At 53.4% G+C, this 121896-nt stretch overlaps 1 protein-coding gene and 1 long non-coding RNA gene across 4 annotated transcripts; one reads left to right on the top strand and one right to left on the bottom strand.

Annotated features, from left to right (window-relative positions):
- Positions 1-10918: 10918 nt before the first annotated feature.
- Positions 10919-81923, bottom strand: PPP1R1A (protein phosphatase 1 regulatory inhibitor subunit 1A). 3 transcript variants are annotated; one of them, XM_039514867.1, is made up of 7 exons: positions 81724-81923; positions 44398-44458; positions 32212-32249; positions 29484-29547; positions 27098-27304; positions 13217-13344; positions 10919-11880 (listed from the first exon to the last, which is right to left on the bottom strand). In XM_039514867.1, exons 1-6 carry the CDS (start codon positions 81802-81804, stop codon positions 13217-13219), a joined length of 579 nt encoding a protein of 192 aa, XP_039370801.1. In that variant the 5' UTR covers positions 81805-81923; the 3' UTR covers positions 10919-11880. The 3 variants fall into 3 exon arrangements, with proteins under 3 accessions (XP_039370801.1, XP_039370800.1, XP_039370799.1); XM_039514866.1 differs by lacking the exons at positions 44398-44458; positions 81724-81923 and adding an exon at positions 33515-34042 and having other exon boundaries at positions 13243-13344; XM_039514865.1 differs by lacking the exons at positions 44398-44458; positions 81724-81923 and adding an exon at positions 33515-34035.
- On the top strand, positions 34055-38001 carry LOC120391332. Its single transcript, XR_005591274.1, has 3 exons — positions 34055-34135; positions 35620-35951; positions 37171-38001. It is a non-coding gene; the product is annotated as an uncharacterized LOC120391332 (long non-coding RNA).
- Positions 81924-121896: the final 39973 nt, after the last annotated feature.

The following is a 121896-nucleotide window of genomic DNA, read 5'->3' as shown; positions in this document are numbered from 1 at the left end:
CTCCTCATAAGTCATGTGTTCCAGCCCCCTAATCATTTTTGTTGCCCTCCGCTGGACTCTCTCCAATTTATCCACATCCTTCTTGTAGTGTGGGGCCCAAAACTGGACACAGTACTCCAGATGAGGCCTCACCAGTGCTGAGTAGAGGGGGAATGATCACATCCCTTGATCTGCTGGAAATGCCCCTACTTATACAACCCAAAATGCCATTAGCCTTCTTGGCAACAAGGGCACACTGTTGACTCATATTCAGCTTTTTGTCCACCGTTTCCTGGCTGATCGCTCGAGCAGATGGAATGGGGAGAGGGCGGGAGTGAAGCCTTTGTGGGGTGGGAACAGGGGGTTGCTGTAGGGAGGGAAGAACAGAAGAGAGACACAAGGACAAGGAAGCGAGAGAGAAATGGAGAAAGGAGGGTGGGAAAGGAAGGGAAACACAGGGAAGAACCAGCAGGGCCCTACAGGGTGTCCGGGAAGGGGCTGTTTTCCTCCTGAGTGACACTGAGAGTGACAGACAAAGACTTGGCAAAATACTAAGAACAAAAATTTTATTTCCCATACAAAGGGCAGATTCTCCCCTTGTTCTTTGTACATGGGTGTCCCATGGAGAGCAGTGGGTGTTCTGCTGTGAATGGAGCAGGGCACAGAGTCCTAAACAGATGTCCTGGGCCACTGGCCGTAACGGACAGGGCAGTGTGGCCCTCTCTGCCAAATGAGCTGGACACCCCAGGGTTACTGCTTCAGCTGAAGGGTTCGGGGGTTTTGGCATTGAAGGGCCCACGTTCATTCCCTGCTGGAGCCCTGGGCTCTGTCTGTGGCCACTGTCAGCATGTAGGACCTGCCCACTCTTTGGTCTGTGTCTCCTCCCTTTCCACATGATCCCCGTGCTAGTGCCCCTTGTTACTGCAGTAAACCAGTGTAGGGGGTGGCTCTGCCCCCCCCCCCCCGAACCAGAGCATCCCTGAGAAAGCTCCTGAACAATGTCTCTGTTCCTTGCTCTAGTGTCTCCCCAATTACCATCTCTCTGGGGAGCACAGGGCTGAGGTGACTCACTCTGACATTGACTATCTCAGGCTACAAAGCTCAGATCCAGGTTTTGTGAAGTTTGGGGGTTGCTGGGCTCAGGGTCTGGGGCTCAGACCTATTTCTCACCCCTCCTTTCCCTAGCAGGGAGGACAGGACACTTCAGAAATCAGAGCCGTCGTTTGCAGAGCTGGAGAAGAGACGCAGCGATTTCTCTCTGCAAAGTGCCATGCTGCAGGAGGTGCTGCTGGGATTCAAAGGTGAGTTGGAGTCTGGGGGTGGCGTCTCCTCTGGTTAGAGCGACCCGCACCCTGGGGAGGAGTCAGGGACTCTAGTGATGTCACTGATCCTCAGCTCCATCTCACAGCCCAGTTCAGCGAGTCGCCCTTCCCAATGGAGCAGCCCTGTGGAGCTGGCTCTGTCTGCAGCGGCTGCGTTATCAGCCTCTGATCTCTGTCACCATCTCGTAGTTAACAGCAGTTCCATTAATAAGCAATGGGGATTTCTCCATGAATGCGAGGGCCTGAATTCTCACCTCTCCCATCTTCTCCTTCCCCTAGAGACGCTGCAACAGGAGCTGGGGAGCGACACAGGTACGTGTCTGTCTCTGACTGGCCATGGGGAGATTTCAGCCCAATAACCTTGTTAACGACAGCAGATTGCAGCCTCCAGCACCTGGAAGCTGTGTAACAATGGGAAGTGATGTTACTTTGTTCTTGCACCATTATATTTTCAACTGACTTGTCTCAAATATTTTAGCTCAGGGATCAGCAACCTTTCGCACGCGGCTCACCAGGGTAAGCACCCTGGCAGGCCGGGCCGGTTTGTTTACCTGCGATGTTGGCAGGTTTGCCCGATCGCGGCTCCCATTAGCCAGTTTGTCACTCCAGATCAATGGAGGCTGTGAGAAGTGACAGGCAGCACATGCCTGCGCCGCGTCCTGCATCCTCCATTGGCCTGCGACGGCAGACCGCGGCCAGTGGGAGCTGCAGTTGGCCAACCTGTGGAGGTGGCAGGTAAAGAAACTGGCCCGGCCCACCACGGTATGTGGATTGGAGTTTCTCCAAGGTCCTTTAAGTGTTTCTTGATTGGGCACTTGATTTGCAAATTCCTTTCTGAAGAAGCTGACCTAATGCTTTACTAAGGCTACTTCAGAATCAAAAACACATTGATGTACAAGAACGTAGCCAATATTCCTAACTTTGACTGCAAAAATGATACACCCACACAGGTAGTATAATCATCATCAAATTATAACCTTTTCATAGGCACCTTAGACGACAATCTTTGTATAACATTTGCTGCAAATATATAAGTGGTTGCACCAATGAACTATACAGTCACAGGTTATATTAATAACATCACAGCCAGGGCTGGTGTTAGGGGGTAGCAAACAGGGCAACTTCCTGGGGCCCCAGACCCCCACAAAGCTACATTGCTTCGGCTTCAGCCCTGGGTGGTGGGACTCAGGGGCCCAGACTTCAGCCCCATGTGCTGGGACTTCAGCTTTCTGCCCTGGGCCTCAGCGAGTCTAATGCCGGCCTTGCTTGGTAGCCCCGTGAAAGCTGCTCACGGCCCCCCAGGGGCCCCAGACTCATGGTTGAGAAACCCCTGCCTTACCTCACGAATCACAGCAATGTTCAGGTTACTGCCAGTCCCAAAGGACCAGTCACTTCCTTAGGTCAAATGACTCTTAGATCTCCCAACAAAGACAACACTTGTAGCCAGACCTGTCACAACCTGTATTAAGATTTATTTGAAAGGAAATGAGAGTTGTTTACAAAGTTAAAGCAGTGTGACAAAGCTCTGTCCTTGTCTCCCTGGGCCCTGCATTTCCTGGTGGATTTCGCTAGCCTCAGAGGCTCACTGTGACCCTCCACGTAGCACAAGTGTCACAGCCCACTGAGCCATTTTCATCATAAGCCAGCGAGGGAGGGGAGGCAAATCTACCCTCCCTTGCACAGTCTCTGTCTCCCAGTCTCAGTGATTAATCAGGGGAGCAAAGGGGGGAGCCCAGGACCCCCCCCTCTATTCTAGGCTCCAGCCCAGGGACCCTAATAGTATCAGCCGTGGTATCTGACCTTTTAGAAACAGGACACATACAATTCCCTGTTCTACTTCCCCACTTCCTCAGGCTCCACTTCACGCTTACCTCAGGGCTTCCTTCCTTGTGTTTGATCTGGTGTGTCCTGCTCAGTCACTCCCACAGCTCCTGTTCTGCACACCCACCTGCCTAACTGGGAGCTCTTTAACTAGTTTCAGCCAGCCCCTGATTGGCTTCAGGTGTCCCAATCAACCTAGCTGTCTCCGGCTTTCTGGAAGGATGTTAATTGGCCCCAGGTGTCTTGATTAACCTGTAGCAACTATCGTTTGGTTACCATGGTAACAGGGATTTGTTTAGCCTGGGGCTAACATACCTGTTTCTCACTACTTTCCTATAGCCATCTGGCCTTGCCCTGTCACAGCAGCTAATCATCCAGATGCAGACAAATTACAGTCTTAAATTTCAAAGGTAATAGAAGCTTCTATAATAAGCAAGCTCTGCATATTCTTTAGGACTAACCCCAGCTAAGCAGCTGGGGATCTTGTGCTTATGCCTAGAAACTTTGCCCCCCAGAGTCCAAGCAGCATACAGATAATCAGTTCCTTCTGTATGGAGCTTTTCATCCCTTTCCTGCCATGTGCTCTGAGCTGGAAACTCAGCTAATGGGAAGTCAAGAGCACAACAACAGCCTTGTGTCTTCTTTAACATCCCATAATAGTCTTTCTGGTGTGGTTGGACCCCTTTCCTGCCAGGCAGGGTGTAATGCATTCTGTTGCCAATCAGCACATCACTTAGGTAAGGTCTCTCTCCTGTCTGGTGATTTACAGAGCCACAGAGGCTCACAATGCAACTAGTCAGATGTTAACCCAGGCAGCAACTCAGTAAAGCATTCAATAAAGTCTAAACATGTTTTAACAATACTAACACAGGTGAGTCTGACTGATTCCACTGTGTGTTTGTCCATGTTCAATGAAGACATGAGGTGTTAGCTCTTGCAAAAGCCCCCATCTGCCAATGTCATAGGCAGGCTGGGCAGGGATGGTGTCTCTAGCCTCTGTTTGCCAGAAGCTGGGAATGGGCGACAGGGGATGGATCACTTGATGGTTACCTGTTCTGTTCATTCCCTCTGGGGCACCTGGCATTGGCCACTGAGCTAGATGGACCATTGCTTTGACACAGTGGGCCGTTCTTATGTTCACAGTCTCTATCAGGAGTATTTACTCATTTGGACTCACTGGGGAGCCACAGAAAGAAACAAGATGTGCTGAGGCAAGAAGACCCAGTCTCAGAGGCCCCGGGGTCACACTTCCCAAAGGCTCAAATTAGGCCCAGACCATGAAGGGGGCACTGCCAGGAGAGACTCTATAAAGGCTGCAGCATCAAACAGATTTGTAAACCTGAGAGAGCTGCCCTGGGAACAGTGACAGGGAGAATCCCCAGAGTGACTCTTTTGATTCTGCTCTTCTCTGGCCTTTGGTTCTTAGAATTATAGAACTGAAAGGGACCTCGAGAGGTCATCTAGGCCAATCCCCTGCACTCAAGGCAGGACTCAGTATTATCTAGACAATCCCTGACAGGTGTTTGTCTAACCTGCTCTTTAAAATCCCCAATGATGGAGATTCCACAACCTCCCTAGACAATTTATTCCAGTGCTTAACCACTCTGACAGTTAGGGAGTTTTTTTTCCTAATCTCCATCCTAAACCGCCCTTGCTGTAATTTAAGTCCATTGCTTCTTGTCCTATCCTCAGAGGTTAAGAAGAACAATTTTTCTCCGGCATCTTTGTAACAACCTTTTATGTACTTGAAAACTGTGATCGTGTCCCCTCTGAGTCTTCCCCAGTTTTTTCCAATCTTCCCTCATAGGTCATGTTTTCTAGATCTTTAATCATTTTTGTTGCTCTTCTCTGGACTTTCTCTAATTTGTCCACATCTTTCTTGAAATGTGGCCCCCAGAACTGGACACAATACTCCAGTTGAGACCTAATCAGCATGGAGTAGAGCGGAAGAATTTCTTCTCATGTCTTGCTTACAATACTCCTGCTAATGCATCCCAAAATGATACTTACTTTTTTGAAACACTGTTGACTCCTATTTAGCTTGTGATCCACTAGGACCCCCAGATCCCTTTCTGCAGTACTCCTTCCTAGGCAGTTATTTCCCATTTTGTATGTGTGCAACTGATTGTTCCTTCCTAAATGAAGCACTTTGCATTTGTCCTTATTGAATTTCATCCTATTTACTTCAGACCATTTCTCCAGTTTGTCCAGATGATTTTGAATTTTAATTCTATCCTCCAAAGTCCTTGCAACCCCTCCCAGCTTGGTATCACCCGCAAACTTGATAAGTGTAACACAGAGACTCTGCTCCTGGGAGGGTTTCACCATGTGTCAGAGGGCTACACCCTGGTGGGAGGGGGCTAGGTCTGTACTGGGATAAGGTCACTCTGTGCTTCACAGTGTGGCAGAACCTAGAATGTCCATTAGCAGGGAACAATGCTTGGGGGAATCGACATGTGGAAAGGACAGAAACCCTGTCTGAATTCTCTCACATTGCCCTTCTCCCCCTGGCAGGCTACAGAATAACGTCCACGTTTTGCACCAGATTATCCCCTCCTCCCAGGGGGAAGGAAATGGCTGTAGTGGAGCTGGCTCAGGTAAGGGATTCTCAGGGAGCTGGTGGTGGGTTCTGCTTGGAGGGAGAAAAGCAGTAAATGTATAGGAGGGTGGGAGCCAGTGATGAGCTGCCAAAATATTAACAACAGGTTCCCTCCTCCTCACCTCAAGAGGGGGTCATGCCCCCCTCCCGGGGGTCGTGCCCCATCCAACCCCCCATGCTCCTTGACACCCCCCCAGAGACCTCTGACCCATGCCCCCCCTTCCCTGTCCCCTGACTGCCCCCTGCCGCCCCATCAAATCCCTCCTCTCATTCTTGATGCCCCCTTGGAACCTCTGCCCCATGCAACCACCCCTTCTCTCTGTCCCTGACTGCCCCCCAGCACCTCATCCAACCCCTGCGCCTTCCTGACTGCTCCCCAGGACCCTTGCCCCCATTCAACCCCCTTGTACCCTGCCCTCTGACCACCCTTACCCCTATCCACTCCCCACAACCCACCAAACACCCCCTCCCTGTTCCCTATCCCCTTACCACACTGCCTGGGGCCAGGACCGGGTCTGCTCTGCCAGGACTGCGACTGGCGCCACAGGACCTGACTCTCTGAGCCGGGCTGGAGCCGCTCGGCCGGGACCGGTGCTGCGGGGCCTGAGCTGGGCCGGGTTTGAGCCGCTCAGCCAGGACCAGCCCGAGCCAGGGGTGCTTGGCTGGGGCCAGGGGGAGCCGCTCAGGTGGAGCCAGACTGGGCTGCGCGTGCCGTCCTCCCCTCCCACCCCCCCCCGGCCCGGCTTACCTGCCTGCTGCTTGTTTCAGGCTTTCTGCGAACATTTGATCCGTGGGAAGCAGGGGAGGGGGAGGAGAAGAAGGGCGGAGCTTTCAGAGGAGAAGGGGAGGTGAGTTGGGGCCGGGTGGACAGCTGCCTGAGCCTTTGTTAAATTTAAAAGCTTTTTTAGAACCAGTTGTCCTGGAACAACCGGTTCTAAAAAGGCTTCTAAATTTAACAACCGGTTCATGCGAACCGGCTGGAGCTCACCACTGGTGGGAGCTGCTAGAGGTGGTGAGAGGCAGGAAATATCCTGGGTGGAGAAAGGGAGGGGACAGGATGTGACAAACCTGCTGACACTAGTGTAGTTTAGGGTGTGATGGGTTGTCACCCCCAGGGGGCAGTCTGGGAACCGCTGTGCCCTCTAACCCTCAAGCTGGGCTGGCCCTTCTCACACTGATTTGCTGGAGATTCAGCCAGCCTCTCCAGGCCTTGTTATTACCCAGCACAACAGCAGGTGGCGCCATGCATCCAACTAAGCTACCTGAGTGCTTTACCTAAGCCGTTCAAGGACAGATAGAGGACAACAGCCAATTTCCCAGCAATAAGTGGTAGCAAACAGATCAAAGCAGATTATTTAGCAAATAACCAAAAACTCAAACTAAGTCTAACATACTAGATGGATAGAATTTGAATTAGCAGTTTCTCACCCTGACTGATGATACAAGCAGTCCACCAAGTTTCCATACACAAGCTAGAAATCCCTTTACCCTGGGACCAGCACTTCCCCCAGTTCAGTCTTTGTTCCTCAGGTGCTTCCAGGAGTTCTCTTGTGTGGGGAATGAGGCCAAGAGATGATGTCACACCCCACCTTATGTAGCTTTTCCATATGGCAGGAACCCTTTGTTCCAAACTCAGTTCCCAGTCCAGTTTGTGGAAAAATACAGTAATTGGTTAAAAGATAGGAAACAAAGAATAGGAAAAAATGGTCTTTTTCACAATGGAGAGAGCTAAATAGCAGGGTCCCCGAGATGCTGTACAGGGACCTGTGCTGTTCAACATAAATGACCTGGAAAAGGGGTCGGGGGGTGGGGGGAAATGAGGTTGCAAAATTTTCAGACAATAAAAAATTACTTGACAGTTCAGGCCAAAGCTGGCTGTGAAGAGTTACAAAGGGAGCTCACAGAACTGGGTGACTGGCTACAAAAGTGCAGCTGACATTCACTATTGATAAGTACAAAGTACTGCACATTGGAAAACAGAATCCCAACTATCCATAGAAAATGATGGGTCTAAATTAGCTGTTCCCACTCTAGGAAGAGATCCTGTGGATAGTTCGCTGAAAACATCCACCCAATGTGCAGGGGCGTCAAAAAAGCAAACAGAACGTTAGAAACCACTAGGAAAGGGATAGATAATAAAACAGCAACTCTTATACTGCCATGCTAGTAATCCATGGTACAAGGCTACTCGCCTACTGTGTGCAGTTGTGGTTGCCCCAGCTAAAAAAGATAGCTTAGAGCAAGGAGCAACAAAAATGATGAAGCATATGGAACAGCTTTTGTACAAGAAGAGATTAAAAAGACTGGGACTGTTCCGCTTAGAAAAGAGCCGACGTCTCTAAAATCCTGACTGGTGTGGAGAAAGTGAATAGGAAAGTGTAATTTACCTCTTCACATAACACAAGACCCAGGGGTCAGCCAATGAAATTCGCAGGCAGCAGGATTAACACTAATATAAGGACGTCCCTCTTCACACAACACACAGTCAACCTGGAACTCATTGCCAGGGGAATGTTGTGAAGGTCAAAAGTACAACTGGGTTCAAAAAATAGCTAAGTTCATGGTGGGTAGGGGCATCAATGGCTATTAGTCCAAATAGACAGGGACGCAGCCTCGTGCTCTGGGTTCCCTAAACCTCTGACTGCCAGAAGTTGGGACTGGACGACAGGGGATGGCTCACTCGAAATTGCCCTGTTCCATTCATTCCCTCTGAAGCACTGGGCACTGGCCACTGCTGGAAGACAGGCGACTGGGCTAGCTGGACCATTGGTTGGACCCAGTATGGCTGTTCTTAGGCGCTGGGAGTCAGGCCTCCTCGGCTTTATGCCCAGCCTAGGGAGGGGAATGGGGTCTTGTGGTGGGGCAGGGGGGTGCGGTGGGGCAAGACACACATCTTTACTACTGAGAGCATAGGGCATTAATCACAGGGCTTCGCCTTGATCAGCTGGCCATTTCCTAGTGTCATTGGTGCCTAGGCCAGGCCTCCCCTCTCCAGCCAGCAGTTGCTCCTCTCCTAAGCCCTTGGCAGCAGCGCTGGGCCTGGGACCAAGCTCAGAGCTGGCTGCACCAAAGGCCTCCTGGCTGTGATGGAGACACAGGACAGGGCCTGCCGTCCATTGAACGCCCCCCCCACCCCCAAGGATATTAATGCCCTTGTTGGTGTCACTAGGCATAAATCTAGGTAACTCGGGAGGATGGCTTTGGGCCTATGTGACCCAAAGTACCTTTATGTAAAGTGCTTTTGTTAGCCTTACTAAACTTTTGTAACCTCTTGTGTTATGTGCTAATTACTGGCAGCGTCAAGGCTGCTTGACACTAGATGTAGCCAATACTAAATAAGATAGGCGGAAAGCAGGTGCTGTAATTAAAGTTATATGCATGAGAACGTAGCCCCCACGGTGGGAAAGTACAGATAACTGATCACAGAAGAGTTGCTAACGAGCTAAGGTGGTTTTTGCCAAGTATGACTTAACTGCTTCATGTGATTGCTATTGCAAAGTGTATTTGCTGCATGGGAATGAAAGGTGGGGGGAGAGGAGGAGTGTGGGGGTGATGGGAATGCTTAGCTGAAGTTATGTATAAAGAGAGGAAAACCGCTTGTATCGGTGTGCAGGATTTGAGATTGCTATGTCTCCCTTGCACCTTATCTGGGCTCAAATAAACCTGGTTTTTGCTTCTCCACCTTGGTGTGTTTATTGGAAGTGAAGCACACCGGGCAACGAACCACTGTTGCTGTCGCCTCGGGCCTCTGTGCCGGCAACACCCTTGAGCTGTGAGGGCAGGGCCGAGAGTAGGGGACCTGAGAGCTGGAGGCATTTCTGTGCTTGGTCAGCGCTGAGGAGGGGGCAGCAGGAGAGCCCCAGAACAGCAGCGACAAACTCCCTTGCTCTAGCGCCAGCAGGAGATGGAGGCTCCCCCCAGTGAGAACAGTGGAGGCCCCCCCACCCTAGTGAGAACAATGGAGGCTCTCCCTCCTGTTATTCCCAATGGAGGCTGCTGGGGGCTGAGCAATTTTGAAATTTGGAGCCATGGGCCAGCTCTGCCCTCACCCAGGGCTGCCTCCCACCATCACCCTCAGCCCAGGGGTCTGGGTCCAGCAGCCCAGGGCATGGGATCTGACTGGCCTTTATAGGGACATGAAAAGAACTTTGAGATATGAGGCATAAAAGTCCTCAGCCAACAAACTCCCTGCACTGTCCCTTCTTAACCAACGAGCTACCCTTGCTGTCTCTTCTCAGCCAGTGCACTACCTGGACTGTCCCTCTCACCCAATGAGCTCCCAATGGATTATGCAGTTGCCCCTGCACTGCCCCATGCCTCATCCTGGTGCCTAGTGCGTCTCCATCACTCGCTGTCTGAGCTCGTCTCAGGCTGGCCGGCCCCAATGGCCCAGTCAGCGAGCTGGGATGTGTGCAGGGGTGGCAGGCGTGAGACACAGCTCTGAGCTGGGGGCTCCCCATGGGGCTCCAGGCCTCCCAGCCAGAGCCGCTGCACCGGAGGGGGCCCCAGTCGGCCATCAGATCCTCCTGCATCCCACTCCCAATAGGAATCTGTCTGCTGAGGAGCTGGGGAGTCACTAAGACTGAGCACTTGCCCCTGTGTTTGCAGGGAAGGGGCAGTTGCAGGATCACAGTGGCTTGGAGTGGTTCTTGCAGCTCTGATCCTGACTTTGCTTCCCTGGGTTTTATTTTCTTCACTTTCCTTCCCACAAATTAAAGGCAGGAATTTCAAAACTGATCAAAGGAAATACTTTACTACCCAGCGTGTGCTCGGCCTGTGGAACTCCCTGCAACAGGATGTCACCGAGATCAAGAGACAGTGGTCCCTGCTGGCCTCGGAATCTGTGAACCTAGAGGGATTGGACATTGGATCTATTTATGTGAATCACAAGAACAGCCAGACTTACTATGAATAAATAATGAGACCAAACCTTCGGGAAGGGTTATTAAATCGCCTGCTTCAGGAACGAAGCTGATCACTGACCATTAAAGAGCAGGATTAGACCTTCATGGCGCGGGGGGAGGGGCGGGGGGGGATTATCATCCGTCTGCTATAGCAGGGTTCTTACCCCTTCCTTTGCAGCCTCTGGTGCTGGAAGACTGGGCTGATCCCGTCTGGCAGAGCCTATTGTTCCCTCCCGCACTCCATCCCCAGCACAGAGGTGCAATGAGCAGCAGGCGCTGACATGAGATCAGTTTATTGATTGACACGAGAGGTTTGGTGCTCCGGACAGCCAAAGCTGTGGTGACGACGGGGGCTTGTAGAAGGCTGAGTGCAGGCGATGACAGACACACCGGGCAGGGCTCAGCCTCCTGCACCGCTGGACAGCGGCAAGGGCAGCCGGGCATGCAGCACTGCCAGGCTCGGGGCACGATGCATGCGCACATCCCAAGCTTGCCCTGGGATCAGCAGATCCTGGGCCCAGCTTGGCCCACTTATCCTGGGATCTGGCTGAGGATGGCAGGAGTCTTGTAGGGTTAAAGACCCTGGTCAGACCCAGGGCGAGGGGGAAGCACTGGGGTTCTGCTGCAGGGGGTTCCCATCTGGCTGGGAAGAAAGGGGTGTCCCCCTAGGTGCTGCGCTCCTTGGGCTTGTCCATACTAGCGCAAAGGTGTGTTTAAACCATGATTGACACCATGCTTCAAACCCCCAGTGTGGACAGGGCAGGTCGTAGCTTCACCACGTGTCAGTTGGGTGAGGGGAGCTCGGGGGTGGCCTGGCACAAGACCCAGCCATTCCTACACTCCCGCTCCGGTCTCATGCAGGGTGTGAGGTCCGGGGCTGGGCTGGGTTGTGCGAGGGGGGATCTCACCCTCTCTGGACTCTGCCTGGATTTACATGTCCACGCCCAGCACTGTCAATCCCGCCCAGGATCATTGTGTTTACTGTGAAATGCCCCATTTGTGCTGGGCTGCCCCATCCACCATGAGCCAGGAAGGGCTGGTGAGGCCAGATTTCAGCCTTTACCTTCCCACTCCAGGGCGTCTTCTCTACGGCAGTAAAAAAAAATCACAAACATCCAAACAGCCATTGTAATCTTAGAAAACAATCATTAAATCCCCCCACCCCAGCCCAGTGATCTTCCTTCTTCCTTCCTCCCCGCCGTGTCGCCCTGCCTCTGTCCTCGAAACACCACTCACACCTGGAACAGAGCGCCACCTACAGGAGGGTATTAACACAACAAACATTGGGGTTGGGACCCACACTATGAACCCACAAAAGTAAGGCGATGAAAAGCCAAGCTGCCTCTCAGTTCATCCTGCTGCTCCTCCCCCTACAGGCACATGCCCTCCCATTGCCATGGCTACTGAACACCACAGGCCACGCCCTGTAACCTTAACTCTGCCCATTTCCTTAGTGTGCGCACACCTGTTCCCCAGACAATGGTCCCCCAGCACTAGAGATTGAGGAGGGTTGGGACAGTCACTGGCTGTGCTGGTAGGGTGATTCAGTGCAGAGCTGAGAGCAGAAGGGGTGAGGGCAGGGTGGCATTACTAGGGGCTGCCAAGGGTGGTAGGGAGGTGTCCAGCCTGAGTCAAATAATGTCACTCCTTAGAGCCCAGAGGGTGAGCCCCAAGACCCAGCCTGAGTTGCGGTTCAGACTCCAGGGCTCATCTGCTCCTTGGCCTGGCTGCTGGGGCTGCCCAGGAGGGGCCCAGTAGCAATAACTCTGGTGGTGGCATGTGTGGAGTGGGCACCTGTCTCCATTTTATCCCATAGGCGCCACATGGAGCCGGAGTTCGGGGGCAGCTGAGATGAGCCAAAAAAGAACTTTGTGGATTTAAAAAGTGGCTCTCGGGGCACTCTCGTAGGGCAGTGCAGCGGCACCCCCTGGTGACCACGTGCATTATGAATGGGCCACACGGGACAGTCAGTCTAAAGCTCCTCTGTCCAGGGAAAAACATCGGCATCAGCCAACGGGAGAGCTGTGAGCCAAGCCCAGAGGGGTCAGTCGAGCCCCACACCCATTACCACGCCCCTGGGCAAACAAACTTACAGCCCACGGGATTTCCATGCTCATGAAGCTGTTCCTCATGCTCAGTCCCTTGCTGAATATCAGCCCTTTCCTCCTCACTACCCCATGTTCCACCCTGAGCAATTCTGCTCCCGGCACCTGGCTGGTCACACCCTCCAGATCCTTGTGCGTTTCCTGTCCCCACCCAGTGACTGCAGAGCCAAGCCAGACCTGGCAGCTTTTAACTTCTCTCCCCTCTGCCTGTGCTGCCAGCCCCAGTATCTGGGTCCTCTTGGAATTCTCATCAGTTTGTTGATCAATCTATCTCCAAACACCCCCTCTCTCTCCCTGCTCTGTCATATGGCAGCACCATGCACTATTCAGCTGAGGTCTGCTCGGGTCAGCCTGTTCAAGTTAGATTTAGTTGGGATTGGTCCTGCTTTGAGCAGGAGATTGGACTAGATGATCTCCTGAGGTCTCATCCAACCCTAATCGTCTATGATTCTATGATTCCTGCCCCAGCCTCCCATGGGTTCCTACCTAGTCACTTGCAGAAGCCTGCTTGCCTGATGAGTCCTTTGGTAGTATATGCACGCTCTGCTTCTCTGAGGACAGTCCTGGCCTTCCATTATCTTCGCTTTTTGCACAAGCTCCTGTTGATTCTTCCTCTGCACAAAATAGAATCATAGAATCATAGAATCTCAGGGTTGGAAGGGACCTCAGGAGGTCATCTAGTCCAACCCCCTGCTCAAAGCAGGACCAATCCCCAACTAAATCATTGCAGCCAGGGCTTGGTCAAGCCTGACCTTAAAAACCTCTAAGGAAGGAGATTCCACCACCTCCCTAGGTAACCCCTTCCAGTTCTTCACCACCCTACTAGTGAAAAAGTTTTTCCTAATGTCCAACCTAAACCTCCCCCTCTGCAACTTGAGACCATTACTCCTTGTTCTGTCATCTTCTACCACTGAGAACAGTCTAAATCTATCCTCTTTGGAACCCCCTTTCAGGTACTTGAAAGCAGCTATCAAATCCCCCCTCATTCTTCTCTTCTGCAGACTAAACAATCCCAGTTCCCTCAGCCTCTCCTCATAAGTCATGTGCTCCAGCCCCCTAATCATTTTTGTTGCCCTCCGCTGGACTCTCTCCAATTTGTCCACATCCTTCTTGTAGTGTGGGGCCCAAAACTGGACACAGTACTCCAAATGAGACCTCACCAGTGCTGAGTAGAGGGGCATGATCACATCCCTCGATCTGCTGGAAATGCCCCTACTTATACAACCCAAAATGCCATTAGCCTTCTTGGCAACAAGGGCACACTGTTGACTCATATTCAGCTTTTCGTCCACCGTAACCCCTAGGTCCTTTTCTGCAGAACTGCTGCCCAGCCATTCGGTCCCTAATCTGTAGCAGTGCATGGGATTCTTCCGTCCTAAGTGCAGGACTCTGCACTTGTCCTTGTTGAACCTCATCATATTTCTTTTGGCCCAATCCTCTAATTTGTCTACGTCCCTCTGTATCCTATCCCTACCCTCCAGCGTATCAACCACTCCTCCCAGTTTAGTGTCATCTGCAAACTTGCTAAGGGTGCAGTCCACACCATCCTCCAGATCGTTAATGAAGATATTGAATAAAACTGGCCCCAGCACCGACCTTTGGGGCACTCCACTTGATACCGGCTGCCAACTAGACATGGAACCATTGATCACTACCCGTTGAGCCCGACCATCTAGCAGTTTTCTATCCACCTTACCGTCCATTCATCCAGCCCATACTTCTTTAACTTGCTGGCAAGAATACTGTGGGAGACTGTATCAAAAGCTTTGCTAAAGTCCAGAAATAGCACATCCACTGCTTTCCCCTCATCCACAGAGCCGGTTATCTCATCATAGAAGGCAATTAGGTTAGTCAGGCATGACTTGCCCTTGGTGAATCCATGCTGACTGTTCCTGATCACTTTCCCCTCCTTTAAGTGGTTCAGGATTGATTCCTTGAGGACCTGTTCCATGATTTTTCCAGGGACTGAGGTGAGACTGACTGGCCTGTAGTTCCCTGGATCTTCCTTCTTCCCTTTTTTAAAGATGGGCACTACATTAGCCTTTTTCCAGTCATCCGGGACCTCCCCCGATCGCCATGATTTTTCAAAGATAATGGCCAATGGCTCTGCAATCTCATCGGACAACTCCTTTAGCACCCTCGGATGCAGCGCATCCGGCCCCATGGACTTGTGCTCATCCAGCTTTCCTAAATAGCCCCGAACTACTTCTTTCTCCACAGAGAGCTGGTCACCTCCTCCCCATACGGTCACCTCCTCCCCCAAAATAGGCCCAAGGAGCATGAGCACGGGGTTCAACATGGCCTGCTCCAAGGTGCAACCCCGCCCCCCACAGGATGTTCCCAATGCGGCCTGCCTCAGGGAACTCCACGCTGGAGGATGTGCCCGATGTGGCCGGCTCCAGGGATCTTTGCCCTACAGGACGTTCCCAACGCGGCCTTCCCCAGGGATCTCCACGCTGCAGGATGTGCCCGATGTAGCCTGCCCCCGAGATCTTTGCCCTACAGGACGTGCCCGACATGGCCTTCCCCAGGGATCTCCACGCTGCAGGATGGGCCCGATGTAGCCTGCCCCCGAGATCTTTGCCCTACAGGACGTGCCTGACGTAGCCTTCCCCAGGGATCTCCACGCTGCAGGACGTGCCCGACGTGGCCGGCTCCAGGGATCTTTGCCCTACAGGACGTTCCCAACGCGGCCTTCCCCAGGGATCTCCACGCTGCAGGATGTGCCCGATGTAGCCTGCCCCCGAGATCTTTGCCCTACAGGACGTGCCCGACATGGCCTTCCCCAGGGATCTCCACGCTGCAGGATGGGCCCGATGTAGCCTGCCCCCGAGATCTTTGCCCTACAGGACGTGCCTGACGTAGCCTTCCCCAGGGATCTCCACGCTGCAGGACGTGCCCGACGTGGCCGGCTCCAGGGATCTTTGCCCTACAGGACGTTCCCAACGCGGCCTTCCCCAGGGATCTCCACGCTGCAGGATGTGCCCGATGTAGCCTGCCCCCGAGATCTTTGCCCTACAGGACGTGCCCGACATGGCCTTCCCCAGGGATCTCCACGCTGCAGGATGGGCCCGATGTAGCCTGCCCCCGAGATCTTTGCCCTACAGGACGTGCCTGACGTAGCCTTCCCCAGGGATCTCCACGCTGCAGGACGTGCCCGACGTGGCCTGCCCCAGGGATCTTTGCCCTACAGGACGTGCCCAACGTGGCCTTCCCCAGGGATCTCCACGCTGCAGGATGTGCCTGACGCGGCCTGCCCCAGGGATCTCCACGCTGCAGGACACACCCAACGTGGCCTGTCCCAGGGATCTTTGCCCTACAGGACGTTCCTGACGTGGCCTTCCCCTAGGGTGAGCAGATGTCCCGATTTTATAGGGACAGTCCTGATTTTTGGATCTTTTTCTTATATAGGCTCCTATTACCCACCACCCCCTGTCCCGATTTTTCAAATTTGTTGTCTGGTCACCCTACCTTCCTCAGGGATCTTTGCCCTATGGGACGTTCCCAATGCAACCTTCCCCAGGGATCTCCACCCTGCAGGCCATGCCTGACGTGGCCTGCCCCAGGGATCTTTGCCCTGCAGGACATTGCCTATGGGGCCTGCCCCAGGGATCTTTGCCCTGCAGGACGTTCCCATCGTGGCCTGCCCCGGGGATCTCCATGCTGCAGGACGTTCCCGACTCAGCCTGCCTTAGCGTGCCACCTCCTTCCCGTGCAGACAGAGGCTGCACGGAGACGTGACTGTGTGGCGGTCACTGGGACATGACTTTATGTGGGCTGGACACTGTTCTCATGAGTACCAAGGGATCTGGGCTGCCCTGCACAAAGCTCTTTGAGCCAGACTGCCCCCCTGGTAGGCCCTGATGCCAAGAAATAGGGTCAGGGGCTTGTGCCTCCTCTATCCAGCATAGCCCCTAACATAGGCTATGGAGCCCTTCAGTGCTGCCCTAAGTGGCTCCCTTGTTCCAGGGACCTGATAGGGCTTTTCAGAATGGAAGGAAGGGGGCAGGTACCCAGTCAGAGCCACTGCAGCCCAGTCCCCCAGCCCAGTGTTCTGAGTCCCCCCTCTAGTGGCTGAGTCATTTAAGAGGATAAAAATCTACTACCACTTCCAACTATTATCCTGTTAGCTGAAATGGGGCTTTTAGTGCTTTAGAATCCCAGGTCCAATCCTCAGTGGTGACCACAGGGGGCCAGGAATGCCAGGACCAAATGCAGGCGGGATGATTTAGGGAAGCTGTCTACGTACAGCTGACATGCAGTGGTGTTGTAGCTGTGTCGATCCCAGAATATTAGAGAGACAAGGTAGGGGAGGTAATATCTTTTGTTGGACCAGTTTCTGTTGGTAAGAGAGAGAAGCTTTCCAGCCACACACAGCTCTTCTTCAGGGCTGGGAGTCACAGCTTAAATACAAAGTGGAACAGATTCTTTAGCACAAGGAGTTAACACATATTTCAAGGGCCCATTCAAGGTGAAGTGGCTTGTTAACACCTCTCCAATCATAGCAGGGAAGGCAGCTGGGGGGGATGGTTAGTGGGTTACAGATTGTTGTAATAAGCCATAAATCCAGTGTCTCTTGTCAGTCCATGATTTTTAGTGTCTAGCAAAGTTAGGAATTTAAACTCCCACTCGTCTTTAAACTCATCTTGTGAAGGGGTTGAGCAGGTTTCTTTTGAGGATGAGGACTGAGAAGTAGCATTGCCACCTTTCTAATTGCCTGTAACTGGAGTCCCAAGGCCCATCCCTGCCTCTTCCCCCAGGTCCTGCCCTCTTCGCTTGCTCCTCTCCCTTCCTCCTTGCATTGCTCGCTGGATCCTCTCAAGGAGCCTGCATGCAGGTAGGAGGCAGTCACGGTTGATGAGGGGCTGGCGTGGGTTAACCCCCGCCCTGTGGTAACTGGACTTTTAGTTAGGGTGCCATTTAGGGTTGTCAGATCCCCTTTTTGACTGGATTTTCTGGTTGAAAACAGGACACCTGGCATCCCTAAATGGCACCTGGACACAGAAGCCCACAACCGGAGTGTCTGGGTAAAAGCTGGATGGGTGGCAACCCTACTGAGAGGTCAGATATAGAGTGATCATTTTATGAAAAGTGTTCATCCACAGGTGACAGGATGTTCTTGTCTTTTATCATTTTCCTGTGTGAGTTCATTGGAGAGCACAGTGGTTGTCTGGTTACACCCATGTCATTGTTACTGTGCCATTTAGTGCATGGGATGAGGTGCCCCACATGTTATGATCGCCTTCTATGATGTTATGATTGCCTTTAGGAAGAAAGTCTCAGAGGGGTAGCCGTGTTAGTCTGGATCTGTAAAAAGCGACAAAGAGTCCTGTGGCACCTTATAGACTAACAGATGTATTGGAGCATGAGCTTTCATGGGTGAATACCCACTTCGTCAGAGGCATGTGGTGGAAATTTCCAGAGGCAGGTATAAATATGCAGGCAAGAATCAGTCTAGAGATAACGAGGTTAGTTCAATCAGGGAGGATGAGGCCCTCTTCTAGCAGTTGAGATGTGAACAACAAGGGAGGAGAAACTGCTTTTGTAGTTGGCTAGCCATTCACAGTCATTCGAGTGAGGAAAAAGATCTTGGAGTCATCGTGGATAGTTCTCTGAAGATGTCCACGCAGTGTGCAGAGGCGGTCAAAAAAGCAAACAGGATGTTAGGAATCATTAAAAAGGGGATAGAGAATAAGACTGAGAATATATTATTGCCCTTATATACATCCATGGTACGCCCACATCTCGAATACTGTGTACAGATGTGGTCTCCTCACCTCAAAAAAGATATTCTAGCACTAGAAAAGGTTCAGAAAAGGGCAACTAAAATGATTAGGGGTTTGGAGAGGGTCCCATACAAGGAAAGATTAAAGAGGCTAGGACTCTTCAGCTTGGAAAAGAGAAGACTAAGGGGGGATTTACCCAACTCGTCCCTACCGAGTTGGGTAAAAAAAATTAGGATGTTTGTTCACCAATGCGAGAAGCTTAGGTAACAAAATGGAGGAACTGGAGCTCCTGGTCCGGGAATTGAAACCGGATATCGTAGGAATAGCAGAAACATGGTGGAACGGTAGCCATGACTGGAGTACAGGTATGGAAGGGTATGTGCTGTTTAGGAAAGACCGATGCAAAGGTAAAGGTGGGGGAGTAGCACTGTATATCAATAATGAGGTAAAATGTAATGAGATAACTAGCGCTGCAATGGACAATACAGAGTCTGTTTGGGCAATGGTCACATTAGGGAAGAAAACTACCAGAGCCTCATCCCGGATAGTGATTGGGGTGTGCTATAGACGGATCTAGCTTAGAGATGGATAGGGAGCTCTTTAATGTTTTTAAGGAGGTAAACACTAATAGGAACTGCTTGATCATGGGGACTTTAACTTCCCGGATATAGATTGGGAAACAAATGCTAGTAATAATAATAGGGCTCAGCTTTTCCTAGACGTGATAGCTAATGAATTCCTTCATCAAGTGGTTGCTGTACCGACGCGGGGGGATGCCATTTTAGATTTGATTTTGGTGAGTAACGAGGACCTTGTTGAGGACATTGTTGTAGGGGACAACCTTGGCTCGAGTGATCATGAGCTAATTCGTTTCCAAATAAATGGGAGGATAATCAATAGTGCATCTGAGACTAGGGTGTATGATTTCAAAAGGGCTAATTTTACTAAATTAAGGCGACTAGTTAGGAAGTGGACTGGGCTAACATATTTAGGGATCTAAGGGCAGATGACGCCTGGGGTTACTTCAAGTTGAAGTTGCAGGAGTTGTCAGAGGCATGTATCCCGAGAAGGGTAGCAGTTTTAGACCGAGCTGGATGAGCAAGCGTCTTAGAGGGTCATTAAGAAAAAGCACAAAGCGTGGAGTGGAAAATGGGAGGGATCAGCAAGGAAACCTACCTTATTGAGGTCAGAGGGTGCAGGAAGCTGTGAGAAAGGCAAGTGGAGATGGATCTAGCGAAGGGGATTAAAACCAATAGCAAACGGTTTTTAGCCATATAAATAGGAAGAAAACCAAGAAAGAAGAAGTGGGACCTTAAAACTTTAAATGGAGTGGAGATTAGGGATAATCTTGGAATGGCACAATATCTGAACGAATACTTTGCCTCGGTCTTTAATGAGGCTAATGAAGGGCTAAGGAATAGTGATAGAGGGACCGATGGGAATGAAGATATGGGGGTAGACATTACGGTAGCTGAGGTAGAAGCCAAACTGGAACAGCTTAACGGAAGTAAATCGGGGGGCCCGGATAATCTTCATCCTAGAATATTAAGGGACTTGGCGAGGGATATTGCTAGCCCGTTCGCGATCATCGTTAATAAATCCTAAATTCGGATTGTACCGACTGACTGGAGATTAGCTAATGTAGTTCCTATATTCAAGAAGGGAAAAAAGTGACCGGGAATTATAGGCCTGTTAGTCTAACATCTGTAGTATGCAAAGTCATGGAAAAAATCTTAAAAGAGAGAGTGGTTCCGGAGCATGAGGCCGATGGCAACTGGGATAGATTACAGCATGGATTTACGAAAGGTAGATTGTGCCAAACCAACTTGATCTCCTTCTTTGAGAGAGTAACAGATTTTTTAGACAAGGGAGATGCGGTGGATCTCATATATCTGGATTTAAGTAAGGCGTTTGATACGGTACCGCATGAAGAATTACTGGTGAAATGGGAAAAGATGGGGATCAGTGAAAATCCAGAGGTGGATAAGGAGCTGGTTAAAGGGAGACTGCAGAGGGTAGTATTGAAGGGGAACTGTCCGGTTGGAGGGTTACCAGTGGAGTTCCTCAAGGCTCGGTTTTGGGTCCGATTTTATTCAATCTATTTATTGCTGACCTGGGAACCAAGAGTAGGAGTGGGCTGATAAAGTTTGCGGATGACACCAAGTTGGGGGGTATTGTCAATTCGGAAGAGGATCGGGATATTCTCCAGGGAGATTTAGATGACCTTGTAAACTGGAGTATTAGTAACAGGATGAAATTCAATAGTGAGAAGTGTAAGGTTATGCATTTAGGGATGTCTAACAAGAACTTTAGTTATAAGCTGGGGACGCACCAGTTGGAAGTAACGGAGGAGGAGAAGGACCTAGGAGTCCTGGTTGATCGCAAGATGACTATGAGTAGGCAATGTGATGTGGCCGTTAAAAAAGCTAATGCGGTCTTGGGTTGCATTAGGCGAGGTATTTCTAGTAGGGATAAGGAGGTGCTAGTCCCGTTATATAAGGCGCTGGTGAGACCTCATTTGGAGTATTGTGTGCAGTTTTGGTCTCCCATGTTTAAGAAGGATGAATTCAAACTAGAACAGGTACAAAGAAGGGCCACTAGAATGATCCGAGGAATGGAAGGCCTTTCGTATGAAAGGAGACTTGAGGAGCTCGGTTTGTTTTCCTTAACCAAAAGAAGGATGAGAGGAGATATGATTACACTCTTTAAATATATCAGAGGGATAAATACCAGGGAAGGAGAAGAATTATTTCAGCTCAGTGCTAATGTGGACAGTCAGGAAATTCAGGCTTGAAATTAGACGAAGGTTTCTAACCATCAGGGGAGTGCAATACTGGAACAGTCTACCGAGGGAAACAGTGGGGGCGAAGGACCTCCACGACTTTAAGATTAAGCTAGATAAGTTTATGGAGGGGATGGTATGATAGGATAACGGGCTTAGTCAATAGGTCAATTATGTGCCTGGTATGATGTAACCTTTTCTAGAGGGATTGGCTGGAGAGTCTTGCCCGCATGCTCGGGGTTCAGCTGACCGCCATATTTGGGGTCGGGAAGGAATTTTCCTCCAGGGAAGATTGGCTATGGCCCTGGAGGTTTTTCGCCTTCCTCCGAAGCATGGGGCAGGGTTCACTTGCTAAGGAGTGGGTGGATCGGCTTATGTGGCCTGCATCTTGCAGGAGGTCAGACTAGATGATCATAATGGTCCCTTCTGATCTTGAATTCTATGATTCTATGATTCTATGATATGATAGAGGTATATAAAATCATGAGTGATGTTGAGAAAGTGGATAAGGAAAAGTTATTTACTTATTCCCATAATACAAGAACTAAGGGTCACCAAATGAAATTAATAGGCAGCAGGTTTAAAACAAATAAAAGGAAGTTCTTCTTCAAACAGCACACAGTCAACTTGTGGAACTCCTTACCTGAGGAGGTTGTGAAGGCTAGGACTATAACAATGTTTAAAAGGGGACTGGATAAATTCATGGTGGCTAAGTCCATAAATGGCTATTAGCCAGGATGGGTAAGAATGGTGTCCCTAGCCTCTGTTCGTCAGAGGATGGAGATGGATGGCAGGAGAGAGATCACTTGATCATTGCCTGTTAGGTTCACTCCCTCTGGGGCACCTGGCATTGGCCACTGTCGGTAGACAGATACTGGGCTAGATGGACCTTTGGTCTGACCCGGTACGGCTGTTCTTATGTTCTTATGTTTAATCCTGAGCTGATAGTGTCAAATTTGCAAATGAACTGAAGTTCAGCAGTTTCCCTTTGGAGTCTGGTCCTGAAGCTTTTTTGCTGCAGGATGGCTACCTTTAAATCTGCTATTGTGTGTCCAGGAAGGTCGAGGTGTTCTCCTACAGGTTTTTGTATACTGCCATTCCTAATATCTAACTAGGTCCACTTTCTAGACACCACGGTACAAATAAGTGACGGTCAGGTTAACACCACCCTATACCGAAAACCCACCGACCGCTATGCCTACCTTCATGCCTCCAGCTTCCATCCCAGACACACCACACAATCCATTGTCTACAGTCAAGCACTAAGGTATAACCGCAATTGCTCCAACCCCTCAGACAGAGACCAACACCTACAAGATCTTCACCAAGCATTCTCAAAACTACGATACTCGTGCGAGGAAATAAGGAAACAAATCAACAGAGCCAGACGTGTACCCAGAAGCCTCCTGCTGCAAGACAAGCCCAAGAAAGAAACCAACAGGACTCCACTGGCCATCACCTACAGTCCTCAGCTAAAACCTCTCCAATGCATCATCAGTGATCTACAACCCATCCTGGACAACGATCCCTCACTTTCACAGGCCTTGGGAGGCAGGCCAGTCCTCACCCACAGACAACCCGCCAACCTTAAGCATATTCTCACCAGCAACCACACACCGCACCATAGTCACTCTAACTCAGGAACCGATCCATGCAACAAACCTCGATGCCAACTCTGCCCACATATCTACACCAGCGACACCATCACAGAACCTAACCAGATCAGCCACAACATCACTGGTTCATTCACTTGCACATCCATCAATGTTATATATGCTATCATGTGCCAGCAATGCCCCTCTACTGGACAATCCCTACGTAAAAGGATAAATGGACACAAGTCAGACTCTAAGCTGATGGGAGAGAGCTCTTCTATTGTCTTAATTACTCCATCTCCCACAAGAGGCGGTAGCTCTGTCGGCAGGAGAAGCTCTCCCACCAACATAGCAGTGTCTACCCTGGCTCTTAGGTCGTTGTAACTTATGTTGCTCAGGGATGTGGATTATTCCAAAGTTATATTGAAGAAATTTGTAGTGTAGACAAAGTGTGGTGATCTGTGGGTTTTTTGTATATAGTTGCCTGTAGGGTTCCATTGCTGAAGCAGAGCGTGATATCCAGGAAGTTGATACTGGTGTGAGAGTTTTCTAGAGAGAGTTTAATGGATGGATGGTGGTTGTTGAAATTGTGGTGGAAATCTATGAGTGAGTTTAGGTCACCTGTCTAGAGTATGAAAATATCATCGCTGTGTATCAGGTATATCATTGGTTTTGTGGTGTATTTAAAACTGCCTTCCCCAAACAAGGACACTCCATCAAAGAAGTAGATCACATCCTGGAATGGGCCGCCCAGATACCCTAAAGAGCATATGGAAATAAAACTCCCTCCATCCACACAGCCCTAGCTGTCACCTCCCATCCCACACTAGAACCCGTTTGGGGCATTATTAAAAAATTACAGCCCATACTTGATGGGGAACATGTCCTGAAAGAAATCTTTCCTGAATGCCTTCTTCTGGCCTTCACACACCCCCGCCCTCACCCCCAGCCTCTCCTGCTCATCATCAGAAGCAAGAAGACCAGGACCCACCAATTCAAAGTGGCACCAGACCCTGCCCGAACAACAGTTGCAAAACCTTAGACATATCTTCACTGCTATGATGATCAATACCCGCCACAACACACATTTCAAGATCCAGGGGTCCCAGAACATGCCTATCAGAACATGTGGGGCACCTCATCCAGTGCACTAAATGCCACAGTAATAACAATGCGGGTGTAACCAGACAATCACTGCGCTCTCGAACAAACTCACACAGGAAAATGATGAAAGAGAAAAACAGCACATCACCTCAGGGTGAGCACTTTGCACAAAACGATCACTCTATACCTGACCTCTCAGCCCTCATCCTCCAAGGAAATCTCGACAACCCCTTCAAAAGATGAACCTGGGAGCTTAAATTCATAACTTTGCTAGACACTAAATACCATGGACTGAAGAGAGACACTGGATTTATGGCTTATTACAACAATCTGTAGCCCACTAACAACCCCCTCACCCAAGCTGCCTCCCCCCGTCCTTCCCCCCCATGACTTCCCCCCATGTCACTTCACCTTGAATAATCCCTTGAAATATGTTTTTACTTTCACTAAACAATCTGTTCCATCTTGTATTTAGCTGTGACACTCTGGGCACGTTTCCCAGCCCTGAAGAAGAGCTCTGTGCAGCTCGAAAGCTTCTCTCTCACCAACAGAAGTTGGTGCAATAAAATCATTTACCTCCCCCACCTTGTCTCTCTGTGCACAGCTTATGAATTCTGTTTGATTTTGGAAACTATGGGTATCTGTTACACGCTGCAGACTCCACTTTGAATGTTGGGTGTCCGTGGCGCCACTTGTCTCCATATGGAGCTAAAATGCACAGGAGCTGACTGGAGAAATTCATGTCCTGGCACAGGGCTAACAAAGGAGGGTCGTTAAACTTTGATGATTTTCTGTTCAAATGGAGCGCCTGTGAACAAAGAGATGGCTGCTGCCCAAGGCGCACCAGATGAGGCTGATTGGGAGGTCACATGACAAAGGGGGCCAGGGGTTATAAGAGAAAAGGTCTCTCACTGGCCATTTGAGACAAGAAGCAGAAGGAAGCTGGCTGCAGGAATAAGAGAAGACTTCATGCTCTGGAGGAGAAGCCATGTGTAGAAGGAGGTATTTGTGCTCCTTAGAGAAGTCCAGAGAATGCTCCACAATGGTGAGGAAAGTGAGGCAGGGAAATGCATCCAGATGTGTTGTTAATTTGTCTAGCTCTGGGTAATTTTTGTGCTATGTATAGTAAAGAAAAATTGGATTTAGACTCCTCTGCAAAGCCCGTGTGTCTGTTTGCTTCCCCATCACAAGTCCTTGAAGGATGTGGGCCCCTGGGGACAATGAAATGACTAATGGACATGCCGCCATAGAGCAATGATGCCATGATGGGGTAGCCATGCTGTTGATGGAAGAGTAGATAAGGAAGGATAGACAGAGAGAGAAAAAGAGCCCTGTGCAGATCTCAAAGTCCTTTGAAGATATTTGCTTTCAGCCCCATGTCAAGCAGGGAGTGATCATCTCCCTGCAATACTGAAGGGGCAGCTGAGGCACGGAGAGGGGATGATACCTGCTCAAAGTCACACAGAGCCAGGGGTAGAACCCAGGCGTTCTGTCTCCCACTCCAGCAGCATCCCCTCTGTCCCAGAAACTGCAGGAGAGTCTGTGGTGTCTGTGCATCTGTCCTGCACTTAGGCAAAGCAGCACAAATCAGAAAGCGAGTGAGAAGCTGGGGAACTGGTTCTCGTTTGGCTGCATCAGTTGCTCTGGAGTCAGTGATGTGTGTGTGTCCTTTGCAGGCTGCTGGGAGGGGACAGAATTTCATGGCAAATATTTGGTGAGGGTTTTGGAGGAATTTGGTAAAGGGCTGCTCCAGTGCATCAGGCCAGGAAGAGATTAAAGCATTTCCCCCGGCTGCATCATGGCTCCTTGGAGCATCCAGAGCCCCAGCTGCTCTCCCGTGCGCTCGCCAATAGCGCTGATCTGGGCAAGTCACTGCTGAGCCTCTTGCCTTGTGAGAGGCAAGGTCCATCTGGGTCCATCGCTTGGCCTGTTCAGCGGCTGGTGGCATCGATGGGTAGCTGCAGCTTCTCCCTGTGAGCACTAGAGGCCAATGTTCCCATGGCTGCTGCAGAGCCTCTCTCTTCGCCATCGGACCCAAGGCCTTTGCCTTCCACCTCGTTCCCACAGCCTCTCGAAGACATGCGGGGGGCGGGGAAGCAGGACACACTGAAGGTGGCAGGAGGAGCATGGAAGTGGGGGGCACCATGGGGAGAGGGTAGCATGAGGCAGGGGGCAGAGAAAAGGGGGGTTGCCCCACATGGCACCAGTGCGGGGCACAAGGAGGTTGGGGCTTGTGGGTCAGAGCTAAGGTTATTACTGAGATATGTCATGTGAATTTCCACACCTAAAGCCCTGCTGCTAAGCGAAAGCTGTTGTCAGGGTAACAGGCACTATGTTTCCACTCCCTCAGCTGCTCCTTTGCATGACAAAGGGGGCCAGGGGTTATAAGAGAAAGGGCTCAGCCTGGCTGAATATTGTGTGCTTTGCATGTGGGCTTTATGAGGGTATTTATGGTAAATGCCTCCTTGCAGTACAGGATGGGAGGTTTCCAATTCTAGGGTCAGGGGGGCAGGGATGGTCCCAGCTGAACTGAGCTCATGGCCGGGGCTGAGGGGGGTACCTCCTGGGGAGGTAAAACCCTCTCGTGCCGCAGGTCCACTCCTGTACCCTGGGGCAGATAATCCTGCCCATCTCCCCAGGGGGCTGGGAGGGTAAATGCATAAAGAGGCACCTCGATACCATGGTGATGTACCTGAGACAGAGAGGGACATGCAGGCCCAGGGACACAAAGCAAATCACCCACGGGCCCAAACTTCCTGGGAGCTGGGAGCAGACATGGGATAGAGCAGCCAGGCTGGGCTCCTCCCCAAACTCCCCACAGCTGGAGGCTGCCGCCTGCCCCAGAGTCTGGAGGAGCCTGGGTTGAGCTTGGAGGCTGGATGGGCTGCAGGTTCTGCCTCGGGGCTCAGCTCCTGCTGACCTGCTTGTGGCAGCGGCACTGACACCAGCGTGTGCGCAGCAGGCTGCGTGTTACATGTGCCGGGCTCTGGTGCGAGTGAGGCACAGGCACTAGGTGCCAGACAATGGAGAAGGGGGGGAACAGGCCTGGCGCAGAGCAGGGCACACAGAGGGGGCAGGTGCCCAGGGATGGACTCTGTCCAACCGAGGACATCACTGGGGACACCCTAATATCTTTCCTGCATGTCCATGTTATACTCACTCCCGTCTGGTCCAGCATGGTTGCCCTCCTGAGACTCCAGCCTGGTCTTGGCCTGGGCAAGGGGGCAGGTTCCCCCGGGGCTGTGGCTGGGGTCTGTGTTACCGTGGTGGCAGCACCCAGGGCTGTGTGGCTCCTGGCTCCCCATGCTGGCATCCTCCTCCTCCGCCTGCTGCTTGCACAGGTGGTGCTCCACCATCATCTGGAGCTCTGCAGGAGAGAGAAAGGCCGGGGATGAGCAACACATGGGGGCTTGGGGCTAAAGGGGGAACTCCTGGCCCACGTGGGTAATCAGACATGTGGACACATGCCCAGTGTCTCTCCAATGTGGGGCACAGTACATCCAGCGCTGGGTCACCCCAGGTCAGACCTAATCCTGATAGCCCCCAGGCCTGCCCCCAGTGCTAAGCCACCCTGGTTAGAGCCGGTGCTGATCTGTCTGGGCCTGTCTCCAGCACTGAGTCATTCTTTGCCCATTCCCAGTGCTGATCCTCTCCCCTCCGGTGCCCGTCCCTGGCACTGAGTTGCCCCGGGTCAGACCTGGTGCGGATCCCCTGGTGGCGACTGGGTGTGAGCAGGGTGAGATGACAAGATGGTTTTAACCCCTATGTCCTGTCTATCAGGACAGTGGCAGTAGCTCCGTGGTCCATGAGTCTAGGCCCCCGTGCCCCTGAACACGTACAGGGTCAGCCAGCACAGCCCAGCAGAGGGAGAGATGCTGCAGGGTGAGGCCAGTGCACAACCAGGTTCTCCGCGGAGGGGAAGATGAGCGGGACAGGGCATGAGGTGGAGAGAGGCAATGAGCTGTGGAAAAGGTTCTTGTGCCAACAATGGCTGGGCCCTGCCAAGGGACAGAGGAGGCCGATTCCCGGTGATGGGAGGGCAGGGAGTAGAGAGAGATGACTGCTGAAAAGTGACTGAGCTTCTAAGCCCAGGGCTCCAGGCCCCAGGGGAGGGAGGGCAAAGCAGGGGGGTGTTAGAAACAAAGACGACAGCCCAGTCCTGAGATGGACATGGAAGAGGGGCTGGGGTCCCATGTGCTGGGAGGCAGCAGGGAGGACATTGGGGCAACTGCAGCAGCCAAGGCGTTGAAGGGATCAAAGTCTGTGACCACGTGGGGAGGGGTGGAGATGGGGCCATGCAGATCCCCTGCTGCTCTGCTGCCTGCAATTGGTGAGGTGCTCACTGCAGATGGACTGGGAGGGTCTGAGTCAGGGAAGGCTCCGGGCTCTGCAAGTCCCTTATTGACTTATCTTTTCTACAGCACCTTTCACCTGGAGATCCTCACAGGAATCCCTCCACCCCTCTCCGGCCCTCCGCACACTGAAATGCAGCCACCTTTGGGGTGGAGCACAGCAGCTGTTCAACAGTCTCACTGCAATGCGACACAACCATGTATGTAGGGAGGAGAGGAAGAACAAAAGCCAGAGGGGGGGGTTATTGTAGCCGTGTTTGAGGTGAAATGTCAGAGCTTCACCCCCTGAGAACAACACCAGGGTATCTGCACCCCCCACCAACACAGGTTCAGAGAGCAGAGCGCCCCCTATGGCATCACCAACCTCACTTCTTCTGCAGCACCTGAGCTCCCCTTGGTTACCCATCCGAGATCAGGTTATGCCTAGTACTGTTTAGCTTGCAAGCTCAGAGCACAGACTTAGCTCACTGCCTTCTTTTCTTATACTGCTAGCAACACAATTATTCATTTAAAAATAACTCCACAGACATGTTAGCTGCTGCATCATCAACCATGGAGTGGAACTGGGACACACCATCAAGCCACATGGCTACTCATTTTAGCAACCCAGTGTGCTTAATAAGTGTTCAAAATGGATCCAAGCCCAGCTCACAGCTCCAGACACCTCAAGCTGGAGGCGATGGGCGATGCCCCAGATACCCACACCCACAGCCACTTCCCAGACCTTTGAGTGACCCCGTCTTTAGAATGGGGGAAGGCACACTGGCCTGTGAGCACAATAGCAGCCTGCAGAGAAATGGGCAGGACTCCCCTGCATTATATAACCAACTGCTCGCTGGCTGGTAAGTGTCATTAGGGGAACGGGACTGTTCTTTCCCCGTGTGCAGAATGAATACAAGCAAGCGCCTATCCTCTGCTCCCCCAGTTCAGAGGGTCTCTCCAGAGGCCCCTACTGCCAGATGTTGGCAGGCATGAACACGGGACAAGACTGGGGGAGGACAAAGGGGGCAGTTGGCAGGGAAATGGAGCAAGGCTCAGAGGGAGAGGGAGGGAATGTGAGATGGAAGACGGGGTGGATGAAGGAAGAATTAGAGGACAGAAGCATTTCCCAGAGAGAACCAGGCGTGAGATGTGCCCGCTGCATGTCCTCGTGCCTCCCAACAGCAGCGTGAAGCGGAGGTAGTGCCACGGTACCTTTCATGGTGGGGGTCGTGCGAGGGACCTTCTTCCTTTGTCTGGGTGACATGGACAGACCCGGCTGCAAAAAGAGGGAAGGCCAGGTCACAACAGGATACTGCACGGCACTAGAGCAACCAGAGCCGGAGGCGCCAGCGGCTGTGTTGGTAGTTCGCTGGGGAGTGGGGCTGGCATCCAGCAGGCACAGAACAGGGCACTCTGCCCCCCGCTCCCCACAACACAGGTCCCAGGGTCATGGGTGGCAAGTTTGTAGAAATTTTGGTGGTGCCCAGAACCCGCCCCCCCAACTCCGGCCCCCCAAACTCTGCCCCCACCTGTCTAAGGCTCTGGGAGGGTTTTTTTGGGGGGGAGGTCTGGGGTGCAGGTCCTGGGCTGGGGATTAGGGTGCAGGAGGGGTGCAGGGTGCAGGCTTTGGGATGGAGTTTGGGTGCTGGGTGCTGGCTCCGGGCTGGGGCAGGGGGTGGGTGTGCAGGAGGGGGTGACGGGTGCAGGCTTTGGGACAGAGTTTGGGTGCTGGCTCTGGGGTGGGGGTGTAGGATGGGGTGAGGGGTGCAGTATCTGGGAGGGAGTTTGGGGGTGGGAAGGGGTGTGTGGGAAAGGGGAGGTGGTGCACAATCTGGAAGGGGGGGCATGCTCTGGGAGGGAGTTTGGGGATAGGAGGGAGTGCAGGGGTGAGGGCTGTGAGGCTGAGGGATTCATAATGCAGGATGGGGCTCAGGGCTAGGGCAGAGGGTTGGGGTGTGGGGTGAGGGCTGTGGGGCTGAGGGGTTCATGCTGCGGGGGTGCTCAGAGCTGGGGCAGAGGATCAGGGTGTGGGGGGATGAGGGTTGGGGCTGAGAATGAGGGGTTCATGCTGTGGGGGCTCAGGGCTGGGGCAGAGGATCAGGGTGTGGGGATGAGGGTTGGGGCTGAGGATGAGGGGTTCATGCATTGGACAGGCTCAGGGCTGGGGCAGAGGATCAGGGTGCAGGGGATGAGGTTGGGGCTGAGGATGAGGTTCATGCTGTGGGGGCTCAGGGCTGGGGCAGAGGATCAGGGTGCAGGGGATGAGGTTGGGGCTGAGAATGGGAGGTTCATGCTGGGGGGGCTCAGGGCTGGGGCAGAGGATCAGGGTGCAGGGGGATGAGGGTTCGGGCTGAGAATGAGGTGTTCATGCTGTGGGGGGGGCTCAGGGCTGGGGCAGAGGCTCAGGGTGTGGGGGGATGAGGGTTGGGGCTGAGGATGAGGGGTTCATGCTGTGGGGGGGGCTCAGGGCTGGGGCAGAGGATCAGGGTGCAGGGGGATGAGGGCTCTGGCTGGGGATGAGGGTTTGGGGCATTGGAAAGGCTCAGGGCTAGGGCAGAAGGGCAGGGTAATGGCAGCCTGCCCTGCCAGTTGTGAATGGTGGGCGCTAGGACCCTGGGGCAGAAGACAGCTGTCCTGCTGGGAGCCGCCCTACTCTGGCAGCAGAAGCAGGCAGGGGAGGGGCGCGCGCTGCTTTCTGTCAGGCAGGGACGCGGGGGAGGGGGAGGGGTGGCAGGCGGGGGCTGGGACCTGCTCCAGGTAGGGATGCGGCGGGGCGGGGGAAGACCCGTGGGGGCCGGGGCCCGGGGCCCGATCCTGGCAGGGCCGGGGGAAGAGACCCAGCTCCAAATATTGCTGGAGCAGGGCACCCGGCCCTGAATATTCCTGGTGCTCGAGCACCGCAAACATATATAACCTGCTGCCTATGCCCAGGTGCTTTTGGTCAGGATGGAGCAATGCCTGCTGCTGGGACCTGCCCACATCCTCATGTTCAGCCTGGGAGGGTGACACAGGGAGAGGGGTGTGCGGGCAGTGAGGTCTCACCACCTGGATCCCAATGGAGCAATGACCAGCTGGCAGCCCTGCTATTGCTAAGGGGCCCCAGACATAGGCTGATTACAATGAATCAAGTGCAGCGCTGGTATCCTGTACGTCCCCCTCCTCCAGCCCCAAGTGCATCCCCAGACACCTCACAACCCGCTGGACACAGAGGTGCACATGCACTCTCACTCCCCCCCCCCCCCTTTGGAAGAGCTTTGGTGAGGGAGCCTGTGGAGTGGCTAGGAGGGCTGAGGGCTGCCTGCAGATGGGACTGGGGGCTGATGGGGGCACCTCCTGGGTGTGGCTCATTTTACTATCACAGCTGGGACATATGGGGGACTGGTTACAGATTTCATATAAATCCTTCCTGGAGCTCAGAGAGAACCGAGATTCCTTCCTGACAGCCGTGCACGCAGTCTGTCTGCTTCCACGGCCCTCACCCATCCACAGCCCCCACCCCCGCACATGCCCACTCCCCCACAGCTAGGCACGTGCACATTCACACACCACACACAGACTCCCACACTTCCTTTACCCCTGCCCCTGCCCCCACACACAGTCTCTCCTGCCTGCGAGCTCAGGTCTGGAGTCACCCGGGGGAGCCGGGTCCTGGGAGTAGCCCAATGGCCTCTCCTTGTCTGCACTCTCTACACCACTGTTCTCCAAGAATGGCAGGCTTTTGGCTCGCTGGGCCCAGGGATCAGGCTAGGCTGAGCCGATTCACAGAACTGCTCTGCCCTGGGCTGATCAGGAACATGAGACTCAGGCATGTTCCTGCTAGGAAATGCAAGGCATGCAGGAGTCCTACCGCGATGGGCTCCCCTGACGGGCGCCCGTGTGCAGGCCTGCCAGCCCCTTCCAAACCACCAGAGGAGGGTTCGTGAGACAAGGAGGCACCTACCTTCAGCAATGGGTTGGGGAGCCGGTCCTCGTCGATTTCTGTGGGGTGGAGGAGACATGGAAATGGGGAGAAAGGGAATGGGGGGAGAAAAGGAGCAACAGGTTAATAGAGAGAAGACTCCAGGAGCTGATCACACCCATGTGGATGCTCAGGGGCAGATCCAGCCCTGGTAGGGTGACCAGATGTCCCAATTTTATAGGGACAGTCCTGATTTTTGGGTCTTTTTCTTATATAGGCTCCTATTACCCCTCACCCCTGTCCTGATTTTTCACATTTGCTGTCTGGTTACCCTGAGCCCTGGGGATCATCAGCAGCTACTTTATAATACTGCATTCAAACCATTAACCCTCTCCCTATACAAATATTAGAGTTGGAAGGGACCTCAGGAGATCATCTAGTCCACCCCGCTGCTCAAAGCAGGACAAATCCCCAGATTTTTACCCCAGTTCCCTAAATGGCCCCCTCAAGAATTGAACTTACAAGCCTGGGTTTAGCAGGCCAATGCTCAAACCACTGAGCTATCCCTCCTCCTGTACAAAATCCTTTGTATTTCCATAGTGTCCCCAGCTGGGTCTCTCAAAACACTGCAGAAACATGGATTAACTTCATCACAGCATCCCAGTGAGAGAGGGGGAAGGTCAGGGGGCTCAACCCTGGGTCTACAGAGGGGGAAATAGCTGGGCTATTTGCTCAGGTATTCTTCCTGCCCCATCAAGCAGCCAGAGGCTGGGCCCTACTGACCACGCCTCCCATGTGTCATTCCCACCACTGCAAAGTGGGTGCAAAACACCACCCATTCACCATGGCAGCACTTTGCGCCCACCTAGAATCATAGAATCGTAGAATATCAGGGTTGCAAGAGACCTCAGGAGGTCATCTAGTCCAACCCCCTGCTCAAAGCAGGACCAACCCCAACTAAATCATCCCAGCCAGGGCTTTGTCAAGCCTGACCTTACAAACCTCTAAGAATGGAGATTCCACCACCTCCCTGGGTAACCCACTCCAGTGCTTCACCACCCTCCTAGTGAAATAGTGTTTCCTAATATCCAACCTAGACCTCCCCCACTGCAACTTGAGACCATTGCTCCTTGTTCTGTCATCTGCCACCATTGAGAACTGGGCTGGGCAGCAGCGGGTCATGTCCTGGCCGGGAGTCTCAATTTATTGCTGGTGAATGCACTGGCTCAGTCCCAGGGAGCATGCTGGCTCCTAGCACCCAGCAATGGAGTCTCTGTGCCAGGGCACCACAGCCCATGCTAGCGTGGGACACACAGCACAGCAGGCCTGATGCTGCCCGACTCACCCTGGCCCACACTGAGGCAGCTCCAGTTGCTGATGATTTGCAGCAACGTTGCTGAGATCAGGATCAGGCCCAGCCTACTCGGTTTCTTTGTTCCCCGTTTTTCCCTGGTGAGGTGGGCTTTGTCAGAGCCTGTAGAGCTGAGTCCCTGCTGGGCAGCCTGGGTGAGTGGCCCCCTCTCCTCCCAGGCACAGGGACAGGGTGGGAACAGCATGAGCCTCCCAGAGCATGTGTGTGTGTGTGGGGGGGGGCTCTCTTTGTACAGAGTGCCTATGGAATGGGTGGTCTGTGTGGGGTGTGTACAGTGTGTGTGGGGAGAGCATGTATCTGCACAGCAGGGGAGAGTGCGTATGTGTGAGATTCCATGGGCTCTCTGCCTGTGTCTCTCCACCTCCCGCCAGGACCAAGCTGGGATGCTGTCGCCATGACAATTTCTGATCCAACAGACTAAAAAAATCCCCCAGTTTTAAAACACTTTCCCACTCAGCAATGGGTATCCGACCCATAGCATCTCGGTTGCCTGGGAAACAAAAGAGGTTGTCGCCATGGTAACCAGAATTTCACTGAGAGGCTGCAGGAGCTTGTGGCCCTCAGGAGGGTCCTCAATGGATCCAGGGTCAGCAGGTCGGTGGGCATCATAGGCCAGGGGAGGCTAAATTTCCCCTAATCTAGACTGTGGCCCTGCCCACGCTCCCCCCTCACCCTGCTCCGAAGCTGGCAGAGGCTCAGCTCCAGCCCCAGCCTGGAGCTAGGGGTTTGCCTGGCAGCTGGGGGCTGGCACAGGTTGGGGCGGCTTGGGCCAGCCCTGGGGTCAGGCTGGCCAGAGCGACTGGAGCAGGCAGGCCGGGAGAGGGGGAGGGGCTCTGGCCACAGGGTGTGTGTGTGAAAGGGGAGCTCAGTGGGTGGGGCCTCAGCTGGAAGAGATGGCAGGCTAGCCTCCCAGAAGGGTGGGGTGGGGGGGTTCACGTGCCACCTATGAATAGAGCCCTTGGTCCTCTCCCCTTCCCAGACCTCAGTGATCCCTCATTCCTCCCCTCATGCTGCTCTGAAGCGCTGGGAGAGAGAGAGAAAGAAAGAAAGAAAGAAAGAAAGAAAGAAAGAAAGAAAGAAAGAAAGAAAGAAAGAAAGAACATTATGTTGGCAGCTGGAGAGAGGCGGCTGCTGGTCGGGAGCCCAGCTCTGAAGGCAGAGCCACCTTCAGAAGCAGTGTAGAAGTAAGGATGGCATGGTATGGTATTGCCACCCTTAATTCTGCACTGCTGCTGGTGGGGCACTGTCTCCAGAGCTGGGCACCCAGCCAACAGCTGCCGCTCTCCAGCTACCCAGCTTGGAAGGCAGTGCATAAATAAGGGTGGCAATACCACAATGCCCCTAAAATAACCTTGCAACCCCCCTGCAACTCCCATTTGGGTCAGGACCCCCAATTTGAAAAATGCTGGTCTCCCCTGTAAAATCTGTATAGTATAGGGTAAAAACACATAAAAGACCAGATTTCACCAGGGGAGACCAGATTTCACAGTCTGTGATGCATTTTTCATGGCTGTAAATTGGTAGGGCCCTATCTATACATTGCTGTAGTAGCTTCCCAGGTAACAAGTCAGACTGACTGGTCTGTAGTTCCCCGGCTCCTCCTTCCCCCCCCCCCTTTTAAAGATGAGCACTAGGTTAGCCCTTCTCCAGTCATCCGGGCCCTCTCCTGTCATCCATGAGTTTGTAAATATTATTGACAGTGGCTTCAGCTAATTCCTTCAGTAACCTGGGCTGAATAGCATCTGGCCCCACTGATTTGAATTCATTCAAACTGGTCAGAAGACCTCTGATGTGTTCTTTCCTTAGCCCCATTTGCACCCCTTCCCCTTTATTGTCCATGGTAACTTCGCTAGTTGTCTGGTCGCATATTAACTGGGCACCTGCCCAGAAGGCCATGTGAAATCATCCACAATTAATTGTTGTTTGGAGCAGTGCCGGGGATTCTGGGATTAACATGACTGAGTGCAGCATGGGATGTAATAGCAAGTCCATTACTGTAATGGAATCCTAAACTCTATTATACTGTTCAGCCACTAGGCGGTGCTGTGTGTAACCTAACTTATTTAACCTACCCTCAGCCATACATCGCGGAGCAATGAATAGACTAATAGTGCACACATCTGGTGCGTATCTTGCTCAGAAGGAAGCTCTATGACCAGACCGCGTCTGGTACAGGAGCATGACATGGCATCAGAAATAAACTAAGAATAGAAACAGATGGGAAACAGCAACAAAAGTTGGAAACAGAAGGACCAAGCATCGAAGGTTGCAGGATCTCATCAAAGTGCCACTCTTCAATGCCCCAGAGAACTTCAGCTTTGACAAACCTTCAGAATGGACAGACTGAACACAATATTTTGCAAGTTTTTGTATTGCTACCAAGTTCCACAGTGAAACTGATGATATTCAGGTATTTTCTTTGTTTATGCTATTGGGCAGCAGGCAAATCCTTTGACTTTACTGAAGACAGTCATAAAGATAGCAAAGAATCCTGTGGCACCTTATAGACTAACAGACGTTTTGCAGCATGAGCTTTCGTGGGTGAATGCCCACTTTGTCGGATGCAAGAGTGGAAATTTCCAGGGGCAGGTAAATATAAGCAAGCAAGAAGCAAGCTAGAGATAACGAGGTTAGATAATCAGGGAGGATGAGGCCCTGTTCTAGCAGTTGAGGTGTGAAAACCAAGGGAGGAGAAACTGGTTCTGTAGTTGGCAAGCCATTCACAGTCTTTGTTTAATCCTAAACTGATGGTGTCAAATTTGCAAATGAACTGAAGCTCAGCAGTTTCTCTTAGAAGTCTGGTCCTAAAGTTTTTTTGCTGGAGGATGGCCACCTTAAGATCTGCTATTGTGTGGCCAGGGAGGTTGAAGTGTTCTCCTACAGGTTTTTGTATATTGCCATTCCTAATATCTGATTTGTGTCCATTTATCCTTTTCCTTAGAGACTGTCCAGTTTGGCCGATGTACATAGCAGAGGGGCATTGCTGGCATATGATGGCATATATTACATTGGTGGATGTGCAGGTGAATGAACCGGTGATGGTGTGGCTGATCTGGTTAGGTCCTGTGATGGTGTTGCTGGTGTAGATATGTGGGCAGAGTTGGCATCGAGGTTTGTTGCATGGATTGGTTCCTGAGCTAGAGTTACTATGGTGCGGTGTGCAGTTACTGGTGAGAATATGCTTCAGGTTGGCAGGTTGTCTGTGGGCGAGGACTGGCCTGCCACCCAAGGCCTGTGAAAGTGTGGGATCATTGTCCAGGATGGGTTGTAGATCCCTGATGATGCGTTGGAGGGGCTTTAGCTGGGGACTGTATGTGATGGCCAGTGGAGTCCTGTTGGTTTCTTTCTTGGGTTTGTCTTGCAGTAGGAGGCTTCTGGGTACACGTCTGGCTCTGTTGATCTGTTTCCTTATTTCCTCGTGCGGGTACTGTAGTTTTGAGAATGCTTGGTGGAGATTTTCTAGGTGTTGGTCTCTGTCTGCGAGGTTAGAAGATGACTATGAAAGGGTTCTGGCTATGTCTGATGCATATTTTATACCTTGGAGAAATGTCGTTTATGAAAGAGCATGTTTTCATCTGAGAAATGCTGAATGTTTTATAAGAGCTTTAACACATAAAAATCTTTCACAGAAGCTACAGTTGAAGACAGACTTAACCCACATTAGCCACAATTGAATAGAGAGGCTGGAATAAACTGTATAGACAGCCAACAAAATCCTATAGCAGGAAGATCCATTCCTTGCTCTTCTAAGTTACAGATCAACACCAATAGTGGCTACTGGATATAGTCCCTCACAAATCCTGATGGGAAGACAGCTCAGAACTATTGTTCCAACTTTGGAACAGAAACTATCTCAAAAGTGGCCAGACATGAAGACAGTAGCCAAATCGGACAAAAAGGAAAAAAATACCAAAAACCACTTTTACAACTGATGTCACTCCGAGAACAGCTGGGTCTAGAACCTGGTGACTGTGTTTGTGTCAAATTGGATGCAGAGAAAAAGAATTCAGCACCCAGATCATATGTGATTGAGACCAACAGTGGATAGTTCAACAGAAACTATTGTCATCTACAGTTTGTTCCTCAGCAAGATCAACAGAGCAAACTCTACAGATGGCGGATGCAAAAGAAGTAGACACAAGGATTCCAAACTGAACATAGCCAGTCATTGCAATTAATCGACAGCCAGATGAGCAAGCTGTTATGTGTTTGAGTTGTGTAATTAGAAAATCACTATGATTCAGAGGCACTTAACAGACTGATACATGCTGAGCTTCAAAGATAGCGTGATAGTGTAAACTTTGTAAATGGCAGGAATGTAGAACTTAAAGGGGGAGAGGTAATAGAATGCTAAACTGTATTATGTAGTTCAGCCACTAGGTGGCATTGTGTGAAACATACCTTAGTTAAATTAACCTCTGTCATACCTGGCAAAGTATTAAAGGATCCTACAGTGCTCACATCTGGTGCGTATCTTGCTCAGCAGGAAGCTCTGTGACCAACCTGTGTCTCTCCGGGAGCATGACAAGTGCCACACGTGTGCCTGCTGAGTGTGGAGGCACTGGCTTGTGCTAATAAGGTCAAGATAATGACAGTGAGATAAAGTACAATCGATGTAGTTCGCTCGTAAAGACAGGGCTTAGCCAGCCGCTGTGAAGAACACAATTCCCCCAGCAGCAGCTAACCTGAATAAAACTGACGAGCCTACTCTCCATCAAAACGAGCCTCCATGATCCTATCGTGCAGCGCAGGTGAAGTGGAAAAAATAATTTCTAATTAATGTATTGTTATTATTTGTTATTTAGATGTGGTCATGCCTAGAGGCCCTGATCTTGGATGCTATATGCAGGTCACATTAGTATAGGATGAGACATAATCAACAGACAAGGGTGCTTGAGTGATCACTATAATAAGAAGCTGTCACCTAAGATGGTCCCAGGCTCCACCCACAAACAGCCACCAAGCGCTACCCCCTTGACATGCCAAAAGAAGACCCAGTGCACAGAGCTTCGTAACAGGATGGTCCTGCTCATTTTACATATAATTAGTAGGCTTCAGAGTCAACACACGTTGAGATGAATGGGGGCGGTTCACTCCTCCTACAGCCACTGCCCCAGTCTGTGCACACTCAAGTGAATTTCTCTGCATTTGTTACACTCGCTGATAACTGACTGCACTGGTGCTGTGCTCGGGTTGCATCAGCTGAGGATCTGGCCCTTACTATATTTTTAATGAAAACTGAGATTCTGGAGAACAAGGAGGCAATGATCACAAAAAGACACTGGCACAATGGCAGCTCACACAGCCCAATGCAAGAGTCCTGTGGATGCCGTTCCCTCTCTGTACAGTTGTGTGGCAGGCTGCAAGGATGCCTGAGCCCTGCAGAACCCATGAGTTGGATCATGGAGGGCAGCCAGGGCCTGGTGTGGTTCTGGCTATGCTAAACCTCCCATCATTAACATTTCATTCCTGCTGTCACTTTCCATCTCTCTGAGAGGGAGATTTCACCCTGGCTGACAGAGCGTGTCTGCCAGCTCCTTTCATGGTAAGACACAGAGCGTGGAGCCTTCTCCCTGCGATCTGGCTGCAGGGAGAATACCTGCATTGTGTGCATCAGAGGGTATCATGGCTGAAAAGGGGTTAGCAGGAAAGACAGACCAATTACAGCATAAATAAGCTTGGTCCACCTGCCAGCTCCTCTCAGCTCCATGCATTCAATTAGTTTTTGTTTGCAGAGACTTAATCAGTGCAGCTCTAGGAACCTCGCTGGCTCTGGCATTTATAACGGGCCGAACCAAGCCCCCAGATCCAAATGCCATGGGGCTTTGGGATGTTTAAAACCTGGATCCAAATCAATGACTCCAGCTGGAGTGAGGGACTTGACATTTGAAAATCTGCTTGCCGCTGGTCCCCAGCTGCTTTCCCTCCATCTGAAGGAGGCTCTGCTCAGCCCCTCAGAGAATGAGGGAGTGAGCGGCTGTGGCATTGCGAGCTCATTCATATTTGATCACCCAGGATTGTTTTTAAAAGACTGCAGCTCTCTGTGGGTCTCAGTAGCGTGTCACAGCTCATTTGTCAGCGGAGTGGAGGGAGCTGGGGCCTTAACTGGAACAGCAGCTAAATCTGCCAGCAGTGCTGCTCCCAGAAACAGGCCAGGCCTTTCCTGGCCCCTGAAGGCATGGAGCAGAGCATAGCATTGCATCGGGGGGATTGCAATCCAAACCCAAGCAACAGCTGCCATTTTAATGGAACACGTGAGTGTGAGAGTGACCCTGGCTGTTCTGCCTAGGGTGACCAGACAGCAAATGTGAAAAATTGGGTTGGGGGTGGGAGCCTATATAAGAAAAAGACCCAAAAATCGGGACTGTCCCTATAAAATTGGGAGATCTGGTCACCCTAGTTCTGCCATAGGAATTAGCAAGCGGTGATTCCTTCCCCAGAGCTGGGCACAAAAAGCAAGCCAAAGGGCGTCATACTAGCTTGGCCTACAACAGAAAACCTGAACCAACTAACACGAAGGGAGACCCACTAATGGTCTGCACCTATCAGAAGGGAGGAAGCTATCCAGCAGGGACAGGCCCAGGGAGGTGAGGAGGGGTGAGCGCTAGGAACGGCAGCACCAAGTTCTGAAAAGGAAAATCTAGGAGAGATGATTGGAAAATGGGATTGTTTTGTTTTTTGAAGAAAATTTCAACTTTTTGGTGGGAAACAAAGTATTTCAGTTTGGAAATGCCTCATGGGATCTGTAGTCTGAGTGCTCCAAACTCCCATTCCCCTCTACAGGCCAACCTCTGGTCTGACAGCATCTCCCAGCTGGTGAGGGGAGGCAGCTGCATCATGAAGTCCTTGTGTATCTTGGGAGATGTAGTCCAGGCCAGCTCATAGAGGAGAATGGGGAGATGAGAACTCCCATGAGGCCTGCAGCAGGCTCTCTGAATTGAAATATTTCTGTTTTCAGGTGTTTGGTTATTTAACAAAAAATGTGTTTTTCCTCAGAAAGCAGACTCTTTGCTCTGCTATTATTTAGTCAAAAACCCAATTTTCCATCAAAAATAATTTGATGGAATTGACCAGCCTGAAAATTTCTGGCAGGCATCCAGAAAACACTGTAACAATGTGATCTATATAGAACTGGATGAAATACTGATTTTTTCATTCACTGGCTGAACCAAAAAAATCCAAATTTCTGTTTGGTTTGCGCTCAGGGGCGGCTCTAGCAATTGCGCCGCCCCAAGCAGGGCGGCACGCCGCGGGGGGTGCTCTGGCGGTCGCCAGTCCCGCTGCTCCGGTGGACCTCCTGCAGACGTGCCTGCGGAGGGTCCGCTGGTCCCGTGGCTCCAGTGGAGCATCCGCAGGAATGCCTGCGGGAGGTCCACCGGAGCCGCGGGACCAGCGGACCCTCCACAGGCACGTCTGCGGGAGGTCCACTGGAGCCGCTTGCCGCCCTCCCAGCGGCATGCCGCCCCAAGCGCGCGCTTGGCGCGCTGGGGTCTAGAGCCAGCCCTGTTTGCGCTGATCCCAAACAGAAAATTTTCAGGGTTTTTGTTTTGTTTTCAGGTTTTTTGTTTTGTTTTCAGGTGATTTTTCCTCTTTCGTTTTGGTTTTTAAGTTACTCTAGCTACATTCTGAAATAGAACATCGTTTTGAAAGGAAAAGTCAAAATGTTTCATTTTGAAAGTGTAAAAAGTTTCAATTTAAAAAAAAAACACTTTTTTTTAACGGCAGAAATTATTTGCCGAATTCAACCTGAATTCATGAAAAGCTTCAGTCAACCTAAAACTGATTTTTTTGTTGAATAAACTATTGCAGGGGTGGCCAAACTGTGGCTCGCAAGCCACATGTGGCTCTTTTACCACTGAAGTGCGGCTCGCAGAGTCCCCTCCTCACATCTCCCATTCTCCACCTACTAGCCTGGGAGAGGGGGGAGCTTGGGACCTCTGCCTTGCAGCAGGGTGGTGTGGTAGGGGGTTCCGCCCAGCAGGGAGTGGGGGTCTCGGGGCTTCTGTGCAGCGGGAGGGGGGTCTTGGGGCTTCAACCCTGCAGGGTGCACCTACCAGGGCTAGGGGCTTCAGCAGGAGCGGGGCTGAAGCCCCAACCTCTGGCTCCCAGAGGTGTGCCCCGGCTCTCGAACTTCTGAAGATTGTAGTATGTGGCTCCAGGGCCGCCCGGGGTGGGGGTGGGGGGGCAAGTGGGGCAATTTGCCCCAGGCCCCGGGTGCCGCAGGGGCCCCCATGAGAGTTTTTTGGGGCCCCTGGAACGGGGTCCTTCACTCACTCTGGGGGCCCCAGAAAACTCTCACAGGGCCCGGGCCCCCCGAGCTTCTTCCGCTCTGGGTCTTCAGCGGTGGGGGGGTCCTTCCACCCCAGGCCGGAAGGACCCCCCGCCACCGAATTACCGCTGAAGCAGGACCCCCTGCCGAAGTGCTGGGTCTTCGACGGTAATTCAGCAGCGGGGGGCCCCCGCCTCGGGTCTTCGGGGCACTTCGGAGGCGGTTTCCGGAGCGGAAGGACCCCCCACTGCCGAATTACCGCCGAAGCGGGGGCCCCCCACTGCCGAGGCCCCCAGGCCCCCAGAATCCTCTGGGCGGCCCTGTGTGGCTCGCAAGGCCAGTATGTTTGGCCACCCCTGAACTATTGTCTGAAAAAGTTCACCCAGCTCTCGTTCTGTGTTGTTAGTGGGAGTCACCAGGTGCTGCTATTACACACAGTCTTACACATTCTTTTCCCAGCGAGTGAGCAGCATCCAGCCTTCGAAGAAATGCTCTATTGTTGTTAGTTTTGCAATATAGTTTCTTTGGGGGAGCTGTTGCAAACAGCTGAGACTTTGCTCCTTGTCCAACTCTCTCTAGCTAGCACCAGTTCAGGGGCAGGGTTACTCCATGGGCACCAGGCATTTAATAAATGTATCTTTCCAGAAAGCAGCTTGGAGTGTTGCTAATGAGCCTTTTGGTCATGGGTTTGAATCCCAGTGTAGCTGGGCTTAGACCTAGCAATTCAGTCCTGCCAACACACTCCAGAGCAGCGTTCCAGTACTACTGACCAGCTCCCTGCCCCAGGACGGTACTGGTTATTGAGCTGCCATTACTCCTCCGGAGTGGGGAGCTGGGGCTGGGGGCTCCGGCACTCCTGTTTTGGGACTCGAGTACTGTCTGAAACTTGTTCCCCTCAAATTAGGTGGCCCTGACATGACATGAGTTTGGCGAATCGCTATTCCAGCTTATACTCTACATGTACCACCCTGCTGCATGTGAGACGGTGAACTGCTGGGGGCAGGGACTGTCTGTGCAGTGCCCTGCATGACCGGGCCCTGTTCTCACTTGGGACCTCTAACAAGAGCTCCAGCACGAGGGGCACTCGTGATGACTGTGGTAGAGTTGACTACACTGTAAACCACGGGGGTGGGGTGGGGGAGTCCCTGGATCAAAACAAAATAAAATCAAATCCACGATTTTTCAGACAGGCTCATGAGCTGTGAACTTTTGGGGTTGTCGATACAGCCACCGTGACCATCTGAACACATGCAGGTCGCAAAATGCCTTAACACAAGCCCCTTCCAAATCAGGGGCCTGATATCAAAGGTGCTGATCACCTCCCTCCCCCTCGAATCAACAAGAACTGGGAAATCAGAAGCAAGAACAATCAGGCCATGTATTTCAGAGCCTCAATACGGGATTCAGGGCCAGACTGTGAGGTCCACATTGGAAATCGCCGTCGGTGGCCTCTGCAGTGCAGTCTGAGTCCTGCTGCTTTCTTACCCACTCGCATGGCTCATGCCAACCTCGGCTAACTCGCTCCCCCGTGTCTGGTGCACACAGTCACCCCATGCCCAGAGGAAACACCACCCCCTGCCTGACAGGCCCTGGGCACAGCCTGCAAGGGCCGGGCGTGCGGCTGGGAGGGAGGCACAGTGAAAGACAGACCGGAAGAGCGAGGGAGAGAGCTGGAGAGGGAAGGAGGGAGAGGGAGAGGCAGAAGGAGAGGAGGGAAGCAGGAGAGATTCAAGGAGGGGGAGTGAAGCACAGTAGACAGCCACATCCCTGTCCCCCAGCCCAGAGGTTGGGAGCCCCATGGCTGCTGTCAGAGTCTACACGTCACGTTGCAGGTCAGATGCAGCCCTTGCAAGCAGAGGGCAGGCGGCTGCCTTGACATCTCCCTAGACAGAGAGACAGAAAGACAGACAGATCCCAGGGACATGTAGTTCAGCCAGGCAGCTGCTGCCTGGCGCGGGGAGATGCTGCCAAAGGGCTCCTGGGATGGGACAGTGCAGGCCAGGGCTCTCGGATGCCAGAGGCAGCTGTTTCCAAAGGAGAGGGAAGATGGACAGGGTGAGGCAGGGGGCTGAGCCCCCAGGGACTGCTCCTGCCCTGAGAGCAGAACAGGAAGTGCAGCCTGGATTGGAGCAAGGTGGTGCTGGTGGGGGTGGGGAAGCAGCCGGAAGGGAAGGTGAGGGCGAAATCCCCCTCTGATGAGGAGCAAGTCGTCCCATCCCCCCCCGCCCCGGGTCTGGGGGTATGCGCCGGGGGGCAGTACTAGAGCAGTGGTGCCTACAAATTCGCCCCTGGCACGTGGCCAGAAACCAGGACTGCTCTTCCGGATGTGGGGACCTTACAACCACGATCGCTTGCCCAGGCCCATTGGCTGGCCAGGGGCTGGGGCCCTCGTTAATGGGGAGCAGGTTTTGGAGCCGGTAGGGGAGGGAGTGAGGTAGGTGTGCCTGGAGAGGCCCCTGGCATACGGGCCTGGGCTCTGCAAGTTCCACCCAGACCCAGGGCTGGGCCTGAGAAAGGAAACCAGTTTCCCAGGGTCTCCGGAAGAGAGACCGATTCCTGCAAATCATCCGCTGGCTACAGCTCTCACCTGGGGACGACTGGTCGCTGCTCAGAACCAGGGTAGCTGGAGTTGGCCGGCGCCTCCGGATCTAAACAGAGAGAGGGGACAAAGATAATCTCTAAACATCCACTGTGCAACAGGAGACAGAGCAATACAACACGGCAGCACCCCAGAGGCAGAGCCAACACGCGGGGCCAGCCTGCCACTGCCGGGTGCAGCAAGCCGTTTGAAACTGGCTGCTGCATGGTTTCATCCATCAGCGGCACTGCTGTTCGGCCTGGTGCTATCTGTCTGTAGGTACTTACTACACCCTGGCCAGGGCTGGCTCCAGGCACCAGCCCAGCAAGCAGCTGCTTAGGGCGGCCAACGGGGAGGGGCGGCACATCCGGGTCTCCCGCGGCAATTCGGCGGCGGGTCCCTCACTCCCTCTCGGAGCGAAGGACCCGCCGCCGAATTGACGCTGAATACTGAAGCGGCGGCGGTAGAGCTGCAGATTGCGATCGCGGCTTTTTTCTTCTTCTTCTTTCTGCTGCTTGGGGCGGCAAAAACCCTGGAGCCGACCCTGATCCTGGCCATGTGTCTCTTGCACAGCAGCTGCAGGTGGGCTGATATTTAGTACAGCATTAATTAGAAATAGCTCAAGCCCCAAAATCTGCATCTGGGGGAGATTTTATACAACCATAAAGTTGCAAGGAGGTGGGAATTCACTCTGGGATTCTGGTTCTGTATCACTCCCAGCTGAGGATCCCAAAGCACCTGGCAAATATAAATGACTCCTCCCCTGGGCGGGTAGAGAAAGAATGTCGTCACCACTTTATAGATGGGGAAACTGAGGCACAAGAGAGGTCCAAGGTTGCGCATAAAATTGATGGCAAACATGAGTATAGAATCCAGGTCTCCTGTCTTGAACCACAAGCCCAGTCTCATTCCTCTGTTAGTGTATCCAACATGGCAACATGCAGCAATATTGACTAGAACTGTCAAAATTTTTCCATAAATATTTTTTGATAGAAAATGGGTTTTGGACCAAATGGAGTTTTTCAAAAAATAATTTCCATTTCCATCCAAAATTGGGTTTTTGTCAAAAATACAAAACCCCAAAAGCTGAGATATTTTAGTTTAAATCCACTTTTTTTCCCCCAGTTTTTCACCAGAAACAAAACTGTTTTTCAAAGGAAAATTGCAGCAGAACGGCTAAACTTTTCACAGGGGGGAAATGATTGCCCAACCAGCTCCACTATTGTAACATGGGGTTTGTCTGTGCTTACAGAGCTGTAAGACTTACTGAAGAAACTACCTACACCCACAGGAGAGCTTCTCCAATCCGTGTAGGTACTCCACCTCCCTGAGAGGCGGTTGCTATGTCGACAGGAGAAGCCCTCCCACTGACAGCACTGTCTACGCCAGGAGTTAGGTCAGTGTAACTGCATCACTCAGGTGTCCTGACTAACATAGTGATACCGACATACGTTTGTAGTGTAGACCAGGGCACAGACAATGAAGAACACCATCTCTTTAAGAAAAAGCTGAAAAAGTGACAAGGGAGCCGTATATAGTTTATAACTGATACAATGATTGCATCATCAGCCCGGGGCAGCAAGCTTGCAGATCCATTGGATTACAGAAATAATCAGGTAGTGGCACCCAGTGGATAGTACTGCACCTGGCCTGCTTGGTGACCTTTGGAAAGTCAACTTCCTTGCTCTGTGCCTCAGGGAGGGAGAGGAATTATTTAAGTTTAGTACCAATGTGGACACAAGAACAAATGGATATAACCTGGACACTAGGAAGTTTAGAATTGAAATTAGACGAAGGTTTCTAACCATCAGAGGAGTGAAGTTCTGGAACAGCCTTCCAAGGGGAGCGGTGGGGGCAAAAGACATATCTGGCTTCAAGATTAGGGTTGATAAATTTATGGAGAGGATGACATAATGGGATAGCTTAATTTTGGCAATTAATTGGTCTTTGATTATTAGCAGGTAAATATGCCCAATGGTCTGTGATGGGATGTTAGATGGGGTGGGATCTGAGTTACTACAGAGAATTCTTTCCTGGGTGTCTTGCCCACATGCTCAGGGTTTATCTGACCGCCATATTTGGGGTCGGGAAGGAATTTTCCTCCAGGGCAGATTGGCAGAGGCCCTGGAGGTTTTTCGCCTTCCTCTGCAGCGTGGGGCACGGGTCACTTGCTGGAGGATTCTCTGCACCTCAAAGTCTTTAAACCATGATTTGAGGACTTCAATAGCTTAGACATAGGTTAGGGGTTTGGTACAGGAGTGGGTGGGTGAGATTCTGTGGCCTGCGTTGTGCAGGAGGTCAGACTAGATGATCATAATGGTCCCTTCTGACCTTAAGTCTATGAGTCTATGAGTTTCCCCATCTGTAAAATAGGGATAATGATCCTGACCTACCTCTAAAGCGCTTTGAGATCTACTGATGAAAAGCGCTAGACAAGAGCTAGGGATCTCTAATTTCTAGAGTTTAGGATCTAGGTGTTACTCTTTTGAACATCTGGCCCACTTCTCTTGGCATCTAAATGGGAGCTGAGGTCTTTCAAAAATCTGGCTCAGGAGGCAACACTGGATAGGAGGAAGGCTGGAGTTGTAGGCAGGTTGTTGGGACTGTGGTAATGAGGGCTCAATTCCCAGCTCTGCCATAGCCTCCTGGTGTGACCTTGAGTTAATCACATAATCCCTCTGGGCCTCAGCTAGGATCTGGGGATCATGAACCTTCCCTTCTCCCCTCTAGGGTGCCTGCTAGGTTGTGAGCTCTTGGGGCAGGTGAGGTGTTTGGACTTGGGTGCAATGGGAATGGAAACAGTAATGAGTCTTGAGATGATGTAGCTGGAGGCAAGGGTGCAAATCAGCAGAGCTCCAGCCAAGGAGCTGCTCCCTGATGTCTCCCTCTAGCGCCATAAGTTCCTCCATGGCTGGGTGGCTTGGAGCCTAGGCAGCTTCCAACAAGCTCAGCACGATGCAGATGTCCTTTAAAATCAATGTCTTAAACAGTTCCTGGCAAACATGGAAAATATTGACTATAATAAGGTACGTGGGCTAATTATACCCAGTGCTGATAAACACTTGGCGATGTCTGAGCTGTTTGTGGTCCTGTTTAGCTCCACTCTTCCTCCTCCACCGAGACTGCCTCTTATTAATAGCGCTTTTCATCGCCAGAGCACTTCAACAAGGGTAATTAATTAATCATTTAATCCGAGCGCTTGCTGTGTTCAAAGCACGGTACAGCCATTAGCTACCAGGGCATATTTAACAAATTGATCACACCAAAGGCAGGTGCTGTCTATTGCTCAGCACAGACAGCAGAGCCCACCTGTGCTGTTCGATCATTTACATTTGTTTACTTTGGGTGACAGGTGGCTGGATGGGGCATCAAGATTGAAGCCTGACTAGCCATGGGGCGGGGTCCCATGACAGCTGGGGGAGGCAGCTGACCAGGATAGAATTATAGCCTTGTACTTAAGGTGTTGTATTGAGACTCAGACATTCTGGGAGCAATTGTTGGCTCTGCCACAGGTGCTTTGTGTGACCCTCGGCAAACCCCTTAGGCCCAGAGTCACAAAGTATTCAGTTTCCTAACTTCCCCTGATTTCAGGCTGCTTTCAATGGAACTTAGGAGCCTAAATACCTTTGTGGATTCAGGCCTTAGTGTCTCTGGGCCTCAGCTCCTCATGTGTAACATGGGGCAATTATATAACGTTAGCCTGTCTTGCCTAGTTAAGAGTGTGAGCTCCCTGGGGCAGGAAGTGCCCATCCAGCCCTAGTGATGTGGGGCCCTGATCTCAGCTGTGTGTCTTTACTTTCCATCTGGCCAGGTTCAACCCCTGCAGACAACCTTGTAAAGGGGCCTTGGTTCGCATGGACACTGTGGGGTGGCTGTTCTTGGTGCTGCTACCTAGGGGGGCAGTGGGTTTCACCCACCAATACCAAGCATTTGCTCTTTGCCCCAAAGATGCAGCTTGTGCCCGGTTTAAAAAGTTTTGGTCAACTAATCAGGGTGCATGCTCAGCACCATCACAGCCAGAATAAGCTGAGCTTGTGCTGCCCACGGGGAGCCCAGGCCGAGCTGCCTGTGGGCAGCAGCACCACCCAGAATTGCCATAGCAGTGTCCCCTACAGTCCTGGTCCCTCTCACAGCTGGCCTGCCTCCTCCGGTCCCAGCCTGCTCCAGCATCCCCCACCCTGGGGCCAGTGGAGGGGTCTGTGATTGTCAGTTCAGTCCCAGCGCCAGGGCCATTCTCCCCCAGCTGCATACAGGGCCTTTCCCCTCCTGGCAGCAGCGAAAGGGACATGGTGAGATGCAGAATCTTGCCCCACGCCCCCCAATCAAAGGAGGCCCAGCAAATCACACCCCAGGCTAAGTGTCATAGAATCATAGAAGATTAGAGTTAGAAAAGTCCTCAGGAGGTCATCTAGTACAACCCCCTGCTCAAAGCAGGACCAATGCCAACTAAATCATCCCAGCCAGGGCTTTGTCAAGCCTGACCTTAAAAACCTCTAAGGAAGGAGATTCCACCACCTCCCTAGGTTACCCATTCCAGTGCTTCACCACTCTCCGAGTGAAATAGTTTTTCCTAATATCCAACCTAAACCCAGGGCCGGTGCAAGGATGTTTCGCGCCCTAGGCGAAACTTCCACCTTGCGCCCTCCCCTGTCCCTGAGCCCCGGCCCTGAGGCCCCATCCCCGTGGCAGCTCCCCCCCTCCGCCCTGAGGTGCCCCCCCGTAGCAGCTCCCGACCCCCCCACCCTCAGACACCCCCTCCCGCCCCAGCTCACCCCTGCCTTGCTTCCTCCCCAAGCACACCATTGCTGCTTCACTTCTCCCACCTCCCAGGCCTGCAGCGCCAATCAGCTTAGGCACCGCAAGCCTGGGAGGTGGGAGAAGTGAAGCAGCCACGGCGTGCTCAGGGAGGAGGCGGGGCAAGGATGAGCTGGGGTGGGGAATTCCCCTGCATGCCGCCCCCCCTTACTTGCTGCAGGTGGCCCTCCTCGCACTCCCTTGCCCCAGCTCCCTCCGCCTAAATGCCGGCGGTGACTGGGACGGCCGAAGATCTGGCCGCCGAGGTCGCTGCCGAATAAAATGCCGCCCCCCAAGTCCTAGTGCCCTAGACGATAGCCTATGTCGCCTAAATGGTTGCACCGGTCCTGCCTAAACCTGCCCAACTGCAACTTGAGACCATTGCTCCTTGTTCTGTCATCTGCCACCACTGAGAACAGCCGAGCTCCATCCTCTTTGGAACCTCCCTTCAGGTAGTTGAAGGCTGCTATCAGATCCCCCCTCACTCATCTCTTCTGCAGACTAAATAAGCCCAGTTCCCTCAGCCTCTCCTTATAAGCCACGTGCCCCAACCCCCTAATCATTTTGTTGCCCTCCGCTGGACTCTCTCCAATTTGTCCACATCCTTTCTGTAGTGGGGGGACCAAAACTGGACACAACACTCCAGATGTGGCCTCACCAGTGCCAAATACAGGGGAATAATCATTTTCCTCCATCTGCTGGCAACGCTCCTACTAATGCAGCCCAATATGCCATTAGCCTTCTTGGCAACAAGGGCACACTGCTGAATCATATCCAGCTTCTCATCCACTGTAATCCCCAGGTCCTTTTCTGCAGAACTGCCGCGTAGCCAGTCAGTCCCCAGCCTGTAGCGGTGCATGGGATTTTTATGTCCTAAGTGCAGGACTCTGCACTTGTCCTTGTTGAACCTCATCAGATTTTTTTTGGCCCAATCCTCCAATTTGCCTAGGTCACTCTGGACCCTAACCCTACCCGCCAGCATGGTCACCTCTTCCCACAGCTTAGTGTCATCCGTGAACTTGCTGAGGGTGCAAACCATTCCATCATTTAGTTAATTAATGAAGATGTTGAACAAAACTGGCCCCAGGATCAACCCCTGGGGCACTCCGCTTGATATTGGCTGCCAACTAGACACTGAGCCATTGATCACTCCCGTTGAGCCTGACGATCTAGCCAGCTTTCTATCCACCTTATAGTCCAGTTATCCAATCCATACTTTTTTAACTTGCTGGCAAGAATACTGTGGTAGACTGTATCAAAAGCTCTGTTAAAATCAAGATATATTATGTCCATCGCTTGCCCCATATCCACAGAGTCAGTAATCTCATCACAGAAGGCTATCAGGTTGGTCAGGCATGACTTGCCCTTGGTGAATCCATGTTGACTGTTCCTGATCACCTTCCTCTCCTCCAAGTGCTTCAAAATGGACTCCTGGGTTCTGTTTCCTGTTGTGCTATCTGACTCTGCGTAAATCAGTTCCCCTGTTTTGTCCCTCAGTTTCCCCTTCTGTAAAACAGGGGTGACTTGTAGGATTTAAAGCCAGAAGGGATTCTCAGATCATCTAGTCTGACCTCCTGTGTCACAGAGGCCATTCAGTGTCCCCCCGTTACCCCTGTACTGAGCCCAGTAACGTGTGTTTGGCTGAAGCCCTTCCAGAAAGGCCTCTGGACTGGATCTGAAGACAGCAAGAGGTGGCAACTCCAGCCCTTCCTTTGGCAAGTTGTTCCAATGGTTAATCTCCCTCCCAGTTACATATCTGCGCCTTCTTGGCAATTTGAATTTGTCTGGCTTTTAGATGGTTCTTAGCCCATTTGTAAAACCCTCTGAGACCCACGGACGCTGAGAACTATCAGCAGCCTCAGGCGGGAGGATGTCTGCACACAGCCTGCGTGGATACTGATCCGCTGTGCGTTAGAGAGCTCACTTTATGGAGGAAGAGTCAGGCAATAACTAAGCCTCCAGCCAGGGCTGCTCCGAGCAGGATGGATTTGAACCAGTTACTGAGCAGAGGCTGCACCCAATGAGCCTCCCCTGAGCCTCCATCTGGGCTGGACCATAGAGCAGAGAGCAGCCCAGACTGCTCCTGCTTTCACAGGCTACTTCCACTTTGCTGCCTGCCTCCCATCAATATCAGGAGCCATGGGATGGATCAGTGCTGTGGGGAACATAGAGCGGGGTCCTTCTGCACCGCAGCTCCCAAAGCACCGTCAGTGTGTTATTTATACAATACACACAGGCAGCCCCTCCATCCCCCTGCTGCCATTAGCTGCTCTGGGCCCCCAGGCTCAGCCAGGGCTTTCGGATCCCCGGCAGATTTTCTACCATCCCCGTTTGGTTCTTACTTGCAAAGATGCCAGGCAGACTGTGCCAACTGTCCGCAGCACGGTCTGGCTGATTAACAACACACCCTTTGGCCACACTCTGTCCCTCTTGCTTCCAAGGGAGGAGGGGAAAATATTTAAGTGGCAGAAGATTCCCCTCCTTTGAGCCATTTCCACGCCCCATGGGCCTCTGCCATCCGTCCCTCAGACCCACCTGAGGCCCTCACAGAGTTGGTGCTGTGGCTCAGGAGGCTGCAGCATGGGATGAGCACACCCAGAAAGGTGGTGGTAGCTGAGTGAGTCCCTGGCAGAGCGAGGCAGGGCTGGGTTAGTGAGCGGTCATGGTAGCTTGTCCCAGAAAAGAGCCAGAAACTCCCACATGGCCAGTTCATGCACAGCAACATTTATGACTCCTCGGTGGTTCATGCGAAGAGTGAAAAGTGAAACCAGAAAGAAACCAGACACTATTCCCCATCCGCTTTTCTCCTGCTTCCCAAAAACGTTCTCCTGGTAGAGAACAGGAACAATGTCATGTGACCAATCCCGCCCCCGGACCAGGATAGCAAACAGTCAACGTGAACAAGATGGGACCACAATGTCTAAAGGCTTCAGATGATACGTCACAGCAGCAGATCTGCCCAGTGGGCGGAGGGGCTGGGGCTGGGGTTAGGGTTGGGGGGATGCAGCATGGACTCTGCTATGGACCATCCTAGCTCTAGCAGGGGTGCTTCTCCTCCTGCCCCTCCTGCTCCCCCAGCAGAACCATCGTTTCCCCTGTTCAATGCCGTGATACAACCTGTTCCCCAGCAGCCCCCATGAGATCCCTGCACTTCCTGCTCCCCAAATCCTGTCCTCTCTCATGTGGCACAGAGGCGACAAGGGGAGGGTTTGGCAATCACTGGCAGCAATAGCAGCCCAGGCTGGGCTGATTCTCTCTCCTCGGCCATCTCGGGCAGAGCCCCTTCTCAAGGTAAGGGCATTGCTGCCATTCTGTCTCTGGAGCCAGTCTGCCAGGTGGGACCTCTGGATTCTCCTGGGTGGCTGGAGTTCACTCTCCGCAGCAAACAAAACAAACTGGGCTCATGTTGCCAGTGATCAGAGCCAGCCTGGGTCATCGCCCAGCCCTGGGGGAACTCTGGGCAGCTGGATCCCAGCTGCAAGCCACTTCCTAAGCAACTAGTCCTGCTTTCCTCCATTGCCCTTCAATCTCCAGCCCTCCTGAGCAGGTCTCCTGGGGAATGTGCCCTGGCTCTAGCCCCCTGTTGGCCAGGAATGCCTCTTGCCTGACATGGTTCCCCAGCAGGCTCTGTTGTCAGTAGCTGGTTTTCTGCACCTAGGATGGATGGATTTGCATGCCATGCTGCAGCCATCCGGGGGGAGGGATCTCAGGGGTGCTTAGGTACCCTCTGGCTGTGTCGATTTGCCCTGAGAATGGCCGCTTGCTGCTCACTGTGGATTCTAGTTTGGAAATTGAAATCAATCTATAATCAAAAAGCAAACTGTCATTTCCATTGGAAAACGAAGGCAGCTGTGACAGAGATCCCTCTCATCCCCAGAGATCCCATCAGACTCCATCCCCCCCCCTCTCTATTGGGCACTATCGGAGGCACTGGAGCCAGTTGCTCTTTCCAATGAGACCCACTGGAGATGACAGAAATGACATTGAGGCAGCAGGGTTTCCAGGATCAATACTCCAGGTCTGCAAGGCATAGTGATCAGCTGTGACCATGTCCACAGGCAAGGAGATCTGGGCCACCGGTGTCCTGAGCCCCAGGCCAGCACCTACCCACAACACCCTCCTTCATCCTGAACTGTACTAAAATATTTATGTTGCAACCAGCCAAAGCTGTACAATCCCCCAGCTTGGGCTGGGTACTGGGAGAGTTCACTTGGGCTCATGATCCCGAGTGGGGAGGGTACAAAATTCACTCTGTAGCATAAAGCCAGCTCTGCCCTGGATGAGGGGTCCCTTCGGTCAGGCACAGGGAGACAAAGCACCAGGGAGATCTGATGTATCGATACATCACAATTAGCATAACAACACTTTGCCCTATGCTAAAGTGGGAACTGGTGGCGTTTCTATGACAGGTAATGACCCTTGCCCTGGGCTGTCAGCAGGGTTCGGCCCAGGGCCCACAGCCCCAGGCACATACACTGTTAGAGAGTCACAGATCTATAGGTGAGAAGGGTTCATTCTGATCATGTATAACACAAGCCCTCTAGAGAACCTCACACAGCGAATTCTGTACCAAGCATAGTAACAGCTGGCTGAGCCAGAGTGGGTCTTTTGGAAGGACAGCCAGTCTGCATCCCAGGGCACAGGGCTCCGGGGGATTCCCGGCAAGGTTCAGGAGATCTGTGCTGGATGACAATGCAGTGGCAGATGCCCTGTCCCGCCAAGCTGGGGGTTCGGTGTGGGGAGACCACACGCCCAGCCACAAGAGCAGCGGGTGTAACTAAAATTGTTACTAGTGAGTCCAATGCAAACGCTGGGATGCGGGGCAGGCCGGGGGCATTTTAGCTCAGGAAACACAACCTGCTCAGCCATGTCTTCAGTGCCTTCTGGACTCCCGCTCCTGGCTGTGCAGGGTGGGCCTGGAACAGGTGCTCTGTCTCAGCCAAGGAAGCACTGGTTCTTCAAAGCCCCTGTGGACACAAGTTCCCTGCTCCCTCCACAACCTGGTCAGGGTGATGGGAAAAGAGATGGACATAGCAATTTGCTCCATTAGCTGGCTGCAGCAGGCTCTCGCAGTGCCATCCAAGGAGCTCGCTGTTCGGTTTGTTAGCACCATCTACCCCCGCAGAGACTGCAGAGGCACTAGCTCCAACAGACCCTTCCTTATTGACTGGGGCAGATTGTCAGATCCCATCCAGCAGCAGGAAAGACTGGTGCATCTGCCTCAGCAGTGCTGCTGTTTGGGCACATAGCCACGCCCAGGCATCCATGAAAGGTGGTGGGGAGCGCAGCAGTGAGCTGAGAGATCCTGAAGCCCAGGGTTGTCCACCATGTGGGTTTGCCATTACCCCTTGATAGGCAAAATGAGGCTGGAGTTATACAATGAATAGCTAGCGCTATCCCTTCTCTCTGGGCCCATGGAGCAGAAAGGTGTTACAGGCAGAGCTTGCAGGGACACCTATAGATGAGGCTGTCTGACATTTCCCAGTGTAGGACCCTGTTTTCAGTTGGTTATAATTTCGCCTGATCACATCACTGGGACAGCTCGGATCCTCTCTCCAAAGGGCCAAACAATCACCTCTCTCCCCCTTCCCAAAACCCAACATCGTCTGACCTTCAAGGAAAGGTGGCCATGGCCCCTCTCCAGCTGGGGTAACACACCCTGTCCTGTGGAGATGGGAACCTGCTGGGGTTCACCCCTTCCCAAAAGTTCTCCAGGGATGGGATGTGGAGTGGCCCAGTCTCCTTGCTAATGGAGCAGTTATTGCCAGTGGCTTTCCAAAGGGCTACTCACAGCTAAAGTCTTGTACACGCTGCACTGGGCTGGGCCTCTGTGCAAATATCAGCATCCTCCCTGACAGAGGCCTCTGGCAGCAGCCCCACACACGGGGCAGGGGTGGCTGGGAGGGCGAGCGATGGGGAGGGAAAGAGGGAGGAAACATTAGACTCAAAGAATCTGCTGAGCAGAGAGAGATGAGAGGAACCTACTTTGTGCTCAATAACTGTAGAGAGCAACTGCAGACCCGTAAGGGGCAGAATTGGCTTTGTTCGTAAGGCGCTGTCAGGGGCTAGATTGCACAACACCCACAAGTATGTCATTGGTCCCCATCACCAGAGTATCTCAGCATCTTACCCTCACCATGTCTCCTCACACCCCCTGGGAGGCAGGGCCAGGCCATTATCTGCATAGCACAGAGGGGGAACTGAGGCCTACAGACATTAAGAGCTGGATTTTTAAAGGTATCCGGGCCCCTAAAGATGCAGATATGTGCATAGCTCTCTGCAAGGCACCTCCCTGCATCTTTAAGGGCCTTAGATACCCTTACAAATCTGACCCTAAGCCGCTTGCCAAGTGCCACCCAGGGCACCAGTGCCAGAGCAGATCTCCCAAGCCCCAGGTCATCACTTGAACAACTCACCCCTCTTCTCTCTTCACCTCATGTGCCAACTCCTGTTTACATTTGCTAAGCACCCGGCTCTCTGGGCCTGCGCTCGTAATCCTGAATCTCTCCAATGCTGATTTCCAGTAGAATCATTTACTTTTCAGTGCCCTGAGGAGATGCTCATGAGACCCGGATTGCTGGCTGGAGCTCAGTAAAAGGGTGGGGAGGGAAACACCTCTGGTCCTTATGCAGTAATAATCTGGGTCCTCCCTGCCCCCACCACTAGGCTGGGGGAGGGGAGGGGCTCTTTCACGCCTCTTCTCCTTGTTAGATTAGTTGCCATAGAAACCCACTTCTGAATTTTAAGCAGAGATTAAAAAGATACAAAAATGGATGTTTCCCTGGTGATTAAATTACTTGATTATCGCCTGTTCCCACAGGAAAGGTGTGAATGGAGAGCAAAGGCTGAGGCCTGGCGGGGGTGGGGGGTGGAATCCAGTCATGCCCCCTGCCCACCCCAGTGCTAATCACCATGTGTGAGGGCCATGATTGGAAGGTCTCAGTCCAGCTCGCCGTGGGCACGTGTCTGTCCCATCAGCTAGCTAGCCCTCTTCTTGGCACTCTCTGCTCAGAAGCCAGGGCCTCTGTGCCTGATCCTGTCGGGCAATGGCACCCACAGCTCCTAGCACCTCAGTGGGAGATAAGGGCACTTGGCCTTTTGGGGACCAGGCCCTGAACTGCCTCCCATCTCACCCATCCTAGCTCCTGGGAGACATGCACCAGGACAGGAACTCCTGCCTGCCTGCCTGTCAGAGACCCTGCCTTCCATCCGCAGACTGCAGCCCCTTGCAGGGTGGGTACCCTCTCACTCTAACCCTACCCCAGGGCATGGTGTGTAGGGCTGGGGAAGGACACGGCTGGCCACTAGGTGGGGCAGTGAGAACTGATGGGTTTTACTCCTCACCTCTACTTTCCCAGCAGCCACAACAAGCCAAGCTGCTGGGGGCCACCCAAGCAGTTGGGGCGGCGGGCGGCAGGGGGGGGGCGGCAGGGGCCGTGGGTGGCTGCCTGTCCAGTCCGCCGGAGCGGGACACGACCGGCCCGACGAGGACGGACCCGCAGGGGGGGCTCGCGCGCGGGCTCGGCCCCGGCGCGCAGGCATGGGACCTCGCAGGCATGGGGCGGCGGCTCACCGCGGACCCGCGCCGCCCCCGCGCCGCGCGCCCCGCGTCTCCCGCCGCCGCTCCGCTCTCGGTCGCTCTCCGCAGTCATGCCTCGCCCGCGCCCCCCGTCTCCCGGCTGCCCTGGGGCTCAGCTCAACCGAGAGGAAGAGGAAGAGGGGCCGCCCGGAGGAGGGAGGGCGGCGCAGCACACCGCGCTGCCTGGGGCAGCCTATTTTCTAGAGCCGCCCCTGCCAGCAGCGCCCAGCTATGCTCTGCTTCCAGCATCGGCCCAGCTCCTGAAGACTCACTGCACAGCACCTGCTCTGTCAGCTGGCCAGGATCTGCCCTGCCTTTGGCCTGCGACAGGGGACCCGTGTGAGGCAGGCGCAGGCAGTGTGTGCTGCAGGACCCGCCACCAGCCTCTGCGTCTTTCCCCTCTGCCCCCAGGAGAGCTGCGAGGGGCAAGCTCTGCCCAGCTGTGCCCTGCCCCATGCACTCGGCTTCGCTCTGCTTGGGCAATCGGTAGGAGAAACAGGTTGCAAGGGCAAGAGCCGGCTCCGCAACGGGACTCCAAAGAAGTGATGCTGACTAGCCCTGCTGAGGATCTGGCCTTAAACCTGCCCTGGTGCAGAGAGTGTGGTTGCACCCAGGCTTGGCCTGGAGCAAGGTTACTTGTCATGGGAGCCCAGGTTCACCATGGGACCTGAGCGCCCTCCATCATGAGCAGTCTGCACAGAGACCCAAGTTGAAGTTCATAGACTCATAGACTTTAAGGTCAGAAGGGACCATTATGATCATCTAGTCTGACCTCCTGCATAACGCAGGCCACACAATCTCACCCATCCACTCCTGTAGCAAACCCTTAGCCTATGTCTGAGTTATTGAAGTCCTCAAATTGTAGTTTGAAGACATCAAGCTGCAGAGAATCCTCCAGCAAGTGACCTGTGACCCATGCTGCAGAGGAAGGCAAAAAACCTCCAGGGCCTCTGCCAATCTGCCCTGGAGGAAAATTCCCTCCCGACCCCAAATATGGCAATCAGCTAAACCCTGAGCATGTGGGCAAGACTCACCCGCCAGCACCCAGAAAAGAATTCTCTGTAGTAACTCAGATCCCACCTCATCTAACATCCCATCACAGACCACTGGGCATACTTACCTGCTGATAATCAAATATCAATTGCCAAATGAATTGCCAAAATTAGGCTATCCCATCATACCATCCCCTCCATAAACTTATCAAGCTTAGTCTTAAAGCCAGATATGTCTTTTGCCCCCACTACTCCCCTTGGAAGGCTGTTCCGGAACTTCACTCCTCTAATGGTTAGAAACCTTCGTCTAATTTCAAGTCTAAACTTCCTAGTATCCAGTTTATATCCATTTGTTCTTGTGTCCACATTGGTACTGAGCTTAAATAATTCCTCTCCCTCCCTAATATTTATCCCTCTGATATATTTATAAAGAGCAATCATATCCCCCCTCAGCCTTTTTTTTCCGGTTAGGCTAAACAAGCCAAGCTCTTTGAGTCTCCTTTCATAAGACAGGTTTTCCATTCCTTGGATCCTCCTAGTAGCCCTTCTCTGAACCTGTTCCAGTTTGAATTCATCCTTCTTAAACATAGGAGGCCAGAACTGCACACAGTATTCCAGATGAGGCCTCACCAGTGCCTTGTATAATGGTACTAACACCTCCTTATCTTTGCTGGAAATACCTCGCCTGATGCATCCTAAAACTGCATTAGCTTTTTTAACGGCCATATCACATTGGCGGTTCATAGTTATCGTGTGATCAACCAATACTCCGAGGTCCTTCTCCTCCTCTGTTACTTCCAACTGATGCGTCCCCAATTTATAACTAAAATTCTTGTTGTTAATCCCTAAATGCATGACCTTGCACTTTTCACTATTAAATTTCATCCTATTACTATTACTCCAATTTACAAGGTCATCCAGATCTTCCTGTCTGATATCCCGGTCCTTCTCTGTGTTAGCAATACCTCCCAGCTTTGTGTCATCCACAAACTTTATTAGCACATTTCCACTTTTTGTGCCAAGGTCAGTAATAAAGAGATTAAATAAGATTGGTTCCAAAACTGATCCCTGAGGAACTCCACTAGTAACCTCCCTCCAGCCTGACAGTTCACCGTTCAGTACGACACGTTGTAGTCTCCCCTTTAACCAGATCCTTATCCACATTTCAATTTTCATATTGATCCCCATCTTTTCCAGTTTAACTAGTAATTCCCCATGTGGAACCGTGTCAAATGCCTCACTGAAATCAAAGTAAATTAGATCCACTGCGTCCACATGTGGCTCCCCCAGGTCTGAGGCTGCAGTTTCACCAGGGAGGGGATTTGGCCCAGCCTGTCTGCTGGCTAGAGGAAGTGGAGTGTGGTGGGGGTGATGGCTTGACAGCACGGACAGATCCTAGCACTCCCCGTGCTGCACCTGCCATGGCATCAGACACCATCGCAGCATGCGGCAGCTCCCAAAGTGACGCGTGTGGTGCCTGGTGTTTGATCAGAGGCACTGAGAAAACAGGAACAAAACCCAGAACAAAAGGCAGTGACAGCATCTGCTCTGGGTCTGTGCAGCCAGACACTGCACCAGCTTAGCTTGCACAGGGCACCGAGGGCCGGTAGCTCCCCTCAGCACAAAGTCATGGAGGGGGGGGTCGATCAAGCGGGGCTGGACTCCTGTTCTGCTGAGAAGGGATGGTGTGAGGGAGACTCAGGGCCAGCCTCTGGCCTTGTTCACATTGAATTCTCTGGGGCTGCTCTGTGGGGAGAGCATGACTCATATATGGTGTGCAGGGCACCCTAGCGATGCCAGCACAACTGCCCAGGGCCTGGCTTTCCCCACCCCCTGCAGCAGAAGAACACAGCTGGGGTCGGGGGGGGGGCATTGTTAACCAAATCTCCCTTTTCAAAGAGACATGGATTTAAACTGGAGGCAGAGAGAGGGGTAATGGAAATGCCTCCATGCTGCCAGCAGAACGCCTGAGCTCTCCCTGCTCTCTGGCTTAGAGGGCACATCTCTTCTCCCTCCCTCCCTGCAGATGGGGAGGCAAGGGATAGGCTGTAGTGGCCAGCAGGCCCTAGGAGCTGGACAGCCAGTTCCGATGCTCGTGGCTTCACCCTCCGTAGGCACACGCAGTCTGCTCTCAGCACCGCTAAGGGAATTCTATTCGCAACCATGTTCCCACTGTTTAACCCTCAGCCATCCTCTAATGTGGGAGCTGTGCTGCTGGCAGACCAGGTGCCAGCTCATGCCACGGTCCCCATGCCTCAACTGGATGCTGGCAAGTACACAGCTGGATCAGCCTGGCTCACCTGTGTGCTGTGCGGTTACAATGGGTATTGGGTATAAGAATGTGTTTTGTGTTTAGACTCTGTTGGATGATGGTGAGCTACTGCAGCATTAATCTCACTTAGGGCCTCTGGATCCCATATTGTAACATGATATTTGAGCATTGGCATTGTGAGCCTGTGGGACTGTGTAAATCACCAGCCAGGAGAGAGACATTAACTAGTGGGAAATGCTGGTCTCCAACAGAAGGCATCAAGCCCGGCCTGATCAAGAAGGTCCATCGACACCAGACATTCCAGAGTAGAACCATAAAGAGGACAAAAGACTTTGTTGCTTATTCTCCACACACCCATGAAGATGAGCCTGGCAAGTGAATTCCTCCCATCAGCTAAGTTTGAAACTCAAAGCACAAGGGGGAAGGGAATAAAACCCTGACAAAGAGGAATCGTATCTCACTGGTGCTTGGACTCTGAGTTTTTAGGCAAGGTTTCTAGCAGGTCCGGCTCTAGGTTTTTTGCTGCCCCAAGCAAAAAATTTTTTGCCTGGCCCCCGTCCCAGCCCTGGGCTCCCCCCGCATCCCCCTGCTGCCCCAGCCTTGGGCTTTCCCCCCCACCCACACCCCCTGCCGCCCCAGCGCTGGGCTTCCCCCTTCCCCCGCACCAGTGTCCTCCCCCCACCCCGCTGCCACCCCAGACCTGGGCCCCCCCACACACCTCCTGCCACCCCAGCCCTGGGCTCCCCCCCCCCACCTGCACCCTCCTTCCGCTGCAGCCCTGGGTCACTGGTAACTCGCTCCCAGGGCGGGTCATTCAGCAGGAATTTTGGATGTACACAAAACACAGAGAGGATTGGTTCCCATATGGTTACAGAGCTGCAGTAAAGTGGAACAATTTTCAGCTTATGTGATTGGAGGATATCTGGATGCATATTATAAGACTGTCCTTCATAAATGAGGAAAAGTTGAGGTGCCTTTATTATTCTTTTGTTCCACTCTTTCTTTCTACGGGGAATTTGCCAATGCATTATCACTGTCTTCCTTTTAAACAAACAAACAAACAAAAAGGCAATGGCTGTTGAAAATAGCAATTCCAGTCCTAATAACCACTGGGAAGCATTTCTTGCTCAATTTTATCCTACTTTTTCTGTAGAAAATGTAGATCAGTATATTTGATCTACAAATGAACAGTGGATCAGTATATTTGATTTGGGAGAAATGAAGTAACAGCTGCCCAAACTGAGCTTGAGCACTCCTGAATTTTGAGGTGTTCAAATCTGGAAAGCAGGTGCTGGGTGTGTGTGTGGGGGGGGCGGGGCTGTGGGCTCCATGGGGGAGCACGGCAGCATGTATGCGGCAGCGTGTCTGGAGTTGCATGGAGCCAGACACGCTGGTCTGAGTGGCACGGTAAGGGGGCTGGGGGGTTGGAGAAGGGGTAGAGAGTTCCAGGGGGGCAGTCAAGGGACAGGGAGCAGGGGGCATTGGATGGGGCGGAGGTTCGGGGGGGGGCAGTCAGAGGACAGGCAGCGGTTGGATAGGCATGGGAGTCCCAGGGGTTTGTCAGGGGACAGGTAGGGGGTGGGGTCCTGGGGGGAAGTTGGGGGGGTCTCAGGAGGGGGCAGTTGGGGACAAGGAGAAGGGAGGCTTAGATAGGGGGTGGGGTCCCAAGGGGCAGTTAGGGGCAGGGGTCCTGGGAGGGGGCAATCAGGAGACAAGGACCAGCAGCGCTTAGATAGGGGGTGGGGTCCTGGGGGGCAGTTAGGGGCAGGGGTCGCCAGAGGGGGTGATCAGGGGACAGGGGGCGGAGGGGGGGTTAGATGGATTGAGGTTTCTGTGGGGCGGCAGTTGGAGGTAGTGGATGGTGGAAGGGTGGGGCTACCCTCTCTCCCCCTGGAGTGTCCTGTTTTTTTAATGTTAAAGTCTGGTCTCCCTACCATTCACAGCACTCACAGCAGGCTGCCGCATGAGGTCCCCCTCCTTCCTTTCCAGTTGGTAGTGGCCAAGGGAATGCTGGGAAATGTAGTTCTTTCCCTGCTCCAGGGCTGGCTCTATAGGCAGGAAACTAACCAAGGAACTACAGCTCCCAGAGCCCCCTGTTGGTTCTCCGCTCCCATGCTGGATCCCTGCAAATGGGCTGCTCCAAGCAGGTGCTTGCTTTGCTGGTGCCTAGAGCCGCCCCTGGTTTCTAGGCACTTAGCTTGGGTTACCCCTGGGACAGTTAAATCTTGCTTACTATAGAAGCTTCTATTCCCCTTTGAAACTTAAGACTGTAGCTTGTTTGTGTGTTTGTGTGTATTTACCTGCTTCACCCTTGTAAAGAACTCTCTGGTTTCATTTTCTTAATTAATAAATCTGTATATAGTTTATTATAGGATTGGATACAAGTGTTGTCTTTGATCTAAGGTGCCACTGACATGGGTAAGTGGCTGGTCTTTTGTGACTGGGAGTAACTTGACTATTGCTGCAATCTTTGGTGTAAGGGACTATCTGTCACAAAGGGATGCTCACCTGGGTGGTGAGATAGATGGTAGTACCAGGGGGACCGGCTGTGACTCCACATTAAGGCTGGTACAGTGCCTGAGGAGTTTACACTTAATGGTTGGTGAAATCTCAGTGTAGCGCTCACAGCCAGTTTGGGGGTTGGGCCCTGCTTCCTAACAACCTGCCCTGAGGCTGATACTCATGCTTCATTGCAGGACAGCTTGGCAGGAGCCTTGAGTGGAACTTCCTGATGGCTCAGGCCATCTCTGTACTCCCCACTCCTCCAATCACGCAGCTTATACTGGGTCTGTACCCCCGATCATGCAGCTCACACTGGGTCCATATCTTCAGTCATGTGGCTCACGCCGGGTCCATACCCCCAGTCATGCAGCTCATGCCTGGTCCGTACTCTGGATCATGCAGCTCACGCTGGGTCCATACATGCAGTTGACATTGGGTCCGTATCTCCAGTCATGTAACTCACTCCAGATCCGTATCCCCAGTCATGCAGCTCACACCGAGTCCATACCCCCAATCATTCAGCTCACGCTGGGTCCGTACTCCCAGTTGTGTAGCTCATGCCAGGTCCATATCCCCACTCGTGCAGTTGGGGTTGAGACAGAGCCAAAGGGCAAGGGGAGTTGAGCCACTTTTGTGTCCTGAAGCCTAGGGCAGCCTTCCCAGCATTCCTGGTGTGAGTTAGAGCCACCTCAGGGCTATTCTAACTCATTTTCTGCTCCCATGGCCTCCTATGGGTGCTGGGGAGCAGAGCCGAGCAGAAGTGCCCTGCCCCTGGTGCTGCCCTGCTCCACTCCTTATGTGAGGGGTGCCCTACTTCCAGGGGATTCTCAGGGGGTGTTCCCACTCCCATCCAGGCCCCTTCGTGTTGCCAGCATGGCCCAAATGGGCCTTAGCGTCATTGCTAATCGGGCCCGCTGTCCTAAGGCCACAGCTTTCAAATGGAGCTGGCCCTCCATATGTCCAGAAACTGCCTCCTACCCTCTACATGTCAGCCCTGCTTCCCTGACTCCTCCCAGCATCCCTCCCTCCTCCGCCTGTGCCCCACTGGTCAGCTTCCCTCCTCGCCTTGCATTCATTGCCGTTCTCTCTCCCAGCACAGTGGCTCTGGGGCACACGGCCTGGGCAGCCCCCTCCCACCCCACCACAGCAATGTCCCAGGTGAAGTGCAGTCACCGTTCCCGCTGCTCCTCCCCGGGGACATTCTGGCAGGTGAAGTGCAGTCCCCGTCCCCGCTGCTCCTCCCCAGGGACATTCTGGCAACAGCAGCCAAGCAGGCCATGCTGAAGCAGTGCCCCTCTGCCTTGGGGACGACCTTTCACCTGGCAGAATCAGGAGCAGCTGCTGGAGGAATCAAAGTAGGCGTCTCTCCAGTTGGGGTGTGTGAGACGGTGGCTCAGGGCCCCACCCCAGCATCACACCCTCTCCTCTCCCAGACTCTGTCCTTCGGCCCTAAGCAGCACTGGGCATGGCCTGACTGTCCCCTTAAAGCCCTTGGCATGGTGTGGGCCCTGGCTCCTCTTGAAGGGTATTTGTGCTACTCAGGGGCGGCTCTAGGAATCGCACCGCCCCAAGCAGGGCGGCGTGCCGCGGAGCGCGCTCTGGCGGTCGCCGGTCCCGCGGCTCCGGGGGACCTCCTGCAGACATGCCTGCGGAGGTTCCGCTGGTCCCACGGCTCCGGTGGAGCTTCCGCAGGCACGCCTGCAGGAGGTCCACCCGAGCCGCGGGACCAGCGAACCCTCCGCAGTCATGCCTGTGGAAGGTCCGCCGCAGCCACCTGCCGCCCTGCAGGCAAAATGCCACCCCAAGCACACGCTTGGCGCGCTGGGGTCTGGAGCCGGCCCTGGTGCTACTTGCACCCTTCTATGCCAGCTGGTGATTGGGCACCAGGGGAGGGGCGCTTGCCCCAATACCCCTCCTAGCTCCTCCCCCAAACTCTCACTTTTAAACAAATGTATTTGAACCCCAAGATGTTATTTTTGCTCCTCTAGTTTGGTGGCCTGGGCAGGGGGAGGTTTCCAGCATTAGCTATTCCCCCTTCCCAGTCTCTGTTTCAGAGAGAAAAGGGCATTTTATTAATAAACAGAATGTGATAAAACATGGCTAGATGGCTTCATGGAGGATAGGTCCATCAATGGGTATTAGGATGGGCAGGGATGGTGTCCCTAGCCTCTGTTTGCCAGAAGCTGGGTATGGGCGATGGGATGGATCACTTGGTGATTCCCTGTTCTGTTCATTCCCTCTGGGGCACCTGGCACTGGCCACTGCTGGAAAACAGGACACTGGCCTAGAGGGACCATTGGCCTAACCCAGTATGTTCTTATGATACACCCTTGGCTCACCTTTATTGCCTTCAGTCCCATGATCTCACAGTCCTCTACAGACACCAATGAATTAACCTTCATCCTCCATCCCTACCGCCCCCGGAGATGATCAGTGTCATTATCCCCATGGGACAATATAGGCTTGTCACGGAGTATGGGGGAGTCAGGCCCTGCACCCCTCTTCCGGTGACTCACGGTGACTCACGGTGAGTCTCACGGTGACTCTCAGCCAGAGCCGTAAAACAGAAGGTTTATTGGACAACAGGAACACAGTCTACAGCAGAGCTTGTGGGCACAACCAGGACCCCTCAATCAAGTCCTTCTGGGGGTTTAGGAAGCTTAGTTCTCAGCTTGGGATTCCCTGAATTCCACCACCCAGCCCAAAACCGAAACTCAACTAACTCCCTCCAGCTTCCCGGGCAAAGGTGTCGACCCCCCTCCCCCCTGCCTGGCTCAGATTACAGGCTCAGGTCCTGTCCCTCACCTAAAGTCATCCCCGGCTCTCCCATCCCCCACACAGACAGTCCCTACTGCATCACAAGGGAAACTGAGGCACAGAGGGCTGAAGTGACTTGCCCAAGGTCACCCAGCTAATCAGAACAGAGCTGGGAGCAGATTCCCAGCTCCCTCCCTGCAACCGTTAGACCCCATTCCTCACCCAGAGCCAAAGACAGAACCTATGAGTCCAGGCCCCCAACCCCACCGCTCTCACCAGTAACACCGCTCCTCTCCCAGAGCCAGGAATAGAGCTCAGGAGTCCGGAGCCACCAGGCCTGTGTTCCAAGCATGGACCTACACACCTGCTGTCCCTACCCCTGAAGAGGGGATGTCCCCATTGCTGCTGCTGCTGCTACTCCTGCCCCATAAGTCAGGGCTCTTTGCTCCCTGCCCCAGAGGTGTTGGGAATTTTGCTGCTTTCCTTTCTTTGATATTTCTGCATCAATCTCCACCATCAATTGACCATTGCCATGGAGAACAATAACTATGGGAATGACAGACCATGCTGAGAGTGCGTGTCTGTCTGTGTGCATGTATGTTTGTTTGCATGCACATGCATGACAGCCAACATGCATGTGTCTCAAGCTGTGTAAGCTTGTGTGAGTGAAAGGAAAGGGAAAGATTATGTTCTCTGTGTGACTGAGTGTGCGTGTGTGGGACAGTGTGCGTGTGTGTGCGTGTAGGACAGTGTGCGTGGGACAGTGTGCATGTGAGGCAGTGTGCATGTGTGCACGTGGGACAGTGTGCATGTGGGTATGTGGGACAGTGTGTGCAATGAACAGTGTACGTGGGACAGTGCGTGTAGGACAGTGTACATGTGTGCGTGGGACAGTGTATGTGGGACAGCGTGCGCGTGGGATAGTGTGCGTGTGTGCGTGGGACAATGTGTGTTGGACAGTGTGCGCTTGGGACAGTGTGCGTGTGGGCACATGGGACAGTGTGCGCATGGGACAGTGTGTGTGCGCATGGGACAGTGTGTGTGCAGAATAGTGTGTACATGGGACAGTGTGTGGGACAGTGTGCGCTTGGGACAGTGTGCGTGTGGGCACATGGGACAGTGTGTGCGGGACAGTGTGCATGGGACAGTGTGCACATGGGACAGTGTGTGTGGGACAGTGTGCGCGTGGGACAGTGTGTGCAGAATAGTGTGCACATGGGACAGTGCGTGGGACAGTGTGCGCATGGGACAGTGTGTGCGCGCGTGGGACAGTGTGTGCAGAATAGTGTGTACATGGGACAGTGTGTGGGACAGTGTGCGCTTGGGACAGTGTGCGTGTGGGCACATGGGACAGTGTGTGTGGGACAGTGTGCGTGGGACAGTGTGCACATGGGACAGTATGTGTGGGACAGTGTGTGCGTGGGACAGTGTGTGCAGAATAGTGTGCGCGTGGGAGTGTGTGCGTGGGACAGTGTGCGTGTGTGGGGGACATTGTGTATGGGGGGGCCCCTTTGGCTGCAGGAAGCACGCCCCTGGCGATGGGTGGCGCTCCATGCACATGTCTGTCTGGCAGGTTTGAATGCCCAACAGGCGACACAGTAAGACACGTATGGACACAGGTAGCCACAAGTGCTGCAAGCCCCTGTCTGTGCTGGGGGAGGACTCACAAGAAGCATTAGCCCCCGTGGTGCTGAGTGACACCCACCCAGGGACACTAGATCTGTAACAGTGAGAGCACCAAGCAACGCCAGCGTGGGCACCAGGCCCTGCTTCGGTGGCCAGGCTGGCCTCACTGCCAGGGAAAGATGCTTTCCATCTGCTCATTAGCGCCCCAGACCAGAGGTTGCCTGACCCCACTTCAGTGCTGTCCTCTCAAAGCTTCTGGAGCCAGACACACCCAGTGATAGAACAACCTCACCCTGGCTCCTCGTTCGCTCTCCCTGCGCAGAGGCCCCTGCCCCGCCCCCGCCCTGATTAGACTCTGAAGAACTCGTGTAGGCATCAGGATCAAACTATCTAATGGCAGGTGCCACCCTGGCAGTCAGGACGGGGCTGTTCAGTGCATGGCAGATCCTCTGCAGGCCCCTTTGTTCTCCTCTCCAAATCACACAACGTGGCCCATGGAACTCACTGCCACAGCACAAAAGCTGAGCAGGACTCTACAAAGGATCAAACTTTCTTTGTGTCCATCACCTGGAGGCTGGCAGGCCTGGAAACACTGACCAAACCCTACCTAATGGGGGTTGGGCAGATTATCCCATAATTCCCTTCTGCAGGAGTTTCTTGCATCTCCCTCTGAAGCAGCGGGTGGTTGGGATGCTCAGAGACAGGATACCAGGCTAGATGGGCCCCTGGACTGACTCACTGTGACAAGCCCTCGGCTTCTCCTGCTTCCCCCACCCAAAGAGCCAAGCAGGCACCTCCGTCCCGTTGCAGGGAAGCAGCAAAGCAGTGGGAAGTCTCCTTGGGAGCGCAAGCCCCTCGTGTGTCCCCTCTCACAGAGTGCTGACCTCCCTGCAGCAGACTGCCTGGCCCTGCACACAGCACAGCACTTTGCCATTTAAAGGCACAGCGTGAAGAATACCAAAAGCCACACAGACCCCCCCCCCACCCCAAATCCCACCCCTTGATGCCAGTTTCGTCTGCCCCAGGACTGCTTTAAACCAACCCTCCCCCGCCCCAAACCTGGCCTTTGCTGTGCTCCACTGTCACCGTGTCACGCAGAGGCAGAGAGCAGCAGTGGCCACAGATGCAGACTACGGGTAGGTTGGGCTGTTTGTTCAGCAGTTCTCAGGAGACATTCAAACGCCCTTCCCGAGCAGAGCGCTGGCGCCGGCTGGGAAACACAGTCCTGCCCGGTAGCTCATGGCAGGGCCAAGCTGTGGTCTCAGCTATGCTCTACCTTCCCCAGCCCTCCCTCAGCTTTCCGATCACACAGCTAAGCCCCAACCCAGGGGCGACGCCCCGTCCCGACTCTAGCGCCTAGAGACCGGTCCTGAACAGAGCCAGGGGAAGTGATGCTGATCCTGTGCTGTCAGCTCCCCACACTGCTGCTTCCTGCTCCAGGCCAGTGCCAGCCATGATGGCAGTGTGATGGTGCCAGGGGTCTGAGCAGGATTTGGCTTTGCCCCGAGCCTAGGCCCAGCCACACATGGGATCAGCAGTGAGGGGAGCTGCAGAACCTTGCACTATGAAGTCAGAAACCCAGCCCCTGCTCTGCTCTGCCTGGCTCAGGTGGCACATCTCCGCCCCGCCTCCCCCCGAGAGAGCCAGCAGATGGTATAAGTGCTGCCAGGCAACTGGCGGGGGGGGGGGGGCAGGTTAAATGTCTCCCTTTGAAGGGGCCTGGAGCTGCTCCTGAACCAGTGAGGTCAATGGGAGCATTGGCAATTTTGGCATCAACTGTAACAGGCCCAGGTCAGGGCCTTTCCCCATCACTCAGGTGTGGGAGAGGGGAGGACGGGTGAACTGGCTGAGATTAATAAACCGCTGCTGTTGTTGTAGCAAAGGGAAAGGTGCTGGCACCCTTCAGTACCAGGAGCGGGGTCGGGTCAGCACTGAGGACTGGGAAGAGCTACAGGAGGTCAGGAGCCCAGGGCTGGGAAGGGCCCCGTCTGGTGGAGGACATTAGCCAGCAGCGAGGTGGGGAGGGAGAGGGCCCAGCTGCAGGGGGAGGGGGGATGAAGGGCCCAGACACAGGGGGATGGAAGGCCTGACACAGGGGCAGGGTGTCCAGGCTGAGTTCGGCAGGGCTGGAGCACCTTGGCTGCCCCTCCCTGCCAGCAGAGCCATAGAATCATAGAATGTCATAGACTATCAGGGTTGGAAGGGACCTCAGGAGGTATCTAGCCATGGGGCCCTGCTGCTCTGAGATTGCAAAGCACAGCTCCAGGCAGGGCGTCTTCTCGCCAGTTCCACACAAACCCCAAGGAGGGGAAAGTTGAGGCCTCCAGAAGGGCTCGCTCTGGCCCCAGCGAGGCCTGTGCTAAGTCCTCAGTGACTTCCATGGGAGCTGGACCGGGCTGTAAGGTGAGGGCCATGACTTTAATCTGAACAATCCCTCCCCAGAAATCCCCACAGCACCCATGGGGCCAAGCTGGGGCAGAGGCAGGCCTGGGCCAGTGGCCAGATCAGCACATAGGGTTGCCAGGTGTCCGGTTTTTGACCGGAATGACCAGTTGAAAAGGGACCCTGGTGGCTCCGGTCAGCACCGCCGACCAGGCCGTTAAAAGTCCGGTCAGTGGTGCTGGAGGGCTAAGGCAGGCTAGTCCCGACCAGTCCTGGCACCGCGCTGCGCCCCAGAAGTGGCCAGCCAAGGAGTTCCACGTGCTGCCCCCGCCCGAGCACCAGCTCTGCACTCCCATTGGCCAGGAACCAGGGCCAATGGGTGGTGCCTGCGGGCAAGAGCAGCACGTGGAGCCTCCTGGCCCTCCTGCATAGGAGCCGGACCTGCTGGCCACTTCTGGGGCACAGCACGGTGCCAAGACAGACAGGAGCCTGCCGTAGCCCCACTGACAGGGAGCCGCCTGAGGTAAGCCCGTGTCCCAACCCCAAACCCCAACTCCCTGCCCCAGCCCACAGCCCAAACCCCCACCACACTCCAACCCCCTGCCTCAACCCACAGCCCCCTCCCACATTCCGAATCCCTCAGTCCCACCCCCCAGCCTGGAGCCCCCTCCTGCACCCCAAACCCCTCACCCCTAGCCCTACCCCACAGCCCCCCCCCCCCGCCGAGCCCCGGTACCCCCACCCACACCCCCGCCCCCTGCCGCAACCCGCCGCCCCTCCCACATCAGACCCCCACCCCCAGCCTGGAGCCCCCTCCTGCACCCCTCACCCCCAGCCCCACCCCAGAGCCCACACCCCCAGTCAAAGCCCTCATCCCCTCCCTCACCGCCACCCCCTGCCCCAGCCCTGAGGGAGGGCGAATGTAGTGAGCGGGGGTGGGGCCTCAGGGAAGGGGCAGGGCTAGGTTGTTCATTTTGTGCTATTAGAAAGTTGACAACCCCATCAGCACATGGCTCCTGTGCCCTATCCTGGGACCGGGGTCGTGGGCAGGGGCCAGTCTGGAGTGATAGGCCTGGCCTGGGGGCTGGTTCTGTGCTGCACCTGCAGGACCCTGGTGCCACGGGGCTGCAGTTGGTGAGGCAACACTGGAGGGGGGCCAGGGCAGGAGTGTGGGGAGGGGCAGGGATCAAAGAGACCCTAAGCATCAGTGTCCCTGTGAGAGACAAGGGGGAACCACTGGAGCTGTTCAGAGGCTTGGGGTTTTCAGAGGACCCTGGAGAAGCTGTCACAGCCCAGATAGGCTGCACCACACCAAGCACACACAGGGATGTCCAGGGCGCCACTAGTGATGGGCCCGGCAGGAACCAGATGCGCTGGCGCCTCTGGCAGCGAGGGAGGGGCTAGGGTGCTGCTGCCAGGAGGGGCTGATCCCTGCACCTTGGGGGGACAGCGTGTCCGTGGCCTCCCCTAGTCCCACAGCATAAGCTGATTGGCCCAGGGTGGACTGGGGGTCGGGGCAAAGTGGCAGGGCCAGAGAGCATCAGGGCAATGTGAGGGGGGCGGAACTTGCTTCGGGATGGGGCTGGACATGGCTGAGTGGAGACGGCGCAGGGGGATGGTAACAAGCTAGAGAACATCCTCCCATGGACCCCCCCGCGGGCCCTCAGGCAGCAGTTTTAACCCAGTCCATGTGGCCAGGTTTGTTCCTCCCCAGGGCACTCACTGACCCCATGAGACAGCAGCTCTGGGATTTCAGTGAAGTTCCCAGGTGTTGCCGATCCCCCAAACTAGCCCTAAGGGGTGCCCCCATCAGAAAGATGTGGGGGCGGCAGTGGGAGACCCATTTAGCACCAGGCCTGGACAGGGTGTGCCGGTGCAGAGGGGGGTGGCGGGAGGCCCTTTCAGTGCCAGGCCCAGGCAGGGAGCACGGACGCGGAGGGAGGGGGGCAGCGGGAGGCCTGTTCGGCACCAGGCCTGTGCAGGGAGAATGGATGCAGGGGTCAGGGCGGGGAGGCCCATTCAGCACTAGGCCCAGGCAGGGCCTGCCTTGGCAGGGAGGCAGGAGGCCCGTTCAGCAAGGGAAGCCCTGTTCAGCACAAGTCCAGGGCAGAGCGCGTGAGTGCAGAGCGCCAGCCTGGGGGATGGAAGGTTTGGTAGCCCAGGGTCCCTGGCTAATGCCGGGGGGCTTTCGCCCTGCAGTGCCTCTGCTCCAGGGGAAGCTCAGGGCTGGTCCGTTCAGGCTCTTTCTCAGCAGTGAATCCACTCAGAAAAGGTGAAATAAAAATAAACCTGCATCTAAAATACTCCCGGGGGAGGGGAGCTGCTGGGGCTGCCCAGTGAGAGAGCTCCCAGCCCCGCTCCCTGCACTGGCAAACCTGCACCTGCGCCGAGTCTGCTCCCAGCGCAGCACTTGCTAAATGAGACATCTCCTCCACGGAGTTGGGTAATGTGCCCGTCTGCGCAGAGGCATGTGAATGGAATCGAACTCGGCGCCTGTTCGTTGACTGCATCCTGGGCTCAATCAGCGCAGGACCCAGTCCAGCCCTGCGGTGACCAGGGGCTGCGCGGTGCCCTGGAGCACAAGAATGGGGAGGGGAGAGCAGGGGGCTGTGGGATGTGAGCAAACATTCCCACTCGCCGCAGCAACGTTCAAACTGTTCATTCTCTCCACTTTCAATTCTTGCTGTATTTCATTTCCACAAAAGGGAGGGGCCGGCAGAGCTGGGGAAGGCAGGTGCACTGCAATGCTGGCACATCTGACATGCAGCCATGCAATGCCCTCAGTCCTGACCCATAGCCCCCTGCTAGCCCAGCCCTGGGCTCCCCACACCAAGCTCTACCAGTGCCCCCTCAATCCCATCCCGCAGCCCCGTTAGCCCAGCCCTGGGCTCCCCACATGCAGCTCTGTCGATGTTCCTTAATTCTGACCTGCATCACCTCTGTGGCCCTGTCTACACAATAAAGGCCTGTTTTAACACTTGCTCACTAACCCATGTTCACACCCAAGGGGGCCAGGGCAGGCCATAGCTTTATTGTGCATTGGCTGGGCAAGACGATCCCTTCAGGGAGCCTAGACATCATTTAACTTCCCCTGCGGGTGCCAGTAGGAGGGGAGCAATACCTATACCCTTGTGCCCTGGACTTTACCGTGACTGGTTCAGCACGTGTCGGAGGCCGCGTGGCCTTATTTATACAAGACTTCTGAAAGCTGTGAGTCAGGCCCTGACAGCTCCTGGGTGCCAGACACCTTGCACCCCATGCTAGACAGGCCTGCGAGAGCAGGGTCAGGGGATGCTGCTCAGAGGAGAACAGGTTTTTGAGATGCCTCCCTTCCCTGAGCACAGGAGTGGCCATTCTTGGGCCCATCTTACCCGGCAGCCAAACCCAGAACCCACCTAAGTTCCCTGTAAGCTGCGTGGCCGTGCAGCTGGGGGGAGTCCTCTCTCCCTGCTGTAGCCCCAGAGCCCCCTCCTGCACCCCAAACCCCTCATTCCTGGCCCCCCCCGAGCCCTCACCCCCCAACCCTCTGCCCCATCCCTAAGCCCCCTCCTGCACCCCAAACTCCTTATTCCTGGCCCCACTCCAGAGCCCACAACCCCAGTCAGAGCCCTCACCCCCCCACACCATACCTCAACCCTCTGCCCCAGCCCTCACCCCCTCAGCCCAGTCCCAACCCAAAGTCCGCACCCCCAGCCAGAGCCCGCACCCCACCCCAATCCTCTGCCCCAGCCCTGAGCCTCCTCCCACACTCCAAATCCCTCGCCCCACCCCTGCCACATGAATTTTGTTATATGCACCAATATGAAGGTGATGTGTCACACGTCACCTCCATATTGGTGCACATAAAAAGATTAATTCCACACATGGGTGGGAAAAATTAGAGGGAACACCGGAACCCACCCAGGCTGGAAACACTGCAGAAAACGAGCAGCGTTTTGGGGTTGCGCTCTCGGTTCTGAATGGCAGCAGGAAGCGCACAGGGCTGTGAAAACGTCCAGAGAGAGCAAGACCCCAAACTCCAGCGGGGATGTCAACCAGGGGGCTTCCCTTTGCAATTTTGGTTTATTTGGACCCCAAACACCCACAATCCAGCCCCAGAGCTATCCATGAGAGATAGTCCCTGTCTGTGTAGCTCAGCTCCTGCAGAAGAGTTTCCATCTATTGATCTCAAAGCACTTCACTGGATTGTCCTCTCCATGCTACAGAGGAGGAGGGACTCACTTGAGGTCACACAGCCATGCACTGGCAGAGCTGGGAACAGAAGCCAGGTCTCCCCATTCTCAACCTGGTTCTTTAACCAGTGAACAGCGCTGCCCTAAGCATGGCTGGGGCTCAGAAATACGGTGAAGCTTTTGCAAAATGCTGGTGCCAGAGCAAGTGGAGAAGGCTCATCTGCTCCCCTTGTTCTACCCTCCTCCCCTGAAATGTCCCCTCACATGGCTGGAAAAGCTGCCCACACTAGCGTGCTATGCAGGAATCTCTCAGTTTCCTGCAAAATGTTCCTCTGGGCTGGAGCCGAGTGGAGCTCACTGTGACCTGGAAAGATCTGAGGTTTGGTTACACACAAAGGAGGAGGATGTAAACAAAGAACTGATCAGGGGAGGGGAGGGGAGGACAAGATGGGAACAAAGCAAAACATTGGGAGGAGATAAATCTCACTAATCCTTGCCGGGGAGAGGCAGAAGGAGCTGGTATCCAGAATGGGGCTGAACTAACAGGGATGGGGTTCTGCAGCCATATAGCGCCTCCCGCCCCAAAGGAATCGCAGCACCCAGCACTGAAATGCAGCCACCTCTGGGGTGGAAAGTGGCAGCTGCTTAAACAGCCACTCAGGGAGCCACAACTCAACCATGGTGTCAGAGGGCTCAGTTCACCCTGTGAAGCCGGACAAGCTGCATTCACTTACATCAGCCCTGAATTTAGCCCTGGGACAGGACATGAAGCCGGATGTTGAATCTGGGGAGATGCTGGACCTTGGCCAGGTCCCAGCTCTGCTCTCTTTAACAGCCTTAGTGATGCAGTGTGCCGTGTGGACTGCAGAGCCCGTGTGGAGGCATTGGCCAGTGCAGAATGGAGGGCCAGAGAGACCCACAAGGTGTGTCTGTGTCCAGCAGCCTCCATAAAGAACCCCCATATATTCGGTACATTCAAGCCTTGTCTCTTGTTTCCTGATGGGGGCACTACAACACCAGAGCTCAGGGGCAAGGGGGACAGCTGCTAGCCTGGGGCTCTGGATGCTTTAAACCAGTGCGGCGCCATTCCCCACACTCATCAGATCACAAAGCCAATTGACAGCACCTAGACCACTTGTGGCCCCTCAGCTCTAGGGCTCCAGCTCCAATCCGGCCCACGCCTTTACCTTCACAGCTGCTCAGTGTCTTGAAGTGAGTTGTGACGGGTCTCAGCCTGGTTCTGCCACACACCATCTATCACCACAGCCAGCACAACAGGCAGAGAGGCTGTGGGCTGAACACAGCTCAGGGTCCCAGCTGGAGAGGGTGAGGCTCCGAGTGGAGCTGTGGATGCAGTGGGCGCTCCTGTGTGGGCTGTCTCTGCTCTGCTAGAGTTCAGACTCCAGACTCCTTCACCTAAGGAGCATGTCACATGGGCGCTGGGTTCTATGGGAACATTTGCTTGGCACCTAAGTCACCAATGGGCGCAAAAGGGCCGAGCACAGCATTAATTAGCACCGGTTCCCAAAGCAAAAGGTGGCAGTAGCAGCCTTTCCTGCTCTTCACTAGAAGAAAGCAAACCTGGGTCAGTGGCTTGTGTTGCAAATCAGAGCATTCACCTTGGCAGAAAGCCAGGCGCCAGCACTGAGCCAGCAGCACATTAGCATACATTAGCATGTGCGTACTGGTTGGCCGCTGGCATGGGTGTGCAGAGCCTGGGGGCAGGGCTCTGCTCCCTACACTGTACATGTTGGCTCAGTTGCTCAAAGGATCATGCACAGGGCAGGGACTGGTGCCTGGTGTGGGAATGGCTCTGGGATCCAGGACCGCATCGTCACCTCCCAGAGTTCCAGATTCCAGCAAACCATCGTGCCTCCTTCTCTCTTCATCCTTGACTGGCAGCAGGCCCTACCCCCTCTCATCACCATCACCACCAGGGGGGCTATTGTCTCCAACCAAGCCCCTCCCTGGACTCATCGCTCCCTCTCCACTGGCTGAACCTTACGGTTTCAGTGCATTCAAAGCTAATTCTTCTAGTATCAACTTTCAAACAGACATTGGGTGGGTGGGTCAGCTTTTGTGGCCTGCATCTTGCGGGAGGTCAGACTAGATGATCATAATGGTCCCTTCTGATCTTAAGTTCTATGATTCTATGATTGGGATTTGGGTGACACAGAGGCTCAAATAATGGATCCTGCTTCCCAACCTTTAACCCCCACCCTACCCCAACAGCTATGCTGGTGCCTCTCAGTCCCAACTCAGAGACACCTGCTAACCCAGTCCTGGGCCTCCCACCCGCCATGCACATGGCTCTACCAATGCCCCCCCAATCCTAACCCACATCCCTGGGCTCCCCTCTCCACAACTCTGCCGTGCCCCTCCATTGTGACCTATGTTCTCGAGGCCCTGGAAGATGAGCTGGGCTGATGTTGCACCTGTTTCGGGTCATGCTCCTGCTATCACTAGGTGACTGTGGGATCATGGGTTGCTGCTGGGAGGAATGAGACCCCAGCACATCAGGGAAGGCACCCTCCTAAGGAGCTGAAGAAGCAGGGAGGAGCTGATGGCTCCATATCTCTCCCATATCCCCGGGGGCTTCTCCTTCCCTCTCCAGCCCTGCTATCTGCTCAAGAGCCAGAAGGCAGTGGGAGGAGCATGAAACAGGCTGTGACAGCCCTGGAGGGACCATGGGGGCTCAGGAACTGCAGGAATGTAGAGAGGGAGCAGCCAGCCTCTGATGCTCCCAGAGGGAGGGGAGCTCCCACCCTCCAGGCAGGGTCAGGATGGACGGGAGTAGAGTCAGAAGCCAGGGCAGCAAGAAGGCGGCTTCGTGGCAGGCAGGGCCTCTCCTCCCTCTGCACAGAGCTGCTCACCCCAGCACCCTCATGGCCATCTGGGGGTCTGGGTATGTTGGGCCTCAAGCAAAGCCCCAATCTGGCCCCACTCCAGCCTCTGGAGGGTCTGGAATGTGGAGCTAGGCCTGGGGCTGGGTCCAAACACTGCCCTGGGCCCATCTTGGGGGGTGGGGTCATTTTCCTATCCCTCTGTGAGTGGGAGGGACTGGGGGAAACAGAGGCAGCTCGACTAACCCACCCTCTGCCAGTGGCCAGTCAAAATCCAGACCAAGAGAGAGATTTATTTTAGGAACAAACATGTATAACAGGACCTCACATTCCTCACTGCAAAGCCCTTATGCAATAAGCGACCCTGAAATGCAGCCACCTCTGCGGTGGAGGATGACAGCATAGCAGCCTCCATGGGGTTTTCTGATCAATAACCCCATTTCGACCATGTTCTAGCAGAGCAGACCTGGACCTCTGTTGTTTTAAGCACACATGAAGCAAACTGTATGAACCACATGGCATCTACGCAGCGAGAAGGGAGGGCTCTCACCCCCGATGCTCTGACACTCAGGCATCCTCTCTTGCACGAGCTCCTGAGAAGGACCCACATCTGGGCAGGGAGAGGCCTGGCAGCTCAATTGAGGGGCTGTGGCCTGGCTGTGCCTGGGCTCAGCACCACTGGGCTGGGAGGAAAATTTGGCTGAGGCATCACGGCTCCATTGCCCAGGCAGAGACAAAGCCAACCCCAATACCTCCTCATCCCATCAGGGAGATCCCACTCAGGCCCCAGGCTCTCCCAGCAAGCACCAGCTCCTCTCTCACAATGAGTCACTGCCACACTCATTGCCTTTGGCTTTCCTGGTAGATTTGCTCCTCACAGACTTCGGGAGACTCCTGATTTGAGTCTCTGCTGCGAATGTTCAGAACCAGGAGTCAAACTGGGGAAAAAACTAGCTGTTATGCCCCAGGCTTCGCCCACAAACTAGGCTCCATCCCCTCAAGATGCCCCATGAGACCCTGCACAGGGCCATCCTTCCGTAACATGATCGTCCTCTCCCTTCACCAGCTGCTTTCATCATCAGTGAACAGTGCTGACATTTAAACCATCATCATTACTCTTCAGAGTCAACACCCTTGGGAAGGAACAGAGTCAGTTCACACAGTGTGACCGTACCAGGGTCTCTGCAGACTCAAAAAGACAGCGCTGCATTGCTGACGCTCAGGTCACACCTCTGAAGGCAACTCGTAGCCATAAGGGCTAAAGAATTCATTCTGGTTTTGAGGAGAAGCTCGGGATGGCAGCCCCCAGTAGAATCTCCCCAAAAGTTCTGTGAATTGGCCTGGGATGGCCCCAGCGCAGGATTCATCCACCCAAGGTGGCTGAGCACTTGGAGCTGGAGCACCTGCATCACACCAGCTTCATCACCTACCCTGCCCTGTGTCCCTCAGCTGATGCTCTCAGACACTGCACACCCCAGCGTGAACACACGGTGCCTGGGAGGCTTGCACAGATGCATGCCGGTGCCTCAATGCATGAGGCTGGGTTACCTGGCACGGCACTGCTGACCCCACTGGGTGCCTGGCAGCCCACACTGCCCAGCCACAGCCATATGCAGCACTCACTGAACGCGCCCGCAGCACATAGGCCCCCATGGTACAGCACAGACAGAAGCTCCAGATGTTTCCTATCAACCCACTGCACAGGTCCTGGATTATCCAGGGCCCCGCTCCCTGCTGCTCAGTAGGTCCCGTCCCTGCCTCATTCTGCCCAAGCCTAACCCCTCGCTCTACCCAACCCCCACTCCCCTCCTCCTCTTCCTAAACAGCCTCCCATTCCCCTGCTCCTGGGAAGCCTCCTACCTGCTGGCCCCCAACCCCCTGCCCATGGCCTGCTCCCCTCCAGCCCAAGAGAAAGACTCTGCAGCTCCCCCTGCTCAGCCGGCTGCCTCTGAACTGTGTGAGCTCAGGAACTTCCTTGGGGTTAAAGAGGGGAGTTTAGGCAGCCAAGTGCCTCTCCCCACCCAGCGGTGTCCATTGCCCAGTGAGAAGTGACCTCCTGTCTGAGCAACAAAACTCTGCAAAAGTGAACAAATGGATCATGGAAAGTGTGATGACAAGGACAATGCTCCAGCCTCCCCACGGCCCCTGGCCAGGCCTTCGGCACCCAGCAGCTTCCATTGCTTTTGGCGGGGAGAGGGACAGTCCCTGCTGTTCTCTTTGGGAACTGCTGGGGGCTCCACACTCTTGAAACACTGAACCTTAGCTCTTTACAAACATCTATGATCCCTGCCTGTGAGATGTCACTGAACCCAATCTACAGACAGGGAGACTGAGGCATGGATAGGGGATGGGACTCGCCCAGCGTCACAGAGAGAGTCAGTGGCCAAGCCAGAATTAGAACCTACAAGTCCTGGCTCACAGGGCCCTCTGCTCTAACCCACTAGACCTCACTCCTCTCCCAAAGCTGGGACTAGAACCCAGGAGTCCTGCCTCCCATTCACCTCACTCAAGCCCACTAGACCTACTCGATCATAGTGTGTAAGTACCTACCTGGGGAACACACATCTGAAAATGGAATTCAGGGAAGTTCTACGCAGTAGCTCAGACTAGATGATCACAGTGGTCCTTTCGACTCTCATTCCTCCGGGGAAGGACTCTCAGCCCAGACGTTGTGGGGGAGTGGGAGGTGGAAGCTCCTGTTCCTAGCTCAGACAAAGCAGCTCCCCTACAGGATGGGTGAGAAGGTGCCATTTCCACTGCTTCCCCCCCTGCATCAGTCTATTTGCATATCCCCCAGCCTCCACCCCGGCTGCTGCTGGCGAGATGCTACAGCAGCTCCTCCAAGCCTCTCTGCAAATGAGCTGTGCAGCAGTGACACAGATGGCACCTGAGAGTGTTTAGCTCCTCTGGGAAGTGACAGGAAGACACATTTCACAATACCACATCTTTGGACTCCCCAGTATCATCCTGCTGGTGGAACACAGGCCACGAAGATGCAGTGTCCCCAGAACCAAGAGGAAAGCACATGAGCTTCAGCGGGGGAACCTATTAAGATGTTCGTCCCTGCACCAGGAGGGCCACTGGACTGCACAGAGTTCCTGTAAAAAAAGTCTCCACTCTGTCCTCATGGAAGGCAGAACTGGAAGGTCCCAGGGTAGTAACTGCCACTCAGCTGGGCTCTGTGCTGCCTGCCTGCCTATCTGGGACCAGCCTTTGCAACTCCTCAAATGAACAGCAGTTCTGGGGTCCTAGAAAGTCCCCTCTGTGCCACACCTCTTCCCAGGTGAGCATGGCCAACCCCAGGCCTCTCCAAATTGTGAGACTGGCTCAAAAATCATGTTTGTGTTTTTAAATCAATGACTGTTGGTTTCTGTTTTGTTGCCTTCTGGTTCCAGAGCCTTTCACTTGTGCTCGGGTCACATTTTCAAGCTTTTCTCCACAACCAGGAGGGCCAGAAACTCATTGCTATTCTAGCCCTGGATTTCCCACACACAGCTCTGCTAGTGCCCCTCAATCCCAACCCGCAGCCCCTGCTATGCCACCCCAGGACTCCCTCCCTCAGCTCCGCTGGTGCCCCTCAGTCGTGACCCACAGCCCCCTGCTATCCCAGTCTGAGCTCTCCACACCCAGTGTTACTAATACACCCTAGTCCTCTCCTGACCTGGCCTTTGCCATTTCATTCCTGAGGTCTCCCTTGACACACAGTCATGCTGCTGTTCCAGCCCAAATGGGGACTGGCAGCCACGGGAGCTGGGCCGCTGCTGCAGAGCAGTCACGTGAAGGCTGGCTGGGTGCTAGGTTCATCTGATGCCATTAGCCCAGTGAACTGGGCCACAGTCCAGGCCCCCTCAGGTGGGCCCCCGTCCCAGGGTGCTGACCCTGCCGGTACAGCCATGCCATGCCAGCCCCGCCTCTGCCACCAGCTCCGCTCTGTGCCCACCCAGAGCTCCCCAGGGGGCTGGACCTGGGCACCGAGCCCCCCCCCCCCCAGATCAGCACGTTGTTAGAGCCTCTGCCTCGTCCCGGTCTCGGGCCAAGGTCTCACCCTGGATCCCTGCCAGCAAGAGCCAAAACGGAGCGAGCCCTGGAGTCTCAGCGAGGCGGGGGGGAGGGGGGGGCAGGGCCACGTGCCGCACGTTACTGTTTTAGCCCCTGACCCTGGGCTCACCAGGTGCCATTGCGCTGAGCTGGGCGCTGGCCCATGGCTGAGTCCGGCAGCGCGGGGCTGGCAGGGCCAGCGAAGAGCCCCAGGCGTTCCCAGACCCGGGGCCAGCGCAGCGCACGGGCCATTGGGCTGGGCCGGGCCGGACCGGGCCAAGTGCTGCTCCCCGCGGAGCCACTCGCCGCTCTGGGCTCACTCGGGCGCGGCTGAGACCGGCCCTGGGGGAGCCCGGGGCTGCTGCACTGTGCGGGCTGCTGCGCGGAGCTTCCGTGAGACCCCCCCGCTCCCCGCTCTCCGGGCGGCCCGGGGGAGGGGGAGGCGCTGGGAAGAGCCTGGTCCGACAGTCCGGCCAGGCTGAGGCCGCCGAAGGGAAGCACCAGTCACAGCTCAGGCTGCGCTTGAGGGGCGCCGCCCCGGGGGGTAACCCCCCCACACACCCGGCACAACACTCCGAACAACACCCTCACCGGGCACAACACCCCGAGCCAACCCACACCACCACACACCATCACACAGCCCCCCCATCACAACACCCACCTACTCGGCACTACACCTGGCACAACACCCCAGACAATCCACACCACCACACACCATCACACAGCCCCCCACCACATCCAGCACAACGTCCCAGACAACCCACACCATCACACAACACCCCGCACCCGGCATAACACCCCAGACAATCCATACCACCACACACCATCACACAGCCTCCCATCACACACGGCAGAACACCCCGGACAAACCTCACCACCACACCCCAAACAACACCCCCATCCGGCACAACACCCCAGACAACCCACAACATCACACAGCCCCCATTACACCTGACACAACACCCCCTCCCCCAACCGACACAACACCCCAGACAACCCCCGCCCCCCACATCCTGCATGACACTCTGACCCCAGTGCCCCCCACCACACACCCACCGTCCCACTACACATCGCGACTCAACCCCCGGAGCCCTCCACGGCGGCCCCCTCCCGTGCCCCGCAGGTACGTGGGTCCTGGCCGGGCAGCTCCTGCAGGCTGGGCAGGCGCGGGGTCCCTTCCCTGGCTCCGACAGGCCGGTCCGAGTCTCCAGCCCTGTCCGGCTCCGCTGCCCCCCGCCCGGAAGGCGCTGGCAGCCGCGGGCGCAGGAGGGTCCGTGCGCGCCCTGCCCTGCCGCGCCCCGGTGCCCGCGGGGTCGCTCCCCTGGGCGCATCGCCATGGAACCGGCCCCCGCAGAACAAAGCTCCGCTCCGGACCCACCTGCTCGGCTGCCTCCGGGTCCAGATGCGGCTCCAGCAGCGGGACGGTGAACTGGATCTTCCGGGGGCTGTTGGGCTCCATCGCCGGGGGCTCCAGCTCCGCTCTCCCGGAGACACGGGCAGGGAGAGAAGGACGCGCCCTGCGCTCGGCTCCCCCCTTCCCCGCGCCCAGGTGGCCCCGGCCAGTCTCCGCTCAGTCCCGGTGCCGCCGCTCGGGGAGCTGGAGAAGCAGCCGGTGCCTATTGGCTGGTCGGGCGGGCCCGCCGCCCCCTCCCCCTGACACACACACAAGCTTCCCGGAGCGTTAACCCTTCGCCTCCCAGCCCGCGGCAGCCGCCCGAGGTGACGGGGCCCGCTCCTTGCAATGGGTGGGGAGGATGGTGCCGAGCATCTCCGACTCGGACGCCCACCGCCCTGGCGCGATGTAAGGAGCCTGGAGCGAGCGGACAGCGCAGCCCCCGTCCCATGCTGGCGTGGGGGTGCAGGATCAGGTCCCCCCCTTCTTCCCGGTTCATCGGCCGCTTCTTATGATGGGATACAGAACCCGCAGGGGATCGGCGGAGCCCGTGGCCTGGCAGAGTGAAGACCAGGGCCCGGCTGCGGGGCAAGAGCTGGGGGACAGCTAGAGTGACCAGATGTCCTGATTTTATAGGGACAGTCCTGATTTTTGGGTCTTTTATCTTATATAGGCTCCTATTCCCCCCACCCCCCACTCCCACCCTCTGTCCCAATTTTTCACACTTGCTCTCTGATCACCCTACAGCAACCCCAGACCCGGCGGGATACAGCCCCAGAGCTGGGGGAACCAAAGCCCTAGAACGGAGAAACACCAGCCTCAGAGCTGCGGGATTGCAGCCTCAGAGCTGCCCTGAGAAGCCAGGTGCCATTTTCGGACCCATACTTTAAATGCCATTCTGGGTGGAGCCAGTGTCTTTTGCTGAATTTTTTCCCCGAAAAGGTCAGATTTTGTTAAAATTCCACCAAATTATTTAAAAAAGCAAAGCAAGGGCCAAATACCTCCCACACCAAAACAAAAGATGAACAGACATTAGATTGAACAAAACATTTCATTTTTTAACCCAAAATAATTCGGGGGGGGGGCACCAAACCAAACCATCAATTATTCGTGACTCCTGCCAGCATCCTGGAACACCTCATCCAGGCCGGGCCAGACTGTTCTCTTCAGCTCCTGTGCAGCCCCTATCACCATGGTGCCCTGGCACCGTCCAGTCACATGGCATGTGTGATTTCTCTCTCTCACCTGCTCCACAGGGGCAGAATTGTGTGTATGGTGCCTCCCCCACACCCAACCCCCTCCCTCACAACCTCTTGCCCAAAGAGATGGCCTCTGCTGCCTGCCTATAAAGGGCTATTTCAGGCCCAGAGTGGTGCTGGGGGAATCCAGAGCCTCCTGTCTCCCACACACCTGTGAAAGCATCTGGACATTGGAGGCATCACAGGGAGGGAGAGGGCATCTCTTGGGCTGGCAGTTCCCAAGCTATCATGGCCTTTTTGGGCCAACAGAGCCATGGCTATGTGAGCTGGTGGAGCGTTGGGTAGCAGAGAGTCATGGGCCACAATTTGGGAAGTTAGGGTTAGATTCATTCCCACATCCCTTTGAGTGAGCTGGTAAAGCGCTGCCTGGGTTTCAGTGGCTTTAATTCAGTTCCTGGGGCAATGCCAGAGCTGATGTACCCGGGTGCAAGGCTAGTGGGGACCTGGAGCTTTGCCGCTTTACACCTGCTCGGCTGCTGGCCTCTTTTCTCACTGTGTGCCGGCAACATGCGCAGGGGGCTGGTTGGAACGTTCCTGGCTAACTGGGTTTTCACTGGAACGTGCTGTCTGGCCAAAAGCGTCATGAAGACATATCAGAGGCCTGCTCAGCCCAGGGCTGCCACTCTCTGCTGAGGACAGAGAGCAGAATCGAACCTGACTTTCCCAGCAGAAAACAGACATTCCGAGACAGCCCTGGGGTCATTAAAATATTGGGAAGGTTTGGGGTTTAGACCAATCTGGCCAGTGACAGCGCACGGTGCCGCCCAGACGGGGCTCTGTCCTCTGGCCACCTAAACCAAAATGGAACCAGATTGCTGGCATGGAAAGTTAAAAAGGTTGTAGAGGAGTTTTTAAACTAAGGGCTGGGGGAAAGGCAACGGGTGTGGAGGAGTACATGATTTGGACAGAGATATTCCTTAAGGGAATTCCCTAAAGGGGTTTCTCAATATCTTACTAAAGAGGAGAGAACACAAGAATATAAAGTACAGGTAGGAACTGAAGAGAAACAGTCACATTAAATGAGTTCCATTCAGTTACATCACATGAAGGCAGACAACTAAATATTGACAGATTTTGTCAGTGTTGTATGCAAATGCTAGAAGTCTAAATACTAAGATGGGTGAACTTGAGTATCTGGTACTAAATGAGGATATTGATATAACAGGCATCACAGAAACTTGGTGGAACAATGATAATTATGGGGATATGGTAATACCTGGGTACAAAATATATAGGAATGACAGAGTAGGTCATGCTGGTAGGGGAGTGGCACTGTATGTGAAAGAAAGCGTAGAGTAAAAATCTTAAATGACTCAAACAGAACCATGGAGTCTCTATGGCTAGAAATTCCAGGCTTGAATAATAAGAGTATAGCAGCAGGAATATAGTACCAACCACCTGATTAGGATGGTGACTGTGAGATGCTCAGGGAGCTCAGAGAGGATACAAAACCAGGAAACCCAATAACAATGAGGAATTTCAACTATCCCCATATTGACTGGGAACATGTCACTTCAGGACAGGATGCAGAGAGACATCATTAAATGACGGCTTCTTAGAGCAGCTAGTTGTGGAACCCACAAGGGGAGAGACTCTTCTTGATTTAGTCCTAAGTGACGCACAGGATCTGGGCCAAGAGGTGAATGTAGCTGAACCACTCACTAATAGTGACCATAATGTAATTAAACATAACATCCTTGTAGGGGAGGAAATACCAAAGAAACCCAGCACAGTGGCATCTAACCATGGGCGATGGGTATCATAGGCTGGGGGAGGCTGTGCCTCCCCAAACACCCAGGCATGGCCCCGCCCATGCTCCGCACCAGACCCCCCTCATGCTTCCGCTCGGCGTGGCTCCAGTCACCCAGAGCAGCTCGGGCTTGGGCTGTGCCGCCTACCGTCCTGGCGTTCCAGGCATAGGCACCAACTTTTCCTGGCACCGGTGGGTGCTTGCCCCCGGCCCCGCCCCCTCCCGCCCCCATTCTAACCCCTTCCCCAAAGTCCCTGCCCCAACTCTGCCCCCTCCCTGCCCCTATTGGACTCCTTCCCCAAATCCCCATCCCGGCCCCGCCTCCTCCTGGAGCGTGCCGTGTTCCCCATCCTCCCCCCTCCCTCCCAGTGCTTGCCGCCAGGAAACATCTGTTTTGCAGCAGCAAGTGGTGAGAGCTTAGGGGGAGAAGCGGAGATGCTCAAGGGAGGAGGCGAAGGTGAGCTGGGGCAGGGGGGTGGGGCGGGGAGCTGCCCTGTGGGTGCTCCAACCCTGTAGCACCCATAGAGTCAGGGCCTATGGTTCTGGGGCTGTGGAGGCTAGGGCTGCACCTCCCACCGTCCTGGCGCTCCAGGGCTGGTGAGATTGGGGTTGCACAGCCCGCCCTCCCGGCACTCCGGGGCTGGGGGTGCTCTGAGGCTGGGGGCACTAGCCTGGGGCAGGGCTAGTGGGGGCTGCAATGTGGGGGGGCCCTCTGGCAGGGTGCACGGCAGGGGTGAGGCCTTGCGCAAAAGGGGCAGGGCTGGGGGCTAGCCCCTTCAGCCAGCATGCATCTAATGATAAAAAAGGAACTACACAAAAACGAGAAAGCTAGTTAAACAGAAACTAAAAGGAACAGTCACAAGAGTGAAATGCCTGCAAGCTGCATGGAAACGATGTAAAACACTGTAATAGAGGCTAAAAGAAAATGTATACCCCAAGTAAAAACAAACAGTAAGAGGACCAAAAAAAAAAAAAATGCCACCATGGCTAAACAACAGAGTGAAAGAGGCCATTAGAGGCAAAAAGGCATCCTTTAAAAATTGGAAGTCAAATGCTACTGAAGAAGATAGAAAGGAGCATAAACTCGGGCACGTTGAAATGTAAAAGCATAATTAGGCAGGGCCAGCCAAAAGAAAAGAGCAACTACCATAAGACAGGAAAACTAACAGCAATTTTTTTTAAGTACATCAGAAGCAGGAAGCCTGCCGAGCAATCAGTGGGGCCACTGGATGATTGAGGTGCTAAAGGAGCATGGAAAGAAGACAAGGCCGTTGCAGAGAAGCTAAATGAATTCTTTATATCCATCTTCCCTGCAGAGGATGTGAGGGAGAGTTCCAGACCTGAGTCAGTCTTTTTAGATGACAGATCTGGGGAACTGTCCCACATTAAGGTGTCAGTAGAGGAGGCTTTGGAACAAATTGATAAATTAAACAGTAATAAGCCACCAGGGCCAGATGGCAGGGCTGTAACTAGGGCGGGGTGAGAAGGGCAGCCGCCCAGTGCGTAGAGCCAGCAGGGGTGCAAAAAAGGGGCAGTGCAGGATCGGGCCTAGCGGCGTCAGCTCCCCCCCCACCCCAGTGTCAGCCAGAGTCCATGAGTGCAGTCTGAGGGGGGGGGGGTATTGCTCCCCAACAGATGCCGGAGGCAGGAGCTGAGGAGAAGGTCAGGAGCTGCTTCTCCTGCCTCTGCAGCTGGCTGCTGCCTCCTGGGTCCTAGTGCTAGTTTCTTCCCCTTCTATGTGTGCTGGGCAGGTGTCCCATCATGTTTTCTGTACAACGGTGAGTGGTGCCCACGGAGGGATAGGGCAAGGAAAGGGGGGTGGGGGGATATGGGGGAAATGGGAAAGTGGCAGGGGGATGGGAGAGGGGAAGGGGAAGAGAAGAGACAGGGGAATGGGGCAGAGGGATGTGGGAGTGGGGGAAGGAGGAGATGTGGGAGTGGGGAAGGGGAAGAGAAGGGGATAGGGGAATATGAGGGAAGCAGGAGCCCCACATGCAGCATCACCTCATCAGAAGCAGCAGCTGGGGCTCCCCCATTAAGCCAGCCCATTCCCCCCATCACTGACAGCCCATCTCCAGTGGATACCCCTGCTGCTGGATACCCATCCAGCACTCCTCAAATGCTCCCTCCATCTCCTCCTCTTTCCGGCAGTGTCCTCTATTTGAGAACTTGAAATATGGTAACCCTAGGGGTTGCTCCGTTCTCAAGGCCTTGGTTTCCAGAGCTGGCAGGAGCGAGTCTGCAGCTGCCTACTCCCAGCACGAGTGTGGGGAGAGTGTACTGGCTGCAATGGCAGCTCCCTGGGAGGTGAGTGGGGTGTGACTGGGCTGCAGAGAGGCAGGTGCCCAAGGGGAATGAGTACTCCTGGCCCATCCACTTTTTGCCGCCCCCCCATTCCCCGGAGGCCCTGCCCCCCGGGCAGGCTGGCAGCTGGAGTCTGGGCAGCTCTGGGGAGTTGGAGACCTGCCACCTGCCCAGGGTGGGGGTGGGGTCTGAGAACAGCCCCCGGCTCATGTCCCTGCCCCCCAGGCTTCCTGCCCAGGGCAGGTGGAGGGTCTGCGGCGCCTCCGAGCTGCCTGCACAGCTCTTACCATCACGGGGCTGCGGCTCCAAGGCCCCGCCCCCTGGCCAGAGCCGAATTGGGATAAGAGCTGCGCTTGCAGCTATGGGGAGTCCTGGACCCTCCATTTGCCCTGGGCGGGGAGCCCGAGAGTGGAGCCTCAGGGGCAAGGGGGCCACAGAAGGCCCCTCCCCCACTTTTGAGAAGGCTCTGCTGCCCCTGCTCAGTCCTCTGGCCAGCGATGTTACTCGGCTGAGCAGCCATCCTCTGGCCAGCGATGGTGGTTGGCGCTGCCCACACCGGGCTCAGTATCTCAAATGTGGTCTGTGATTTGGGTGTCTCTGTTTCTGGGCACCCAGCCTGAGGTGCCCAAAGTCCTTTTTGATGGCAATTATCACTGCATATTGTTGACTCCTTGAGAGCGGAACCTGTCAGTGGGTGGGCGTGTGGGTTGCTTGTCGTACCCCCAGATCATTCTACCTGGAGCAGAGCTGAGCCCAGTGCCCGGCCTGCTGCATGAGTAGGGAATCCAAGTGCTGCCTCACTCTGCCTTTTTTTTCTGCTGCCCCTCAAGGAGGGAGAGAAAAACACCAGCATGGCTGAGTGGTCCACTGCCTCCATCTCCTCCAATGAGGGGGAGGGAGGGTAGCCCAGAAGGGACTTGCTCCCTTTGTTAACCATTACGGCTATTCCAGGCCACACTGCTGCTGCATCATGCAGGCCCACTGGATTATCACCCTTTCTCCTCGGGCTCCTTTTTGCCCCCTCCTCGTGGGAGTCCTGTTTTCAGTAGCTGGTGTCTTCCTGTCCCCCTTAAGAATCCCTCCAGGGTTGACAGCACAGGCCTCTAGAAGTGCAGTCAGTCCCTGCAACACAGACATGGCCCCTGCAGCTGCCTCTCTGGCCTTGTCCGCAGAGCCGGATCATAACCACCTTGCACACGTCACTGAGAGATACTCTGACTTGGGCAAGGTCACAGAGTTTGTAGCAGAGCTAGGAACTGAACCTGGATTGAGGCAGTCCCAGCCCACCCACAAGTCCCTCTTCCTCTTCAGACCCTTGCGGTAAGTAGCATCCTCTGGTTGTCTTTCCCTGGCCTACAGCCCCCCCCCCCCACCTGCTCCTTCCACTTTGCAGCCTCACAAGCTTTCCCATGCAGTGTAGTTTGAACTTTCATTCAAGTCCTGTAGTAGGAGGCTGCCGATTGCTGGCCTGCGGAGGCAGAGGCAGCCGGGGAGGGGGGGGGGGCTGCTTAACATGTGTCTCCCTGCATGTGAAAAGGGGACTTCTAACAAGCAGCTTCAGGCTCTGCTAGTGCTTTCTCCCTGCTTTGATCCTCTGTGAGCATCAGCTGTGCCCGGAACCAGGCGAACAGTTGTGTGACCCTCCCCACCACAGGGAGGCCCTGGCTGGCATCTTATTCATCACTCTGGATTGCACAATCCTTCCCATCTCTGCTGCTCCCAGCCAGGCCCTGCAATGGGAGGACTCTCATCTCTGCCCAGGGGGTGGGGGGGGGTTAGAGGGTCTCTTCTGCAATGGAAAGCAATTGTTTCCTCCCTGAACTGAACAATCATCATAATAAGACACACGTCATCAGCAGATCTCAAAGCACTTTACAGAGAAGGTCATATTATTTATCCCCATTTCACAGATCAGGAAACAGAGGCAGTGCATTGCCCAAGGATACACAGCAAACCGGTTGCAGAACTGGGAATAGAATCCAGGTCTCCTGAGTCCAGTGCTCTATGCACTAGGTCACACTGCTACCCACAGGGGGTGAGCATGCTGCCTCTGCTTTGTGCCTGCCCCTACCAGACTATAAGAGTAAGGGATTCAGCCAGAGTCCCTAGCTGGGCTCCTCCATTGCCCAGCCAACATGCCGCTGAGAGTGGTGAGGGGGAGACAAGCCAACCCCATGTGTAGGAATAGTGGGAATAAAGATGGTCTTTCAGATGCCAGAGTTTATACATTATCCTTGAATATTCCCAGCTCTGCCACTGATGCATTGGGTGGCCTTGGGCCAGTCACTTTTTCTCCCAGTGCCTCAGTTTCTTTGTCTATACAGTGGGTTTAATGTAATAGTTTCATAGAGTTTAAGGCCAGAAGGGACCATTAGATCCCTAGTTTGACCTCCTGTGTAGCACAGGCCATTATATTTCACCCAGTTATGCCTGTATGGAGCCCAATAACTTGGGTTAGGCTAAAGAATTTCAGTCCTCAGGAGATCAAACTGTTGCACGAGCCAGGCAGAGAACAGGCGAGTCCGATGGGCCACCACTGCCTGAGGCCCCTGCAATGGCAGGAAGTTGAATAGATGGGATATGCCCAGATGTTCGCTGCACCATGCTATGGAGAAAGGTGACCTCCCACCTCCCCACCAATATGACCTGGGTGAAAATTCCTTCCTCACCCCAAATCTGAACACTATCGGTGTGACCTTGAGCATATGAGGAAGACCAACCAGCCATCTAGATGGAGGATTGTCTGGATCAGCTCAGAGCACTGGTCCATTCCATCTGGTGTCCTGTCTCCAGCTGGGGCCAATCCCTGATGCTTCAGACCAAGGAAGATGAAAACAAAAAACGAACTCTAGAATACATCTGACCAGTTGTGCATGGAGAAGAAATTCCTTCCTGCCTCCTGGAGGAGACTGGCTGAATCCCTGAAGCATGAGATTGGATTGTAGAGTGTCTTAATGCAGAGCTGCAAGTGTTGCAAACGTTGAGGGAAATACAGACAATCTAGTTCTCCTCATAGCCCATGAAGTGTTATATTAATTTAGATGGAATTAGGGTGATCAGATGTCCCGATTTTATAGGGACAGTCCCAATTTTGGGGTCTTTTTCTTATATAGGCTCCTATTACCCCCCACCACATCCCAATTTTTCACACTTGCTGTCTGGTCACCCTAGATGGAATCTGTGGGCCCAGAGAGTCAAAGGTGTTAATATAACCCAGTCACTCTTCAAAGGTTCAGGGGTTGGTATACAGAGAGCTCAGTGCCATGGCAAACACACCATTTTGAATCCTTTTAACCTTTTACCAAAGTTACAGAAAAGAAAGAAAAACAGTGAAAACCTTTGAAATATGCAGTATTAATAAGCTTTTAATTGTAGCATCATCCCTTGTTCCTTTCCCAGTTAGCTGTAGAGAGTTTTTAAAGGAAAAATACAGTTTGACAATCTCTTAAATGGTATCAAAGAGGGTAATAACTGTCCTTTTTGGGGGAAAGAGAAGAAATAAGTTGAGCTGGGCTGGAGCTGTCATTGCTGCTGCTGTTCAAGTCCAATCCTGGTTCCTACAACACAAACACACGCAAAAAGGGGAGAGAACAGAACAGCAAAGATAGAAAATGCAGCTTCTGTCTCTGAAGTTGACTTTCATTTGCAACCTCACTGCTGGAAAAACCCAGGCCCAGCACATGGTCTTACCAGCTGTTCTGAGACCTGGCAAACATGCACCAGCATCGGCCTGTTTAGGACACTGCCTTCAGCTGCCTCTGTCTGGTCACAGGCTCACAGCAGTGTTGCAAAATCTGCAGTCTTGGTAGCTAAGCCAGACTCTTATTAAATAGACAAAATGGAGAAAAAAAGAAATAAGGTGGGGAAGGAAAAGGACATATTTGGGGAGTGGGGAGGAGACAAAGTGTCACATCCCCGGTGGTGTTTGGGAGTCAGCTGGAGCTAGTGAAGGTGGTGATGTCATCTGGCTCTGTCTCTCTGGCCCAGTCTGATCAGAACGTCTCTCAGGATCAGGATGACAAAGGTGCAGGGTCCCAGGAGATGGGGGGCAGCCGTGATGGTGCAGCTCACTCTAGCTGCCAATTTTTCTCCCAGTCTCTTTCTTTCAGGACTCCAAAAGGGAGTGATGGGTGGAATAGCCCATCCCTTCATCACTTGGTCCACCAAATTAGGCCTCATTTCTGACACACCAATTTTGGTTAATTGATTTCTGTCTGGTCCTCTACTCCTCTTCTTTGCCAGTCATAATCTTAACACAGTCCATGAGTTATACCAGGAGGCCTTTTTGTTTGTACTAATGCAGTCTGTCCATCTTGTTTTTGCTCCTTTCCCCATTAATAGTTGTTGTTACAGGTTCTTGTGACTTGCCATGAACGTTCACTCACTTCTCACAGCTGAGCTCACAGTTAGAGCACATTTGTAGGGGATTCACAGACTTCAAGGCCCTGCTAAATTATCCATAATGCAAAGTAATATGCAGAGATAACAGGTGCTCAATTACTACAATATGAGCAGAGTACAAATGCCTACACACCTAAGAAAGATAGATCCAATTAGGCCTGTCTGAGATAGACAGACAGACAGATAAGATGTGTATGGGGATAGATAGAAGATGTTTTGTAGGGTTTAATTCATTAGTTTGCTGTAAGATCCTTGTATGGAGGTGACTATAGAAGGGCAAAGGTTTATGATCAACATTTTCAAACTCAGACATTTAAATCCACTATTGGGAGCCTAAATAAATGGCCTGTTTTTTAAAGGTGCTGAGCACCCACCGCTCCTATTGCCTTCGGTGGGGGTCGAGGGTGCAGATCAGGTGTAAATCAGACTAGTGCTTTAGATGCATAGATCAGGATTTCAGTCTAAGTTCAGGCACCCACCTTAGAAAACTTTCGTCAAGATTTTCAGATTTGAGCTCCACCAACACTAGCCCCCCAGGGCAACAGAGACTGGGCTCCAATTAAAGTATCTAACTGCAGCTTTTCAGCTTGAGAAGTGCAGAAGACCTGCAACAGATAAATGTCTGCCCCCTGCTATTCTCCAGATGTCTGGGGCTGTGGCAGGGGACTGGAAGTTCAACCAGAATCCTCCAAATAGATCTAGCAGCAACTGGTGGCAGCTGAAAAAGTGTCACAGTGGAAATGAACCATCCCTCTTTCTTCTTTATTATTTGTAGCACCTCCAGACCCCAGGCATGGGTACAATGTGCCAGGGGCTGCACACATACATCCTGGAAGATCCCTGGCCCAGAGACTTGTCTGAAGAAGCAGGAGAAGTACCAGGTATTGAGGGTGATGTTAAAGACTGATGAAAGAAGATCAGTATCTGAACTGAATGCTTTGTCTCCTGCACTGCTCCATGGGAATCACTAGAGCAGGGCTGATTTCCACCAGCCAGGGATCTGTCCCAGATAAATGGACAAATCCAAGGATAAATCTATCACCAAAAAAATGACACTTGAATGTCAGATTCTTTCCCCACATGCTATAAAGTGCATAAACACTGGGTCAGCTCCTCTGCTGGTGTAAACGTGTGCAGCTCCCCTCATTTCATGGACTTGCTGATTTGTACCACCTGAGACTCTGTCCCCGTCAACCTTCCTGTGACAGAACTGAGGATGCCCGCTAAGACCTGTGCAATGGCTACTAAAGGATGGAGCACTGGGTGAGGTGTTAAGGAGAAGAGTCACAGGAAGAGGGGTCAGATTCCAGGTAAAGCGGGGTTTGTGTCCCCCATGAATGGGCTGGGGTCCCTTGGTTCCACTACAGTTCTCAGGCTCATGTTCTTTGCTATACATGAGTGTTCAGGGGACTCCAGGGATCTGTAGATCCATCTGTGAGCCCCAGGGCATCAGGGATTTTAGGATGTTTTGATAAATGAAGGTAGCTCCCTTTTATGGACACCCAGCCATCCAGCATGGCTGGCTCCAGGCACCAGCCGACCAAGCATGTGCTTGGGGTAGCACCTTGTAAGGGGTGGCCAATCTTGGGGTGACGGGGCAGCGCTCGAGTTTTGTTGTCGTTGTTGTTTTTGGTTTTTTTGTGGGGCAGTACTCAGGTTTTCTTTTTTGTTTCAGCGGGGCGGCGCTCGGGGGGGTTGTTTCGATGGGGCGGCACCTTTTTTTTTTTTTTTTTTTTTTTCTTGGGGTGGCAAAAAAGTTAGAGCCAGCCCTGCCAGCCAGTTAGCTATAAAATTCCTTTAAGTAGCTGTTCTCTACTTGCTTTTACCTGTAAGGGTTAACAAGCCCACAGGTAAAAGGAAAGGAGTGGGCACCTGACCAGAAGAGCGATTGGGAGGGCTAGAACTTTTTAAAATTGGGAAAAAACTTCCCTTTGTCTGTGTGTTGTGGTTCTCTGGAGAGAGGGGACAGAGCAGTAAAGGGCTGAAGCTATGCTGTAAAAAGCATGAAAACCAAGTATGAAAAAGCATCAAATCATACCTCAGCCCTACTTATCTGAAACCCCAAATATGTAACTAATCAAGGAAAGACACAATGAGGGTTATTTCTTTTATTTCTTATTGGCCTGTGGACTCCTCTGGGCTAACTCCAGATGCTTTTTGTTTTGCTTGTAACCTTTAAGCTGGACCTCAAGAAGGTTATTCTTGATGTTTAAATTTTGTAAGTGGGTTTTTTAAATCTAGCAAAAGCCTAAGTTCCAGATGTATTTTCTTTCTTTTTGTTTTTGATAAAATTTACCTTTTTTAAGAACAGGATTGGATTTTTGGTGTCCTAAGAGGTTTGTGCACATGTTGTTGAATTAGTTGGTGGCAACAGCTGATTTCCATTGTTTTTCTTTCTCAGCTTTTCCTCGGAGAGGGGGTGAAAGGGCTTGAGGGTACCCTACAAGAAGGAATTCCCAAGTGCGCCTTTCTGGTTTCAGAGGGTTTTTTTTGCATTTGGGTGGTGGCTGCATCTACCCATCCAAGGTCAGAGAGAAGCTGTAATCTTGGGAGTTTAATACAAGCCTGGAGTGGCCAGTATTAATTGTTAGAATCCTTGTGGGCCCCCACCTTCTGCACTCGAAGTGCCAGAGTGGGGGATCTGCCTTGACAGGTGTCATTGGATTTGTCCATTGCTGTGCATAGCTCCCCAGCTGTGTAAATCAGCCCCACACCAGTGAAATCCATATCCCCAGGCAGTTCTATTTGGCATCTGTCAGCAGCTGTTCTGTTTCCAAAATTCCCAGCCTTTCAATCAGGAAGCAGAAACAGAACTACATGGCTTAGGTGACCGATCACACAACACGAATAGCGAACGTTCGAAGCAGGCGGTTTGTGATTGACCCACAGTCAGGCTGAAGATTGAGCATCCAAACCATTTGACAAATACTGACACGGAATGACCCTGATCCCTGGCTTTGGCTTTTGGCCTTTGCACACCCCTGATCCCAAGGTCCCTGGTGTCTATAGAGCAACCCCAGGGCTGTTCTAACCAAGCCCATCTTGTAACAGCAGCACCCTCTCCTGCCCCTGGCACACACACCCCAGCTAAAGTAATCTGTGATTCTGGGAGCCCCTCAATACCAACTGGGGGAGGGCCCCTTATACTGTAACTCACATCTGGCCTGACATCCTCATTGCCCCAACACACTGTTGTCACAATCTGTAGTTAAAAGGTGTCATACAAGGTATTCTATATAAACTTGTGACATGCTGGTCCCAAAAACCATTGTGTGATGTACGTTTGGGGTGTCTACCAAGAATTGCAGATGTGTGCTGGATATATGTTCTTAAAATGTGTTTGGCAGGCTGTGACGTTCTCCTCTGGTGTTATCTGGGGGAGTGATCTGCTAGGTCACTCCAATCCTTGACTCTGGGAGCCAGCCTCACCCTGCTCTGCTGTGAAAACCCCCACTCCTGGACTGTTCACGCACAGCCTCTGGCATGTAAGCTGCTCCCAGCTACTTGCAACCGAATGACACTAGCTAATGTCTCTGGTCCCAGACACAACCCTAGGAACCTCCATCTTGCAGTGTCCAGTTATGCCTGCTGGACACTGCCAGTGTATATAAGTTTGTCAATTTAACAAAGAAATGCATATGTACCAAGGGGAGCCTCTGACGCACTTCAAACCAAACACACTGCTTCAGGTAGAATAAACAAACAGATTTATTAACTATAAAGATAGATTTAAGTGATTATAAATCAAAGCACAACAAGTCAGATTTAGTCAAATGAAATAAAAGCAAAACACATTCTAAACTGATCTTAACACTTCAGTGTCCTTACAAACTTAAATGTTTCTCACCACAGGCTGGCTGGTTACTTTTCAGCCAGGCTCTCCCCTTTGATCAGCGTTTTAGTTGCTTGGTGGCCGTGGTGTCTGTAGGTGTAGGCAGAAGAGAGAGAGCATTTTATCCCTTTTATCATGGCCTTTCTTTCCTCTTGGCTTTGCTCCCCCTCCCCTTCAGAGTCAGGTGAGCGTTACCTCATCGCAGTCCCAAACGAAGGGAGTAACTCCCTCGAGGGTCTAACAGATTCTTTTGTTGCTGCCTAAGCCAGTGTCCATTGTTCCTGTGAGGCTGGCTGGGTTGTCCCATGGATGCCCTGATGAGGTGTGAACTGCCCCTCTGTTTTTGGAGAGTTTTTGTCTGGGCTTGTTTTAAGCCACAAGGATACATTTTCAGCCTCATAACTATCATAGAATCATAGAATCTCAGGGTTGGAAGGGACCTCAGGAGGTCATCTAGTCCAACCCCCTGCTCAAAGCAGGACCAAACCCAACTAAATCATCCCAGCCAGGGCTTTGTCAAGCCTGACCTTAAAAAACTCTAAGGAAGGAGATTCCACCACCTCCCTAGGTAACCCATTCCAGTTCTTCACCACCCTACTAGTGAAAAAGTTTTTCCTAATGTCCAACCTAAACCTCCCCCTCTGCAACTTGAGACCATTACTCCTTGTTCTGTCATCTTCTACCACTGAGAACAGTCTAGATCCATCCTCTTTGGAACCCCCTTTCAGGTAGTTGAAAGCAGCTATCAAATCCCCCCTCATTCTTCTCTTCTGCAGGCTAAACAATCCCAGTTCCCTCAGCCTCTCCTCATAAGTCATGTGCTCCAGCCCCCTAATCATTTTTGTTGCCCTCCGCTGGATTCTCTCCAATTTGTCCACATCCTTTTTGTAGTGTGGGGCCCAAAACTGGACACAGTACTCCAAATGAGGCCTCACCAGTGCTGAATAGAGGGGAATGATCACATCCCTCGATCTGCTGAAAATGCCCCTACTTATACAACCCAAAATGCCATTAGCCTTCTTGGCAACAAGGGCACACTGCTGACTCATATTCAGCTTTTCATCCACCGTAACCCCTAGGTCCCTTTCTGCAGAACTGCTGCCCAGCCATTCGGTCCCTAGTTTGTAGCAGTGCATGGGATTCTTCCATCCTAAGTGCAGGACTCTGCACTTGTCCTTGTTGAACCTCATATTTCTTTTGGCCCAATCCTCTAATTTGTCTAGATCCCTCTGTATCCTATCCCTACCCTCCACCGTATCAACCACTCCTCCCAGTTTAGTGTCATCTTCAAACTTGCTAAGGGTGCAGTCCACACCATCCTCCAGATCGTTAATGAAGATATTGAACAAAACCGGCCCCAGGACCGACCCTTGGGGCACTCCACTTGATACCGGCTGCCAACTAGACATGGAACCATTGATCACTACCCGTTGAGCCCGACCATCTAGCCAGTTTTCTATCCACCTTACCGTCCATTCATCCAGCCCATACTTCTTTAACTTGCTGGCAAGAATACTGTGGGAGACTGTATCAAAGGCTTTGCTAAAGTCCAGAAATAGCACATCCACTGCTTTCCCCTCATCCACAGAGCCAGTTATCTCATCATAGAAGGCAATTAGGTTAGTCAGGCATGACTTGCCCTTGGTGAATCCATGCTGACTGTTCCTGATCACTTTCCCCTCCTTTAAGTGGTTCAGAATTGATTCCTTGAGGACCTGTTCCATGATTTTTCCAGGGACTGAGGTGAGACTGACTGGCCTGTAGTTCCCTGGATCTTCCTTCTTCCCTTTTTTAAAGATGGGCACTACATTAGCTTTTTTCCAGTCATCCGGGACCTCCCCCGATCGCCATGATTTTTCAAAGATAATGGCCAATGGCTCTGCAATCTCATCGGCCAACTCCTTTTGCACCCTTGGATGCAGTGCATCCGGCCCCATGGACTTGTGCTCGTCCAGTTTTTCTAAATATAAACTATATACATGAAATTATAACCTATAACCTTCCTATAACATTACTGTAACAATTACTGTAACATCACTATAACAACCATGCTCAGTGCATTATGAGCCTTCCGAAGACACCCGACATGACAAACTTTGCATTGATACCACACAATCATTTTATAAAGATGAACATGGGGGTGTAGGGTGTTTCCCCGAGGTACAGAGCGTCACACAGGCAGCGCATAAGCAGATTATGACAACAGTGCTGCAGCAGCATCGATTTAGCTGGTCTGGTTAAGACACGATAAACTGATGGGTGAGTGCTCTCCCGTCAATGTAATTAATCCACTTCAACGAGAGGCAGAAGCTATGTCGACAGGACAGCATCTCCCGCAGACATAGCATGGCGTAGACACCATATTAAGTCAGTGTAAGTTATGTCGCCCAGGGGGTGGGTTTTTTACACCCCTGAGCAACATAACTTAAGTCGACTTACGTGGTAGTGTAGAGAAGGCCTTAGTTTGAGGTTGGTTAACCAATTATATATACAGCTAATGGCAGTTCCACCAAGCCTGTATTTTTCCAGCTTACTTATCAAAATTCATGTGGGACTGTGTCCAACCTTGCTGAAGTCCAGGTATATTGTATTATGTCTGCTGCATTCCCCCTGTCCACCAAATCAGTTACCCTGTCAAAGGATATGAAGCTGGTTGGCATGATTTGTTCTTGGTAAATCCATGCTGGCTGCTAGTGATCACCCCTTCATCCTCCAGGTATTCACAAATTGAATTGCTCTAGTAGCTTTCTAGATATCGTAGTCTGGTCTATAGCTCCTTCTCTCCCCCCCTTTTAAAGAGGGGCACTACATTAATCCTTCTCCAGACTTCTGGGATCTCTCCTGTTATCCAGGAGTATCCAAATATTATTGCCAGTGGCACTGAGATTTCTTCAGCTAATTCCTTCAGCACCCTGGGCTGAATAGCACCTGGCCCCGCTGATTTGAATTCATTCCAATTGGCCAGAAGATCTCTGATGTGTTCTTCACTTATCCCAATCTACACCCCTTCCCCCTTTATTGTCTGTGGGAACTTCGCTAATCGCCAGGTCACATGTTATTTTTTATTTTTTACTTGTAACCACACCTGTTTCTTCTTTCTTACTTATTATCACTCACACCTCTGTTCTTTGTTAATGAACTTCTTCTTGTTTTATTACAAAACAAGCTCAGTGCTGTGTATTACAACGAAGGTAAGTCTGCAGCTAAACTAATAGGCTGGTGCATGTGCTGTCTTGTTGGAGGCAACAAACTTCTGTGAGTGTCCAGTGAGAGGAACTGGGCACTGCAGAGAGACGTCTCTGAGGAACTCAGGAACAGGGGCCTGTTACCTGCAAGGTAAGGTTTGGACTGGCAGAGGCCTGGGGAGTTTGCTGGTGGGGCAGGCCAGCTGGTGTGTCTGGGAGTTGACACATGGCTGAGCAGCAGCACATCTCTCCCTTGCTGAGGCTGGGAGGGGTAACACAGTGGTTCACTGTTCTGGGTAGCCCAAGTAGGACGTCACACCATCTACTGGGAGCCGGTTACTGTCCTGGGATTCCTCTGTGTGGATTGGTGGAGCTCTGAGCTCCTTGTGCCACTCAGTTAGCGCATGGGACCATAGCACAGGCAGGATCTGGCCCTGGATCAATTTGCAGAAATCGGCATTTCTGGGACGAGAGCAAACATCTAAGTTCACAAAAAAGGATCTTCCCAATGAGTCACTGAGCCAGGTCCCTCTGGAGCGAGGCAGGGCTGTGGGATGACTAGCAGCCAGGCTGGTGAAAGGAGCCTTTCTCTGAGGAAAAAGGGGATGGAAAAATCCAAGCCGATACTAATCCAGTTAAGAGAGAAGTGCATATTAGCGCAAACAACCTCCCCACCCCCGCATGTGACTGAGCGGCCTCTCTCCATTCACACACATTGGCGCAGGACTGCGTGTCAGCCTGAGCGTGAAGCTCTCTGACACACCATGGCAAACCTCTTTGCCAGGCGTGAAATCCTGAGCCTGGCGCAGGCTAGTATGGGGTGCTGGGCCCAGCCACTTTGCAAACGGTGAGCCAGCTTCCTCTGTGCGCTGGTGCCAGGGCATGAATGGTGGAGGCAGCTTGTCCTCTGCTGGGCAGCAGTAGTGAGGGCTAGTGCAGCCCCGATGGCTTATGCCCTGGTTGTAATGGCCTCTATGGGCTATGATGGGGCACAGAACCATCAGGGCACAGAACCATCAGGGCACAGAGCACCACCATCTGTCTGTCTGGACTGTGAACTCTCCGGGGCAGGGACTGTTTGTCTGTCCAGCACCCAGTGCAATGGGGCCATGGGCTCAGCTGACTGCAGCTTCACTCTGTCTGCAGCTTCATTCTGGGGTCTTTGCAGGGGCTGAAGAACACCTAGGCTGTTGTGCTGGTGACAGTCTGGGGCTGGGTGGAGAGTGCTGAGGGGCTCTCAGCTTCCCTGAATGGGGCCAGAGCCTCCCAGTCCCCCATGTCCCCACCTCACTCTCAGAGACCCACAGGAGCCTGCACCCCCTGAGCCTGGTCGGCAGCACCAGGAAGGGGTGGGGGTGCCCATGCTGGAGGAGCGGAGGGGGAGAGGGTGAGGGTGTGCAGAGGTGGGGAGCAGCACAGCACAGAAATGACTCCCTTGTGTCTGTAATGGCACCTCTGGGCCAGGCTGGGCTCCATGGGGCAGGGACACAAAGGGGAGGGACATCTTCCCCCTGGTTGTTGGCCACAGCAGGCCTTCGCCAAACAGCGGGGGAACAAAGGAGCTTGGCTAATTATTAACGCAGTCACTGCTAATTGCAGCTGGCCTGGAGCTAGCCCAGCACAGGGACCCCGCACTTCGTCCAGGGCAGGGGTCACAGGCACGGAGGGGCAGGATGGGCAGGCAGAGCCCGATTCCCTGAGCTGGACAGGCTGCCCCCAGCCCATTAGCCTCTGGCTGTGACATAGCTACAGGGGCTGTTCACCACCATGCTTCTACGACTGAGTGCGGGTCTGAGACCGTCGCTGGGCTCTGCTCACATGTGTGCTGAGACATCACAGCGCTCGGTGCTGTATACACACGGCAGGGACAGACAGAGAGACAGACAGAGAGACAGGTAGACACCTAGAAGGGTCCCTGTGGCACAGGCTAGATGATGATGTGATGACTTGGTTCCAAGGTGCAGTATTTTAGCAGCTGCCTGCAGTGCACACTGCTGCCCAGGGGCGGCTCTACAGTTTTGGCCGCCCCAAGCAGTCATGCGCGGGAGGCGCCCCGGAGCCGCGGGAGCAGCGGACCTCCCGCGGGCATGACTGCAGAGGGTCTGCTGGTCCCGCGTGGCCCGGCTGGACCCCCCGCGGCTGCGGACGGTTCGCGGGTCCGGCGGCTCCGCTTGAGCTGCCGCAGTCATGCCTGCGGGAGGTCCAGCCGAGCCGCGGGACGAGCGCTCCCTCCGCAGTCATGACTGCGGCAGGTCCGGTCGTCCCGGGGCTCCGGTGGACCTCCCGCAGGCATGACTGCGGCAGGTCCGCCGGCGCAGCCTGCCGCCCCCTAGATTTGGCCGCCCTAGGCACCAGCTTGTTTTGCTGGTGCCTAGAGCCACCTCTGCTGCTGCCCATGACTCAGTGTCTTGCGAGTAACCTGAGAGGAGATGGCGGGGGGGGGGGGGGGGTAGAGGAGGAGGAGCTCACAAAGCCTTTCACTGTCTCCAGTGCAATAGCAGCAGCTGCCTGAACAGCCAAGTGTGAGATGAGGGAAAGTGAGTGACTCACCCCCCTTTTCCCCACAGTCACACACAAGGCAAGGCCACATCCCCGGCTGTGACTGGGCGGTCTGGTGTCTGCAGGGCCTGAGGTGTGGGGAGGTGACTGCTGGCATCTGCACTCAGGAGAGTCTGAGGGAAGATGTTGAATTTCCAGTGGCTGCAAGTTGGTGGAGAGCAGGGTCCCGACTCCCAGGTGCTGACAGCAGGGAGCAGGGTCCTAGGCACTGCTGGCGGGGAGCAGGGTCCCGGGAGATGCTGGGGGTGGGGGAGGCAGAGTTCCATGTGCTGCTGGCAGGAAATGGGGTCCCATGTGCTGCTGGTGGGAAGTGGGGTCCAGGTGCTGTCAGGGGGGAGCAGGGACCCAGGAGCTGTCAGTGGGGAGAGGGGTCCTGGGAACTGTTGTGGGGGGAGCAGGGTCCCAGGTGCTTTTCTACACTCAGACTCTGTGCTTGCGAGTGGGGAAGTATTGCCTCACAGAGGGGCCCAGGGGTGGTGTGTAATTGTCCCAGGTTACTGGGTGGGAGCTCGAGATGGTCTGTATTGTATTGTTGAAAAGGAACCCCTAGATATTGAACCTGGCCCTGCTTGCTGCCGGTTTCACCTGGCAGAAGGGTTACACTCCCTTGTAGGGATGAACAACGGGGATGAATGCATGAGGCTGCTAGGCCTATCTGCATCCTGCAGACCCCAGACCCTCCCACCCAGCCTGTGCTGCCCAATGTCCTGGCATGGACCAAGCAGTCCTGAAAAGGGCTGCAGGACACATAACCCAGAGCCCTTGCACCATGCTCTGCCAGGGAGCTCTGTCCCAAGGGGAGGTTTCTGACTGGCTCTGGGAGCGGGGAGGGTTGATGGGTCTCTCACAGGGAGGACAGGAGACGTTGTCTCCTGCCCACTCAGAGACCTGCAATGAGGGATCCTGATGTGACGAGGCTGCCACCTGCTGATGTACGGCTCAGGGCAGGACATGCTGGGGCCGCTTGAACCTGGGCCCTGCCCTGCCCTCCCCCTGCCTCCTCTGAAGATCCATGGGCTGCGCCTTTGCCCTCCGCAGGACGCCCGGGCATTGTACTCCGGAACGATGGATCATTTAGAAAAGTTCCATGGCATCAGTGCGTTGGCCGTAGAGAGCAGGAAAAAGAACCCAGGAGTGGAACTAGAGTTGCAGAGCAAATCTCCCTGCAACCTGGCCAGATCCCCATTTCCTTCCTAGTCCTCCCCAGCATCCTTAGCCGTAGCCCTCAGACTCAGCCGTTCCCAGGGCCCCCTTCTCCAGCTGCTTCTCCCCAGCTCACCTCTGAGGACACGGGGCCTGGCAACACTTGGAGCTGTAAATCCCAACTCGAGGAGACATCCCTTGCTGGCTCTGGTTAGTGTGCTAAAAGCAGAATGTGCCCACGGCGGCGTGAGGAGCACAGCTGCCTGAGGAGGTGCCTAGTGCCTCCAAGTGTAGACATACCCACAGGGCCTGCAGTGTGGGAGCAGCCCCTTCCATGAATGTAGAGCACTGGGCAGGACTTCAGAGGAGCTGCAGGAGGGTCACTGCTGGTGCAGCCCATGACCCAGGCTCTGATCCCAGAATAACCACACTGAAGGCAGAGCAGCTACCAGCGAGGCACACGTGGGTAACAGATCAGAATCATCACAATTGGCCCCACAGCCGGCTGGTTTCCCAGCCCAGACGGGCCCCAGGGGGTCAGGGCTGCAGCACATGTAAGCAAGGCCCTTAGGGGATCCAGGGGAAGCAGGAGGCCTTGTTATGAGCTATGGAGCCAGGGCATGTGGAAGGAGGCAAGGAGCCTGGCTCATGCTCTGTGAGTGAGGGAAGGGAGTCATCTCAAGGAAGGATGAGTTTGTGGGGCTGGGCCAGGACTCCAGGTCCACTCCCAGCTCTGCTGCAGCCTCCCTGTGTGACCATGGGCAAGTCACCCAATCTCCCTGGGCCTCATTTTCCCATCTGAAAATGGGGTAATGACCCTTCCTTTCTCCCAGCTGCTGTGTGAGCTATGAGCTCCTGGGGGCAGCAGCTGGCTGCTCCTCTCTCTGTGCAGCATCTGGTGCAATGGGGCTGCTTCTTGGTTGCTCCCTTGGCATTACTGTAATAACCCTGCTTAATGCTAATCCACCCCAGCGATGGCACTAATAGCAGGGCACCAGATACTGTCAGGCAAAACCAATCTGTTTCTGTGTCTCTGAACCATGGGCCAAGGAGATAGTGCAGAATGCTCTCAGCAGCCTCTAGTGGGGGAAGTAGGAAACCCGGGCCTGTCAGATCATGGTAATAGTGGGTCTTTGCTGTGGCGAGAGGGATGCTGGGAACAGGAGAGCAAAGGATGGAAGGGCCCTGCCCCTGCCGCTGTATTGCTGGTGAGTCATTACCACACAGGACGTTCGTTGCTGGCCTCCTGCCCTTCCCCTTACGTTCAGAGTCTCCGCTGTCGCTGGAGCAGCAAAGAGCGCCTGTGGCACGTGGGTTTTGGAGATGCCAGGGTGCAGCCACGCAGAGAAGACCCAGCTCTGCAGTTCATAGCTGCCTAGGGAACCCACTGGCGTGTTACAGGCCCCCGTGCCTGACCCACACAGAAGATGAGTCGGTTATGGTTGCCACTAAGCAGCCTGGCCCTCTGCCTCTCACAGTAGCAGCTCCCATGTTTAGCTGGGGAGATCCCTAGTTCAGTCTCTGGCGTCGGACAAGCCATCGCACCCCCACCCCAGTGCTACGAGCTGTTTGCTTTTCTGCCCCATGCTGATTCTGTTTCATTGGGAAACAAATCTTGTGTCTTGATTAACCGAGCCTCAGCTAGGGTTGCCAATCCTTCAGGACTGGCCTGGAGTCTCCCGGAATCAGCATCGATCTCCTGGTGACTGTTGAAAACAATCCAGGAGATTTTAATAGGATATTTTAAGAAGATGACATTATGTCATGCTGGAAAAAAAATAATCTCCCGGAATAGTTTCAGTCAGAGTTGGCAACCCTAGTCTCAGCCCCTGGCCGAAATCTACAGCTGGGAATAGCAAAGGGGGTGCAAACCCCATGTTCTCATGGGGCAAGCAGTTCCCAAACTGGCTTTCATGCTGCCAGGGCAGCTCCGCCTGCTGTGGATCGCTCCAGGTCAGGGGCTTTTCAAAGCATCTTCAGGTGCCAGTGGGCAGTAGGTGAAGGATCGCGGGAGTCTTCAGGGCTGCCTGTCACCACCCCACCCCGCTGATAATCTTGCTGTGGGGAGGGGCCATGCGGAAGTGGGGCGTGGAGCTCAGCAAAGGGTCCAGAGGGGGTTTGGCTGGGAGGCAGGCGTGTTACACTCTCCCCTGCGCAGGGCAGGCCCAGCCCATCACCTGTGCAGGTGAGAGTGTGACACGCCTACCTCCCAGCCAACCCCCCTCTGGACCCTTTGTGGTGTCTGCCCCATGCAGGGCTGGGCCATGGTACAGGGAGCACTATCAGAAAGTAAATGTTTGCAAAGAGCCAGGTCAGTTTTGGTGGCTGGAATCACAAACAGGGGCCAGTGGTGTCAGCGGAGCTGGGTGCAAAGGGCAGAGGCGGGACTAGCAGGAACGGATTAACCTTTTGTGGGCCTGGCACCAAACCTATTTGTGGGCCCCCATAGGGGGCAATGGAGCATGGTGTTTGGGAGGGTGGGGGTCGGTCCCCAGAGCGAGGGGCCAGCCTGGAGCATGGCATGGCAGGGGCAGCCCCACTCCACCCAGCCCAGCCCAGTGCGAGGGCACTATTTACAGATCGGCTGTTGCCAGATGCACGATGGCCCTGCTGGCCCTGTGCTGCCAGCATGCTCCTTCCCCTCGGGGGTGAGCCCATGCTGTGCCACTCCCACCCCCTGACCAACCTCGGAACAGCCCCCGATTCCCTATGGCCAGAGCCTCCCTGGACCTGCTATTCCCAGCGCCCCCCCAACCCCCCCACAAATGCACAGTGCCCTGCACAACACCACCCCTGCCCACAGCCTCACCAGAACTGCCCAGCACCCCACACAAAGCCCCCACGCCCTAGTGCCGCAACAAACACATCTTCCCCACCCCGTCACAGCCCAGCACCCCCACCCCCAGACCCTCCAGAGACCCACTGCCCCACCCCCTGCCTCCCGGCCACACTCACTGGCCCTGCTGGGAGGTGACCGTCTGGCGGGCTGAGCCAGGGCTGGTCCCGGGAATCGCTCCAGCCCCTTGGGAGTGGTGCGAACAGCCAGGCCAGGGCCTGCCCCGGCTGGGATCCCTCAGGACCCACTTGCCTGGAGGGGCCCAGACAAGCTCCCCACACTGTCTCTCCCCCTCGGGCCAAGTGGCCGAGACTGGCCGGGCTTCTGCCCCAGTCCCAGGCGGCTCAGCTCCACGGAGACAGGTGGGGCCCCACAGGTGGTGGGAAGCAGAGACTGCCTGGAGCCGGAGGTGCACTGGGATCCGGCCAGGAGGCAGAGAGAAGCCGGGGGTGGAGAGGACCAAGTGGTGGGCAGGGTTGCGGGGGGGGGGAGCCAGTGGGGGGGCAGGGTCTCAGGGCACAGCCCAGAGCCCCTTCTGAGCATGGGCCCGGCTCCATGGTGCCTCTATAAACCTGGCACTGGGTGACAGTATCCTCCCTCTGCAGCTGTCCCCGGCTCCCTCCCCTTTTCCTGGAAAGGGGAGTCATTAACCTCCAGCCCCGGATCACACTGTCACCAGATAGCTGACACAGGGCTGTCAGGGGCCCAGCTGGCCCAGCCCTGGCTATTTGGGGACCAGAGGCCGGGAGCAGGGTCATGCTCCAGAAGCAGAAAAACTAGAAACGGGCCTGACACACCAGCCCTGTCCTTGGGGTCATTGGCAGCTGGTCTGTCTATAATGGGCCTACCCAAGCTGCCAGGTCCAAACCCCAGCACCAAACCTGGTCCAGTTCAGGATTTCTGCAGGGCTGCATAGGTGCAATGAGAAGCTGTGAGCTGCCATGGACGGGTCTGTCACACAAGACTGGCCACAGAGCAGCCCGGCCTGCTGCGCTGTGTGGGGAGCTGTCTGAGTCCCCCGGGACGCTGCTCACATGCTGCAGAGAGGGCTCAGCCCACTGGTGGGCAGCCTAGGGCCTCGTTAGCAGGGGATAGTGGGGAGCCTCTTGCAGCTCCTGCAGCCTGGTTGGTGGTGAAGCCAGTCGGGAAGCCAGGCTTGCTTGCTCCCGAGGCATCCAGCCCCCAGGGCTACCCGGCGGGACACCTCACGGGAACCTTGTTCCTAGGGTTGCCAGGTGTCCAGTTTTCAGTCGGAATGCCTGGTCGAAAAGGAATCCTGGCGGCTCTGGTCAGCACTGCCAACCGGGCTATTAAAAGTCCCGTCAGTGGCGCAGCAGGGCTAAGGCAGTCTCCCTACCTGTCCTGGCTCCTTACTGTGCCCCAAAAGCGGCCAGCAGGTCTGGCTCCTGGGCGAGGGGGCATGAGGTTCCACGTGCTGCCCCCACCCCAAACACCGGCTCCGCACTCCCATTGGCTGGGAACTGCAGCCAATGGGAGCTGGGGGGAGGTGCCTGTGGGTGACAGCAACGCGCAGAGCCTCCTGCCCCCCAACCTAGGAGCCGGACCTGCTGGCTGCTTCTGGGGTGTAGCACGGTGCCAAGACAGGCAGGGAGCCTACCTTAGCCCTGTTGTGCCGCTGACCAGGAGCTGCCTGAGGTAAGCCCCACCCCTACCCTAAGCCCCAACCCCCTGACCCAGCCATGAGTCCCCCCGAACACAGAGCCCCCTTCTGCATCCCCAGCCCCACCCCAGAGCCCACACCCCTCCCTTACCCCAACCCCTTGCCTCAATCTGCAGCCCCCTCCCACATTCCAAATCCCTCAGCCCCAGCCTGGAGCCCCCTCCTGGACCCCAAACCCCTCATCCCCAGCCCCACTTCAAAGCCCCCACCCCCAGCTGGAGCCCTCACCCCCTCCCACACTCCAACTCCCTGCCCCAGCCCAGAGCCCCATCCTGCACCCTGAATCATTTCTGGCCCAATCCCGGAGCCCGCACCCCCAGTTAGAGCCCTCGCCCCTTCCCGCACTCCACCCCCCTGCCCCAGCTCAGTGACAGTGAGTGAGGATGGGGCAGAGTGAGCCACTGAGGAAGGGGGAATGTAGTGAGCGGGGTGGGGCCTCAGGGAAGGGGCAGGGGTAGGGTGTTTGGTTTTGTGCGAATAGACAATTGGCAACCCTACCCAGCGCTAGCATGTGCCCTTCACTTCCCTGCGCAAGGCTGGGCTGCAGGGAGGGGCTGAGCAGCATGGTGTCAGGTCAGCACATTGTGGCTTTGTAGAGGGCGAATTCCATTATCTGGGTCCCCCCCCGCTCCCACTCCAGTCACCACAGGGCACGGTAGCCACAGCACCATAGCAAAGCAGGCAGCTTCTCCAGTGCATAGAGGGTTAATTGCAGCAGGTCCCCATCTGTACTAGCTGACCCCCGTGGGCACTGACTGGCCCCACACGCAGTCCTGAGGGCTATGGACTCCAGCCATGCTCGACCCTGTATTCCCTTTTCCATGTGGAAGGGCAGCACAGAGCCCTGCGGTCCCACACCATTGACCTGGTTCTGGATGGGATGTGTCACCAGGCAGTGCACCAGTATGGGGGAAGGAAGGGTCTGGAGCAGGGGAAATGCTGCCACCCTGTGACGAAGTGAGACTGTTCTTAATGTTTCCTCTGAATACTGTGTGTGTGCCTCAGTTTCCCCTGTGCATTTCTTAAGTCTCCAGTGTGCATAAATGGCCGACACTCTGTATCCTGGCAACAAATGGCTGGGGCCCTTTCCCCCTTGCAAGGGAATAGCTAAAGGTGAACAAAGAGATTAGGTGACCTCCTGGCCCGGGAAAGAGACAAAGGCCAGAAAGGAGGGGCTGGAGGGGGTTTCAGTTTGGAGCTGGCTGGGGATGGGAAGTGAGGGCAGACGGGGTTGTCTGCTTGCTGGGCCCCAGAATGGACCTGGCTGAGGGGTCCCGTTCTCAGTACCTACAAGCTCTGTTTTAGACCATGTTCCTGTCATCTAATAAACCTCTGTTTTACTGGCTGGCTAAGAGTCACGTCTGACTGCAAAGCGAAGTGGGGGTGCAGGACCCTGTGGCTTCCCCAGGACCCCACCTGGGCGGACTCACTGTGGAAATGCACAGAGGGGCATATGCTGAATGCTCCAAGGTCAGACCCAGGAAGGTGAAGCCTTGTGAGCTTCTTGCCCTGAAGACAGTCTGCTCCAAGGGAGAGGAGGCTCCCCAAAGACCTGACTGGCTTTGTGGGGAGCAGTTCCAGAGCATCGTCCGGGGACTCCGTGACACACCCCTCATCCTCTTGGCACAGGCTGCCCCCCCCCCCACTTTACCTTGGTCCCCTGTGGCTTAGCTCCCTTAGGCAGCATGGTAGGCCTGTAGGGTAGGAATCTGGACACCTGAATTCTCTTCCTAGCTCTGCTGCTGAACTGAGCCCTAGTCAGGCCAGTCTCTTCCTCTCCCTGCACCTCGGCATTCCCATCTGATCTAGTCCCTCCTTCATGAAGGGCACTGAGATCTAGGGCTGGGAGTGCTGTCCTAGAGCGCCGCACCGGGGGGATATGCCGGAGTGTCCCGCTGTCGTGAGGTGGAGCTGTGCCACTCTTGGGACTAGAACAAGAGACTGTGTCTTTACAGACCATTGTAACACCCAGCTCCTACATACACAAGGACAGAGGGATCACCAGGTGGAGTCAGCCCCCTGGTCTGCCTTGCCCAAGATCATCTCCCACAGCAGCCAGTACTGGATGCTGTGCAAGAACCCCCAGCAGATGTGCCCCCGTGAAGGCCAGCTCATGCCCAGACTTTGCCAAGCTGGTGCCTGGCAGCTCACACACCAGACTAGGTGGTGACTGGGCACAGGCTGTGTTTTAATGACAAGTTAATAACATCCAAGTGCTGTGTCATTGTTACAGAAGATCAGAATCTACTGCAGCATTCTCCCATTGACCGGAATCCAACAGGTGTCCCCAGCATCTGCAGGTGAAGACACTCTCTGGGCTACATTAGCTGTGAGTAGAGATGAATCTGAATGAATGGGCTGGAATCAGCTGAGTCTGTGATGGCTGCTTGGAAGGCTGAGACAGATTCTGCTGGGAGCTACACCAGAGTAAACCAGAATTGCTCCACCCGAGCCAGCAGAGTGACTCCAACTTTACCCTGGTGTAACAGCCTTCTGAGAACACAGGGCTCTGCTCATCCCCAGGTAATGCCCAGCATGGTATAATGCCCAGCACAGCCTGCTGAGAGCATGGGGCTCTGCTCATAAGAATGGCCCTACTGGGTCAGACCAATGGTCCATCTATCCCAGTATCTCGTCTTCTGACAGTGGCCAGTGCCAGGTGCTTCAGAGGGAATGAACAGAACAGGTAATCATCAAGTGTCCATCCCCTGTCACTCATTCCCAGCTTCTGGCAAACAGAGGCTATGGACACCATCCCTGCCCACCCTGGCTAATAGCCGTTGGTGGACCTGTTCTCCATATACTTATCTAGTTCTTTTTTGAACCCTGTTATAATCTTGGCCTTCACAACATCCTCTGGCAAAGAGTTCCACAGGTTGACTGTGCATTCTGTGAAGAAATACTTCCTTTAGTTTGTTTTAAAACTGCTGCCCATTAATTTCTTTTGGTGACCCATAGTTCTTGTCAGAGCTGTCCATTGGGCACAGCAACTGCCCTGGGCCCTGTGTTTTGGGGGGCTCTGTGGGCAGGGAGGAGGGGTGGGAGGCCAGCCAGTGAGTGGGGTGAAGAGGTGAACGGGGAAGCGAGCGGCAGGTGGTGGGGGGGTGAGGAGCCCCCTTATCAGATCCTTCCCCTGCTCCCAGTGCCTCCTGCCTGCCGGCGGGTCTGGCCAGTCAGTGCCTCCCGCTCCCTCTCAGCACCTACCACCTGGATCAGATGCTGTCAGCAGGCCTGATTATGAGATAACTGGATCTATATATGTGGAAAGCAGTGGACATGATATACGTTGACTTTAGCAAAGCTTTTGATATGGTGTCCCACAGTATTCTTGCCGGCAAGTTAAAGAAGTATGGGGTGGATGAATGGACTATAAGGTCGATAGAAAGCTGGCTAGATCGTCAGGCTCAACAAGCAGTGATCAATGGCTCCATGTCTAGTTGGCAGCCAGTATCAAGGGGAGTGCCCCAGGGGTCTGTCCTGGGGCCGGTTTTGTTCAACATCTTTATTAATGATCTGGATGATGGAATGGATTGCACCCTCAGCAAGTTAGCAGATGGCACTAAGCTGGGGGGAGAGATAGATACGCTGAAGGGTAGGTGTGGTGTTCTCCTCTGGTGTTATCTGGACCAGTGATCTGCTAGGTCACTCCAATCCTTGACTCTGGGAGCCAGCCTTACCCTGCTCTGCTATGAGAACCCCCACTCCTGGGCTGTTCACGCACAGCCTCTGGCATGTAAGCTGCTCCCAGTACTTGCAACCGAATGACACTAGCTAATATCTCCGATCCCAGACACAACCCTAGGAACCTCCATCTTGCAGTGTCCAGTTATGCCCGCTGGACGCTGCAAGCTCATATGAGTTCGTCAGTTCAACAAAGAAATAAATACCAAAATATTTTATCACAGATGGCCGTTTACAAGTATCTTTATGATACCAACCTCTCTGGTTTGAGATTAGTTTGTTCGGTACCCAGGGTGTCCTTTGACTCTCTCCCATGTAATCAGTCACTGGCTTTTCTTTCTCTCCAGCATTCCCCTCTGTGTGGGCTCTTAATTTAATCATGTTTCTGGCATTTTGATATCTCAGGGTCTGGCAAGATAAGGGTCCAGGGGGATCCTGAACATTGGCTGGCCCTTTGGGGAGCAGTCGCCAAATCCCAGGCCTGTACAAAGGGGGGAAGGATAACTCAGTGGTTTGAGCCAGTGGCCTGCTAAACCCAGGGTTGTGAGGTCACTCCCTTGAAGGGGCCACTGAGGGATATGGGGAAAAATCAGTCGTTGGTCCTGCTAGTGAAGGCAGGGGACTGGACTCAATGACTTTTCAGGGTCCCTTCCAGTTCTATGATAGGTACATCTCCATATATATGTAGAAAATCCAGCTTCCCTTTTGGGGTTACCAGGGCCGGCTCTACAGTTTTGGCCACCCCAAGCAGCGTGCCGAATTGCCGCCGCGGGTGGCGGGGGCAGTCCGTGCGCCCTTAGGGCGGCAGGCGCGTTTCTGCGGTGGCAGCAATTTGGCCGCAGCTTCTATGTTTAGCTGAAGCCGCCGCCTCTTGCAGATTGCCGCCCCAAGCATGAGCTTGGAATGCTGGTGCCTGGAGCCGGCCCTGGGGGTTACCTTGTGTTTCCCCCTCCCAGCACAGAGTCCTTTCTTGCCGCCTAGAGGGCTGTGATCTGTGCTTTCTGGGCTAGGCTTTGATCAGATTCACCTTTTCCCAGCAGCTTTCCCATAACTGCCTCACCAGCCTGGGGGAAAACACCCCCTTCTCTGTCAGCGGGATTATTTCTGTTCTCACAAACTACCACCTGGCAATTGGAGCTGCATCTTGATGTAAAGACACACAGTTACTTCCCAAAAACTTATCAGCCTCCCTCCTGGAAGCATGTGGCTTCCCCCTGCTGCAGAGGAATCAAGGAGACTCTCTCCCATTCTCTCAGCAGTTCCTGAGACCTTACCCTTTCCCTCAGGGGTCCCAGCGTAACACTCCCTCCTGCTGCAAGCAAATACTTTAACCTGAGTTACACTGAAAAAATCATTACCAAGGAGCAGGTCGAATAGGAGGTGTTCCACTATCCCCACAGTCAAAACACTTTCCAAATCTTCCCAGACCACATGTATTTTAGCTAGTGGTATGAGGAATCTGCTTTCGCCCACCCCACAATCTCTGCCATTTGGCCAGGCAACATACGCCTGAGTCTATTCAAAGGCATCAGCTAAAAAAGCCATCTCCTCCACAGACTTTACATCTTTGTCCCATACACACTGCTTTACATCAGCCTTACGCATGCCTAGGAAATGCTCTTGAGCAACAAGATCCAACATTCCCTCTTTGCCCCTCACCCATTTTCCCTACAAATCTTTCATTTTGTTTACATATTCCCCATTACTCATATCAATAGCCCTCTTAGGATTCCTAAATTTAACTCTATATGTTTCAGGGGTAATCTGAAAACTTTGCAAAACAGTATCTTTAAATGTGCAATAGTCTAAGCATCTTCAATAGGTGTTCCATTAACTACATTTTGAGCTTTACCAGTTAATTTTGCAGTCAGGGTAGGAACTCTCTTATCCTCAGGGACTTCATGTATTATACGCAGCCTTTCGAAGGTAGTCATATATTCAGCAATATCATCATCTTCACTGTATGCAGGGCCGGCTCCAGGCACCAGCTGACCAAGCACGTGCTTGGGGTGGCACCTTGGGGCGGGGCAGCGCTTGGGGTTTTTTTTTTTTTGGTTCGTTGGGGCAGCACTGGAGGGGCGGGGCCTTGGCGCGGCACTCGGGGTGGGGCTTCAGGCGGCGCGGCACTGGGGGGGCGGGGGCTTGCACGGCGCTCGGGGGCAGGGCTTTGGGTGGCGCGGTGCTTGGGGGGGTGAGGGTTTCAGCGGCGCAGCGCTCGCGGGGTGGGGTACAGTGGGGCGGCGCTCTTCTTTTTTGCTTGGGGCGGCAAAAAAGTTAGAGCCAGCCCTGCCTGTATGCAGGACATAAGTGTTCCCATTTGTGGATTTTTGGAGTGGTTGGGGTTGGGGGGGTTCTGGTTCTGCTTCTCTAGTATGTCCAGTTGGTGTTTTCGCTCTCTTTCTCTTTCTTCCCTCTTTTTTCCCTTTTTCTTCCATAGCCTTCTGGGTGCAGCTTCCTCTCTGGCTGCCTCTTTTTCTGTTTCTTTTATCTCCAGTTCTTTCAGTTGTGGTAATCTCTGGTGCTCCCTCCCTTTTTCTGCGGACTGAAGCCTAAAAAGCTCCAACTTTGCAATCGCTTCACTGCTTTCACTCATTTTCCGGCTTTCCTGTTCTTACTTCCCTTTCCCGAAATAAGCAAACAGAAAATAACAAACCTGTGACCTCCTCTTGACTGTTCTTAGCCACTGCACTTAAGACTCACTTAAAATTACAAATATCAGTGCTTAAAGTGTGAACTTCACTTGGAGTAACAAGCCGCAGATACACCCTGCGGCGGGAAGCGCCGTGGGCCAAGGGATGTGCTGACCATGGCTCCTCGCCACCCTCATTGGCCAGTGGGAGCCATGGTCCGCCGAACCTGCCGACGTGGCAGATAAACAAACTGGCCTGGCCTGCCAGGGTGCTTACCCTGACGATCCACGTGCCAGAGGTTGCTGACCCCTGGACTAGATGCTATGATTCTTCCAACCCTAATATGCTATGATTCTATGACAGCTTAGAGGCTACACCAGACAGCCTGGCATCCATATGGCAGGGAAAAGAAACTTTGTCTGGGGCTACCTCTCAGAAGAATACATTTCAAAGGGTCACTGGACTATCAAGAGCGGGGGTGCAAACCCCTAAGTTATCTTTCACCTGAGGATACAAAGGAACCGAGCACTTTGAGTTCTGTGAAAGGTCCTGGCCAGAGAGTCTGGTCAGCCATTCTTGCTGGAAAAACACATCTTTGAATCAGAGACTGAAATCAGGTTTTAGTCTCAGAAGCATATTTTTACTTTGGTTTGTTTGTAACCCTTTTTATCTCAATGCTTCGTACTTGGTACCAGTTAAACCTATGCCTTTTTGTTTAAGAAGCTTGTATTACTTTTGATATAAACCAGCACAGTGCTGTGATTGAAATAAGAAGGGTTGTCACTCAGCCTCCAGTTAAATTAATGGGTTGCAGTGTATTGTTTCTCTAATAGAGCAACAAACTTACTAACTTGTGTGAGTGTTCCAGGAGAGGGCTGGACACAGCAGGGAGACGTCTCTGGGGAACTCGGGAACTAGTGTGCGATGTAGGTTAGCTGCAATGCGTGGCTAAGAATGGCAGAGTCCTGAGGAGCTGGCTGGTGAGGCAGACAGGCTGGTGTGGCAGGGGGATGACGCACAGTCTAATCTCCAGCAAAGCTCTCTCTTGCTGAAGCAGAGTTAACATAGGAGCTCTCAGTTCTGGGTGTCCTGAACAGCACAATACACTAACATGCCATTGGTTCCAGGCGCAGGATATGTGGCAGGAACTGTGACAGTATTAAGCTTTCTATAATCATCACAAAACCTTACAGTCTTATCTTTTTTAGGAAGCAACACAATAGGTGAGGCCCAGGAGCTGTCAGCCTCTTTATTTATCCCCATATCCAGCATACTCTGTATTACTTTGTGAATTTGTTCCTGTACTTTACCAGTGGCTCGGTATACCCTGCTCGGTGCAGGCTGGGGTGCCACAGTGCTGATCTTATAGCTATTGTATGAGGCTTTCCTGGCATGCTAGAGAATACCTGCCAGTGCTTAATTTGTAATGAAAGAGCAATTATCTGCCGGGGCTCAAGCAATTAGCTGCTGGGGCTCAAGCCATTTTTTTGTACGTTCATAACTGATGCAGCAAGTCCAGAGGCGCTGAGGCTATGAACTGCCAAGCCTGCTGGCAAGCCCTGTCACGGATAAAGCACTGATACCTTCTTGTGGCTTTGCCCTTCCAGTCTGGATTAACTCTTTACATATCTCTCAGTGCTGTCACTTGATGAGCCATCTTGGTAATCAGCCATCAAATCAAGGCAGTGTGTTCTCCCAGACCATTTCCCCCCCAGCCCAACCAATCATATTCACAATGGTTCCTCGACTCTGGCAAGCTTGAAGTCTATTTATGTGCACAGTCAGTGGGGCAACCTTGTTTCTGTACCTGGTACATGACCTCAGTCTCCCTTTCCACACCCTCAGAACGTCCCTCCCGTCGGTTTTGCATTTGGTGCCTTTTTACAGGGAGTAGCACCAGCACCAAGTCTCCCACCTCAAATGAGAGTTCACAAGCATTTGTGTGGTTTTGCTCTTCGTTAGATTAGTTTAAGCCACTTCCATTATCCCCCTCACTTCCTTTCTCAGCTCCTGTACATTTTCAGTCACTGGTTCCTGCTCTGTCTCTGTGCCACCTTCCCAGCAGTCTCTGATGCGATCCAGGGGCCCTCTTACCTTTCTCCCATACATGAGATCAGGTAGGGACAAATCCTGAGGACTCCTGAGGAGCTTCTCTGTATGCTAATCCCAGCCACTTACCGTTTTGTCTGCATACATTCTCTGCATAGATTTCAGTGTCCCTTTCCACCAAACCATGGGGCAGCCCTCAGCTGTTTGACACCATGTATCTGCCATAATTCACTGAATAGCTGAGACATTACATTTGACCCACAATCTGACAAAATCTCCTTAGAGAATAGTAAAAAGGGCCTTCTGCCACTACGTCAGCCTCTATATTAGCTCGAGAAACTGCTTCTGGCTATCTGGTGGCATAGTCCACTACCATCCAAATATACTTCTTTCCCCTTTGGGTTGGCCAGGGCATAAGGCCCACAATATTCATTGCCACCCTAAAATATGCCTCCTTGATTACAGGTAAGGGCTGTAGAGGAGCTCTTCTGCTTCTGACCTAAGTCACAAGACCTGCAATGTTTCTTTCCCTCATTCTGAATATCTGGCCAATAAAAATTCCTTCTAACCTTTCCTATGTCCTCCCTGACCCCAAGTAACCTGCAAAAGGACAGTTGTGGGCTAACAATGCTTAACAGGCGCATAGTCAGTTACTTGTAAGACTTCTCAGCCCCACTCTTCTTTCCCATGGGAGTGTCTCTGTACATCCTTCCCTCCTCTTGCACAAACCTAACTGGTGAACCGCTGAAGATGATTCATGCCCCTTATGCTTTCTAGGGCTGGGTCTGCTCTCTGTTCTGCTGCAAAGTTATATCTGGTCACCTCCCACTCCATTCCTGGAAGCATACTGCATTTCTTTGCCAAACTGGGCGAGAAATGTCCCCACCCCCTACAGCTGATTCTGTTTTTGCAGTCCTGTTCTGGGACAAAAGAGCTGCATGGTACTATATTAACAGCTCTGGACACAGTCAGAATATCACTCCTAATCAGCACCCCTGTTGCAGTGCACTTTCCCCAGGGAAAAGCGACAGAGTCCTGTGGCACCTTATAGACGTATTGGAACATAAGCTTTTGTGTGTGAATACCCACATCGTCAGATGCATGTAATGGAAATTTCCAGAGGCAGGTATAAATATGCAGGCCAGAATCAATCTGGAGATAACGAGGTTAGCTCAATCAGGGAGGATGAGGCCCTCTTCTAGCAGTTGAGGTGTGAACACCAAGGGAGGAGAAACTGCTTTTGTAGTTGGCTAGCCATTCAGTCTTTGTTCAATCCTGAGCTGATGGTGTCAAATTTGCAAATGAACTGAAGTTCAGCAGTTTCTCTTTGGAGTCTGGTCCTGAAGTTTTTTTGCTGCAGGATGGCTACCTTAAAATCTGCCATTGTGTGTCCAGGGAGGTTGAAGTGTTCTCCTACAGGTTTTTGTATATTGCCATTCCTAATATCTGACTTGTGTCCATTTATCCTTTTACCTAGGGACTGTCCAGTTTGGCCAAAGTACATAGCAGAGAGGCATTGCTGGCATATGATGGCATATATAATATTGGTGGATGTGCAGGCAGGGGCAGCTCCAGGCACCAGCATGCCAAGCACATGCCTGGAGTGGCAAGCCACGGGGGACGCTCTGCCAGTCACTGCAAGGGTGGCAGGCAGGTTGTCTTCGGCGGCATGCCTGCGGAGGGTCTGCTGGTCCTGCGGCTTCGGCGGACCTCCCGCAGGCGTGCCGCCGAATCCACGGGACCGGGGACCTCCCACAGGCGTGCCGCCAAAGGCAGCCTGCCTGCCGTGCTTGGGGCGGCAAAATACCTAGAGCCGCCCCTGTGTGCAGGTGAATGAACCAGCGATGTTGTAACTGATCTGGTTAGGTCCTGTGATGGTGTTGCTGGTGTAGACATGTGGAAAGAGTTGGCATCGAGGTTTGTTACATGGATTGGTTCCTAAGTTAGAGTTGCTATGGTGCAACCACACACCACACCATAAGCAGCTCTAACTCAGGAACCAATCCATGTTCACACCTCAGCTGCTAGAAGAGGCCCTCGTCCTCCCTCATTGAGCTAACCTCGTTATCTCCAGACTGATTCTGGCCTGCATATTTATACCTGCCTCTGGAAATTTCCATTACATGCCTCTGACGAAGTGGGTATTCACCCACGAAAGCTTATGCTCCAATACGTCTGTTAGTCTATAAGGTGTCACAGGACTCTTTGTTGCTTTTTACAGATCTAGACTAACACGGCTACCCCTCTGATACCTTTCCCCAGGGAGCATGTTGGTTTCCCTGACCAGAGAAATGTGGGTGCCAGTGTCTCTCCAACCTTGGCATTCTTTGCCATTCACCTTGGAAGTTTAGTAAATTCATTGCCAACCTCCAATGGGTCAGTCCTTACAAAATTCCTCAAGACCCTCTCAGGTACCTCGGTGGGTCCTGTGTTTTATGACCGCATATTAATATAGGTGGAATTGAGTGTGAACTTGGATTCCCCTTGCTTAGGCCAGTTGTTTCTCATCAGTTCAGTGGAGTCACATGGGAAACACTTCCTTGGACTGTCCTGTGATAGAGGTCTGGGAAGGATTACCAGGAGGGGACTGGTGGTTGATTTACTGGTACTCCCCACTGCCCTTCGTCTTCCCAGGGACAAACCAGGGCCATGTTTTTGCCCTTCTCTTTTGGGCTTTCTCTCTCTGAACAGCCTTGCCTGTACATACAAGTCAGCTGATTCAGCGGCAGCTTCTACTTACCCTGGACATTTCTCCCTATTTGGTACATGCATATAACTGCACTCGACACGACGCAACAGGGTTCACACTGTGGAAGTAGAGCAAGAACTGACAGGTATTTGAAGGGGATTTCAGTGCAAAGAGTCCCCTCTGTGAGCAAGAGTCAAGCTAGCTGTAACCTAATAACGTGAGACTTGTAGAAGTGAGGATTGTGTGAGGCGAGTGGGAAAGAACTGTGTGAAAAGTTGTTGCGACCTTGTGTTAGATAAAGTATGGAATGTAGACTATACTCTAAATAGAAGTGAGAAAAATAAGATATCAGGATGACCGATGTATAAACAAAATGCAGCTGTTGCTCATTATTGTATGTAACAAAAGGTATAAATGCTGTTGTAATTGTTTACCTGTAGAGAGACCTGTTTAGCTCTTTCCCTCCACACAATTGCTAGAGGTAATAAAGTATCTGACTTGCTGCACCCAACCAGAGAGTGAGAACTCTGTTTTTCTCTGACAATTTTGGGGCTTGTCCGGGATGGCAACGCCTGTGGAGACAACGGCAGCTGCTGTGGACTGTTCCCCTTCGAACCCCATGGCGCCACAAGAGAGGTTGAGACCTTTTGAAATCTCTATTGGGGTATCGGAGGAGGACTGCCCGTTGGGCCGTTTGTTCCTGTTGGGCTTACGCCATCGGAACTTATTGACTGTGCAGTAAGATCAGATGCAGAGTGGTGCTGGGGAATTGTTTTGCCGCCCCCAATAAGGTTAGTTTGATGTGGTGCTGGGGACTTAGTTTTGCCACCCCCAATAAGGTTAATGCATAAGGGAAATGTGTTAGGTTAATGCACCAGTGCTGAGGGTTTTTTACCACCTCAAGAGGGGTTTTGACTGCCTCTGATAAGAGAAAGTGTATTCAGTCTGGACATAAGGTAAAGATGCATCGTGGTATTTAGAAATAGAGGCCTTGGTGTGTGTGTGGATATACCAATGTGAATGAGAGTCGCCGGAAGAGTATTCTGCGAAGCTGATGGGCTTGTGACCAGAAATACTCTAATGCAAGCCCAGTGACTCCACCTAGTGGATTGGTAAAAGATCCGACCCAAGGTGGGCTGTCTCTGCCTGGCATTGTCCGGTGAGGGGCCTGCCTGGGTCTAGGATTGTGTGAACCCATCTCCCCTCCCGCTTTCCTCTCCGTGTGAGCCACTGACTGGTCTGATCATCTCACTGGAAGCAGTGAGAGTAAACGGCGCCGTATCTCTGAGACTAGCCGACGCTCTTTGCTGAAGGGAGGTGTAGGAGGGTCGTGGCCATTCTCATTAGCCTCTCCTGTGTGAGTGACCTGTGGTGTGATACCCTTAGTTTATGAGCCACTAGCGGACAGGGCGCCCTCCCTGTGTGTGTGTGATTGGAAAATGGGTGGGGGACAGTCTAAGCATTCCCCCTCACCTCCTAGGGGTACCCCAGCATATTACATGTATGTACATTATGGTCCTAGAACCTGCAGCTATTTAGACAATTGGAATCTTTACATGTGTGAAAATCCATCTAAACAATGCCCACTAGAAGGTACCTTCAATCTAGATAAGATCATACATCTTAGAGGAGCTTTTAATCACCAAAAAGCCTCAGACACACAGTGGGAGCAATTTCTCTATTGAGGAAAGGACCAGGTTAAAATTCAACTTGGCCCAGAGATAAAGAGAAAGCTGCTGTGTGTTCAAGGTCAAGAATCAACGCAGACCATGCTAAGTACAAAGAAAAACTGCTTTCGGCCCCAGCTGGCTGTGGAAAAATATAGACAGAGGCAAACCAAAGGCAATACAAGTTACAGGACTGAGATTACATTTGCAAAGCTTAGCTGTCCAGTGAGATCCAACAGTCTGCCTTTGCGACCCTGGAGCCGGCGTGGTGTGGTGACACTGAAGAAGCCACAGGCAGCCGGCCTGGACTGGAATCTCTGAAAGAGACACTGCAGGAGACCCCAGGGTGTAAAAGAACAGCCCTCCAAAGAGCGGAAGCAAGTTGGAGATTCTGGACAAGCTGTATACAGGATAATCTGTCCACCTCTCCCGCTTCTCTGGACGTTATACACAGACATGGCCAGTCTGGACGTACGTGTGTGAGTATGAAAGTGGATTAGGGCTTGGGGCATTAACGTTTTTCTTCCCCTGAGTGATGTGGGAGCGTTCCCAACATTCTCTGTTGTTTATTATTTTATTAACGAAGCTTTAAAATTCTGTCATATGGTGTGTTTTCTTTATCTTCTCCAATGATCCTGCAGTGTCAGCCTGATCATCTGACACGAGGGATAGATTGGTAACAGAATCTGTCAGTTTGGTGAAAAATTGAGTAGTGGGGGAGCAGAATGCACACCATCTATTTGTTTTGCCCTTGTTATTTTATGTTTGTTTGCTTGGTACTGTTGGTGTTGTATGTTGAGGACTGCATGATTAAAGGTGTGTCCACTCTCAGCCGCAGTAAGTCTGAAAACCAGAGAGGGATTTAGCATTCCTCTCTCCACCTCGGTTGACCGGGAAGGGTGTCAGGTGGATCTACCCCCAGTCGTAGCGATCATGAACCAGGCAGCAACTCAAACCTACACCCAGGGCAAGTTGCAGGCCTTGAGACAGGACATCCAGGAAGAAAAGGAAGCACTGGCTAAGCAAGTACCGGTCCTTCAGGGACTTGTCAAAATTTAACCATTTGTGCTCAGCATATACTGTAACAGCAGTGTGTTTGCCACAAAGAGGGAATTGAATAGTTAAACACCAATGGGCCATGGCAAACCTCACAAGGGAAGACTCGGGTAGCCTTGTGAGTAAGGATGTTTAAAGGAAGAGACCAGGAAGGGTGGGGGCTAGTTGAGAAGCCCCCCCTCCTTGCTAAATTGGTAGTGGAACAAAGCTGGTGCCCATGGACGGGATGGTTCAGTGAGAAAAGCAGGATCGGGCCCAAGCGGGCAGGCAACAGATAGAGAGATTGGAAAACAGGTTGGAAACTTGGAGGGCATAGTGAAAGGAAAGGAGTAAGTAAGTACAGAAATGGGAAACTTAAATCCCTGGAACAATAATTGGAATGGTAAATTCTGAGTTGATTGCCTGTCGTTTTGGGAGATAAGCAAGTGATTTAAGGAAAGAGAGTGAGACGTTAACTCTGTAGTTGCTAGAGGGAATCAAGCAGTTGAACTTTGTAAAATGCTGAAGAGGAAAATTCTTGATGTCTTTGAAATGTTTGTAAATAAATCCAGGCAAAGAAATTATTTGATTGCAATCATTTGGCTATGAACAATTTAGTCGAATTAACTAAAGAAATGTAATATACAGTGTTACTTAATTAAAATCCCATTAGGCTCTGAGTGGCTACAATAAGTGGTGTTTTCTTTCAGATCATTGTGTGTTTTGCAAGCAGGAGTTAAAAGTAAAAGGCAATCAAAATTCTGGTAACAACAATTGTGTCCCTTTTAAGTAAGAGTCTCTAAGCTGCTGATGGCTTTGGATTCAGAAGCAAGCCAGAAAGCATCTGTATTAATGGAAATTATCTAACTGATAAAGTAGGAGCCACCTGAAACCTGGGCTGCCTATGAAACAAATACAAGAAAATATGGGGTAATTCCTCTGTTTTGTTTGAAATCAACAAGGGTATTTGTATATAAAGGAAATATTTTAAGCAATGACTGACTGCCCCGAAGGGGGAGACCTCTGTTCTTTTGTCTTTCAGATAATCAGAGAAAACTAATGCCAGCTGAAAAGCAATCAACATACCATGCATTTACTGGCACAATAGGAATTATGTTCTGTGTTTTATGTCCTGTCTTGTGGTGTTTGTCTTGTGGCTAGAATTATTGTGTTTAATATTTCCGTAGGACAGTCTAGTTCAAAATCAAATAGAAGGGTTAAATCAAAATGCAGATACTTGTTTTATTCAACTTGGAATACAAAGTGTTGGATAAATCAGGAAAATGTGATATACTAAAGTCTAATATATTCGCTTAAGTAAGAAAAAGAAACTTCACTGGCCAGATCTTTTAATTGAAAAAATGGTTGTTAAAATGTGCCTACCAACAGTCTTTGGAAGCAAGGATATGAAAGGTTAACCCACTCCCCATATTGCACATGGGATCCTTCTGGCTACC

This window comes from Mauremys reevesii, linkage group 25 (assembly GCF_016161935.1).
Source record: "Mauremys reevesii isolate NIE-2019 linkage group 25, ASM1616193v1, whole genome shotgun sequence".
NCBI lineage: Eukaryota > Metazoa > Chordata > Testudines > Geoemydidae > Mauremys > Mauremys reevesii.
The sequence above is the reverse complement of the archived record's forward strand: the minus strand, read 5'-3'. Positions and strand labels throughout refer to the sequence as shown.

Coding starts and splice junctions, on each gene's coding strand:
- PPP1R1A (XM_039514865.1), bottom strand. CDS start 33,725: ATGCTGTTCCCACCCTGTCCCTGTGCCTGGGAGGAGAGGGGGCCACTC. Junction 32,250..33,514: donor CTGCCTCAGTGTGGGCCAGG/GTGAGTCGGGCA, acceptor TCCACCCCACAG/AAATCGACGAGGACCGGCTC. Junction 27,305..29,483: donor CACGACCCCCACCATGAAAG/GTACCGTGGCAC, acceptor TCTCTCCTGCAG/AGCTCCAGATGATGGTGGAG.